Below are 122533 nucleotides of genomic sequence, written 5' to 3' on the forward strand. Positions count from 1 at the left end.
CTACAAGGCCCACAACAGGTGGAGCATAGTCGATAGTATAAGAAAAGGCACATACACAGAGTCCATTCTGTTGCTCCCGGGACCAGTTTGATTTATTGAACTCTGTTTTATTATTCAGTAAATCTACAATATACCAGACTCTGAAGATCTAATAGTGTGTTCATTACGGACAGTGTGGTGGGGGACCTGAACCCACCTGAGAGACCTGTTCAGCTCTAAAGATCACAGGAAGACTCAGCTGGGGGAACCATTAAAGTAGAGCTGAGTGGCAGAAAAGATTTCATCTGCTCAGTGTTCTTATTATTATCTTATTTAGATATGGAAGATTTAGGACTAAGATTTGTCAATAGAAATGGAATGAACGGTCAGAGTGACGCAGACCATGTGCCTACTGTTATTCACAGAGTTACTTCCTATACAAAGTGTCTGCAATGTATCAAGGACTGGGTCCCGGTGGACTACAAAAAGGAAACGATTCAACTTTTCAAACTAGCAGGACCTATTGTAAGTATTGGATTGGACACACACAAGAAGAATGTGTGCTTTTTTCTCTTGTGTATTTTGTTGTGTTATGGAGTTGTGATACTAGTCCTCTGAAAAAGAAAATAGAAATTTAGGTTTTTCCACTTTTTCTCATATTGTATTATGCATGTGCTAACAAAACTGAGACCACCTCTTGTATCTGATCTCAGTGGATTCAATACATTTTGGATGCATCCTGGACTTCCTACCAGAATACTGTGCAGCATATGTCATGTTTCAGCATGTTTCATATGTAGATGCTGCTTAAGACAGTTTTTTCCTGTCTTTATTTATTGTGCAATCAATGGAGACATGTTTGAACTGTGTGTTGTCCTAAATAGTTGTGGTGACAACTGTAAATATAATGAAGAACAGGTTCAGAATGAAAACTATTTGGAGAATTTGTCTGAACAATCATAAGCTAAGAAATAAAAGTGTTTGTGGAAAGTTTTGCTGGTGTGGCGGTTTAATCTCAATTAAGCTAATGGCTTGTAGACACACACAAACCTAATTTCTCTGTGACTTAAGGAATTTGGTCTTTTCTTGTATTTCAGCTAATTTCGCAGCTGATGGTCTTTCTCATCAATTTTGTCAGCGCAGTGTTCTGCGGTCACCTGGGGGAAACTCAGCTTGCAGGTGTGTCGTTAGCAATCGCGGTGAGAAAGCACAACTTTCCAACTGTTTGCATTGGCAGCTTGCTATCAGTCACTCTTTGCGTGAACCCAGAACTCTGTGTTTTGTGATCCACTTATCTGTATAGAATTAAGATATTTAAGTAAAAGAAGCGAAGCCACAATTTCAAAATACAGTGTTACATAAGATAAGTAAGTATGCAGCTAAAATGTTCTCTGTCGTTGTTACATTATTATGTATTATTATTATTGATGCAGTAACATGTGAGCTGCATTTTAATGTTGTGGTACTGTTATGCTGTGGTAGAACTAGTTTTACTCATTTTTTACACTGTTGGATGGTTTAATTTAATGTATAGCAATGCATTGTACTTTATATTCTTCTTATCGGTTTTTACAATCTTCATCTGCAAAAGTAACTAGTAGAATTGTACTTGTATGGATCAGAGTAATGGTGATGTTGGTTTTAAGTTTTGTGTGTGTGTTTGTGTGTGTGTGTGTGTGTGTGTGTGTGTTTTGAATGCAGGTTATCAATGTGACTGGTATTTCAGTTGGCACTGGTTTGGCATCAGCCTGTGATACACTCATATCCCAGGTACAATCTTGGTTAGGGTGCATTTTTCCATTCAAAGCCCTACCCATTACTGTTCTGTGTCTTTTCTTACAGTATTCATGTGCACGCCTGATCTGTGTCGTGTTTTGTGTAGACTTACGGCAGTGGAAACCTAAATCGTGTGGGAGTCATTCTCCAAAGAGGTGTTTTGATTCTGCTCCTGGCCTGCTTCCCCTGCTGGGCTATCCTGCTTAACACAGAGCCCATCCTACTCGCTGTCAAACAAAGCCCAGAGGTTGCACGGTCAGCATTCATTCACCAACGGCACATTCACTGCATGTCCAACACAATGTACAACATGACTACAGGGCCAGATTAATCTACTTGGGAGCCCTAGGTGTGAAAATACGATGTATTATGCCCCCTATTACTCCCGCTCTCTGTGTAGTGTATATGTATTAGCTAGTAAATAGTAGCCACCAGTAGTTTGTGCACAAAGCATTGTTCTATATTCTGAATGTTCTTCTCTGGCCACCTGGTGGATGATCTCTTTTAGCTCTGTTTTAATCTCCACTGACTTCTGAGAGAAATATCTGGCTTATTATAGGTGCTAAATTCTCCACAAGGTTCAACAGGTAGCCCCTCACTTCCTCTGTCTGCTGTTTGGTGCTGCAGTGGTGTACAGTGGGTTTATGAGAGCATTTTTGCTGAAACAACTGCCTGCTAGAAACAAGGTTGATATGAGCAGTGAGACTGGACCAGAGCAGTAAAGTTGGGGGCTGTAGAACCAAAACACGGAGAACACTGAGGGGAACTGCAGAGAAGGGGTAATTCTCTTTTGTCACTGTCATTTAAACCATTGTTCATATGAAAATATTGATTAGTGAAGCTTTAAAATAAAGGTGAATGGTTAGTATATGACATGATTAATATAGCCAGTTTAGCTAGCTAACATTTGTGGTGTTTCAATGCTGGTGAAGAGTTTAAAGTTGGGGAACTCATATACTTGTAAAATTAACACCCTCTGGCGGTGGCAACCACTTGCTGTCTGAGAGTACCTCAAAGTGAGACAAACTTTTGCTGGTAATTAAGAGTAGCACAAGTAGAGAAAAGTTAAAGTCAGAAAACGAACTCAATAATGTAAGTCATTAAGACGTGTTTGAATGTGGAGTTAACTACAATTAGCCACCATAAGCTACTGGTCATACCAGACCAAGTAAGACTGTAACTGTAAATGCAAAAACTCTGGATGTATTGAATTGATCACGGGTGTGTTTTACTGCTTATGAATTTTACTCCTAATTTGCAGGAGGAAGAAAGTGTTATTCTTTCTTTAAAAAGTTACACAGCCTCACTTTAAGGCGATTATCACTTCACTGCTACACAGTGAACCTGGTGCATTCAGGCCCTATGGGTTTGGGGTGTTGACCTTGCATGATGATGACCAGCAACAAGTTATTTCTGCTTAAATAAAAGTAACCTACACAAGTGCATATACTTTCCATTTACATGTGCATATTTTCAGAATCATTTAATTCAGTTTCACATAATACATACTTCTGTATGCTTGCTGTATACAGACTCTCCCAGCTGTATGTGAATATCTTCATGCCTGCTCTGCCAGTGAGTTCAGTAAACCCATAGACACAATATCCCTGTCCTTTTCCCGTGTTTATATTTTCAAGTTTTATTTACTCCAATTCACTGTCCTGTCTGCAGGTTGCTTTTATGTTCCAGCTGCAGGGGAGGTATCTACAGAACCAGGTAAAGTGCACAGCTACAGAAATGAAATGTTGTGACTATAACTTCTGTTCTATCTTCTATTGCTATGAAGGTCAACACGGTCCATGTTGTGCTTGAATTGGCAGGGTATTATCTGGCCTCAGGTGATAACTGGAGTCATTGGAAATGTTATTAATGCAATTATCAACTGCATCTTCCTCTATGTGCTGGATCTGGGTGTTGTGTAAGTGTACCCACCACCAGAGGTAGACAGTGTTGTATTGTATCACTGCTTGTGATTTGTAATGAGTTACTGTGCAGCAGGCCAAGTTTCAGATATCAGAGGTTATGAGCGTCAGTGAGAGGACACCTGTTCTTTTTAACTCTGTCGTAAACTCTTTTGAACTACAGTGGATCTGCAGCAGCAAACGCTATCTCACAGTCATCTTTGGCTCTGATCTTGTACATTTACATCCGAGTTAAGGGATTACACAAGGCGACGTGGTCTGGTGAGTTTTGACTGCTGACAGGATGATACATTTTTAATCCTGTGCTGTGATAGCAGAGCTGAAAACAGTCCTTCCAAAACATTTCAGCATATGATCTTTGGAAAATATTAAAATGTGTAAAGAGTTCAGAGTTAGTTACAAAACAACATTTTGTTCTACATGCTCTGAACGTGTTAAACTCTGCCGCCTAGGTTGGTCACAGGACTGTCTGCAGGAATGGGGCATGTTCATCCAGGTGGCCGTCCCCAGCATGCTTATGCTCTGTCTGGAGTGGTGGACTTTTGAAATCGGAGGATTCTTGGCTGGTGTGATCAGTGAGGTTGAGCTGGGAGCTCAGTCAGTTGTTCATCAGATGGTTGCTTTTGCTTACATGGTAATTGTGACGCAGTTTATTTTTGCAAATTGACTGGACTGCAAATTGTTTTTGTAGTTTTTGTGCACATGAAATTTCAGACATTTGCTATTTTTTCTTGTTTGGTGCTCAGATGTTAGAAGCTTCTATTGGCTGAAAGGGCAGCTGTAACTAATCCATAATGCTAAAAATCACTCTTCACTACAACTGATATTACAATGACAATGGATCTTTTGACAGTACCCCAATTGTGTATATTGTAAATTTCTCAGTATTGCCATACATTTCTAAACTTTTTAAGACTTCATAGTTCACCTTCACTACTTTTGCAGACGATCCAGATGTGTGTAGCAAGCCTCTGATAAAGTATTGCCACATTTGCAGTTTTGTTTGTTTCAAAGTTTGTTTTTTAAATGACACATAATAATTTGTGTCCATTTCTATACCACAGTTCCCGATGGGATTCGGGGTAGCTGCCAGTGCGCGGGTTGGGAATGCTCTTGGTGCTGGGAACATTGAACAGGCCAAGACATCTGGCAAGGTCTCCGTCATCTGTGCATGTAAGGACAAATGCATCCATGCAGGCTACCTTGCATTTGTGCAACATCAAGTCATGTCAATACCTTATAGAGTCATTGGGTTGGGAGAGTATGTCCGCATATTAAAGGTACACTCCACTAATTTTACACATCATGGGAAGTGTAGGATTCAGTGTTTTGGAGCTTGAATCAATCTAAATGTGAGGGTATCTCTGCCTATGACGCTTCGATTTTGACCGTTATTTTTTTAATCTGTCTCTTGTGAATACCATAATTCTGTGGATGTAAATACTAAACATCTGGAGTGTCCCTTTAAGTGTTAAATGTATAAATATGCATGCAGGACTTTTAAATACACTGCCAAGATTTGTCTATAGCTGGCATCTGTGTTCTTACAAATATTCAATCCAGTTGCAGTCTCCTGCTTTATTGGAATTATTCTTGGATCATCTCATAATGTGACTGGTTACATCTTTACAACAGAAAAGTAAGTATGGACTACTGAAGTGTATTCTTGTATCCATAAAATCCAACCTGAGTGGGGATTGAGCCTGTCTAATTCAGGGTTGATTGTTGTTTTCAGTGGAGTTCCCAAAATACCCTTTGAGAAAAGAAGAAAATACGAAGCATTTACAAAATGTCCTACACCGTGAAATTCCTGCTGTCTTTGCACAAAATATGCATTGCCAATATGCTAATGTAAATCTTTGTTTACATCTTTTAGAGAAATTGTTCAGCGGGTTGCAGATGTCATGATCATATATGGGTTCTTCCATCCTGCAGACGCCGTGGCAGTAAGGGAGTAGTTTGAGGATTATTATCATGCTAAGCACGGCAGACAGAGCCTGAGAGCTGTATTTGATGTGTGCAGGGTGTGACAGGAGGCATTATACGAGGAATAGGGAAACCGAGGATTGGGGCCATCTGTAACTTGGTGGGATATTACTGCATCGGCATTCCTATTGGACTGTCCCTGATGTTTGCTGCCAAAATGGGTATCATGGGTGAGGACAGACGAGACAAGCTATTGACACTACCATGTAACTAAAAGTCTTGGTTGAAGCAAGTTTGGGGGATGTTTCTTCTCTGTTACAGGACTGTGGCTGGGGCTTTTCATTTGTGTCACTCTACAGTCCACATTCTTTATCATTGTCTTGTGTAAACTGAACTGGAGAAAGGTCGCTGAAGAGGTGAGTGACCACACCTTGAAACTGCATCAAAAAATCACAGATTTCAGTGTTTTGCTATCATTTTACTTGGAGTGTAACATTAAGAACAAATTGAAGATTTAGAACCTAGGTTAGGTTTAGAACCTAACTTCACTTTTAAAGGTACAAATTTGCTAAGAATAACATACTGTACCCTGCACAATTCATGTTTTCTTTATCTTAGACTCAAATTTAGAAGGACAATACATCACTGATGTGGCCAGAAGTTTAAAGTAGAACTAAACAAAGTTCATCAAAGCAAATCTCCGCCAATTTTACACATTAAGTTGAGTTTTCTTTTCGTGAGGAGTACTATTCAGACTGTGAAAACTGTTTGTGTTTAACACAAAGCCTGCGTTGCCAACTGAAGGTGTGGAGTTTGAAGGACTTGGGCATTTACCAAGCAGGGAGTGTCTCAATCTCTGATGCATTTGTAAGTGGTTTGCAGTCAGTTATGTAAAGTAAGACGAATTTGTAGCAATGAGGCCAAAACCTGCAAAACTACCAGTGAGTAACATTATACACACACTCCCTGGTCTTTTCTGCCCTCTACAGTCAGAAGTAGGAAATGACACTGGACGACACTAACATCTTAAATGAATCAAAAGATCCTGTAATCGCAACTTCAAAAGTAACTGCAGTAATTTCCGTATAATAGTCCATGTCCCTGTAGATGAACAAAATGTATTTACTTTGGGTATGCAATTCAAACAGTTGTCATGATTGTGTGTGAACAGGCAATGTTGAGAGCAGGAGTCCAGGTCACAGAAAAGAAAGAAGTGCTGGCAATGGAAAAGAAGGGTAAATAAATGCTCGCTTCACTTTTCCGTCTTGCTGCATGCACTCCAGGAACATGCCTGCTGTGCAGAGTATACACAACTCCATGTCTTCCCCTCTCTGATTAGAAAACGCTCTTACAGGTCGGAGAGAGTCCCGGGCCAACATTATTTCATCTAACGTACTGAGCTATGAGGATTGGAACTCAGACCTGCAGGTGCTCGGTCCGGGTCGTGACGAGACAGCCGATGCTGCAGTGCCACGGCCTCTGTTGGTCAGGCAGCTGGTGCTGCGTCGTGGCCTGACTGTGCTGTTCATGGTGCTCATCCTTGCAGCTGGGATACTCACCAGCAAAATGCTTCTCAAACTGCTGACATGAACAATACCAAACTGACTGCTGTCTGTCTCAAAGCAGCGTGGTTGCATAAGGTGGTACATACAAAGTCCAACTCTCATTATTTTCTTTTTCCAGATTCCACAACGTAATATAATATTTCTTTCCATGTGCTATAAATCTCCAGGTCTCATTGTGCAGATACTCCTGTAGATTGATACGTTATGTTTTTTATATGTTTTGTAATTAATGGAACACCATTTTGTATGTTTTTGTTTTCACTTTCTCTGAGGGTTATGTTTTTCCTTAAAAAAAAACAATATGAAAATCTATGACATTTTGGCTGATAATAAAATATAATAGTATACATAATAATAATGATAATTTAAATTTATTGTCAATTAATTTTCTCGACTCAATTAACCGACTCATTGCTTCAGCATTAAATATGCCTAATGCACATTTTTCTCCTCATTTGGTGGCATATGTTGTGCTATATAATAAGTGGTAATATAAGCTATGAATGAAGTACACTTTGTCAACTAACATTTTAATCAATCAAGCAGTGTTCCCTTATTCTTAGAAGTTGATACTTTTTTAAGTAAAAGAAAAGCCATGAGTTGTTCCAGCAGTTGAATCTTACTAAAAGCCACTTGAATGCACCAGTGAGATTTGGGAGATTTTACAAAGAGTGTCTGAAAGCAGCATGAATGTGTTTGTTAAGAAAGCGTTAAATCATATTGGTCTGCCTTCTATTAAGACATCCACTAAGACCCAGAAAAACACCAAGGAGATATGTCCCTCTTCAAACTAATAAATCCTCAGGGCTCACTTTAGTTTCTCATAAACATTTATTCTGTTGCTGCAGTACCTGAGCGCACCCATACTGTCCGTGGCACTGCAGCTTTAACGCTGTAAAACTACAACACGTGGATTTATTCACAGTTACGAACCAGCGTGTTTTATCCACTGGCGTTAACGAGGGATTCGTAAGTAGCTAAACAAAGAATGAGTAATTCACAGTCAGTTCTGTGTATGGCTGTAGTCTGAAATCAAGTAAATGAACTGAATTGTAATTGAATTTAATTCAACAGCTGGGCAGTATACTCATCCCCGCATGCGCCGTGTCCTCACTCACACTGTGCATGTAGCTATTTACGGAAATGGAGTTTCAATCCGAAAAATTCAGTTTATTGTGTTCAGTTCACAGCTCGAATGTTTAAATGACCAACGTTTGTGCCTGTTTCCACGACACTCACATTAGCCTTAGCACCAGCCATTGTCACTTCAGTCCTTTAATGCTAACTTAGCTACCGTTAACGGCTACCTAACCAGTCCGTTAACGGTAGAATGTAAAACGATCACGGATCTATTATGAAAACGATACGAAGCCGCCGGAGAGAAGGTTAACGTCCAAGTGATGTTTCAGGAGAAATAATGGTACCAGGCGGTTGTAGATGAACAAAAATATGATTTAATGCTAACGTTACCTCAATGGAGTAAGGATTGTCGGAGGACAAGCTAGCTAGCTACAGTTGTTGCATGACAGCTTCTGCTCGTTAGTGGACGGCAGTGAACGCAGTGCAGTCAATGAGCTACGAAGGACTTCCGGGGAAGTATCACAGACTTCAGTATAACTTCAGTATAACGTTACAGGAATTGAAATCGCGTTAATGTAAACTTTTGAATTGTGTGTGAAAGACAGAATAATACCAAAATGAATTTTACGCCAAGAGATATGTACAAATGGAAATTCTAAGCTGTCTGAAATAAATTCTAAGCAGACAACTTTATTGTCCCTGAGGAGCACTTCAGAGTTCAGAGTATGCCAATAAAGGTTATTTGAATTGAAATAAAAATATTACCCATCTTGGATTTTACATGTATTGGGTAAATAAATGGAAATGGCCCACACTTTATTGGAGTGTGTTGTGTTTTTTGTACTAACTACCTGCCTGACATCAAGTTTTTTACTCCTGATAAGTCATCAGGAGTTTACCTTCCCTCTTATGATTTTGTATTATGAGCATTTTTACATTAACAAACTTATTGAGCTCTGAATGTCTGAATAGATGGATTCAGGCAGCAGAACTAGACATGTACACATAGTATGATGGTTCCAGGATCAAAGCTAGTTAAATTACAGCCACAATGAAAGCAGTTAAAGGTGTTTTATTCTGAAACAGATAATATTTCAATGTTTTTTTTCGTCACATTTACGTGTCACAGAGAATATGGACTACCTGCCAGATGACAACTGCAGATACAAAGACGTTGACTACTGGGATGAAAGATACAAGACAGAGCAGTGTTATGACTGGCTGGGCTGCTTCTCCAAATTCCAGCACCTTCTGGAAAACCACGTCAAGAAAGAAGACTCTATTCTGATACTCGGTTAGTAGTTTTTTCTTATTCGTATTTCTGGTAGCCTGTTCTCGTCATCTTCTCACTGCACAATGCTGTATAAACAGAAAAATGAGACACAAAGTTTTGGGAGCATCCTGGTAAATTAGGCGTCCCCCACTTCGAGTGCAGCCAGGGATGAGTTGCAAGTCAGTGCTCCTTTGTCCTCAAAGAAAAATCCTGTTGGCTTTGTGTTGAGTGTTATTTCTGGCACAAAGTCATACAAAACATACTGTATTCTCCTTATGAAGGACAGGTTGGGTCTTGAAGTGAAATTACCACAAATGTCCACAAGATGTCACTGTTACCTCAAAAATATAGCCTGTTCTCTTGGACTCCGCACGCCCTGCGGTACCTGTTTTTAAATGGTTGTGCAGCTCTGTAAAACATGCCACAAAAACATTTGAAGCATGAACACTGTGATTTGGCTGCTGAACATATGGTGGGCCTGTTTGTGAATTGGAGATGTGCAAAATATGAAGCAAGTGGCTTGAGAGCCATTTTTTCACTATTAGCACAACATTTTCAGTGGCACCCTCTTGGTTTAATATTTATTTTAAGCCAGAGTAAGAATGTATCTGTTCATCATTTCCATGTTAAATCGTTATTTACCTGCTAATGCTGATAGAGAGTGTGCAGCTATGGACCTGTGGCTCTTAATTTGATTGTTGGTCAAAACAAGCATGTTTTGAAGCAGGTGCAGCTGTTCACTTTGATGTAGTCGTTTTTAATAGGATGCAATAATTTGCAGATTCTGGACCATTGAAAGGTTGTAAGTTGTTTTAATAATTAGTTTTCTTGTTTATCATTAGGATGAGTTATAGGCAGATGCCAGTATGCTGAAATGCCAGCTTTAAAGTCTTTTGTTGTTAGACTGTTATACCTCCACAGAAGCATAGAGGGCTATGGTGGTCTATATTTTTCTGATGCAAGCCTTGTTTATGTATGCTCAGTGGCATTTACGTGTGTGTTTGTGTGTCAGGGGGGTTTGTTAAATTTGTGTCAGGGAGTGACAGGGGCTTCTGCTGTGTGAGTGGGTAAAGGGGGACTGACGAGGTCGTCAGAAGTTGGGTAACCTCTCCGTGTTTTGCTGCTGTCTAACTCCTGCAAGACTACAGTGCCACGATACAGACAACTTTATTATACCCAGAGGTCTTTTTTAATTTGGATGACGGTGGTCTGGTGCTGGTTAAAAATGAGTGAGAACAATGACAGACTGACAGACACAGATAGTATGCAGCCTCACTTTTTCAGTGTGCGTCATAGGCACACCTACAGCAGAGGCGTGAGTGGGCTCTGGAGTCTGATATATAAAATATCTTCTCTTGCCTCTCTCCTGCGTTACACTGCAGCAGGCAACACCAGGGCAGGCTGCTTTCTGCACGCTGATTTAAACCCAAAGGAGAGCCATTATATCGCTTGAGAGCTCTCATCTCGGAGGGCATCTCTCTCTCTCTCTCTCTCTCTCTCTCTCTCTCTCTCACTCTCACTCTCACTCTCTCTCTCTCTCTCTCTTTATACCTCTCTCCTCCTGCCATATCATAGAATCACACGTTTCTGTCACCAGCACGTGTTAATGTCCTCTTCAACAACACGCATGCACAGATAAGGAGCTATATAGAGGAGCCTACCGTAAAGATGGTTGAACCCTCACGTGTTGTATAGACATGAAGAGCTCTTAAAAGCACTTAAATATCACCACGCTTGGGCAAACGCCTGCCACGGTTGCACACATCTCCCGGCTACCCTCACTTGTCAAGTCTATAAAACCAGGGAGACTATTGGCTCGTATAAAGTGACACAATACATTACAGTCACTATAGGGGGGCCAAGGCATAACTTGGCAGAGAGAAGGGAAGACGTAAAGAAAGTCTCAAGGCACCACAGTGCTGTTTGTGTGTGATGAGTGGATAAAGGAAAGAGAGATGGAAGTGAGGTAAATAACTAATCAGGTTTGGTCCTCTCAACTGTCTCAGATGGAGGTCATTTCCATTAAGATCATCTGTACAGCACAGAGAGAAAGATGCAAGGGAGGGAGGGATGCATAGATAAGGAGAGCTAGAACACTTTGCTGCATACTGATGACAGTTTTAATGTCTTTCCTGTTTGTTCCTGTATTTTTTTTTTTTTTACTTTGTTTCAGTTTTGTTCCTCTGCTTATCTGTACAGTTTCATACATGCATTTTGCTGACTCTCCGTCACTCTCCGTTTACCTGCTTTCTCCCCACCCGTCCTCTTTCCGCCTGCTTTTCTAATATCTGGAGAGACCGGCTTCCCCATCACACTGTTTTTTCTCCTCACCCTCTTAGTAACCGACCTCTACTTTCAGTGTTATTCTTTTTTTTGTCATGAACTCCTACTCAGCAGTATCAGCCCTCACGTCTAGACTGTAACCACACATGATCCTGTCTGTGTATGTCAATGGATTTGCGATAATCTGGGATAAAACTGGATAATGTAAGCATGCATGATCAATGTTGCTACTGAATTCTTTTTGATAACTCGCCAACTTTATTGTGGCAGTAGGATCATAATAGTTCTACTTTAAAAGATAAGTTTGGTGATATTCTATATCCAGGAAATGGCCTCCTCTCTTGTTTGTTTCTGTATTGTCAACAAATCTGAAAAACAACAATGAATTGATCCAATGAACATGTGTTGTTTGTGTAGCCAAAGCCTGATGTAGGTTATTTCTCAATAGACCTCCATTGTTGTCCAAAAGCAACTTTATACCAGCACCAACACTTCATTATGATAAACTTGAGCATTGTAGTTTATTTTGAGCCAGTACACCACACTGCTGCTGTAAATACTCATTAGAGCATCAAAGCCACAGTGGAAAATAGCTCGAATAGATACACTATTTACTGCCGTTTGGGTTAAGTTACTAAAAACCACAGTACCCAGCTGAAATTATAGGTTTAGGAAAATCAGAAACTATTGAGAGATGCATGAACACAGTGGTGGTTTTGCTTTTCGTGGGATTTGTTGACAATAAAAAAAACATCTCCAGCATTTCCTTTTAATACTTAAATGAGTGAAAACAAAAAGAATGTTTTATGATTTTTATTCTCTGAAGAAATGGTAAATGTGGACAGGCAGATATATATTTAAAAGCCATTTTTCTTGTTTTATAAAAAAAAGCAGCACTGTGGCCATGTTCACTCCATCTTGGATGGATTCTCGAAAGTAGGTCCAGTATTGATCCTCTACTCCCTCGCAATGAACAAGGTGGTGAAATCATTCATAATAGCATATCGTGTTTAGAAGCTGCACTGCCCACTCAAACTCCCACTTCAGCCACAGTGACATTAGGTCAGTGTTGTTTTGCTTTAAAATGATGCAGAAAGTTGAAGTTGCTCAATTACAGCGCAGTACCATTTCTTGGAAGAATGATATGGACAACCAGATGCAAAAGGGAACATAAATATTGGAGTGTGATGACTTATGAACAGGCCTACAGTTATGAAACAGAAAGCACTGCTTGCACATTTCCAGTTTGTAAATGGAAGGTAAACTCCAGCATTGGTGACAATGGAATATTATTTTTAAAGCACTGTTTGTGTCTCATATGGCCTCATAATGTGACATAACTATGCTCATTACTGGCCGGGCCGTCTGCATGGTAAGCCGAGGGCCCGGGGTGGTGTGTGTCATAGCATTGCGTCAAGCAGTCCCTGACCCTCCACCTGACCTGTGTGTGTGTGTGTGTTACTAACATTACGGGGCATTAGCAATGATCAGCTCGCACACGGTCCGGTTCCCTCCCGCCTGCCACACAGCCACAGCTCCTTCTTTGACGGCTTGCTCCGGGCCGCTGCCAGTGATGTAATGACCCCACGTCTCCCAGTGGTCAGCGCTCATGCCTTGTTCCTCAAGGCGAGGGGTGATGATGTAATGGCTCTGTTCTCCAGCCGTGAGTGGGGCTGAGATGTGTGTGAGGTGGTATCCCTGGAGTGTCTATCTTCCTACCATGCTCTCTACATGACGCAAAATCTCCACAGTCAGACCAAGAACACCTACCTTTCACTGATCACAGGGCTACAAAACATGTGTAGGTGTTCTGTAGCATCAGTGCTGTTTATCTGAAGTGCTTGGTAACACACAGTAGGTTATTCAGGGGAATACCTAGAATTAGTTTTCTCAGAACAGGACACAGGCAGACACACATGCACAAAATACTCTGTACAGTGTGTGTATTGTCAGATTTTAACTTAATAATTATCTGTAGGTTTTGTTAAGGTTTGGTGAAGTTATGGGTTTGCATAACCCCCAACCCTTTACATAGGCTAGACTTGTACCTGTATAGCCTGTGTATCAATGGTTGTTTAAATTCTGGCCGCAGGTGTGTGTGTGTGTGTGTGTGTGTTATGCTGCACATGAAACAATTGATTAATCGATTAGTAAATTGACAGAAAATTAATCTGCAACAATTCTGGTAAATGATAATTCGTAAAAATGCCTGACGTTTGCTGGTACCTGCCTCTCAAATGTGAAGATGCTGTTTTTTCTTGTCCTTTATGTGTGAAAGTTCATTCATGACCTTTTTAAAAATAGTGGCTGCACAATGCCCACTTACCAGCTTTTCTTCCAGAGCTTTCAACTGCATCAAACGGTCTTCTTCAGCAGATGACGAATAAGCAAACTTTTGTCTGCTGATGAAGAGTGGATTGTGATTTCAGAGGTTTGTCAAATTATATTTCTTTTAGTATTTGAGTGTTTTTTTGGGCGAGAAAGTTTGGGCACCTTGTTGTGGACATTTAAAACAAACAATGAATCAAGAGTATAATCAACAGATTAATTGATAAGGAAAATAATTTTGAATGCAGCCCCATTGTGCTTGTAATAGACTTGTAGGGTATGTTTTACCCTCCCTAAATGTCCTGCATTGCTCCCTCTTTTTAGCTCACCTACTGGCGTCACTGTCCCGTCTCTTTCTGGGTTCCCTCAGCTCCTGAGGGTGATGTAAGCGGTGTTTATTGGCAAAGGAATAGTGAAAGACCATGAGCGACTGACTGTTCAGTCAGCTGTTGTGTAACTATGTATGGCTCAGTGCCTTGACAACAGTGACATTATGCCTTTTTATAAACAACATTACTACATGCTAGCAACAATGTAAAGTCTTCCCTATGTCACCCTCTCTGCTTCCTGCTCGCCCCACATTGCCCATTCATTCCTCACACGTCCCCTTCTCTCCCCCTCCATCACATCCCTCTATCACCTCCTGACGCTTCCTCCATTTCCTCCTCGCTGTCTCACCTCTCTCTTTCCTTGTCGACCATTGCCTCACGTACACCTCCCCCTGCTTTCCCCTTTTCCTACTTGTCAGTATTTGGTATCAAAGACGTCCACCTGTGCGCCCGGAGCCAGTCTGGCTATATATAGCTGGAGCAGAGGTGTTTACAACAGTGTTGTGAGGGCTGTGGGAGCTGCACTTTTCTCAGGAGAGTCCAACTAACTGTTGGTGGGCCATTATGTTGAGCTACGGCTCATTCAGAAATTGGCATCCCAGTAGAGATGTGCACAGTTCTGGGGTAGCTACCTGTCACTGCCGATATTCAATGTGTTTAATGTGTAATACACAGAATTATTTATGTAGATTTAGACAGTTGTGCTACTGAGTAACATTCTCCTACCTCATGCTAGAAGATTCTGCAGGTCAGATATACAGTTTTATGTTTCTGTGCTTGCTTACCCACGTACATGAGAGTGCACTGGTTGTTGGTAAAGCTATGCAGTACTTGGAGGAAACTGGAGGAACATATAGGCTGAGCAGGAGGATTTCATTTCAGTGTTAACAGGGAGATCTTAGGTGGCAGTGCTCTCACATCCCTCTTTTTCCGCAGTGTTAGAAGTGCACACACATGCACATACACACACGCACACACTGACACAAAATGCTGATGGGATGGAAAGTCACTGGCAACACAGAGAGCATGGGGGGTAGTGAGAGAGATGTCTTAGCAGCTGTCAGAAGATCCAGCTGATATCAGATATGCTGTTGCTCATGGGAAGTTCAGCCCTCCTTTCTAAACTTGAGTTTCTACATTTTTCCATGTAACCTTTCCCTCCCTTTTCTCCTTATTGGTGTCTCTCCCGCTATTTTCTTTCCTACACCCCTCTCCTTCCTCATACCCATACTCCTCCATCCATTTCATCTTTTTATTCTTTTCCCTCTTTCATGTCTCTCACTCGCAGGACAGACAATCACATCACACCTCCTCCCCACACTTGGAATAACAGCAGCAGCGAGGAACGGGCAGCTTTCAGAGGAATAATAGAACCAAGAGACAGGCCTCGGCCATTTCACGCTTGCCCTTCCTTTTATTGATTGCAGCCCTTCCTTCCTGTGGCGGCTGGAGGCGGAGCACGTCTGATCAGATAGGCTTGTATCAGCTCTGTCCTCCCCTGTCACTGCCCTAGTTTGTGCTGGCAGTTGCCATCCAGCTTATTCACGGTGGCGTTCAAGGAATATATTGGTTTAATGTATTTAACAGTGGCCTAATTCTGAAGTGACTGCATGGTGTCTCTGATAAGTTTATATGTTAATCAGACTGATGTCATGGTCTTGCATTGATGGTACAGAAAGGTTTGCATGTCTTGTAAGGTAATAAAGAGCAGCAATGAGGTAGTGATGTTGTTTTTGGATTAAACAGTTTGTCAGGAACACAATGATGCAGAGATAAATGGAGCTGGCTCAACAAACAAAGGCAGTAAAGGTTGTTTAGTCTGCAGTGTCCTCTGGCCTCAAGCATAGGGAAACATACACACACATATATGTGTATATATATATACATATATATATATGTACTGTCCATGCACACACAAATCTGTATATCACTGTCAGTCTTTACCCATGAGTAACTGCAGCAAATACGAACCTACAGCAGATGAGGTGTGTTGCGTGAATGTAGGGTGGGTTGAATGAATGAATGAATGGCTGTAGGGATGAATGAATGAATGAATGAATGAATGAATGAATGAATGAATGGAAGAAAGAGGAACAGAGGAGGTGGAGGAGATTGTAGTTTGAGGCGGATGGATCCTTACCCCCATCCTCTCTCCATGTTCCTCTCTCTCTCCTCCCTACCCTCCCCCTCTTCTCAGCATCCGGATTGGCTGCTTTCAGTTTTCAGGGAGCCCTCACCATGCAGCAGTCAGTAAGTCAGTAGGGGCAACCCTCCCTCCATCCCGCCCTCTCCTCCTCTCCCTCTCTCCCCTTCCTTCCTCCCTAGTTTTTACCGCTGTAAGGAGTGGTGCTGTTTATGAATGAGCCTCAGAGCCGCAGAATGTGAATGAAAAATAAGAGAGGGAGCGAGCCGATCAGGGTGCAGGCTGAATGAAATGCAGCAAAGCTGGGAAGAAAAATGGAGGAAGGATGCTGAATGAAAATCACAAGGGTGGGATGGAGCGGAGGAGGTGGTGGTGGTGGTGGGCGATAGAAATGAGGAGAGAATGTAAAGTTTTGTTGGAGAGATAGCCAGGCTCCAATTGCTGTGTCCCTTTAGAGCTGTCATCCTATGTCCACCCTCATAGGTATGCAGATCAGGGGAGGCTGGGAAGGAGGATACCTGGATCGGTGGCTGATTTGCCTATGAGCCAATGGGAATCTCCACTACTAAACTAACACACACATACACATGCACGCATACACACATATACACAGCTTTCTCTGCAAGCTGGTGCTCCGTGCTTTGAATAATAACGGGGTTACCCGGGCAACCGGGCTAGGATGATCGATGGGCTTGGCCCTGATAAACAGAGCACAGAGGGAGTGCGCTTGTGTGTGCATGCGTGTGTGTCTGTGTGTCACAGGGTTTCTGATGTCGCAGTGGGAGTTTCTTTGTTCTGGGACAATTAGAAGATATGTTATTACCAAATCTCTTCAGACCTGTGATTATATGTGTGTGTGGGTATGTAGACTGCACACAGGCTAGCAGGATGCATGCGTGTGTGTTTGTTAGCGGCAGTAGAGGTGTGTTTGCTGTTTGTGTGTGGACGTGGAGATTTTTTTTTTCAGTGAATGACTCCATTCTCAATGACACTGAACACCCTTGGTGAGAGGGCTTACGCAAGCGGACTGTGGGGGTGACCACAACCACACACACTCTCCTGGCTCATTCATTTACGGTAATAACGTGGCTATCGGAAGGGGAGAGGCTACGCGGCTGTTACTCAGCCCCACACAGAGTGCAAATTATACAGCTAGTCAATCTGAGTCTGACTGGCTACTTGATTTGATTAAATGCGTGCTGCATACAAGTACATCTTTACAAGTGCTGTTGAGGGTAAGCTAGCCTATGGGAAAACATAAAATGGGATGGATGAGGGTGGAGAACAAAAATGTAAAAGATGTGAGGATAGTGAAGGGGGTAAAGTGAGAAGCATTTAGTAAGTGACATACTGGGAGATAGTGGTGAAATAAGAGGAGACACATATTCAGACACGCATAACAAGGACAATTTAATTAAATCATAGCTGCTTCAGAAAGTGTCATAATACACTAAAACGCAACATAAAACTGGCATGAGCAGTTTTTGTCTGTATTTGTTAGCACATCATAAGCAGCACAAAAGCATATTAGAATTCCATCTATGTTAAATTAGTCATAAAATGTTATGATACATTTTGAATGTACTGTATGATAAGGGAATGGAGCAACTGTTCTGTATTTACTACGAGAACATACTGTATACAGTATGTATGAGTACCACAATGTCTGATGAGTAATTCAGCCAGCATTAAAGGGTCAAGTTACCCAAATTACAAAAACAACATATTATACAACCCCTATTGGTATCTAGTTATACAGATAGTTATTATAGAGATATCTGCCTCCACCCTAATACAATGGTGGTGAGTGGAATTTCATTTGTGGTGCTCGCAGCATTGATGCACTACATTTCAAATTTCAACAAGCAGTATCTCTTTCCAGAAACAATGTCCCCAATAAGCTGGATAATCCACCAAACACACTGTCAGGAGTTTTCATAGGGACTGTTTAGTTGGTGGAAAGTGGTTCCAATGGAAACAGTTCACCTTAAGGATTATCCAGGAGTCCAAAGTCCAGATACTGATAATGAAAAGATAGTTTGCTCTTGAGTGTTTAAAATGTCATTGTCAGCACAGAGAGAAGAAGAAGAATTGCTTCATTCCTGGGGGGAAATTATTATTTTTCTCTCCATTGCACAGTTTACACACACATCGTCGTGCACACACAGGACCCATACACATACAATTGTGGGGACAGATGTTAGAGTGATGGGGCTGCCACAAAGCGGTGCCCCCCGAGCAGTGGTTGGTGCCGAGGAGGTGAACTGGCCCCTCTCCAGCTACCAGTCCACACTCTGTACTGTGGTCTGTGCTGTCCCTACGGACAGAGCTACCGCCGCCCTGAACACAACTCAATTTACCTCCATTGTATTGGGGTGGAGGTAGAAATCTCAGAGATGGATGTCTCCATGGCTACGTACCACTAGGAGTAAGTGAGGTAAAATAAAAAACGATTGTTGTAATTCAGATGAACTGAACCTTTTTAAGTGGTTTCAATTTGACTATTTTAAAGGCCCGGTACACAGTATGCTGCACAGCATCCTTTCCGCTCGTCCAGAGTCCACATACTACAGTCGCATTTCAAATGCAGCCAAGCTTGAGTGCCTGCAGATGTGTTTGGCTTTCATGAAACTGTGAGTCTCTTGGAAATTCATTGGTTTTATGTTACAAGCACAATGTTCTAACAAAACTGTGTGAGTCTCTTGAGGCTGGGGAATATATTGGTGATTGGCATTCACACAGCCTCCTCTGTCTGCACTGCACACTTCTGCATCACATTAACCTTGCTGCCTCCCTCCCTCCCCTCTCTCTCACCTCTTGTCTTCCCTTCCTCCCTATCCCTTCTCTGCTCCCCCTCCCCTGGCAGAGAGGAGGAGGAGGAGGAGGAGGAGGAGGGAAGAGTAGCTGCTGCTGAGAGGTGCATCTGCAGCCAAAGTCGCCTCTCAAGAGCTGAAGTGTCATCCTGGAGCTCGCTGTGCATTTCTCGCAAAGACATTATGTCGACCTCAAAGACGGGTCTAGAAGTGTATTCAGAGTCGCACTGCTCTTTTGTCATGAATACCAAGAGACAAGCTTCTCTTGCTGTGGCAATCGCTGTATGTCGCAGCAGAAAAAGTCACTTCTCTGTGACCTTGTACACTTAAATCTGTGATTCCAGTGACAGGCTCTGTCCTACAACATCAACATGTAAGACATTAAAATAACAGCTGCGTACAGGCTGATGAAGCTTTGTGAGAATTACCCGATTTCTTTGTGCCCATAGAGGGCTTAACAAATGACAAAATGAAGAATGCAGGTGTGCATGACGCAGGGACATAGAAGCACATATGGCCCTGTCATTAAGCTAAGAGTGACGGAGCTTTAAATGCTTCTGTTATGTTTGAAGTGGATCAAAATGATCTTTTTGGTGACTCAAGATTAGGCACACAAAAAAAAGCTCCCAATCACAGCTGAATATTCTGTGTCCAACAACTCAGACAAAGTAGGGAAGTGTGTACTCCCGGCGAGGTAGCAAACAGCCACTTCAGAGTCAGCATCACTTACTATGTTGCAGTTAGCTAGACCGTTTGGAAGCTGGACATTATCAAGGCACAAAAGTATATTTACACATTGCATACCCATGAGCACACACACAAATGACCAAACATACCCACACCTATGTATTGAATTATACTGTGGTTGCCGATACAGTGCTATTTTCTAAAGGTTTGTGAGAGAAAAATAATTTCGGAGCGTTTGATAGAGTTGCTTGTCAGAGAGAGAGAGAGAGCTAGGCACTGTGCTCTGTGTCTCAATGGCGTCATTAACCTATCATCACATAGCTCTGAGCAGGGAAAGCCCTGTCAGATAGGTAATGGCACTGTGTGTGCGTCATTGATGTCCCGCTGCATTTAGCTCGCTGCAGTGACGCACTGTTGCTGCAAGCCTGCTGTGGTAATGTAGAGTTGTACACTTCAATCACCTGTGAATGGGTGTGGTGCTGTGTGTGTTTTGGGATCCGTGAGTGAATCTTCAGTAGAGTGAGGATCTACAGCAGCAGGCTCAGTTTGGCTTGTGTCTCTGAATAGACAAACAGTTCACTGAGATGTTACTACTATAGTGTACTGTAGGGACCAAAGCTTTCAATCCACTATTGGAGACACAGAAATGACAAAGACTTCTATATATAGTTGTGTGTTCTCTTCAGCCATCCGTGACAATGTAACACACTGTGTCCTCATTCCGTTATACACACAAATTCTCCACAATATGTACTACAAGCTAATACATTTTTGCAGTATGTACAAAATGATACTGTGAATTCATTTCTTATTTAACAGGAAATGACACAATGTGCGGCAAAAGACGTCATGTTGTGACTTGCTACTACCAAGGAGAAAGAAACTGGTTCAAGCTTTTTGTTTTTATATTAACAATGGATCACGTGCCAGTGGTCATAGTGGAGCATTCAACAGCTAAAAAGACAAATATTTCCACCAGGAGTTGTTGGAGACTGAGCTAAAAGAAGAGTGATAGAATATTGGACTTACAATTATATATTGGATGTATAGATAATCCACTGTTAGCTAACAACTGTTCGCCATATGTTCTTAAAATATGATGATATGTCAATGTTGTGTTGGCCCCCAAGTGGCCAAAATAATCACTTAATGCATGTTTAATATGCAATTTTTTCATCATGTACCTTGAGCCTTCCAACCACTGTCCATTATTTGTTTTTACATTTTTTCCAGCTGTGAGTTGCTCCTCGATATCCTATAGTGCAGTGGCATCCACAGCATTTTGACATGTCGTAGCAGGAAATCCACAGATGTTATCCATAACATTGATCACGGTTGCATTCCAACTATGTTTTAGTTCCAAGTCCCTGTTGGTAATGTGTATACTCGCTCACTGACATGGCTTACAAAGACACTAAAATGAGATGGAGCATCATTAATGTTATTGATTACGCCTGTGACACCTCTCAGAAATTAAATGATTTTACATACCGACATGCATAGAGTTAGTACCGCGTGTAGTAGGCTACAAGTCTCCACCTACCGCATTCATTGTAGCTATATGACGACACCACCTTGGCCTGTCTCTTTCCTTCTACCTCGTCAGCCTGATATCTTTCAGCAGAACCTTGACTTGTATCTTCCACATATGTCTCCAAATCCCCTCGTCATCCTCCCCTGTAAAGCCATTACTGCAGCTAAGTCGTTAAATACACTGATTTTTTTCATGTGTGTGTGTCCAATAGGATTTTTAGGAGAGCGCTGGCTTTGTACGAGGCGGTCCCCAGCACTCTTACATAATATTGCTTGCAATGCTGCAGGCACAGACTAACAGACCTGCACTTCCACCTCTGCATCTTCATGGCAGCCTACATGTCTGTCTCGTCCTGTGTCTGTGGATCTGTCTCTTTACCTCCTAGTCTGTGTTATGTGCCTAAATATCCATCAACGTCTCTACACTACACTACTGACATTTTTGTGTGTCTCTCTTTGTGCCTTCTTAACTGACAGATTTGCTCCCTGAGTCTCTGTTTGTCCGTTGCTAATTCTCTGCCTGTCTCATCGCTCTGTTTGTGGACCTAACTCAGTGCCAGTCTTCAATCTTCGCTTTATTTTCTGGCTGTCTGTACGTCTTTTCTCTCCATCTCTCACTTCTGATATAGCATGCATAACGGAGTTAGTTCGGCTCGGTCGTGATATTCTTATGTAACTCTCCCTTGTCTGAGACACACACACACACACACACACACACACACACAAGAGATGTACGATTCTGGATAAAAAGAGAATCGCAATTTCATCCAGTTAGAATTAAGATTACTGTTTCCTCTCACCATTTTTAGGGGGAAACCAGTTTTTAATAACTTTACTGCCTCTGTAATCTGTGTGTGTCTGGGAGAGCTTGTCAGATATTGTGATGCACTGTTTAGGGCTCCTATTTCTCTGATGTCTGTGTGGATTGACAGCAGAGTCATTTTTTTCTGGCCTTCACAGCTCTTCATATTGTATTTTGTGGTGACTCTTCAGGTGGTTGTTTACTGAATACTTGTGGTGTTGCTGTGCAGTGTTACAATTTCTCACCATCAGTAGCAGGTTTTTCTTGATTATTTTGTTCCTGGTTTTGTTGTTCCTCTGAGGCTTTTTTCACCGTGTTACCCTTCTGTTCCTCCCTAACGCACATTACATTTGTTTTCATTTGTGCCTCCTCTGCCTGTGCACAGTCCATCACATGGTGTAATGCAGTGTTGTCATTTGTTGATGGTACTCAGGAAAGTTAGATCACTTGGAACAGATCTCTCTGCTTATTCAGATACTGCAGGATGAGATTGCATTAAGGTAGGAATCAGATATGAGTTATCTTGTGGCCTTAATATATAACTACTGTAGAAACTAATTTGAACATTCATCCTACCATCACCATAGTGATATGGAGAGTCAGAGAGAAATGTGAGACCTGCTGAATCAAAGGTTCTGTATGTAGGTCTAGGCTGTGTTGGGATTCTGCAAACGTCTGTCAGATACGTCAGTGCTGATGAGTGCCTGTTAGAGTCTAATGAGTCGACATGATCGAATGAATATATTCAATTTCACCATGGATTCTTGTCGGACATGACAAAGGTCAAACAGACATCATAGACCAGACTTGGTTGTGATTACATAAGCCAAGTTTTTGTTAGCTATAACAACAAAAGGAGGCGATTGGAAGTAGCGTTTAGTGCAAATGATTACATTTTTTTTTACCCAATATAAACAAATGAATTTCCTTCTAAATGAGCCAGAGAACATTTTTACGAGTCATTATTCACTGACTGAGCTCTTATTATTAGCGACATAAAAGGCTCCATGTAAATGCAGCCATGCACTGACCTGTGACCAGTGCCATGCTGGACAAGAATTCATGAAGAAGTAGAAATGAAACTAAAATGGATCCCTCTGATGCTTTTATCTCGAGGACAATTGCTCTCGGTGGCTGCTCTCTGCGTTGTCTGTATGTATTACTGTGGGTATTGGTGCTTGGACGAACTGACCAGAAAGCAAATGAGGGCGTTCAGTGAGACAAGTTAAAGAGTACAGGGAGGGCCATATGAGGTATGTGTGTGTGTGAGAGAGAGATTGAATTGATTAATAGTGGAAACCACTCAGAGTGGACTCTGGCTCGCTGAAAGCCACCTGTCCCCTCAGTTCCATCACTGCACATCACTGACTTCGACTGGCCTGAACGTCCTCTGCTCGCTGTGCTGCTGCAGTGTGCCATTACTGCACCGTTTTAACAGAAAACATACAATGCCGTTTTAACAATATTTGAATTTGACAATATGACGCAGTGCTAATGTCTATTTGGTTAAGTGGATAAGTTATCCATGAACAGCTTCTCAATTGATTTTCCAGAAAATGCATTATACCACAATATATATGCTGATTGTGATATTAGAGCTGAAATGAACAGTCCGTTATTAGATTAACCAGTTGACAGAAAATGAATCTGCAACCTTTTTGATGATTAAATAACCTTTTAAGTAATTTTTGAACAACTATGGCAAAAACTCATTGAATGTGAGCTGGTTGTCTTCCGTGATTGTAAACTGAATACCTTTTGAGTTTAAGTGTGTGTAAAACAAGCTGTTTAAATCTGTCAGCTTAGACTTTGGGAAATAATGACGGGGGTTTTTCACTATTTTGTGACAATTTATAGAACGATTCATCAATTGATAAAGGAAAAATAAAACGTCCTTTTAATCGAGGGTGAGGATAATCATTAATCTCACTCCTATGTAATGTAAAATTACATGTACATACAGAAGATTTACTTATAGCTCACCTCTGTAATTCGATGTCGGAGATAGGCAGACAACACATAAACAAAAGTTAGTAACTGGAGCTGGAAGCATTGACTTTTCCCTGGAACATAATAATCGAAGGTGTCAGGGAATGATGCCCGCAGGCTCCGCTGCTTGTCATGACCAAATTGCATTGAACCTTCTCTTTTATGTGCCATTTAATAGTGTGTTCCTCTTGCCTTCCAGCTGTCTCACAATAGTATTAACTGCGAATAGAAGCAAGAAGAAGAATTTCAGCACATCATTACTGCTTGGCTGCTGTGCTCTCCACTGACGATCTCTTAAAGTCACATGGTTTGACTGTGGAGTTCAAGCAGGATAGTGCTAAAGGATAGTGACGCAGTGATGAGTGAAAGGTATTTTGAGGTGGACTCTCACGTTTGGATGGAGGATTATTTTGTCCAGTGGTGTTAGGATTAACTAGTGCCATTGGAGCATAGCAAACAACTGTGTGTATGCATGGCCTGTATTAGCCTGTACAGGGAATCAAAGAGCAGATGGTCGGACTTGGTTCGTAATGCTGAGTTCACTTAACCTGAGAAAAGGGGCCTTGCAACACCCCCTGCCATCCCTAAACACACACAAAGAAATGACGGAAAGAGAAAGAGGGTAAGACAGTTTTGGTTAGTCAACTGAGACGGATCAACAGACCCGTGAGGTTTGAGTCCAGTGTTCTGTTTAATGCAGCACACTTAATCAAGACAATCCCTCCCGCCCCTACAGTATTAAATCATGTTGGAGTCTGTGAGAGTGCCGAGAGACGAACCCAAACCACCATCGCAGAGTCAATTCCTCTGCCTGTTGCCATGGCTACCTACTCCCGAAGACAATATTTATTTAAAAACACATTGTTATGCATTAATTGTGCTGTTGGGCTGTAATGAGAAGGTGGTGTTCCTGTTTCTGTGTGTGAGCTCGATGAGTAGGAGAGACCACAGCTATGTCATATGCTGTCTGCTGTCTGAGCATTGTATTGATACCACTGGGAGAGTGAGGACTTTATAAAGCATTGACTGTTCGCTAAGCCCCAACCCACCTTAGTTACTGCTGTTCAAACTCTCCCTTCTGGCATGGCACACATGCAGTTTACAATGATAACGGTGGCAGATCTACTTCTCGAAATTCTCTGTAGTTTTTGAAATGGGTCCTTAATTTAGGATGTATATATACTGTTGCTGGCAGATTTTATTCACTATAGCGAGCCAGCTAATTAAGCAAGCGCTAGCATTATGAGTTGGTTGAGAACGCTGTTTCCATCTGACGTTTTAATGTTTCCAGTTGACTCATTTTAAAACAAGAATCTCGCATCCTTGTCTGCATCCTGCAAGCAGTTAATGACCATTGTAGACATAACGCAAAATAAAGAAAGTGCATTATTCTTGTATTGCAGTGTAGAGCTAGTTGGGCTGATGTATGATGAAGTATGATGTGTATGATGAGGAAGATCAGACCATTATTTCATTCTAACATACAGTAAACCGATTTGGCTGCTTATCTTTCATACTTCATATTTTCAAACAGTAGAAATTTTCACTTTTAAAGTCACAAGAGACAATCCAATACAGAGCAGGACAGAGATGCTAACCTCATCATGGTAAATTGTTTTCTTGGTTACTTTGGTAGCTAGTTAGCCGGACATGCTAACTTTTCCAGCTTAGCGTCAGAGCTCTAACTGCTAGCAGATAATAATAATAATAAAAATACACTTTTTTTCCTTTTCAAAAGGCTAAAAAAACCCACTATCTGTTACTCTCACAGTCCCATCACACCGCTTCGACATGTGGAGAAATCCAAAGCTTGGCAGGCCTGCCGTGCCTAGATACGGTTGCCAAGCTATGATTGGACATCCGCTGGTTGGGGGGGTGGGGTTAGTGAACGGTCAATGTACCTGTTTTTGCGTTCATGCAAAAGAGTAAAAAAGAAAGACAGGAGGGAAGGAAGAAAGATTGGGAGAAAAGAGAGAGTTGAGCTGCAGATTTTCACAAATCCCACTGTTGGGAGTCTTTCCAGACCTCGTGTTCCCATGCAGATTAAATCCCACACACACACACACACACACACACACACACACACACACACACACACACACACGCACACACACACTCACACACAGAATACATGTATTTAAACTTTGTCACCCATCACACATAAACCCAAACCGAGCTGAGCGTGTTGTGTGTTTGACGCATGCTGTCACACTCTCTTTCGGTTGGCTGTGTCCATACTTGTGTCCCAGCCGATGAGCCCAAGTCCCATTTGCCTGCTGTGCTGTACATTATGCTTGGATGGTAGATGCAGTTCCTGTCACAGTATGCCGCTTATGAAGCTGCGTGACAGCTAATGAGTGCTCGGTCCATGACTGTTTGATGACGAGAGAATTTGAAAGTCTCTGGTTTTTATACTGTGCAGCTAAACATTGACATATCCACCATGTCACCTCTTCTTTAAAATGTTTTGTTTTGCTCTTTGCCCTCCTCCCATTTCTTCTCCCATCTAGATATGTCTCTCTTCCTTTCTTCTCTAAAGTATTAGTAAAATATCTGCTGTCTCCCATTCCTGCTTGCTCTCACTTATTTTCCTTAAACTGCCTTTTGACTCTTTCCTTCAACTCTGTCTCTTTTTCACTCTCTGCTGCTTGCCTCCTTATTTTTTTCCCTGTTAAGAGGCTCGTCACGACTCATGGCAACTGCTCTCATGCCTCATATCTCTTTCTTCTTCCTGTGCATTCTCTGTGTTCTGGTCTGTTTCTATGCTTGTCTACATGTATCTTGTCTTTCTGTCTCTACCTTTGGCACACAGTCTTTTTTCGCCTTTTATCCCTGGCAACCTCCTCTCCTCTGGAGTCTGTAGCCCAGGTTACATAATATACATTAGAGAGAGGTGGAAGTAAGGAAGAGGGGATGAAGGAGGGGGAGAAGATACCCTGCTGCTCTACTGAGAAGCCTGATGTTCTCATCTGTCTGAGCAATTGATGCTTGACACGACACAGTCCGGGTCTTTATTTTTTGACCTAAGCTGATCTGTTGTTTGTTTGTAAGTGCAGGTTTTGTGGCTATGTGCGCTGCATTTACTTACCTTTGTTTCATTTTCTTACTCGTGTTCAAATTACTCGCTTTCCCCCCTCATATGGCATGTTTTTGTAAGCATGGAGCCTTTGCTGCCGGTCTAGCTCATTTTCATCTTCAGGAGCTGACATCTGGTCTGCCCGTCATCTCCTCCCTCTTTTTCCTCCTCCCTCTCTCATCCCCTCATCATCTCATCTCTGTCATGATTACACTTTGCCTCGCTGACCTGCGATGATGTAACTACTTTTTTGGCAGCAGACTTTACCCTCGCCAAGCATTATGGTCTCCCATCTTTCTGAGAACTAACCCCCTCTCGGTCTCTGCCTCCCACTCTCCCCTTTTGGGCCATTTTTTTAAGGTCTTAATCTTGTTCCTAATGCATTTCCCAGCAATAGCTCAATGGGGGCGAGGGGAGGGGGGAATGAGATTGATGGGGAGAAAGAATTTGGGAATGTTCCCAGATGATTTCGTACTCCAATTGTATGACTATAAGGACTTAAAAAAGAGAGGGGAGAAGCGCTGTAGCTCCTGTTAAGTAATGAGTAAAAGGATGGGATGGGTAATGGCACTTGGCGGCCTCCAGCATGGGACATTTTGGGCGTCAAACATCGTCTTTTCTCCAGGCTTCATCTTCTAAGTGATATATATCGGAGCATTTTCGAGTCCGCTTGCTATGTGTTCCTATCTTTGTTACAGACCTCTGAGTTGCAGCCCACATCTCAAATTTGTCCTGTGTTGTGACGACTGTTTTCACTGGTTAGAGAAACAACTGACCAATCACAGTTTAGTCTGCGGCATTAACGACGGGGACATAACAGTGACAGAAAAATGGCGACAAGTGTGCTGACTTGCAGCTGCCTTACAGTAAAGTAATAAATGTATTTAACTGTTCTAGTGTTTAAAAATCCTCTTGTGTGTAAATATCCTCCAAAGCACAAGCAGTCATCCACCAAATATCACATAATCTGTCATTTTTGTGTATTGGGTCAAAAATATTATTTGATTCTATTTTTATCATCCAGTCCCGTATAGATGTTACATTTTACTTGACTTGCCAGAATCACACAGGAAGTAATGGCAGGCAAGGCAAGGGCATTATTGAGGGTTGTGAAGATCAATGTAGTCAGTCACATCAGAGACAGTAAACACTCTCACTGATGTAGAAGTGACGTGTCACAAGTTAAAACTGAGAGTTGTATTTTGCTGCCAACCTTTGGATTTGGTCTCCAATGTCGCCCCTTAATGAAGCATGAATTATACATGATGTACAAAGTGTTGCATTAATATTTGACATTGACATAATTTAGTCCAAAAGGGAACAAAGAGGTACATACTGTACTCTGGAAAACTGCTATTCACTCAGTTGAATGTTAAACCTTCATTTTGGATCTCAAAACAAATGTGATATATGCTATATATTTTCGCAGAGTTTAGAATTTTCGCAGGTTTTCATAGACTTCTACATCACATAAAGAAGCTATCACTCCCTTGAGGACACGCTCCCTGTTGTCGTTGTAATTCCAACCCCCCCAGCAGTCTGAACCTAAACCTGAGACCGTCCCTGGGGAGGTGTGATCTTTGTCACAGATCAGCCTCCTGGGCAAGGAAGTGAGGTCCCATGTCATCAGAGGACTCGCGGCGTGTTAACGTCCTCTCTGGGACACAGCGGCATGACATCACCGTCTGATCACACATGCTGGCTCAGTTTACTATTTAGCTTTGAATCTGATTGGCATTGACTGCTAGACACCCCTTGGCCTTGGCAACTCATAGTCTTTGCACACGTATTCATGAATGACTGTCAAGGCTGCTCAGCTGTTCATCCACAAACCCTGATTTTAATCTGCGTCCAGTATTATATTATTTTGTGTGTGTGTGTTGCGTATGTTGTGTTTGTATTACTGTTTGTTGAGGGCAGCGTGGGACAGGAGGGGAGGGGCTGCAGCTACACTCTGTTCTGAAGAGGACTTCATATTATAAAGTAAAGCTGTTTAATCTACAGACTCACTCTCCTCTGTGTGTGTGATAACAGTCAGAGACTTACTTTATTTTTGCCTCTAATATTAGAAATCCTGCTGGAGTTTTTTGTGTACTTTTCAGGGCCAGTCTGAAAACTCATATTTGTAATTAAGTAAAAAGTATTTTATACATTCTGATGTACAAAATGTTAAACAATAGCAGACAATAGATGAAGAAAGTAAAACTATTATTATATTCTTTTCTTTGAGTTTAGCCACACTTACGCTGTGGCTCTAGGAATGACAATGTCAGTCAGTGGGTTGGTCCACCATATCTCAGCTATTTGATTGATTACCATGAACTTTTGTACAGAGGTCACAAGAGGATGAAGCCCACTGACTGGGTTCCTTAACTTTTCATCTAGAACCACCGGCAGGTTGACAGTTTTAATTTGTCCAAATCGTTGGTTTAGGACCAAATACGTGCAAAATCTATTTTATCAGCCTCAGCTTGTAATATTTTAGTAAAATAAAGAATAATTATTTTCATCTGTGTAGCCAGCTAACTAGTACCTTAGCTACTACATTTAGCTACCAATCACTCGGTGTCAAAGTACCAGTTACACTTAGCTTATGTGTTTGCTAACTGTGGGAGAGAAAAGTGTGTATTTGTTCAAGGGCAGACTTGAGCATTTGAGCATTTCGTTCATGCAGCTAGGCCAACAATGGAAGAAGTTAGAAGTAGAAGTGGCAGAAATATTCACCAAATTAAGAAATAGCTTTCACTGGCATAAAAGATTGAAACAATTTCAACGTTGTTTATGAAAATGTGCTTATAATTCATAGCAGTCATAGCATTTTAATAGTTTTTAATGACATGACATAATTCATAAGCAGCTAAAAAAAAAGCAGCTGTATATATCTACATCTGGAGGACTAAAACTTCTGCTGCTGCAGTACCTTCCTTGCCTATAGGGGGTGCACGATATTATCTGCATCAGGCCAGCTACATACTATATATTTGTGTTCTTCAGTATATGTATGTATGTGTGTTTATACGTCTGTTGCTGCATCACTTCTGTTTAGTTGGCCGTATTTCTTTTACTTGTGTGCTCAAACATGCAAGATATAGAATATTGTACTTTAGTGAGTATGGTGTGTTTGTTTTCTTCAGTACAGCTTCAGTAAACAAATATGTCATAGATAGAAAACAGTGGAACCCCTCTTAGTAACCTGCTGTCTCTGGTGTGTGTATGTGTGTGTGTGTGTGTGTGTGTGTGTGTGAGAGAGAGAGAGAGAGAGAGAGAGGAGGCAGCTTAGCCTGGCACTGCCTTATCAAACTGTGTGTGTGTGTGTGTGTGTGTGTGTGTGTGTGTGTGTGTGTGTGTGTGTGTGTGGAGACTTGGGACCTGTGCTGGCTCTCTCATCAAGTATGCAGTTGGAGTTGACGCTGCAGCAGAGATGCCTAATAGAGAAAGCAGGAGAGAAAAGAGAGAGTTAGAGAAAGACTCTGAATACGTCATACCACCCGCTCACTTCCAGCTTCCACTTCTCCCCTCTTTAACGTTGCACTTGCCAATTACTGCTTTTCACACTCGTCTATCTCAGCCTGCTCTTCTTCCGCATCTCTTCCCTTTCACTCTCTACCCCACCCACTAAATTCCACCATTCGTATCCCCATTCACAGCCCCAGTCATTCACATCCCTCGCTCTCCCCGTTTCCACCAAATTGAATGTCATTCATACCTCTCTCCCGATCTCCTGCAGCCTGGAAAGAAGAGCTGTTCAGAGTCTCAGCATCCCTCGTCACGCTGCAGGTAGCCTCAGAGCAACACAGATATCACCACAGTGACTTTCACAGCTCCTCTTGCAGTTCCTGTTCCCATGACCATATAACTACTTCCTCTTGGCTGAGTGAGTGACATCACAGTGTCAGTGCAGTTGCAGGAGGCACCAGTGAAAGGTCACAGACATTTTTTTTTCTCCAAAAGGTGGAGATTAGATGGTGTTTAAAGGGAGCCTGGAGATACTAGCCATATAACTTCTGTTTCTCACACACACACACACACACACACACACACACACACACACACACACACACACACACACACACAGACTGATTTCTCCTCATGTCCTCCTTCTCACCTCCTCCACTTCTTGTTTCTTGCTTTTCTCATGGACAAAGAACACCCAGTTCCCGCAAAACAGAAAGTGGTCATGATTCAGTGAGAACAGACTATCGTGTGTGTCTCGGTGTGTGTATCTCATGTTGCATGTCCCAGTGCGGTCCAGTTCTCAGTCACTGGGGCAGCAGATGCTTGAAGCAGGGCCTCCCTTTACCCATCCCGTAGTTTGCAATAGCTTATGCAGATGACTGAAAGACAGAGCTGAGTAAAACATAAATAACAGTTTCCTTACGATGGATCAGACAAGCAGCTGGAAGACTGGATGAATCAAAGTGTGTATGTGTCTGTCAGAGACCGATGGAGAGTAACGATGAGGCATCGTCATACTGAATGTAGCAGCAGACCAGAGGAGGGGATGAAGCATGCAGCATTAATCACCATCTTCATCGACCAGCCTGTCTCAGAGGCTGACTCACTCTTCATCAGCAACTTCACTGCTGTCAGCTGCTCACTGGTGGCCCTGAAAACAGACTGCAAACCATACTATCATGTCAGTACAAAGTACAGTAACTCCTTTGGCGCACCTGTTGAAAGCACATCCAGAAAATCTACAATTTTGAAAGGACTGAAGCGACTTTACATCTATTTTTTTAGATTAAATGTAGGTCAATGTGGAATCTGCACAAAGCTACTATTGTGTTTTGTGTTCCACCTGGTGTGTATATATACAATCATTATGATAAACAGTGTTTTTATGTTGTTTCATAAACACCTGCACCTGTTTTAATACAGAAACAGACAGCAGGTATTTCCGTAGCTGGAACAGATGTTAATAGTCTATCAATGAAAGGTCATTTAATAACTTAGTTTATGCACTGCCACGCTACATAAACATGAAAGGTGGCGTTTAATGGAGTTGGCAGTTTAAATATTAGAATAAAATGTTTTTCCACAGCGAAATGTTAATGTGGTCATTGAAGGAAACTGACCGGTCTCCTTCTTAAAGTTTGGTATTCACCTGTAGATTGACCCAGAGCCCAGCACCTTTGTACCTTCAGACTGTGGCAATGCATGGACGCAGTGTGTGACCCATGTCTGAAAGGACATTTTGAAGTTTGGATTTGGGTTTGGCTCACCTCCTCTTTGGCAATTATTTGAACCACAAAATCCCAATTTAGGCAAAGAGGGGTGAACAAGGAACTTCCTTTTCCTTGCTACAATATTTGCTCAGTGTACAATGTTAATTACTTTTCCCATTCTTTAACTACACAACAACATGGCTGAAAAACCAACCGTTTACAGTATGTTAGCAAGGAATTATTAGACATCAGGTTTGGCGCCTTTGATGACAACTGTTACCTGGCAAATCGTGTCAGCTGTGGCTCCTTAAAGTAAATTGCAGGACTGGCCAAGCTGCAAAATGAAACTCTTGGCTTTTGTCTCATTATTGCGCTCTCTGCATGCTGGTACTTTTTACACTAGACCAAAGACAGTTAGTTGAGAAAGACACGTTACTGGATATCATTTTGACATTTAAACGATAGAGGGTAGGGTGCAGTGGTGCTAGAACGAGTTCCAATCCAAACTATATACTGAATCATTTCGGGGGCTCAGAGTGTTTCAGGCTCCCTGAGTGAGCTGTTGTCATGGTGCCTCGAACTTCAAGCAGCACGCCTGATTCAGACCTCTGATTCAGATTAGACTGTGACACAATGACTCTGCAGAGAGACATGCCATTTCCTCCTGCAGCGATCAATATGCTTGGTCAGCCATAAAGCTCCCACACTGGGCCAGCCTTCGCCTGTAAAACCTGATCCATACTGCATAATCACACCAAGGTCAGGCAATAGAGCCATTTACATATAGACGCAGGCACCTTGAACTGACAAACTCGCCTGCCAGCCAGGCAGAAAATTAACCAGTCAAGTTTGAGCCTCTGTGTGCATGTGTGTGTAAAGTGATTTTGTGTGTGTGTGTGTGTTTGTGGTATAAGGGTAGGGAGAGGAGTGCTTATAGTGTGTGTGTGTGTGTGTGTGTGTGTGTGTGTGTGTGTGTGTGTGTGTGTGTGTGTGTGTGTGTGTGTGTGTGTGTGTGTGTGTGTGTGTGTGTGTGCGTGCGTGCGTGCGTGTGTGTGTGCGTGTGTGTTTTAAAACTTGAGAATACCTGTGCTGTTTCGGCCATTTCATTTTGTCACAGACGTGGTCTTGGTAGGTGGCTAATTGAAAATGCCTTTACTGCTGTTACCTCCTTTTCCCCCTCTACACAATGATGTGTGTGTGTGTGTGTGTGTGTTTGTGTTCTTGTTCACAGCATGTGTCAGACTGTCCACCAACATTACACTCACTGGGACACTGAGATTTGTCTAAGTTCTGGCCTCATTTAAATCTTACCTCACACACAAACTGGCTGAAACCTACAGTTTGTTTGGGCAGTATAATGACATTGCGACGTCTATCTTGTGTTAATTGTCATGAAATCTCTGAATAATCTTTGTCAGCTTGTCTCTTTATGACTTTGTCCAATCTGTACTGTTATACTGTGCTGTGTTTTCCTGCTGAGGTAGTCTGCACTGAATCCTCCTCAGTGTTAGTCGGGGATGTTTGGGGAGTGGAACAAACTAGAGCTGCTTTTTTCTAACTGCATGTCCATACAGTAGATAATGTCGTTGTTTCTGTCTACTGTATGTGTGTGTGTTCGGGTCACCTGTGAGGTGGATTCATTGCAGATTAAAGGGAGCAGAGAAGTGATTCCTGTGAACTTGATTGCGCACACACACATTTACACGCTCACAGTTTCTTGCTGAATCATGACCTTCCTCTCTGCTGCTACACCACTGACTGACTGGCAGATTAAAACACTGCCAGTCAAAGAGAACAAACAGTTCAGTTTGTGGTTATACAAAGACACACACACACACACACACACACACACACACACACACACACACACACACACAAAATCACATACTTTCTTGCTAAATTGCCTGATGGAAAAATAAATATTGGTTCCTCTGCAACTGGCTTGGCATGGCTTTAATGAATATCACGGGGAGTTTGGGGGGGGGGGGGGTTTGATAGACACAGCTGTTAACACAACTGTGCAAGCAAACAGTCGTTTCCCAGTTCACTGTAACTCCTGTAGGTAGTATGACCTGACAAAGGCTGTGACGACATGGAGATTTCCACTGCGGTGGTAAGACGGCACACTATCATACAGTTGGGATACTGGCCTATTGTGAGCAGCCGTGATCAGAGCCTGTGATGTGAGCTCGGTGCTGGTGCTTTTCAATATGACTATGTAAGGTGTCACTTGAAAGGAAAACCCTGAATGACTAAATGGAGGAGGATACTCAATTCAGATGCGTCCATACAGGGCATAGAGTTGCATTCATTTTCCACATAGATGATGTTAAGTGGTTGGTAGCTGGAGAACTTTCACTTGGAGAGGCATGAAACTCTCCTGGTTGAATCATTAGTACAAACGATGAAGAACTGTATTAGAAAATCTGGTATTTTATTAAAGAGACAAATTTACAAGTGTGTACATAAAAACATTAAGTATATAACTTGACTACAACTCCCAAGGTGTGTTTTGGTGAGAAACATCAAGTCAGTTAGCTAAATATTCTGTTATATCAGCTGCTAATGCAGGCGGAAACTAAAGATTACACTTAAAAAAACTCATAATGTAATCTACAGTTTAAATGAATTCACTTTCAGATTATGGGTCCATTTTGGATGAATTTGGCAACCATTCTCCATTTGCTAATCAGCACTAAACACAAAGTACAGCTGAGGCTTGAGTTATTCATCCTGACAGCACCATGAATGTCTGTACAACTTTTCATGGCAGTGGATCCAATAGTTGTTGAGATGTTTCACTTCATTGGGACAGAAACTGTGAGGGAGAGAGAGATGGACATAATAGCTATTAGACGCAGTTAGTTGTCACCGTAGTTACCGATCTACTGTTATTTATCATTTTAAGGGAGGATCAGTTGTTGTTGTTGTTGTTGTTGTTTCTGGAAGTATAACAGGCCACGACATCATCCTTTACAAGGACCTGACCTGCAATGACACACCTGACTCATGCTGTGTGTGTGTGTGTGTGTGTGTGTGTGTGTGTGTGTGTGTGTGTGTGTGTGTGTGTGTGTGTGCGCGCCCCCCCCTACCAGCTCTTCAGTTACACAGCAAGTGCAGATCAAATTGCATCATTTTGGCTCTCTACCACATGCTCTCTCCGTCCGTCTGTCTCTCCCTCTCTCTCTCTCTCTCTCTTTGATTCCCACTCTTACTCACCCCTGTTGCTCTCATCTCGCCCATTTTGTCTGACAGCTGCCCACCCTTCATGTTAGTGCTCTATCTATCGTTCTTGATCTCAGACTTTCACCACAGCACAGTCTGGTTTTCACGGCTGTTGTTTGACCCCACTAAGGACAGAGAGAGGCTTTAAATGCAGCAGTGCTGCAGCTTCCACAGTTGAGGGTTTTTCTTTGAGCAGAGACTGAAGTGTAAAAGCACTCAGGCTTCCAGTTTTCAAAAAATGTTATGTGCAGCAAATGCTTGACTCGTGGTATTGTATGAATTCTGGCAGGGAAGGTAACACGGCATAAATAGTAAGAGGGTGGTGGGTGACTTTCAATAACTGTTAGTTCTGGCTAAAAAGAGAGAAAATATGGCTCTCTCCTCTCTCTGCCATTTACTAAGCCTCCGTTCCTGGTGCCTGTTGGTGTTTTGGATCTGAGAGGAGCTTTAGGCTCCATGCCACAGCAGAGAGGCAGATTCATACAATGGAGTCCTTCCAAAAGTCCTCCATCACTCATACACACACACAGGCTTACACTCTATCAAACAGTCACGCTGTCACAGGCAAACGCTTAATTATTCAGTCACTAATTATCTCCTATACCCGCTTACGTAACTGAGGTTGCTTTTGTGAGTGCGGGGAAGAAGAGACTTGCGAGGAGAACTCGCCGGAAGAGCCGAGCTTTTGAGAGAATTTCATCTGGCCTCGCTGCTGATGCAACTTCTCTGGAGCATCTGAAACTGCTTGAAAACCGTGGAAATAAAGAATATCTATATCTGGTGTAGATGCAAAGATGAGTTCAGATCACCTTGTGCATACAAACACACACACACACTGGAACACACACAGCCATTTTGTGTATTATTCAAATATCCCTTCATCTGATGATGTATGTGCAAGTGCACAATGTGATATAAAGACGCTGGGATGAGGCGAAAGGGTTTGGTGTATATCGAGTGAGAGATTCTCAGCTCCATGGAGACGAGGCTGGGTAGTTCATCCAGTCGTATCTTTTTTTCCTTTGCTTATCCTCTTCCTCCTTTTCTCCTTCATCTCCCCAGTAGTTTGTCCATCCTTCATTTGTTTTTTGTCATACTGTTTATTGACAGAAAAGATCCTTCTTTCTTCTTCTCTCCATTTTATTTTGACCTATTTTACTTTGCTCATTGCTCCTTGTGTCCCCTCTCTCCTCTGGTGTCTTATCTTCCTCCAACCACCTCCCCTTCTTCCTGCCTGAATCCTCTCCACTCTCACTCCTCTGTCTCAGTGTGAGGCCAAACAAGCTGCGAGGCTGTTCCAGTCAGCATAACTCTTAATCTGAAAGTCAGCTGAAATTTTTAAGACAAATCAATAAAGGGGTCAGTACGCTTCAAACAAACAAGGACGCTCACTTCTCAAGCTCTTTTTTGTTTAAAAGGAGTACAACACCATAAATGCCTTCCCGGTGAGACTGTCAGAAAGTTGTCTCCACTTCTACAGTTCATCGCATGTCACCTTTTTCTATAAAACCCTGCCTTCCAATTCAAAATGGCTATATACTTGTATACTTTTGCCTGGTGGTCCTCTGACATGTTGACAAGCATAACCCAAAAAGAGTCCATATAGGTCAAATAAATTAAAGACACATTTGTGTGCATCTATGTGTGTCTGTGATTGTGTGTAAATGTCAACAAATGCTTGTCATTTAAAGGGTAATGCTTAATTAATCAGAGGGACTTAGAGGGAAGATAACAAGAGATAATTGGTTGAAACTAGGCCCAGTGTGACACTGTCTGCTGTCATCATTGTCATGGCGCACACACACAAACAGACACGTGTGCAGGCTTCTTGTGACCTGACATGATCACTCACTGTCAAACTTTATCACACATTGTGCACAAAACTGCACCAACATTAGCTTCACACCTGCGTATATAAAAAATGTTTTTATTTAAAGCGGTTAGGGTTAATGTCTGATTTTCTTTTTGACAGATAACACACCACGTCCACACATTCACCAATACAAGCCCAAGCACTGAGCATACACTTACTTGCAGCCACGTGATTAATGTGCATGCACACACACAATCACACACAAACACTCCACTTTGGCACTTTTCATATGTTGACATTTACAGTAGTTGCAGCTGAACTTTGCAAAGCGTCACCGTGGCATCAGTTTACCTCGGGCTAGCCCGGAGCCTACGGGGGTGGCGGGGCTCAGTGTTTTTGCTAGAGCACATGTGAACATCACCTTTCATCAGCACTGGCCACAGTCCCCATCCTTAATGTGTCTAAACCAATCTGGGATGTGAATGAATAGCCTGCATGCCTCTGACATCATGGAGTTTCCACTGCTGTGCTCGTCTCACCTCAGAGATAGCAGCTTTGATATTTCACACCGTTGGCTCACTTGCAGGGGTTCCCCACCCACCACCCCTCCTGACCATACATGGACTCTGGACAGTCGCTGTTTATGTGGAGGGAGGTCATCTGATAGCCCAAAGGTCAAATCTCTAACAGTTCCTGTTGAGTAAGAGTCAAGGAGCTTGGCTGTAAACTAATGAAATTACTATAAAGGCCCCTAAATCTTAGCCGACATTGTTAGTGTGAGGATGGATCGGCGTTGAGTTCCCAATTAGGATGTGATTGCATCATTTTGGACACATTTTTGGACAAAGTATTGATATAAATGCAGATATTCTGATAAAGCAGCACTTTCTGGATGAAAAACAAGCTTTTGCATTTTATGTAATCCTGAAAGTAAAGCTCTGAGTTTACTTTTACCAATGCACACTCTCCTGTAACACTATCCTATACGCTTGTGCTATAAATGAGGTGAGCACCCATGTAGACAGCCAGCTTGATGATTTAGTGTAGCAAAGTGTTGAATGGAGTTTTTCCTTGTGGAAAATAACAGAAATGTCAGCAGGTGTCAATTACACTTTTAAAAGTCAGATTTTTTTTCTGATAGGAGTTCTGCTAGGCTCTTTGCAATCATCATTTCATCATCATGGACTCTGGATTGAATAATGAAGTAGCTTAATTCTTTAGTTTGGTTGATAAATTGTATTTTTACAACAGTGATCATTTTGTGGCCCTTTTCCTGGTGTTTGCTAAACCAACCATGTACGAGCAGCACAGGAATGCTGCATTATTTCAGTGGATTACCCCTCTGGTGTATCTCCACAGCTGTGAGAGTCACATGTCAAGCTTTTTCTTGAAAATCAAAGGGTTCGTCAGGTCATTCATGCGACCTGATACCATTGTTGGACGGAGCATCTCTGAGCTTGCAGGAAGGAACCACCTCCATGTTTGGCCAACATTCCTTTCTGCGCTAGCAGCTGGTTTACTTCTCCTCCTATCTTAAAAGATCTTGTTTGTGCAGATTGTCCTGTATAAATGGACACATAGACGCAAACATGACTAACATTCAGTTTGCACATGTCACAAGCGGATGACAGATGTTCACCACAGTTTGTTTTTGCCGATTTGTTATGAGTGGTATGATACCTTTTTAAGACCAGGACTCAAATTTTCCATCACACACACACATGCACACTCACACAGCCAGCAGAACAAGGTGATATGACACCTCTAACTTTAGTCTCCCTCGCTGCCGCTCTGGATAATCCAGTTAGGATGCGCTCTCTGGCTATCAGGAGGTTTTAAGCCTCCTCGCTTCCAGCTGGAGGAAAAACAGACTCCAGGCTCCAGACTGGTCTGGACTGGCCTGTTATCCTGAATAAACCTTTGTCACATAAACACATAAGATGCATACACTCTAGGATCTCCCCACACACGCACACAGACCAACATGAATGTAGTGCACCCTGTCAGATCTCTTTTTTAGCAGGGTGTGTGTGTGCAGATAAGTTGGTGAGCGTGTGTGTGTGTATAAAGGTTATAGGTTGCGGGGGGCACCAGCTGATGTCACAGACCCAAAATGAGAGTAGTGTCCTTGATGACAGCCTGGCAACTATAATTGTCGTGACAACCCCTAGGAATCAGCTGTCATGTGACACCCCTTCCTCAGAGCCGAGTGCATGGAAAAAGAAAACACACACGCACACACACATAGCTGTGTCAGCGGGGGGAACCCTTTGGAAACAATGTCTGGTATGCTTTGAGAGGGGGAGTGCAGGAGTGATTTAACCCACTCTGAGAGAACCAAATCTGGGCATGAAACGAGGCCGCAGACCCTCATTTTCACCATGAACTGAAAAGTGGATGTGAAAGGCTCATCCTTGCTTCCATAAAGGATGATGGCAACATTTTTCATGGTGGTTTTTTTACACTTTTATGAGATGGAAGGACTCTTCGGTGTTCCTATAAGCCATATCGTGTTTTTCAGGTTGCCTCTCCTCCATGCAAAATGTCTTTTCCAAAGCCATTGCTCGCTTTTGGCACTTGCAAAGTAAGATTAAAGTTATCTAAAATAACCTGTTGAGCCTGTGTAATTTAACCCCCGACATATTCTCTCATATTCCAGCCATCCATAAAGAACGCGTTCAACTATTTGAGTGTGACAAGCAGCACTGACATATTTCCTCCCTTGTTTTGAAGCCAACGTCACGGGGAGAGCCATCAGGGGACGGCACGGCTCCAGCCCTCTGATGTCTGGAACAAACACACACACACATTTGCGTGCATAAGCAGCTAACACACTATCACTGGTGGAGTGTTTGGAGTGTTTGGCCCAGGGTTCTCTTGCTGTACCATGTTTTAATGTATCTGTGACTGGTGTTGCTTCTCTCCTTGTCACTTTTTATAGTTCCTATCTTGCATCTGTTGCCTTTCAGTTGTCCATGTATGTCTATACGTGTAAATGAATGCCTACTATGAGTGTACAACATAAGGTTTCTACATGTACTGCACACACACACATATACACCTAAATAGGTTCCAAATGTGTTGTTTTGTGTGTGAGGCTGCTAACTGAATCGGCCTTACATGCTCGCACACACACTCATGGCGCTTTTGGAGGCTGGTAATTAGTAGAAGCAGTAAGGTGATAACAAGCGCCAGCCACACGTTTGCAACGGAGGTGTCAATGCCAACGTGCTGCCGGAAGTCACAGCCCCACCTATCACACTCTCTCTCCCCCTACCCAGGCGGATACCCTTAAACACGGATGCACACACACACAGACTTTAATAAGACCATTTCCAAGGCTAACACACATGAACTTCACCTTTACTGAAACAGAATATGTGCATCAAGATAGTGTATATATCACCCCCGTGTCCTCCTCCTACTGCTTCCTTCCCCTTTTGTCTTTTGCCTGTTTCCTCCACCCACTCCTCCTCCTCCATCTACACGATCTGTGAGTCATCTGACCAATAGGTGACATTCAGCAGATTATTTTCATCTTGTCTCGCTACATGAGAGGCTATCTTAACTTTTCTTTTCCTTTTTTTTATTTTATTTCCCTCCTCGGCTTTCATCCGTCTGTCACCTTGCTGACGAGCTACAAGTTGAGACCTTGTTGCTTGTGGCGGAGTTTGTGCAGTCTGAGGTCATGTCAGAATAGGCTGCTCTCCCTGAACACACTTTATATGAGCCCCATATGGTCCTCTGTGCTCGCTGCTCATGATTGAACAGCAGCATGATCAAATAGAGACTGAGTGTGTGTGTGTGTGTGTGCTCGTCTCTGTCTCATCTATCACTTAGGAGAGGTGGTCCCAGTCATAGCACTCTTTGTTGTCATGATAGGAACTTGCCGTTGCTATATTGATCACACCATCTTTTACTCATGCTGAAAAACATATTGGGGAGTCAACAGAGACATATTGGTTTCAGTCTCAGATTTTTTCTCTCTCCTATTTTCCTTCAGGTTGTGGAAACAGCAGTATGAGCGGCGACATGTACAGTGCAGGCTACCACTCCATCACCAACATAGACTACTCCTCAGTGTGCATCAGCACAATGAGTGCCAGGTTCAGTGACAGCCCGGGTATGACCTGGCATCAGATGGACGTGAGCCAGCTCTCCTTCCCCGACGCGTCCTTCGATGTCATTCTAGAGAAGGCCACGCTGGACTCCATCATGGTGGAGGAGAAGACCCCTTGGGAGGTGTCCCCTCAGACCGCCTGTTTCATTCACAAGGCACTCGCAGAGGTATTGTTAAAAATCTGTGAATCCTCACAAGTTTTGAGTATTTCTTGAATTTACAGTTTTATTGGAAATTGTTGCCAAATTTGATTCAATTTTCTGTAAAACATGCGGGATGCCAGGACTTTTAGTGTAACCACACTTGCGTCTCTGTCCTGTTCTGTGTATTTGCCTAATGAAACAAAGATTGCCCAACCTCAACTGTCCAACCTCCAAATACCATTATTATGGTAATGTAAGTCGATCAACTTTTCAGCAGCAGCGCCTAAATGACACCTTACAGCTCAGCTGTGTCGCAGAATTTTAGAATAAGTGTGAACAAAGCAGAGTACAATATCTGTAAATGAAAACTATGCAGACTGTTCAACAAATCAACCAAATACAGAGAGTACAGAGAGGCATTCAGGTGTGCATAAGAAAGCTTCCCACGTTATAACTAAGCATCCAAGAGCAATGATACCGAGCCTCAAACCACCAAAATGACGCGGCGAAATGGCTGCATGTGACACATTTTTCTTTGCTGCCTCTGCATGTGGTACTGATCTCAGGTAAGCAGCATAAAGATGGTCATGTACTCCAATATAACCAGTCGGACATATTAAAAGCACTGTAGTAAAAGATGGCTGCCATTATGTCCACCACAAAGACTTTCAGAGAAATTGTGATTTTACTAAAAATATGACAACACAATCTAACAAGTATAAAATAATAACATAAAACATAAGAAATATCCATTTATGATACATTCATTATGTGCTGTTCTGTTCACTTCATTTACAGTATGGTTAGAAATCCTGGTTTCAGGGCAAACAAATGATGTATTCCTGGAGAGGGGAAAACATCCATCCTTTATCCGCACTTGCTCAACCAACCTATGGTTCATCTGCTAATCCTACTATTGTAGCCCTTACATATTACTGTAGTTCTTCTAAACGGTATTTGGAACAATATCTGGTTAAAAGTAAGATTCAGCAGTGTCCATAACCTGATTCACTTCTATACTACAGGAGTTGGAAGATATTTTTCTTTTGGAAGACTGGCATTATTTTCTTGCATGGTAGTGATACACATAACAAAAAGCCTGCTTGAAATATATACTTTAGATTGGTCCAATTATACCGATCTGTCCTCTGCCTGTCAGTATTGTACAAGCCACGAGAGTCACTACACGCCTACTGTATGATGATTTGAATGCTCTGCCACAATAAGAGTCTATCTGTAAATGACTTCCCTCTGACAGGGAAATCGGTAATAGTGGCACTTTACATTTCCACTCCATCTCCACAGCCCATCAGTTGACTTACATGACGTGGAGTGCCCTTCAGCAGCTGGCTGCAGCGCTAACCACCACTGTGTCAATGACAGTGGTTTGGCCATTAGCCATGCTTGACCTTGAAACACTAAGACGAGAGAACACCGCTATCAGCTGAAGTGGGTGACTCCTGAGCTCTGAATGAGGAAGAATTACTCATGATGTACTCACTGCCTCATTTGGAGCACTGCTAAATGAGTTGTAATTCAAGTTTGTTAGTACAGGTATAGTTTACGGTCAATACACAGACTGAATATATAATTACAATGAATGCGTGGAAAAGGTCAGATTGTGTGAATCATTTTAATGGAAGCAGGTAGCGAGGACTAAGTGTAGCTAATGTTAATACAAATTCAAAATAAAACACTTTCTACCAGATATTTTAAAATTATACATAAATTAAATATTGTATTATATATTGTAGTTGAATATTCCTCTGAAAATGTTGGAGTCAGTAGGCTTCCAGCATATTGTAGTGTTTATGCTGATGATTTGGCATTAAGTGATGTAGTAAATTAGTGACTCAAACTAGTCAATTAATTCATTACAAAATTGAAAGAAAATTGTTAAAATTTTGATAAACACATGCACGTGCGTAAGCTGGTTTCACTCTGATGGACAGTTGGTGGAAACGTGGAAATAAAGGTAGTAATGCACAAACAAAGGCAAGGAAGAAGACTGCAAGCAAGCAAACAGGGATGTAAACAATGCACAGTTTGAGGGGGGGGGTCCTAAATTCCAATTTGTGTCTGTGCTGATCTTGTAAAACGCAATTTGCTGTAACCTCAGCTTTTCACTCAAGTGAGGCAGCGGAGGCACCACGAATAAACGTAAAAACGGTCAGACAGGATTCGCCCAACCCAGCGGCTTAACTTTCCAGAGCCTTGGGATTTTGTGCTTTGTAGTCAGTCGCAGCGCGAATTACATGCTAGTTCGAATTCGTCAACTAGCATTTTTGAGAAAGTGACCGCTTTCATTGATACTGCTTTGTGCACTCACAATACATGTCCCTTTGAAATGAAGGGATTTGTATGATACATTGCATGCATTTATTATTTGGTTCATTCCAACAAACTGTCAATTTGCCCAGAGAGAAGATGATGCCAAAATGTCATCAGACTGAAGTATTCAAAGGATCTTTTGATCACCACAAGTGAACCTGGATTGTAATGCTACGAGCTTAACCAGGGACAAGCTTGACTCAAGAAGTAAATAAATGCATATAATGTGCTGTACATGGGCCAAGTTTTTAAGGACAGCGTCTGACTATAGCAAAACACACACATGCACAAAAAAGTAGACTGTGTCCTGGGTGTTTTCCTCTAGCAGAAGGAAGTATTAAAGAAGGATCATTGAGTGTGTTTGGAGGACAGATGGGAGGATTTGACTTCCCCTCAAAAGAAGTGAAGCTGAACTCACGAAGCAGCCCTGTTTGAAAGCCATTACAGTAAGAGAGTCGAGTTCTTCTCACTCGTCATCACCTGCTTCTCTTCGCACCATCTCTTCTTCTCACTTCTGCCTCTCACTCAGTTTTTCCTCTCATTTCCACTTTCGTTCCTCTCACCTGCTCTGTGCTCGGGGCTGTGTGGAGACGGTAATGTGTGATTGTGTTCATGTTGTCTTTCTGCTGCACTCTCGTCTTTATGTGTGCAAATACTGATGTGTGCATGCGTAATCATAGAGAAGTCGATAGTCCTCTGTGCTGGTATATTTTTGCTCTCTCACTGTGGCTTGTATGGGTACAGCAGTCACGATTCCAGTTTATGTGCGTGTATGTATGTGTGTGATTTGCAGGAATGTGGGAGGTGGGTTCAAAGCCTCCTTTAATTTCTTACAAAAAACAGACAGAGAGAGGAAAGAAAGAGAAGGAAAGAAACAAACAGCTCCGAAGAAGCAGGAAAATGGCCTGAGTGATGAAAAGGGAGGAGATCCCTGAAGAGTCTTTTGCTGAATTCACACACAAGGAAGGAGGGATGGAGGAGGAAGAGAGAAAGAGGAGAGTGTGGAAAGATGACAGCACAGGAGAAAGAGAAATAGAGAAAGAGGGGAAAAAAGAGAGGGAGTGGGAGACGGAAACCGAGACTGACAGAAAGCTAATGAGCAGTGTGCCAGTGTGAGACCGATGGGAAGAAGGTAGCAAAGAAAGAGGGAGAAAGAGGGAGGGGAGGGAAGAGAATGGAGCACACTTTAATCTAAAATCTGCTTTGAGAGTGTTTCCTAACAAAAGCAATCGTGTTGAGGTAAAAACAAAACAAAGAAACATACTGGTGACAATGAACAACCGATGCCACTCCGCATCAAAACATCTCATTTCACGTCTGCGCGATACCAGATACATGTTTCAGTGTGTTAAGACAACAAGGTGCAAATACACAAACCTGCACAGAGCAAACAGATCAAATGCAGCAGAAATCAGAACTCCAAAAACGTCCTCATGCCGTCATGGCTGGCCTCTATCAAGGACACACAAACTGTACATGGAATCATGGTACAATAGCTGTAACAACAAATACAGTTTTATTTTGGTCGCTAACATGCACACATACACACGCACACAAGCAACATCTCACAGTAGAGGCCGTGGTGCACTGAGGTGTGAAATTTATTTCACAGCCTGACATGCTCTGTGAATCACTCTTACTGTTGCTATGGAGACTTTCGTTGGATATCATCTCAGACTAACACTTTTAATTACTAACCTTTTAGTCCTGTTTAAAGAGGTAAACACTAGTCCTTGGGCTTGTTCAAAGAGGTAAGGGCTAGTTTTTCTTAAAATGTTGAAGCCTATCTTTCAGTCCTGTTTAAAGACGTAAATATAAATCTGTGGTTTAACATGATACTTTATTGATGCACGTGGAGATTTTCTGTTTCCTCCTTCACTGGGTGGTCAAAGTGCAGAGTCAGCTGAAGAACTTTGGAGCAGGGCGTTTCTTTTTTTTGCTCAAGGGCACTGAAGGGGAGATTGTTGATAATGCAAGGTCAAGAATTTTAGCCAAGTTTACAAGTTTGGTAATTGTGCATAGTGTCAGTATCCATCCAACAGATGGGGATTTAAAGCAGCTTTTGTGTGTTTTGGAGACTGTACGTGGCTGTTTGAAACGTTTCATAAGCCCAAGGGGTCATGAAAAGTTTCATCGTAAAGTGTTTGGTGGCTAAAGATTAGAATCCTCCACACTACAAGGCAACAGCTGCTGATTGTCTATGGTGGCAGTCAGACTCTTCATGGTCTAGTCACACATGTGTTTGACATGTCAAACTTATAGTGAGAGAAGTCTATTCAGACCACAGCATTATTTTTGTGTAACCCTAACTGGGACTACATGCTTACATCTGGCGCTTTTCAGAAGTGTGAGTTTTGGGGACAGTTTTTGCATCATGCAAAAATCCCCTAGAATACCATTTTATTAGGCATAAAAGTACAAAGAGAGCAACCAGTTACCATTTTAGGACTTCTTTAAATTAAAGTTGAAAATAAAATAGTATTTGAATGCAATTAATTTTACAATTATATTGACATACAGCAATAGATTTGTCTATTTTTTCCCTTTTAACTTTTGTATCCAACTTGCACTACTCTGTCAGTTTTAATTTTTTGTAGTTTGAATGATGTATAAATGTTTCTTGATATAAATGTAAACTATTCACTCTTCGGTTTTTGATGAATTCCTTTTCTCAGAAGCAAAATCAGAAACTGTTTATTACCAAGTAACATACATTACAAGGAATTTGTCATGGTCTGATGGTGCTGACAACAAACATGTAAAAATATAAAGGTAAAAAAATAAGATAAGATAAGAACAAACAGTGCAGTGACCAAAATAAAGTGTCCAGATAAAGTGTCCAGTAGGGGGTGCGTGCGTTAATGTAACGCAGGGGGGACTGGGGTGGTGTACCTTAATATAACGTATAACTTGTGTTTGTGTTGGGGGGTGGGATCAGTGCAAGACTTTGGCCGTGTTCGTCAGAAAACTTTTTGAAAATTTGGCAGTAACAATGTAAGATACATGACAATAGATAGACTGTGTTAGAGACAGAAAGATGAGGGAACAAGGGGAAAGACTCTGATCCAGTGCAGCTCACCATGAACAGTGTACCTGCCTGGATGCATACTGCACGTATGTGTGTCTTTGCTCCGTCTCAGTGGTCTGTTGCTACAACACGCGTTTACAATCAACCGATCAGATTGTGACATAAAATGACAAAGAATACACTGCCAAGTGTGTATGCATGCTAGGTATGCTACTGCTAAAAAATATATACCTGAAACCCATTTTAGAAAATTGGCATTTCACGTTGCCCTCCGTTCACTGGCTTCACAATCTTTTTATTTTCCTCTTTTTAGCTTCTTTCTATTCAAAGAAGTGCAAGCTTGTTTATTGTTGTGCTACATTTTCAAAACATCAGAGCGCAATATATGGATGTGTTTATTATGTCCGTCTTTCACAGTGTGACGTGCAACAAACTTGTAAGATTGTTGTTATCACAAAGTCTATAAGCGCCTAATGATGGTCTCACGACAAGGTCACTGGAGCATCACTTAAGCTTTTTACATCATGCCATAGAAAACCTGTCTTCTAGTCCCCTTCTCTTTTCCTTCTTGGTAGTGTTGCATAATTCAGGGGATACATGCAGCCAAACGGCAGCAGTGGCTGCTCCACTGTTATTATGCCCAGATGATACGAGGAAAAGAGAGAGCTTAGAAAGATGAGCATGCACAGGGAACATGTGAGATTTTATCACAACAAAAAGACCTGTTAAAAACTGGAAAGACATGAGAGAATTTACAAAGTGAAATATTTAGTGATTAGATTCACAAGTCCGATCCTTTACTTTGTAAATTACATACATCTTCTTTTCTGAATGAAATGTTTGAAGTTGGAGATCGAGTCATGCATCCCAAGGAATCCCCACCGCCACTGGGCTAATGTATCTGGAAAACATAAGACTGTCTACCCACCCACCCGTCATGGTGGAGAGGCTCACGTCATGATATCATCCTGAGCTGGTGTAATGCAGAGAGTGAGAGACATTCATTGACATTGATTGGTTGTCCCTGGCTCCTGCTGTGGAGAGTTCTCCCCTGTTCCATTACTGGGAAGCTTGGACGCCTGCCGGGAAGACGGCCCCCGGGGGAACATTCATCACACACACACACACACACACACACACACACACACACACACACACACACACACATACACATATAGATGGAATAACAAGTCATGCACAAACACACAAGCTCTAGTCTTATTTCTCAGAGTTTGTGAAATATTCTTGTAGTGCTCAAATAACACTCACAGTGTGTGTGTGTGTGTGTGTGTGTGTGTGTGTGTGTCTGTCTGTCTGTCTGTCTGTCTGTCTGTCTGTCTGTCTGTCTTTCAGTCTGTGTCTTGATGTCGGCATGTTTTCATTGCTGTTTGAACCTTTTGTGCCAGGATAAAGTGGATTACACCAATCCACTTATTGTCTCTCTCTGTCTCTCGCTTTTCACACTCTCCCTTTTCTATCTCACCTCGTTCCATGTTCTGGTAAAAGGTGGAGCTTAAAAAGAGACTGGAAAATGAAGTGCAATTTGTAGGCTTCCACTTCACTTCTGACATTATTAACATAAGATTCTGTCCAATCTGGACTTCAAGTCCTATTCATGTGTGACTTTTATGCTGTATGTATTTATTTTGCTACATAAAGCATGGACAGAAAGGTCTGAGCTTTCATGGCAACATTGATTCTAATTGAAATGTAAGCATTGTCACTGAAATTGTATCTTTGTCTCGTGTAACGTCTCTCCCTCTGAGCCTCTCTTCAACTCTCCCGCGCTTCTCTCAGTTTGAACATTTCTGTCTTAGTAGATACAAGTTCATTTGGATTCTGCAGGTCTACAGACGTTCAGGGAGGAGGAAGTCGTTAGTCCCAGCAGCCAAAGTGACGGAGTCAGTAAACTTTAAGACCTGATTAATGTTGATAACAGCTGAAGCATATTTTCTTACATCACTGCTTGTGTGTTTGTGTTTATCTACAAGCCTTGTGAGCCCTTTCCTCCCACATCTTTTTAACCATATATGCACACACATGCCGTTGTATTTGTGTATGCATTTATATGTGTGTCCCTAACTGCAGATTTGTATATGCAAGTGTTAATAAGTGTTTATTGCTGTGCATGCATGCTTTTGTATATATTTCTGCATTCTGTGTGCTTACCTCTGTGGTTTGTGTGTGTGAGTGTGTGAGTGTGTGAGGGTGGGTGCTGGCCCGATGAACCCTCTCCTTTCCAGCTCTAGCACAGGGAAAGTAGAGCAGTGGAGCACACGTGAGGGAGAGGGAGCGTGGGTGATTGCAATGCTGGTTGCGCATGTGTAGAGATTCGGGGATGGGATCAAAGATTGGGTGTGCGAGTGCATTTGTGTGTGAGTGCAGAGCACCTTTTTATTTATTTATCTTTTATTTTTTCATACGCGTTTGCTTCTTGTTGTGCTTGTCTGTCCATGCGCCTCTGTGTGGGTTTTTGTTTTGGTGTGTATATATTTATTTTGTGTTTGTGTGTTGTGTGTGTGTGTGTGTGTGTGTGTGTGTGTGTGTGTGTGTGTGTGTGTGTGTGTGTGTGTGTGTGTGTGTGTGTGTGTGTGTGTGTGTGTGTGTGTGTGTGTGTGTGTGTGTGTGTGTGTGTCAGGGGATGGACTTGGAGATGAAAATTTTCACACGGCTCAGGCATGATTCTCTACACGTGCTCAGTCATATATACATTCGCCACTTAAACTAGCAGATGGGGCCTTTGAATTGAATCTGAGAGACAAACACAGATGCACTTCTGGTCTTAGGATGTTTTGTCCCAGTTTCATCCCGAGTCCTGTCTGCACTGTTCACCTCGTGATCGCTCTTTCTATCTGTGGATACTTTTGTTAATCCAGCATTAAGGTTTGTCCCAGCTGTGAATAGGGAAGCCCCCGGAGCCAGACACAATCCCCCTGTTCCCTTTTACACACATTCTCTCCCTCCGCCTCACTCACTCAATCTCGCACACACAAAGACCGTTTCAAGTTTACAGGACTGTCCACACGGACATAACGTGTCCTGTGATGTCCTGACATGGGTTGGCAGATGCAACTGTGTTAAACATGAGTCAGTGCTAAATCTCATAAATCTGACTGCATGCTTTAATGCACACATCTCATGCATTAGTACACACTTGATGCCTTCACATACATGGATTGTCAATCCCGAAGCTCTTTGTCATGTCATCTGTGTACCTGACTGCAGCGTTACACTGTGGAATAAATCGCGGCCAGATTCTTTCCCTCTTTTCACAACACGTACTGTAAAATCTGTACACAGGACAGAGATTATAATGTACAGGGACAGCCCTTTAGTGGTGTGTGTGTGTGTGTGTGTGTGTGTGTGTGTGTGTGAGAGAGAGCAAGCAATAAGCAGATGGAGAGAGACATTTAGAATATGATGGTACATACAGTATGTGCAAAATAATGAGGGATAATGTTTAAGGAGACGAGAGAGGGATGGGATACCGACAACACGATACACTCTGTAGCAGAACAGAAGATGAAAGTGAAGAAAATGACTGTGAAGGCCACTCAGCTATCTTGAAACTAAAGGTATTATTTCCCCACAATATGAAATTAAACATATTTTAAACGCACACACACAAAGTAAAGAAAATTTGTGTGAATTTGTATGACAGAAAGTCATAAAAACACTGAACATACCTGCGCCACAGCAAGGGGCAAGCCCAAATCAAGTAAACATGTGACATGTGCACGCGCATTCACACACACACACTCGCACAGAATGTCCTGCCCAGCTTGCCGTTGCCTAGGCGACCGGTATCGACTACAGAGCACTGTTCCTATGGAAACAACAGATGCCTAAAGGAGGAAGATCATTAATTGGAATAAGAGAATATAGCAGAGAGGGATGAGGAAGACTAGAGACAAGAGACAGTTAGGAGGATAATGAGGGAGAGAAAGTGTAGCTAGAAAAACCTGAAAAGAAAAATCTATATACTTGGAGATAAATCATTACAAAGGTATATTGTAATGTTTTTACTGTCCATTTCTATTTTCAGTTCATCTTTCTGCTAATTGTCACTGTTTATACAGGTGAAATAATTTAAAGCTCAACCTGGTAGGGAGTAAAAAAAATCCATATTTAGGATGTGTGGAAAAGTAGGCCACAGTGAAGTGAAGTGGAGTGGAGAGCACCCCGTGAAGAAGGTTAGCAGCCTACACAAATCTCTCGTGTGTGTGTGTGTGTGTGTGTGTGCGTGTGTGCGTGCGTGCGTGTGTGTGTGTGAGAGAGGGAGAGAGAGAGAGAGAGAGGATGTTTTTATGTTCCTCATCACTGTTATCTGTACACTGCAGTGGTTGTCAACCTCTTCTGTCCGACGTACCCCCACAGATAAATACCCCTTCATCAACACCACATGTGTCGAATGTCAAACTTTTGCTTTAACAGAAAATGTGAACATTATTTGCTTCCTGAAGACACTAATTATTGTAGCGCTATCATAGAAGATTGTGAGGAGTTTCTGTTATTTCATAGATTATTGATGCTTGGTTCTGCCTTTACTTTCATAGTGTTTCTAGTTTTTCAGTTTTAAGTGTAACTGCATCTCTGTTGCTTGTTTGGCCCTGCTACAGTATTCCTCCATCATTTTTCCTGAGTTTAAGAAGTGTTAACAACACTCTAAACGTGCACAAAATAGTGTATATGCATTCACTGAAAGCTATATACACATTTCTATTTACATTTCTGTTTCTATTTTACAGCGTGGCTGTTGCTGCCCACACTGTAAACCTTTCAATGTGTTATTTTGTATTATTTATACAGCGTGCACTGTTTCTCAGTTGGCTGCGGCGTCTGGAACCTTCTTCGATGGGATGCACTCTCCCTCTCTGCCTTCGTCCCTATCTTTCCTCTCTTGTTCTTCGATCACAGAGCGTTAGAATGCAGGAGAATTGATACAGACACTTTTCTCTCATTAAGGCCTTTCAAAGTAAGAGAGGAGGGAGGGAGGGAGGAGAAGGAGGCCCCACTGAAATGCTTTGTTGATCTGTTACTGTTTCGTTCTTATCTAAGTTATCATTCCAGTTGAGGAGAGTTTAGGAGGCCGGGTCCATTGCATCCATGCATTCATTGACACCCCTGTCATCATCATGTTTGTCTCTAATTACACATTATGGAGAATGTCTTCTGTCATGCAGTGCACATTAAAAGATCAAGAACTCAAGCAATCACTCCAGAGAGGGTGGTATAGGCAGCATGGAGGGGAGGTCTGACATAACCGGGTCAATCACAGAACTCAGGGTTTTTTTTCTGTACATCATATGTTTGTTTGGATATCTGGGGAATCCGATACGTGTGAAGCATCATTGTGCATGTAGGAGAAAGCCTCTGTTTGTTTGTGTGTCAGTGCATCGGCATGTGTTCATGCATGTGTTTGGAGGAGCAAGGTGAGCAATGTGTGTGTGTGAGGTGTTCTTGGATAGATAGGACCCAGCCAACTGTGAAAACGGCCTTCCTCCGCACAGCAAATCAATCAAGCCTGCAGTTGGGTCACTTTCTCTCCTCTTCTGCGCTCTATTTTTCTCTCTCTCTCTCTCTCTCCTCTGCCCGAACCTTTCACTGTCCGCCGAAAGCTGGCCCGGGATCGATTGCCGAGCCTTGTGGTCTTCCCGCACTCCGGTCCCACAGCGGACGCGCAGAAGTCTCACAAGAAACAGATATTTCTCTGCTGACAGAGGACCACGCAAAACATAATGCTGGTTCCATCTCAAGTGACCAAAATGACCTCCTCTCTTTTGAGCTAATAGAGCAGAGCAGACAGCTAAGGTAACAGCCATTTGCTGCTTAGAGGAGGGGATGAAGCAGGGAGAGGGCGCTGATTTGGACTCTCGAGGCTTGACCCTCTCGCCAGAAATAGATCTGTTTCCTGCAGGTACAAACAGATCATGTATCTCGTCAATTGTCAGCTGTGGAGTCCTCTTGGCTCTGCTTTTGCTGCTGAAGTAGAATAAACAGACGTTGCAGAAAGATCCTGCAGACCCTGAGCTCAAAGTTGTTGGATGTCTCACTAGTTTTATATGACTTTGTAAAGATTATAATTTCTTACTGTCACATATTGTTAGTTATACAAGTGTGTTGTTTTTCTCAACATAGTTAGATAACATTTCCTGTAGGTGTTTTGTGTGGTTGTTGAGTTCATTTTGATTCAGAGGTTCACTTTCATGTTCCAGGTGTTCCAGAATATATTTTTGGGGGATATTTAAAGGGTGCTCGAACAATTTAGTATAGCATGTTCATGAAGTTAAAGAGAAAAAAGATAAATGGATAGATGGATAGAGAAAGATAAATAATGGTCAAAATAGAAACAACAGAGGCCAAAATATCCTGACTTTTAATCCCATAATGCAACTTGATTGGGTCTTTTTGTCCCTGCCTAGTAAATGCCCTCATCTTTCAAACTCCATGCCCCCAGTTTGTAACGCAGGCTTTTCTTTTGTGTTAGACTGCCCCTGTAAAGATGTTTGAAGACATATAAGAATACTCTGCTTGCGATAATAATTTGTGTCAGAAAGTTCAATTACCTTGTTAAGATTGTTTAAAGTTATTTTTACTCTTTCTCCCACATTGCAAATCCAGAATCTATAAATATGCAAACATTGTTGATTTCAAACGTTGAAATGCTGGACTCAAGATGTCTCCTGCTTCACTGAAAAGCCCAGTTTATGTGCACTGGAGGTTTCATGTTTCTACATCACACTTGTGTAACTATTGAACCATGATTGGCTTCCAAACTAGTTGTGATGTCGTACATACGCCTGTTACACTCAGAGCTGCACATAATACAGCCTCTATGCTTGACAACTGTTAACTCATAATTCTTCAGAATTAATGTTTTCTATTTCTCAGCACTCTGATAAACAAGGCTGGTCTGTCCTGCTGGCTCTCTGTATATACACTTATCTCGTGTGCACAAATTATAATTTTTTTTACCTCTCTATGGACACTCCGGCGCTCTGCAATTTAGGTTGTAATTGAATTTCTTTTTTTTTTATTGACCTTTTTCTATTTTGATGGACTACAATTGGCTCCAAAACGCATCTGTGTGTGAATGTCTTCTTTGATGCCTTTAAGAGTTAGTATTAGACTACCTTTTCCCCCTCCAACAAATGCAACAGAAGTGGTAATGGGAAGACGCGGCCAAATGTTACACATGAGCACGTTATTTTCGCCTTTGCTGTATCTAGGCCAGACGGGAAGCTGTTGATGTGTGTGAAGTGTGTAGACAGAGCTCACGGAGAGAGTGTGACTTCTAATCATCTGGCCCTAATAATTTGACCTTAACCCTGACCTCTAGTGTTAAGAGCTAAGATGACGGTGTGTGACACCACGTGGTTTACCGCACCACATCCTTAGTGACTGTATTTCCAAGTTTGTTTCTCTTTATTGCAGTAAAAGGAAAATAGCCAGACTACAGGAAGCCATCGGCCTGATTTTAAAGGAGCAGAGGAGCACAAGTGTATTGAACTTCTTTCCTCGTCTCTCTCAAACACAGCTCGTCCCCAGGTGTCTCATTGAATATCAACTTATTTTCATCTCATTTTATGAAGCTAAATCCATCATCTTTTCATCTTCTCAAGCCTTCTGCCACCTCCCCTTTTGTCTTTAATCTTATCTCCTCCTTCCTTCTCTTTGTCCCATCCCCCTCGTCATTGTTGTGCGGTAGATAACCCTCTCAACTCCAGGTCAAAGCACACCGCCAGATGTGCAGGGATCCCACTGCTGAACAGCTGGACACTACTGCTAAAGACACACACACACACACACACACACACACACACACACACACACACACATACACATATACATATACACATATACATACATACATACACATACTTGCAAGGACACTCATAAAAACATCATGCACAACACACACACACACACACAGACACACACACACACACAGACAGACACGACACAGATGTAACTCAGCGTCCTTGCATTTCTTTGGCTCTGAAAAGACTGTGGGATCTGGGAAGCTCGTCTTTCTGTTCTCTTTGATTCAGGCAGCGCAGTGTCGCACTAAACTGCTTCTTGACAACCTCCAGATAATTATACATTTATTTAACTGACACCTCCCATGCTGGAAGAAGCGTGACGCTGTGACATTGACTTACACATCCACAACACATGCCAGTGGCTGTCAGCAGGCTTTTGGCAGACACTGCGCACACACACACACACACACACACACACACACACACACACACACACACACACATTATTGTATATGTGAAAAAATGTCATTATGGTTGCTGTGTGCCAACAGAGTGAAGCGATGAAGAAATGCTTTAAGTCCAAGAAATGTCCTAATGTCTGCCATTACTCAAAATAGCTTTAATTTGAACAAATATTAGCAAGCAAAATGTAATGTAACTGTATTTGCCATTAATGTACCTGATATTAAGTGTTAAACTGCACGTTTTAAATTACTTTATTGTATTTCAAGGCCTCATTAACTCTAGAAATTCCTCCATATTCTGATTGTCTCCTCTTCCCTCCAAATAATTTGCCACTATGACATAATGTAGATGTAGATAAAAAAACATTAGAAACATGCAGTAGATCATCAACATACGCTTACATGTGAATTCACAGAGATGTTCAGTCTTACTAGCTTTTGGATGCTGTTTCAAGGGGTAGTTGTGGGTTGTATGTTTCATTGGACAGTGGAGTTGTGTAATACTCCCAATCAGTTAATTAAATCGCCTCCTTCAGTATCGTCAGACTGAAGTCATAGCAAACCTTTTATCCAGTCCTCCACAGAAAACAGTAATGCCTGAGGCAACTCTGGCAATTCATAGAGGACAGTTTGCCTCATTTTCTCTTCCTCTCTTGGTTTGTCCATCTGATGTGGCCTCATCTCTCTTTTTTTACTTCTTCTTTAAACTCTGTTCATTCCTCCTGTCAGTGGTTATCATGGGATGTTGTGATATAGAACATGTATTTCCAGTGTGGTGAAATGTGCATCTTGATTCTGACTGAAACATGAGCAGAACTTGACCGATCTGTAAATTGTTCATCTGTGGGACATTTCCTGTTGTACTTGTAGATATGGTTGGGTTTGCATCTGTTCCATTTTGGATCTGGTTCCCAGTTTTAGAGTTATTAGAGTTTATCTTTTATTTTAGAGTTAGTAGTTGTTGGTGTTTCTGTCTATACAACCGTGAGTGTTGAGTCTTCAAGTGAAACAATCTCACTAATCGCATAACCTCAAGTTCAGGAGAATCTCTTAGTTTAACTTATACGCATGTTATATCAATATTTTAAGCTTATCGACTTTTGTGTTAGTATTTGTGCCAAGTAACTTGTGACAAATATGGTTTGCAAAGTAAACAGGCTGAGGAAACGTTTGACATTTTGGGAAATTTGCTTATTCACTTTCATGCGTAGCGTTGAGAAGATTGATACCGCTCTCATGTCTGTACGGTCAATATGAAGCTACAGCCAGGTAGCTTAGCTTAGCATAAAGACTGGAAATGGGGGGGGCAGTTAGCCTGGCTCTGTACAAAGGTAACAAAATCTTCCTACCAGCATCTCTAAAGCTCACTGATGAACATGTTGTATCTCGTTTGTCTGTGTGAAAACAACTAATCATCATTTCACGGGGGGTTATGTACCTGACTTGGTCAGGACTTGTTTCCCAAAATGTCAAACTTTTCCTTAAATGTCTGATGTTCAGGTGTATCTACAGGTTGTAAACATGAATTAGGCTACCACTTTAGTTACTTACAAATATCAAATAAAATGATTAGACAGGGGATTTGAAGGAATTCAGATTTGTTAAAATGCCGTCAAACTAACCCTGCATGTGGAATTGTGCTCATTGGGCAAACACATACATGTACGTACTGTATATATAAATGTCTTGAATGTCTCTTGAATAGTAATAGTGTCATGATGAAAAAGGCGACATGAAGTATAAACATATTTGGGAGTGTTGCAAGCTTTTTCTTCATGTATGTATAAAGTTAAGAACTCACTTCCTGTTTGCACATCTTTGCTATCAGCTTTGTTTATATTCCACACACTTGTGTTTGTGTAACAGCCATAATGTAGAACGTCCGACTGAACTATCTGGTGCAGTTTGTCAGAGCGATTGAGTGAATAGGCCTCAGACTGCGTGAATAAGTAAGCATCTGAATGTGTGTGTGTGTGTGTGTGTGTGTGTGTGTGTGTGTGTGTGTGTGTGTGTGTGTGTGTGTGTGTGTGTATGCATCCATCTGTGCTATGGTGCTCCCTGCCAGTTGCTGCCCATATTGTCTGTCACTGACTGTAGTACACAACATGCTCCAAGGCTCTCTATGTGACAGCAGTTGAATAGACTAACCCAGCAGGCTGCAGTCCAACTTCAGCCAGGGAGAGATTAGAGAGCTAGATGGAGATGAGGAGGGGGTGGTGTGTGCGCGAGAAGATGTTACGGGAAATCAAATGTTGTCCAAAGGCTGGTCGCTCTGTTATTTCTGGGAAACTGCCTTTTATGTGGACATCTGCAAATGAGTGTGTTCGGCTCGGATTTACCTGCTGGCAGCCAGTGCTGCCTCCTTGTTATTTTCTCAGTAACAAACAAATTAAGCTGTTTGCCACTTTCCTCTCTTACTCATATTATTTGTGATTGAGTGTGTGTTGTGTGTTTGTTAAATGACCGTTGGCTGTTATCTTGAAAAGGTGATTTATATAACCTCCCACAGTGAACTGACACTTGATTCACACTTCAAAACATGCATGCAAGCTGCACACAACTTCTTGTCCTTGTCTTATGAGGCCTCTCATTTTGATTCCTTCTGTTGATCATCAGCACTACATGCATAGCACGAACGCTTTGCTTAAACACATGTTAAGTCTCACCTAGACCCTCAACACTCGTATATCTTCATAAACAAACGAGGAAAGGTCAAAATGTCCTCGTTCTGAATGTCTAAAACTCAAATTGGTCCTCACAAAGATAGAAATAGTAGAACACGCAGTGAGAGCATGTAACTCTGTGTTTGGCTGTAGTGCCAGCCATCAGCCATCAGCCATCAGCCATCACAGTGGTTATGTAATGTTTGCTGTACACGGCCAACAGACGTGTGAGAAGAATGTCAATGAGGCAGCTTCTTTTCTCCGTCACGTTCATTATCAAACACTTGAATCCCAAAAAGATCCCTCACTTGATACAGCAATAAATCATCCGGACCTGGTCAGAAGATGTAGCTTAGAGTGAATTGTGCACTAAAGTTGTGGTGACAAGCGAGTTGATAGCTTGTAGCAAATTTGAGTCCCTCCACTTTACTTTCTACCCTTTTCTTGATGTTTTCTCTTTCCTCTCCCCCTGTTTTTTTTTCTTTTTCTATCCTCACCTCCCTCTGCCTCTCCGGCTACAAAATCTCCCCCGCCCGACTCCCGAGTCTGTTCCAGGGCCTGTTTCCATAGCAACAGGTTACCATGGAAACTAGGTGACAGTGCAGTGCATCCCATCCTGCTATCGCCAGGCGAGAGGTGTTTCTGAAAAAAAGGGAAAGTTTGTTTTGACCTTCTTCTGTTTACCGAAATCGAGATGAAACTGTGGGTTTGATTTTAACTTTTAAATATGGATTTCAAACCCACAGAGAAAATCCTTAACTGTAAATGAAAGTCTGTGTAATATGTTGATTATTGTATGCTTGCAATGTATGGATTCATGTAATTTGAATGAACTTTGACAAAGTATTTTAGGCATTTTAAACATCCAAATCTTATCAGCCTCCATATGTTAAAAGGGTTTGGATGAATAAAACATGTTGAGGTTTTATCATCAAATCAGGGAATCAGAGATTCCTAAATCTCTGTTTTTTAAAGGATAAAAAACATGTCTGTTTTGTTCGCCTCACCTTTGTCCAATAGCTACATCAAATCTCTTATTTTATATGCTGACCCACTTGCAGAACATAGATGTGTCCATGTATAATCTGTGATACCCCCCCCCCCTCCCCTTCTCTCTTTCCCCCATCCTATGAAATCTTCAATTTGATGTCCCTCTGAGCCTCTGCATTATGTACAGAGAGATATCCAAGGGCTTGAAATAACTGTACCACTTGCCAAATGATGCAATTATACAGAAACGGAAAAAAAAAATGGACTTGGCTTTTATGTCGCTTCAAATTTAGAAATAGACGAGAAGAAAGAGATAACAGCAGAGCGTTCAGAAGACAAAGCTACTCACGTGTAAAGGGAGGGAGGGTGAGGGGAAGGGGGGTATGTTTTGCTGTGTTACATGTTCAGAACAGTTTTAATGCTCTGGAGTGCCTCCACTTGCTTAAAACCCTTTGGGACTAATGTATGCGGTCAGTTTGCTCTGACCTGTACAATATGGATATGAAAATGAGGGATATTTAGGAACAGCCCGGCAGTGTGAGCGTCCTGTCTGTCATGGCTTTTGTTTGTAGCCAGATTGTTGCTCCACTACTTAATTATGAAAAACAACAGCCTGGGGGCGTGTTGGATTTTCACAAAACAATCACAGCTTTTTGAATCCAAGCGGCTCACCCAGTCCTCGATCAGGATCAGATGGGAGAGAGACAGACAGACAGCCAGCCAGACAGACAGACAGACAGAGTGAATGACAGATAAGCAGAGCACAAACAAACAGAAGGTGCGACAGAGTGATGGAGCGACCGTCTTACGCCTGCTGCTGAGGTGGTATCATCCTGTTACTACCACATTTTTTTATGTAACTGTATTTAAATGTACTATCATGCAAAATTACACACACCATTGAGTCAGCTGCACATTCCTTCATCCAGACCAAATCAGAACTGCACAAAGATACTGCAGTAAAGCTTGTACAGCAAGAAAAGTTTCCTCTTCTTTTCCCCAGTTAAAGCAGTACTTTATATTAGAGGATGGAGGGGACCTAAGTGGACGAGCTTCAGCCCACTCTCTTAACGCCCTAGCCGACCTGGTTTGGGGCACGTGATGAGACGCTGCTGTAGCAGTCTAAAGGCTGCATATTCTGCCCGCAGGTTCGACTGCTGCCTCAAAAATAGCTCCCAAATAATAGCAACAGTTCACTAGTACTTAGTGCGAGTCAGGATACTATTGAGTGTCTGCTGAATTGGATGTGACATTTTAAGGTTGGACAAAGCAGCTCACAGCAGTGAGCATTTGATTGTTTGTTGTGGTTATTCACTGGTAAAAAAGGAATGAGGTGGGTTTTATTTTTCGAGGCATTTTTAGGCACTCGGCTTGTCAGCTGTTGATGAGTTGGTTCAGGCTTTGATGTGCAGTGTTACTCTCTCCAGCTTTGATGCCGGTGGCAAGATGCAAAGGGATTTGTTCAGTCCCCTTTGGGATTAGCTCTGGGAAAAGCACTCTTGATGTTGTTTGTCATTACTGTCCATAGAAATCAGGCTAACATGCAACTGTGAAAATATGTAGTCGACTGTACTAAAGGCATATTTGACAACGTGCTACTTACATCAGCTGATTTAAAATTTAATTTGATGACATCCTGAAGAAACTGATGTTTGTTTTTGCATATTTTAGCCTATTAACTATAATGTATGTGCTTAACATCACTGCTAACCATTACCTGAACTGAAACTTTATTGTTTTTCCTCATTTCCAGGCAGTTTTTTCTAAAACATTCACTCTACGATAACATAATCCTGAGCAGCATAGATTTACGTACCCTGACCCATGTCAACATTAGCATCATCATGATCATACTGGTCTCCCTGTTCAGCTGTTCAGAAGTAAAGAGAAGTGACTGAAGGAGAAGTCTCCAGTTGCTGGAGGTATACACAGTTTGTTCTTATTTTGCTCAAGAGAGGACTGAGAGTTTGCAAAGTTACATAAGTAATCAAAGTGTGGCTGGAATACTGATCTGTCTGGTACAATAGCACAGCTGTGGAGAGAAATCACTTACAGTAACACGACAAGCAGTCAGCAGCAGCAGTCTTCCTTGTTTTCTCTATGAAAAAAAATAGTTTGAAAATCCAACAATAATAATGGGAGTTTTAAATTCAAGCATCTGTATTTAGGCCTCAGATGTATCTTCAGTCTCAAGTGCCTCTCGGGCAAAAGCTCATGGGGGACTCTGGGTTTCCCCACAACACTGTTGTATCCCAAAATGAACCTGATTCAGACTTGTGACCTGAAAGTGAAATAACTGCAGTGAACACGCTGCTGGTAATAAGAAGTCAGCAGCACTTTTTTAGTGTTAAAATCTAAAATGAGAGCTGAAAATAAATTTAGGTCACATCTCAGCAGTTTCTTGTTTTTGATTTCCAAACAACACACGCACGCGCGCACGCACGCGCCCTTTCCTGTTGAAGGGTTTGAATTACGTGTTATTATATGAATAGATGATAATTATTGCCTCAGGTTTTAGTTTTTTATGTAGTTTTACTGAAGGATTTGCAAGATTGAAGACCAGCAGTTTTTCATGATTGATAAATGCTTTTGACACACGTCATACACACATCCATCCATACATACTGTGTGTGTTGACCCTGAAGGAAAGTTTCAGTATTTTTCCGCCTGGGTGTTGCTAAATTTGCATTCGCCACTTCTGTTGTAGAGATTCAAGAAAGCGACCCATGGCAAAGCAACATGCACCTCCTTAACTTTTCAAAGTTGATTTAAATTGTATGTAAATCACTTTAAACTTTTGTCTCTAAAAATTAGCCCCATGGATTAGCTATTAAAGCCAACTGCATGAGGATCTACTGCCAGGGGAACTTGCTAGCTGCGTATTTATCTGCACACCCTGGTGTGATTTAGCATGTGGGGATGCTCGAGTGCATTTCCCAGCAATGCAGAATCTGGGCCTTTACCAAATCTGAATCAAAAACTTGAGCACTCAACTTAAATCAACTAATAATTTAAATCTATTAACCCTGCAGAGAGCTGTAGAAGCCATTAAAGCATTGTACTAGGTGTGTGTGTGTGTGTGTGTGTGTGTGTGTGTGTGTGTTCACACTGTAAGCTCTGAGTTTTAGTCATTATTTGTTCTTTCTCTTCATGCATGTCAGTCCTGATGCTGCACTACAACAGTCAGGGAATTCTTCTGGCTGTTAAATTTGGATTAAAGCCTCATCGCCGGTGACTCAGTCCCACTCCAGTCACTTCAACATCAACTCCTACAGTGACTGCCACTCTACTCACTGTGGGAGTCCAGTCCAACCAGGTGGAAGTAGGAAAACACCTCAGAGCTGCTGCAACAGCCAGTAGTGAGTCAATCAGTGTCTGCTCAGTGCCTCCCCAGCTTCATCCATCCGTCTACTCTTCTCGGCATGTCTTTAATGACACCAACAAGGTGTGGTTGAACAGCAGCTAATGCACTGTTGGTTTGGCATTGCCAGGACAGCCATCAGTATGAGGAGTCAGAATGGAGCCAACTATCTTTTGGAGACCTCCAGTAAATGCTGTTAGCCTCGGGGCAGACTCTGTTCACAGACTCCCTCATTGGCCAGATGCCAGGTTCAGTACATCTTGCTAGGACAGCTTTGTTGACAGAGAGTACCTTTTAATTGTTTTATATGGTTTTGTTGGCTATTGTGTTGTGAGTGCTCTTTTGCTGCTACTTTCTACGGCTTGTAAGTCAGTGTGAAGTCAATTGTGTGTGTGTGTGTGTGTGTGTACGTGCAATAGGAGTGCTCTGCATCAGTGTTTTGGCCTGATATGGGGCAGATATCCACATATATCTTAGGAAACAGCCTAAAAAAATGTTTTGGACAAACAGGTAAATAATTACTGTGAGGAAAATAAATGTCATATTTAAAGGCCCCTGCACACCCACACAGGTGTTTTTAATTACTCTGGTTTGGTGGAGCTCTGCTGAGAATTAGGGGATGTCACAAAACTCTGTGTAAGGTACAACAGGAGATGTCAATCAAGCCCAGTATGTGCACGCCCACACAGTCCTGAGAGGAGGTCTAATTAGACAACAAGCGTGAGTGGTATCAATCTTCTTAACTCTCTGCGAGAAAGTAAAGAAGTACATTTCCCAAAATGTCAAACTCTTACATTTTAAAAATCAGGTTAAAGGAATGACATGCTTTGGCTCCTACACCTGCTCTGTTAATTCTTCCTCTTCTTCTTTTTTGTTACCCCTCCCCTTGCCATCACTGCTTTAATGTGGATCCAGTTCCTCCTCTCTCTCCTTCCCATACTGTACAGTCACACTACACTGGGCTCAAACCCATCACTTGTTCCCCTGAGTCTGCAGCTCTGACTGCCTGGCTGTGAAGGCTCCAACACTTACTGTATAATGAGACAGTAGAAGCACAGCTAAAGAGCAGTTTTATGGTCTAGTGTTTAATGAGTCTCGGCCTGGTTTTGTGTGAAGAGCAAGAGCTGCTTCATAATTTTGGCAGTATAACTGGAAAGAGGAAGAAGTGCTGTCTTATTGCACATCTGGACAAAGTTGAAAGATAATTGCAGTGTTGCCCAGATGAGGGGGCGATTCTAGGATTTGAACACACCTTATCCTCGACTCTCATGGAGATCGAGGGCATATTCTCTCAAGTCTCTACATTTCAACAGTTAAATGCACACCTTTCCTTTACTGAGAGACCAAACCCGTGACTGTGCTTGTCGTAGCTCATTTAATACAAACCGTGTATACTTTACATTACAGCTACTGTAGAGTCTTAAGGTTTTCAGTTTCCTCCCCCTTCCAGCCAGTCTCTACTTTCTATTCATTTGCATGCAGCATTAAAACCAATTCACACTCTTGAAACTTGTTTGAGTTGTGAAATCCATCACATCAAGCCTGCATTATTTTTCACAAAATGACATCATCGTTTTGAGGTAACTCTGCAGAAAATCAGCGTGCACATAATGAAAAAAAGGATTTGTCCTGCCCCAACAACACTGCTCCCATTAGATTTTTAATTCCTGCAAACTTAAACATCTGTCTACCTGTGAAAAATAGTCGTAGCAGGCAAGTAGTCCTTGCAAGCGTGATTGACACCTGTCATGTAGTTTAAGATGTACAGTATGTCACGAAGCCCTGCTGTACAATAAGTCCAGAAGGGACTCCTCGCTGACCGATGCAAAGCTTGCAGTCTTCAGCCTTTGACACTAATTGCTCCTTCTGTCTTGTTACACCAACATACACAGCTGCTGGCCTTGATAAATACTGTAATATTTTTGGCTAGGCGCCAAGAAATGGCGCTGGTGGCATTACTGGCCTCGGTAACAAATGTGATGTGGACAAATGTTTGTGTGTTAATCTCCATGGTCCTATTTTTTTTATATATATACAGTGTATATGTAGCAGAACTTGTTTGGTTTTGGTGTTTTTTTTATATATCTTTTTTTTTCAGGTTGTTATGGAAACTGGCCTGTCTACATCTGCAGCAGTCCTGTGCTGCACATAAGTGTTTTCTAATCTCTTTAAATCTCTCTACAGTCACTCAGTAAATTAGTGTTACTGTTATTCAGCACAACTTGCATACAGCAAAGAAACTGACACTAGAAAACTTCTTCTCTGTATTTTACATTTCATGTTGTGCTCTCTGGGGCTAAAAAGCAAACCAGTACTGTTTGTGAACCAGCGAAGGACAGAGTAAATATACCAGTGTACTCTAGCCAAACATGATAAATTGACCAGTTACTGATATTTCTCCGACAAGCAGCACCTTAAATAAATTGCCCTCAGTGGGCTTGTTGGGTTGGAGTGAGCCTTTGCTCCTCCTCCTCCTCCTCTCTACCCTCCTCAGAGGGAAACTGAGAAAGGTAAAGACAATTAACTTGCTGCACTCATGGGTAAATATGCCTCTCCATAATGCCAGGCTGGATCAAAAGATTTTTTTTTGATTAGCAAGGCCAGCCAAGGAGACCCACTTCTGTTTAGTTGTAGGATGACTCACTGGGAGGTCTCCAGTGGGCTGAGACCTGTGGGGAAGAGTGTTTCAGGGCTTCTGGGCCTGAGTGCTTGGCCAGCAACAATGGCTGATACATTGTTTTTCTTATGAAGTAACACATAAGTGGCCAATAGAGATGGAAAACTTCAACACATCATTTAAATGCAACTCTCAAGGATTCTTAGTCACCATATAGCCTATTTCACCGCAGGACCTTTTCCAGAACCAGTTCCTCTGCCAAGTTCCTGATGCCAAAAAGTCCCTGCTCCGTGGGTAGTACTTTCTGATGGCCCTGGAACTACTGCAGAGTTTGCGGCGAAGAATTGTCTCTGATTGGTCAAACACAAAGCTTGTGGCTGCTGAACAACTGCAGCTTCATTCACGCAATAAAGGAACAAGGGCTGTCACTCTTTCAAACAATGCATAATTTGTTCAAATTTAATTTGAATGCAACCCACACAGTCTATTCTAAAATATGTGGTGGCGAGTTATTCACTGCCGGTCGCAAATTTGCCTTGAAGAATTCAAGACTAAACTAGGACACACGAAATTGCAAGGCTCGCCAGTGTCTAGCCAGTTTAAAATTAACCTCTCATTTAGGAGATATATATTATATTCTTCTTTATATAATACCAGCAGCAGGGATAGAGGGACACTTGGCTATAGGGGGTGCTAGGACAATAATGGAGGTTAATGGCCGTAAAGGGTTTGATAAGAAGCTGAAGTAAAACAGTTTTCAGTGTGTCGAATGCAGTTGTTAGCTCGCTATCCATGCTAGCTCCTGCAGGTTTATGCTTACAACCCTGGCTACACTATTTTCCTGCCCTGCCTGCTTTTTGCCTCAGCACAGCAGTACATTTTGGCAGGCAAAATCCAGTCTGATCATGTTCTGTTCAAGCTAAAGTTACAAGGTAGTTGTGTTTTACAAAGCCACCAAACAGGAACGCCCCCCGCTGGAGTACAAGGCCTGTTGGGATTTATACGCTGAGAATTTGAAATTCAAAGAGAATTTCTCAAAGAGACTTCAGATCAAATATTTTATTTTTCCTACATTCACTTTGAATTTTCTAATAAAAAGTGACAGCCCTAAAGGAAACGCTAAGTGCCATTGTAATCACAATGAGGGTCAGACATAATAATCAGATATAATGTTCATTGACAAGTTATGTAGTTTAAAAAGAGAGAGTGTATAAGAAAGTGAATAACTTCCTCAGAGCTGCCTTTGAAGTATTGATGATGTTCAGGTACCAATTTCCCGTCACTTGTTAGTTTCAGTTTTAGTGGCTTCCCCGTGCCACTGGCCTAGTGAATGGGCTGGACTGTGTGTTAGTGTGCTGCTGGAACCTCCACCGGGCTGTCCTGTCCCCCTTCCCCGTCCCGTGGGAGACCCCTTCAGCAGCCAGACACACTGGCCCATTTTACTTTCCTTTCTGCCTCCCTCCTTCCTCTGGCTTCTTTCATTGTGTCTCCCTCCCTCTCCAGCTGCCGCCGAACTCTTTATCTCTGGCTCGCCATTAGAAAGGAGAGAAAGACTCTTTGAATGTTAAGACTGCATTGAAGTTGTTGTTTCTGTTTTGGCTCTTGATCTATCCACAATGTCTCTGCTGATTGACTTTTTCATTTCTGTCCAAGCAGTTAAATATGCAGCTGCAGTTTATGGCTAAAAACTAATCATATAAAATAGTGAAGCACTAGCTGGAGTGAAAGTTGTAAGCTGCAAGTGTTTCTAAATAGAGATTGGCTACAATAAACTAATTACCCACCCGCTGCTGATGCAAGTCTACCCACAAGAACTTAATGGATAATTACATATAAGTGCAAGCGAGGGCTTGATAAGTGTAATAAGTGTCCTGGGCTTTAAAAGGTAGCATCAGATTTAGAGACTGAGAAAACAGCGGCGCAAAGGAAGCGAGCCAAAATGAGGGGAACACCCTCCCTCCTTTTACTCTTCCTGCTTCGAAGCCAAACATGTCACTGTACCAGCCGCTCACGTTTTGCTCCAGTTTCTCGGCAGCTCGTATTCCTCTGAGTTTTACGATGTTTTGAACTGTTCTGAAAGGCAGATGAGTGTATTAATTACACATTCGCTGACTCTGTGCATTCCCCCATCCAGTACAAAGTTTTTCACAAAGTCTGTATCATTTTTTTCATCATACTGCACCAAGAATAGCAAACATTGCTTAACTAATTTAGCATATTTAACCGCAGAGAAATGCTGCTTTGTGTCTGTGACTGCTATAAAGTAGTGGCCATGGATGAGGCAAGTTTTTACCAATTTACACACAAGCAAATGCTCACACACTCACGTTTGGCTTGGGAGTATATAGGCATGAAAGGCAGTGCAAGGATGCTGGGAGCATGACAGTGGGCGGGTGTGGGTGTCTGAAGTGTGTCTCTGTCTTTCTCCGCCGGTGTGAAAAGTAGTTCAGTAATTAAAGGAAACCTCTCTCTGGTCCCCAATGGAAGGGGAAGGCAGAAAGGGTGAGGAGGCGGTGGCAGAGATAAAGAAGAAAGAAGAGATAAAAGCCAGAGACGGTAATTTTTGATGAAAAGGGAAGAAAGGGAGGTTTTAATTTTAGCCTGGCGTGCTGGATTGCCGGGAGGGGAGAATGTGGAAGCTGAATGCAAAGAGGCTGACCGGTTGGACAGGGGTCCACGCACCCGCACGGACACACAACACACACACTAACATCTCACAGCATGGGCACGTGGTTGAAAATTAGCCTGAAGACAAGAGTTTCCCTGCGCTTTGTAAAGGCATCAGCAGTGACCCAGTTCAGAGCTACACTTATTGTCAAAAAAATAGTACTTCCTTGTCTTTATTGAACTCCTGCATTCACCTAAAGTCAACCCACTAATTAGGCTGCTGAGGAAGACTTTTCTGACACAAAATCACGCTTGTCGGCAGACTGAAAAAGCCTCAAATCCCAGTGAAATGTTGATGTTTATTGCCACTGTAAACATTCAGTGTAGTTTTGTGTTGTTTGAGCTGTTTTTCGCTGCTCGTTATCCGAACTTTCTGGCATTCTCCTCGTCTAACGAAGGCGTGAGTTCCACTGTTCTGCTGCCTGCTGTTTTTGTTTTGAGAGGTGTCCCGCTCTGACCTACATACGTTACCGTGACCAGTGCTAAACTTTTGTCTCCATGACAACGCGAGGTGTGAGGGAGGGATGCGCCTTCTTGAAAGGCAGGATGTTGTTGTCTTCCTACGGTAGCCCAAGCCTCCACAAGCCCACACAACCTGCACTCAGATTTATATCAGAGCAAAGGAGAGAAGGTCTCTGATGTATAATTTATCCGTGCAGTGGGTGGGCGGGGGACATGGGGTGTGATCTGGGTGAGGAGAGGGGAGGACAGGAGGGTAGCGGAGAGGAAATTCGGGGGAGGAAAGGTGGGTGGGCAGAATGGAGGAGGCAGGGAGTTGGAGGGTGGGGAGAGGGAATCCAACACTCTCACGTTTTCCCTGTCATCCATCACTGTGCCAAGTACTGTAAATCTTCCAGTGGGAATACAGGTCTGTATAAATTAATATGGGTTATTAGAATTATGCATGTCTATTGTGTTGTTTTGTTCTTGAGCATATGGAGCACCTAGACCAAGAAAAAAAATTTCCTTTTAAAAAATGTTCCCAAGGAAGACACTTTACTTGTGCAGCAACAGCCCACTCGCTCCGGCAAATCGTACAAAATCGAGCCTCTTCAGGGCAGATGGTGCCTTATAGTGTTCGCACATTTGGCTCTTGAAGGCAGGAGCTTGGAGAAAGAAGAAGAGAAAGGGAGGGATAAAACAGGGATGGAGGAAACCATGCAGGCTGTTGCACCCCTGGAGGGAAGAGCAGAAGAGCAGATCTGCTTTGTTAGGAGACCGGCGTTGAGACCTCATTTTCTCACCCCCACCCCCTCCCTCCCATCTTTATTCTCTCACCCACCCCTACTTTTCTCCGTGTTCCTCTCACCCACACCCTCTTCGTTTCTTTAATTTTTTTCTTCCCTCAAGTCGTTTACACGTTTTTGCCATCCACATGCCTGGCTGCAGGCTATGGGTGAGGTGAAATGGAAAGGAAGAGAGGCAGTTGATTTCAAATGCACATTCCTTTAGGGAGGGGGGAGCTGCAGGGAGGGAGTCTATGGAGCTACATGAGACCAGTAAACAACCACAGAGAAGATGGGAGGGAATTTATAAAATATGATTTGAAATATGACCTAAATAAAAAGCACACCTCCTCCTTTTGGCTCTGCCCCAGTTCAAGTATGTGTTTGTCGTGCACATTTAATGTGTGAGTGTGCATGCGGGTGTGTGCTTTGTTTTGTGTGTGTGTGTGTGTGTGTGGGTGGGTGGGTGTACAGTATCTCTAAAGGAGACAGTAGGCTGTGGTCCGTACCAGTCTGCCGACCAGAGATAGCACTCTCACTGTTGTTGTCTCTACCCACTGATCAGCTCTGCCTTGCCCACAGTGAGGTGTGTGCACACACAAATGGACATGGAGGGTCCACCTCTGCTCGCCTCTCACTAATCATCCCCCATACTGCAGCCATCATCGGTTCAGGCAAACAACTTTTAATAGGCAAGCCACAGTGTTTTGTTTTGGATGAAGGACATGCAATGCCATGACTAGGTCCAGTCTTTTGAAAGGGTCACTGTGTCACATTAGGTGATCATAAGGTCATAAACTTATATTGTGACTTGATCGAATCAGAAACGAGTTTATTGCCAAGTAGGTTTACACATAACAGGAACTTGCTTTGGTAAAACAGACTAAACGTCAGACCCTGACCCGTCATAGCGTGGTTACAGTTGTGCACATAAGACTGTTCTCTTCTCCTGAGGGTCAACGTCACAGAACAAGTTGTCACACTCAGCAAAAGATAGCAAAAAAAAATGTCAAATTTTCTGTCAGGGCATCGAGATCGGCGTGGGTTGTCTTTCACAGTGACGTGTTACAGGGGATAAAACAGTTGAAAAAGAAAAGGGATTGACATTAGATTTTTGAGATAGTGGTGTCAAAGTCATTTTAGAGCCCAAAAATAAAAAAAAAGTGAATAAATAAGTGACCAACCTAATATTTTCACTCATTTTTCCTAAACATGCTCATCTTCTCCCATACTTAATACCCTCTCTCAGATTTAAGGACGACCTAAGTATGTAAACTCTTTATTCATTTGACCAGAGAGATCTTAACTCAGGGTCCACCTTCTCGCTTTTTTGTAGCTTTTAACCTTATCTCATGGTCTTCCAAATAGAGCTGAAAGAAAGTTAAAGTTGACATGAAGGCTCTGGGATTAAAGCACAAGACAAAAAGCTGCTAAGTGGACCTTGAACTTACTACCATTTCCCAGGTCATGTATGAACTTTCACTCTTTCACATGGTGAATGTATGTTTTTAGGTAATCTGTTTGATCTGAACTCATTGATTAATGTTAACCTTGTTAATATGAATGTTAGAAAAAAGTTCCAATAATGCCAGTTAAACTGCTTTCTCATATATGGTTTTTGTTTTTTATCTTTCCAACATTTCAACTGATGTAGAGAAGATGTGGACAGCTATCACAAATCATCTAACGGATCAGTGTTGATGCAGGAGAATTGGAAAAGGATGACAGTGTGTGCACTTGCTGCCTCAGGGGCCACAAATGTACCTTTTCACACTCAGATTAACTGAGATTACGTAACCTGAAGGTCCTGCAGAGTGAAACCACAGAGTAAGATGTGACCACCTGCCACCACGCCCTTATCTGACCACTGCAGACAATCAGTTATCTCATGTACAGTATCTTTAGGCAAACTTGAGATCAGAGAGGAGAGGATGGAGATAACAGAGGATGAGAATTATTGCAGTCCAGTGAGGACAGGAAGACAAAGCAGTGGATAGGAGAAATAGAGGATGCACACCTGGAGAGGCTACAGAGTAGATGAAATGTCATTCTCCTTGGATCGACAGTTTATCTTCTCTCTGACTAATGTGGAAAGGCCAGGCAGGGACTTGGACAGACATGTACAAAGTTAATATTTCAAACTTTAGACAAGTTCATATGTGTCTCCCACTACAAAGACTGTTTGTGTCACGTCTACCAAACTAATTCTTAAAGGGGTGATCACAAAAAGGCTGGATAATGTTCTGATAATATTGCCACATGAAGAAATATGTAGGAAATAAGATTTAAGATGTTTGTTTGGCTGCATTTAAAAACTAAAAAATGCAGCTGAGGCTTGTTATAATGTTGCATCATCAATTTGGTTTGTCAATAAGTTAATAAGCCATGCCAGCAGTGAGCTTTATTACATACACCGGTGCTTTAAGCTAAATGCTAACGCCAGCATGCTAACACACTCACAATGACAATGCTAACATGCTGAAGTTAAGCAGGTATGATTCTTACCTTATGCACCATTGTGTTTAGTGCTAATTAGCAAATGGCAGCATGCTAACACACTAAACTACGAAGTACGGCAGAGGCTGATGGGGATGTCATTCGTTTTGCAGGTATTTGGTCACAAACCAAAGTAATAGACAAACTGCAATTTTGACCTGATGATGGTGCTAGAGGAAATGAAAAGTTAATAGGATTCATCGGCTGGGAACTATGAATTGTTGTCCAAAATTTGGGGACAATCCACGTGGTGGATCTTGAGATATTTCTCAGGATAAATGAAAACGTTAAACCTGCTGATGGTGCTACAAGAAAAGTCACCAGAATCATTAAAATACATCCTCTGGGAATCACTGATATCTGTAACAATTCCTATACACTAAAATCTTTAGTGTATTTTGTATAATCTACAATAGAATGATTAATATTACAGTATCATAAAACATCTTAAAATGGCAGTGGGATTACCTGGAATTCCTCATGCGGATCTCATATTACGTCTTTGTTGCAGTACACTCAAGACAGGTCAGGTCACTTAGACACAAGCTTCCGCCACCACGCTAAATAATTCAGAGAGGCCTGATGCTATGTGTGTGTGTGTGTGTCCATGTGTAGTGTGTATATTGAGCGTTTCAGAAGAGCGTAAGTGTGCGAAGCTGGGCGCTAACAGAGTGGTTTCCTCTGTCCTCTTGGAGAAGCCCTGTGGCCCACTTAGGATCAGCTTACAGATGTCTGACTGAGAGTGTATGCGTTGAAAACTGACTCAGTGTTTTGTGGATGCTGTTTCCTCACTCCAGTGTTTGGGTGTAACATCCACATCCACCTGTTGATCCAGTTGAGAGACTCTACATTGGACACTTGTAAATACATTACAGCTTATCTGCACGTCCTGTAAAAAAAAAAAAAAAACTCCTGTCTTCTCTAACTCCCTCGTTTATCTGCAGCAGAGCGCAACATCACATCCAAACAGACCCGCCACTTTTGATCCTTTATCATAATACCACCACTCCAATGTGTGGGCGGATGATTTACACAGCGCCAGAGCTGTTGTCGTATTGCACGTGCTGATATATATACAGAATGTGTATAAATATGACTCACTACACTCAATGCATCATCCTCCTCCTCATGAGGATTTCCTGTGAATGCATACGTACATACAGTGTGAGAATCTCGGTCAGTCATATATCCTGCAAACACAAAGTGGGAGGGGGTAATGTGATGTGTGACTCTAAAACATAACAGAACTGTTCAAACCAGCCTCCAGCTGCCAACCTAGCTGTCAAGCAGTCATGGTTATAGCTGGTTAGAGCATGGTTAGAGTTGTTTGCAATAGTTCAGTGTCGTCTTGGGTTGCAGTTACGTCAGTCCTCCAATCACCAGTGACATAAGGTTCTGGAGTTACACTGCACAGGTACAGAGAGTGCACCCACACATCTCGGTGTTATGAATAACAGCTGAAGGGGTGAACTCAGGATGATGCTCTTTGTTAACGCTCACTCTGGTTTACTCTCTCACCAAAGCCTCTACGGGGCTCCATCTGTAGTGTACTTTTTGACCCGGCCTTCTGAGGAAACTGTGATAATGTATTTTTAAGAGAAAAAAGAAAGATATGCTCACTTTTTTCATTCTTAGTTTTAAAGCTGATATCTTTTTAATACTAACATAAAAGAATAACTGTGTTTGTAATGTACAAGGGTCACTCATAGCACCACAACTGCAAAGAACATAACCTATGCAGTTCTACTGAGCTTTTTTGCCTCTTTTAGCTTAATATTTTGTTTTTATAGCCGGTATATGTACTGTGTGGCTTTAGTCTCATTAACCCCTGCTGTATTTAACCAAAAAAGCTCCAATAAGCACACTGTACTCTACGTGCTCTGCACCAAATGGTAAGAGTTAGGGATTGGTTGCTGAACGTAGTAAAATATCCAGCACCCTAAATTTTTCTATATAGACCAAACCAGAACTAAAAGGTGAGTAAATCCGTGTAAGCCGTTGATATAGTGGTGTCTGTGAATTTGTCAGCTTGTTTTTGTGTTTTAAGGCTTCCTAGTGGCCAAAACATGATTATTGTAGCTTTAAGAAACAATATGATATTTTGAGAAAGATAAGGTTTGTTTGCTGCCTTACCCTGAGTCAGATACTGGGTAACAGTCAAGATGTCTGGACCACCTTGAAATGTAAAAGCACGGTTTTGAAAATCCACTTTTTATGACTGCCATGTTTTTGTCAGGTACTGTACTCCCTGATCTAGATCACCCCACCCTTTTCTCTCCCATCTCTGTGCACTATATTACTCATTTTATCCCATATCCAACAACCCCTCCACCCTTTTTCTCGCTTTTCCTCCGTGTCACATTGGAGAGTGAATAATTCATGTTCGGGCTGCTTGCTGGTGGAGATGAATCATGTGTGAAGAGCAGGATACACGTGCTCATCTCAGAGCAACTCTTCTCTCCAAAGACCCCAGGACAGCGTAGGGGGGGAGCCACAGTGCTCCTCCACAGCTTACTGTACAGACCACTATTACTACTCTGTCCTGGCTGCATGACATTACCAGCTTTCATGACTGTCACACGTGAGCTCTGCCTTCAAAGCCCAGGCGTGTAGCCATCCTCAGAGACCATGCACTAGCTTCTCGCTATACATCCACATACTGTATGTACAGTGTGTGGTGTTAGGGCTTCATGAATTATATCTCTAGAATAGTTTTTACATGTTTACATTTAATTAACTGATCCCTTGGAACAGTAGTTGTCCATGTGGTGTTGATTGCTCATATAACATTTCAAATTAAACAAAGAAAGTCCGAACTCAAGGTTCACCTACGAGCTATTTTCAGAGCTTTCAACTGTATCTCATGGATCTTCATCAGTGGATGGCATTTGCTCACTTGTCATGGAGATAGCTCAGTTGTCATAAGTTATTGTAACTTGTAAGTAATTGTAAGTTTTTTAACAAGTTGTCGTAACTCAGTTTCACGTTTAACAAGTCATTGTTTTGTAAGTCTCAAGTAAGTCGAGACCAAGTAGTCCGATGTCAAGTTCAAGGCCAAAGCTTTGATTTTCTGTTCCTAAATGAGTTGTTATGGAACAGCAGACAACATGTAGGCTACCAGGTCTTGAATGTAAAGGATTTGTTGACATGCTAGCAGTGTTTAGGGCTCATTTATTTCATATATACAATGCTACAAAATTCCAGCCAATATTAGCTTAAGCCAGAGCTGTGAACATTGTCAGCCTCAATTTACATTTCCTTGTGAAGCTTTAAATGTTGAGAGTCGTATCTCCAGTCGTATTTGGGGGGATGTAAAGTCCCCGGGCATTGGTGTTAAATTCAAAAGTCTCTAGATTCGTGACTTGAGTCTGACAAGAGTCCACAACTCTGAGAATTAGATGTTACTTGTTAGCAGGTTTATGCTAACTTGTTGCAATTAAAATCTGCTGTATGCCTGCAATCATTCTCTAGCAATGTATTAGGACAATATGTTGACCCAGTTTACAGTTTGATATATGAAACACAAAAAGTTTGTTGCTCACTGCTCAGTGTTCTGCAGATTCTGTCCCTTCACTCCCACACACACTTCTGTCTCTGGAGAAACTCCCTGCCTGAGTCTAAATGTGTCTCAGCATGCTTGTGTTTGTGTCAATGTTCATATTCTGTGTGTGTGTGTGTGTGTGTACTCTTGTTTGCCTGAGCTCTGCGGTCCTCTGAAGCTTACTGTGTCCTGATGCACACGTGTATCTCACACGAAGGATCATGTTGATGGACCCAGAGCAACAATTATTCATATGGAGGGACCTTTACAGTTTCGGTGCTGTCACACCATGTTATCAGACTGCATGGCTGAGCATCTGACACTGTGCACTGAAAAGCTCGGTGCTTAATGTCAGCGATGTAATGCATGTGCCAGATTGGAGAGATGCCGATTTGAGGGAATTTGGTATTGTTGACAGATGCACAGTGTCCGTCTATGACACAGGTGGAATTTAATCATAAGATATCTAACAAACAACAAGTAGTCACAGAGATTTTTGTGACTCAGATTTGGATATCATTTAGAAGATTGCGTCTCCTACAACACCGCCATTCCTTAAGGAAAACTACAATTTATTACAACTTGGGTTTTGTTTTCATAGCTCTCTTATGATAACAAAGTAATTGCTGAGATCTCGTAACATAGCAACAGATGAGGCAAAAAAAGAGTGGTCAGTTTGTTTTAAACAAACCCCTAGCAGACTGCTTAATTTATAACCTGTACGACTCCTCGTGCTTGTCGCCCCGTGGGACCTGATTTTAGTAATAAAAAACCCACAAGCATTTATCTGAGAACAAATGCATTTTATAAATTTAGCTGTGTTCCCAGACATGTCTCAATGATATTGGCATTAAAAATGGCTAAAGGTAATTGATCAATTGATCGTTATTTAATGCCTAAAATCTTTGCTGCTGATGTATTGTCAGCTTTTCATATTCAGTTATTCAAGCGTATGAAGGGTCTTGGTGAAGATAGAGGGTACTGCCTGCTCAGGTAGTGGTAGAGGTTACTAGTATTGATGGGGGAATCATAATGGTGTGGCTCTTGGTGGTAATGTCTTCTAATACTCTTCCTCTCCTCTTTCTTTGTACTTCTCCCAGATTAGTCGCTGCCTGAAGCCTGGAGGACGGTTCGTCTCAGTTACCTTCGCCAACCCCTTCTTCAGGAAACGCCTCTATGCTCGCACCGAGTACAACTGGTCGATCAAGAAGTACACTTATGGAGAAGGCTTTCAGTATTTTGTGTATGTGATGACTAAAGGAGAGGAGCTTAGCCCAGAAGATGCAGCTCTGGAGAAAAAGCAACTAGAAGACACCAAATCCGCAGCTACCACAATCACTCCAACACCAAATGAGGATAAGGAAGACTTCCTGTCTAATATTGACTTGTAAAATAACTGGATTATGAAAAGGAATTAGGAATACATTATCTCTAAGATCTATAAGTAAGCTCTAAACTGTGATAATGACTTCAGAAACTTCTCCACCCTCACCCAAATTTCCAGAAGTTTTTAACTTGCTGTTATTATGTGATTTTATAAGAATGAGCTGTATTTTTAATTGTGGTCTGGGAATAGATATAGACATCTGTGAGGAATGATTATAGATTATAGTGGACTTGTTTTATACTTTAATACAAACACAATTTTACTTTTCCGTCATGATAGCGATATATGTCAGGCTAAATATTCTGTAAATTCAACTGAGACATTGTTAAGATAAGACAACTAGATGGGAATGCCTGTTTTTAATGAAATGATTTGAATATATTAAAAAAAGAAATCAAGGTAATGCACGATAATTTGCAGTTGTTACATCCCCCAAGGTAGACCAGGGCAACTGGAGACATAACAACCAAGAAAAAATCATGTTTGAGACTAATCAAAAGAAAACATGTGGTATTTATTTATATGTACAGACTATTTGCAACATTTACATAAAAAAAAAGATTCTTTAAACATGTAAGGGGGGGGGGGGGGGGGGGGCAGGACAAAATGGTTGCGCTAAATAAAAGACATTTAAATAACTAAACGTACCCTAAATATTTTGTTTTAACAAAAAGTCAACTATGTCTATGAAAATGTTTAGTCTAACCCAACTTACCTCTGCCCTTTGGCCAGTACTTACCTCTTATGACTCATAAGAGTCATAATTTTCTGAAGCCGCTACTATCAGCTTCTGTTCTAGTGCAGTCCATAATAGAAACGTTTATCTTTTTATAAAGCAATTTTACATCCTCTATATCAGAAAGATTCAGCAGCCTCTGATTCTCTGGTGCAGTACAAGCCTGCCAGTGTTGCGCAATTTGCAAGACAAACTTCCATGTCTAGACACAGTACATAACAGCAGCATCGGCCTGCATGTAAAGTCAGTGTTGAAGTCTATTAATATGTCAGTCAGAGTCTCCCCTTCTGTTGGGGTCGTCTGCATCTGTCCCATGTCTGCTTTAGATTCCAGACAAAAGCTGCTAATGGTGAAACAAAGTGTTTGACACACCTGTCGAGCACACTGGCGCTGCATGTACATACAAGCAATAGCTCACCCTGCGTGTTATTTGTTGAGGAAACATGAGATGAGTCTCAGGCCCTGTGCTCACTGCTGCTTAAATATAGACCAGAAAGGGGAGAGAGAGCCAGGCGCGCAGACAGGCAGGAAGGCTGGTGACTGGAGGGGGGACCACATTGATAAAGTAGAAATCATTTATTTTTAATTCTCCACTGAGATCTAATTACCGCCTATTTTTAAGACTTGGGGGAAAAAAAAAGGTGTGTGATTTTTCAGATGGCTCTTCTTTCGTTCCATGATTGTCTGCTGGTGTAACATGGTAGTTTGTTTAACTTTAATGTTGACAAAACACAAGGTCTATTTAGTAGCTGTTCTGGAGCTTTTGATCATATCACAATCTTCCTGAGTTTGCCCAGTTGCCATGGAATTCTTTGCCAAATTGTTGAAATTGTGTGTTTTCCAGTTGTGTACAGATGTTGCACATATTCAAATGTATCACTATCATGCAGTGATGGTCTCAATCTCACCCACTCTGTATCCCCCCACCCCAGACCCTTGCATTGTCTCTGGGTAAACCCCATTGGCTATTATCTGGTTTCCATGGTGACGATTGGGTGCAATGCCCTGACTACCTTAACAGGAGGGTTAAAACAGCCTAGCACCTATTTGGTATGGCAGGGTGAATGACAGGAGGGTTCTTATATAAGTGGCAGTGGGTTTGATATGGACAACAGAGGTTTAGGGGTGCAGACACATCCACACTGCAGCACCGGGACATAAAAACATGGATGGATTGATGGATTCACCACTCAGTGTGGATGGATGGAGGTTTGGTTTGTCCCTGCTCATGGGGAGTGAACATGATGCCATTTTCCCTACTTTTCCCTCAGTTAGTCAATATATGACTATATGGAAATTCAGCAGCCCTTACATTCGGTTCTCAGCTCCCTTGGTCGGACAGACTGATGTGCAATGGCAGAGACCCCGACAGTGAGATTTAACTTGACTGGACTGAAGTTACATAACCACAGAGCAGGGTACAGGGCTCGTGCAGGAGAGGTTTAGTCATCATTTTCTCTTAAACACAAACCTTTTTCGTCTTGTGTGCAGTTTTTTTGTTTCTTCAGCGGATCACCTGAGTCATCCAGGTGTCTGAGGCCATGATTTCATATAGAGTGCTGTGTATTTATATGTGTGTGTGTGTGTGAGATAGTACAGCCAGAATTTTCTCTCCTGCTGCTAATTGTCCTCCATGCTCTGTTGCCCAAGGACAGCAACAACACTAATCTACTGCACGCTCAATGCCTTTCTCTCTCTCTCTCTCTGTCTGTATTTCTGTCTCTCTTTTACTCTCCCAGTCACTCTTCTCACCACCACCACCACCACCACCCTGCCCTCTCTGTCTGCATCGATTGGCCCTGAGTGCTTTGGTGTGTGGGTGTTATGTGAGGCCTCATGCAAGTCAAAAGGTCGACTGCATGCTTTATCCAAACATCTCTGGGTTTTATCTGCCACATTGTTTGTGTTTAAACTGAATCACGACACAGCGCTACTGCCTGTTTGTACCCCATTAAACTGCCTACTTACTGCAGCTCCACTCAAAGCATCCTCAGCGATTCTTAATGGGAAACTCTGGTTTCTTTCAATCAAGGTCCTGTTTTTGTAGTTTTGGTCTATCGGTAATAAAAACATTGTGCAAATAACATTACTAACATTACTAAAATTGTAAGTCCAATGGGGCAAGAAATACAAGCAGTCAGACAATCGTACAGGTTTTAAACAAACCTCCAGTCAAAGTCAAATTCATTTGGAAGATGAAAGAAAGGCAAATAGCAGATTATTACCCAAACTGCCTCGTGGTTAACATCGAAGACAGTGGGAGACTCACGACGGCCAACTATTGCAAGGCGAGGGTCTCGAGATCAGTAGGTTAATTTTCGGTAGCCTTGGTAGCTTGTCTACTTGTACTATAGAAGAGAATCAGTGAAGAAGAACAGAACACAATTGTCCTTGATTGTCCTTGAAAAATGAGAAAAACACAAAACCTTGTTAATCAACCTGTTGTGTTTCTTTATTTATTTTATATATTTCACCTTTATTGAGAGATTTTGGTAAATTGTGATTTGAACGAACATTCAAATGTAAAATATGACATCCAGTATCCAGATTTTGAAAACCACATTGAAGGATCCATTCAATACAAAATAACTTTACAATTCCTGTATTGCAGTTGTATTATATTCTATTAATATTGTAATACTTCACACAGCAAATGCCTGGAGTGGTCAGCGGGCAGTCCACTTGCTAGCAGATTAGCTAGATAGCGGTAACGCTAGCTCGGCTACCCCTGTTGGCCTCCAGTCCACTTTACAGACCAACTTCCTGGATCAACTTTAAACTAACTTCTTTAGTTATGCACACACACAGTTTTCATGTGTAATGAGGTCTTCATTTTAGGGTTTTAACTTAAAATTAAGTGGCTTTGATCAATGGTTCCCAACCTCATATATCTGAGGTGATTAATGGGATAGGAGAGAATGAAAAACATATTTCCTCAACATAAAATTATGTTTACTATTATGAGTACAGCTTTATCGTAACAGATTTAACCATTAACCTATACCCTGTGTCGCCAGTTGCTATAGACCAGCGTAGATATAGGATGGAGGGAATCACCAGTTATCCTTTTCACTGGAAATCAATCTGCATTAGATGTAGTGAGGACTAAGAGAAAGCACTGCCGCTGCTTTCAGCAGCACGTTTGTCTGCCCATCTCCCTTGGGGCAGCATAATGGCATAATATACTGTATGGAAGGCTTATGTAACTGGAGGAGGAATATTAATGGACGTCCACTCAGGATGGGGAGAAAGTGGAATCAGATCAAAGCTCTCTGTCCTCACTGCACACGCTCAGTTTAAACCTAGAACTGAGACTTGCTCTTAGCTGTGTGTGTTTGTGTATTTGAAGGATAACGTCAGAGGGAACAGAGCAATGGCACTTAACATTTACAGTGGTGTCTGCTGCTTTAGCATTTTGTTTGTTTTGCACATAAACGTCTGCATGTCTGTCATGCTTATTTTTCCATTCAGTGTCTCTGTGTGGTTACACAGTGACGTCCATGAGGGAGGCATCTACAGCATGTCTCTGTGTTGACCCCAGTATGGCCTGCACTCCCAGCCCATCTGCCAGGTCAGGACACTGGAGCCTCAAAGACCCTGGGGTTACATCTACAGCTCCAGCTAACAGTCAGCTGACCTCTGACCCTGAAAGATGCAAAATCATGACTGAATTTACGTCTCGTCAGAGGGCAGTAGCTCATTAGTTGTTGCCTGAAATGTTCCAGACATCCTACATCGGTACTGTAGCCGGTGTAGTTTATTCTTCTTAGCTCTAACTAAACTAGCAAAGCAGTGTAACACAAAACTGCCTTCTTGGGAGAACTCACTGTTTCTCTCCAGAGATTGAAAATGCAGTGGTGGAGTTTCAGATGGAACTTGACCAAGACAGATGTTTGATGTGGATAATTTAGAGTTTTAAAAATCTGATCACAGTATGGCTGATTTTCACTTTTTTAAATAAACTCATAACATACATTTGAAAAACGTGTAGGTGCTCTCGGGTGGACAAAGTATTTACAGAGACTCTTTCTAAATTACCTCAAACATTATTGCTGAGCTGCAATACACAGATATACAATATATCCGTGATAAACTAAGATTCTAGCTTAGATCGGTCTGGCTCTATTTGAGAATATGCTACGCTGGCTTTGTTCATTGTAATGAAGCAATATGTCACCCATTGCAATGGTGTTTTTTGTGTTTATTTAATGGTTTGTGGACAACAGTGGAGTTGAATGGCACAGGCGTCCTACTTGTTTGTAGGATGAATTCATTGCTGGTTTTGATCTCTTGTTGATTATAATTTAAAGTCTCGACATACTGTGTCTGCTGCCCTAAGGTATCTCTTGCAAAAGAGATCTTGATCTCAATGAGATTACCTGATTGAAGAAAGGTTTTATACAGTATATAAATGAGGGAATATCTTGTGGACGAATGGTGTTCATCCCTCCAGTAGAGCTCCACGCACTTGGCAAAGAGCACTGAAGCTGTTCTGGAAGCTCGTCGTGGCCTGACTTCCTACTAAGACACTTCATGTTGGTTTTTCCTTTAATCTGTCACCCTTCGGTATTTTGATTTAAGAATATTCTGTAGAATTCTTGAGCCTGAAAACAAACAATAACAAATTAGCAATACTGCAGCACTATTGGTAGTAGGACTTGGATGAATTACTGTGAAAAATCACATGTCCAAAGTCACACTCATGACAGCGAGAGAGGCGTGGAGCAGAGCTGACACAACTCAATATCTGCCCAAATATGTCACTTCGGTTCCGGCCTTCCAGGGCTGCCCATTACTGTGAAAAGTGTAATTGTCCATGACCTCAGACAGACACAGACACACACACACGACATCCACAACAACAAGATGATCGATAGCACTATGTGTTCATTCAGTGCTGTGCTGATGTTATCAGGACAGTCAATAATCTCACTGATGGGAATGTGGTCGGTTACACTGATGACACTTTGTTGATGTTCTGTTATTAGAGTGAAGTGTAATTCAGAGTGATATAAGGATCAGTCTTCATGTATTGTTGACATGTAGCTTTTTATAGATGTGTCCCGATACTGTGGATGTTTTTTCCAAACGATAAACAAACGAGACTGGAATATCTGTCGTATTTGTGGCGTGATTTCCAGGAAAATTCAATAGTCTGATTACGAGGAAATTAATTTTTATTGAGCTGTTGGGTTTGTGTACCTCACGTGGAAGACAGGTGATATGAACTGACACAATTTCCGGACTGACACTGTTGGCAAACATTGTAGTAGAGTATTCTGCACCTTTTCTTCCACATGACACTTTCCCCTAATTTCACAGATGTGTTGATGTAATAAACTAGTGATTCCCAACCAGGGTACTGAAAGATTGTGGAGTGGCTCAGTAATATGACAAAAACAGATAATTTGATTAAAAGAAAAAAATATATACACAGATATTCATATTTAGGAGAAAAATAAGCACACAAATAGGATTAGAAATGGCCACCATGCTGATCTTTAGTATGTTTATCGTCACAGAGACCTTTAGGTATCTTAGTTTGACTATGCAGTCATGTTGGTTTGACAGCATAGTCAGTAGGTTTTCCATCAGCCTGAATCAGTTGTAACACCTTTATACCAACTGTTGCAAGTATGTTGAGTATGTTGAACAAGCTAGCAAAAAGCCAATAAAAAGCTAAAATTAACGGATCAATAATATCTAGTTTCTACCACCGACCAACTTGTGAAGAAAAGAAAAAATGACACCAAGCTTTAACAAAGATTCCAGGACAATAATGTTTTTATGAATTTACATATGAATCAGATCCAGATCCACCAAAGCCTTCTCTCGTCTGTCAAATGCTATTGAACAAGTCTATGAAGACCATCCCACCTACCAAAAGGGTACAATGAAGGGGGAACTTGAGCCCATCTGATAGGTTGAACAAAAAAAGGAATGGAAACACTGTAATACACCACAGAACATGCTGATTTTAGAGGTCTTTGTGCATGATATAGGTTTTTCTCCAGCCAGAGCACGTGTTTACAGGCCTGCTCTACACTTTGTGTGAAAGAGCTTCAGTATGGAGACACTGTACATGTAGACTTTGATAGATGTTCATGTGGCCAGCCGTGGCTCCCCCGGGGGTCTGTGGTTTAATGGATTCACGAGCATAGGCCAGCGCAGAGCTGTTTAACAGCTTCACAGATGGATCACTGTTCCTTCCCCGCTCTTTAATTAAGGATCAGTATTTACTGTCACTGAGGTAATGGCTACTGATTCCAGAGGCTACAAAGGAGTGAGGAGACTTCTGCTTTCCAATGCTGCAGCTACGTGTTATGATCTGTTTCTGAAAAAGGTCTTGAGTTTATTTTTTAATTGTCACTGTGCTGTTTTTTTCCTTCTTGACTTTCGTTCACAGAACAAGCCCAAGCTACTCGGATGTTACTCATCTTCCATTGAACTCTTAGTATAAATGTCTTGGGACAAAAGCCATGCCAGAGAATCACGTTTACATTTTCTTTCACCATTTATTAATTCACCAAATACAGTGAAAATGGCATCATAATATACAATGACTCATTCTTAGAATGTCATGACATTTTTGTTGCTTTTTTGCTTCATAAAACGATGTTTCATTATTGAAAATATTAAGGTTTCATGCACAACAAACCATATCCAGTTTCTTTAAAATAATGGTACAAAATAAACAAAATTAAAAAACAAAAACTGTAATGTCCAAAATCGGTCAAATAACAACGTGTTATTTGAGGATACTCGTAAACAGTGCAATATACTCTAAAACTGCCATTTTCTAACAAATTCATCAACGAAGCTCAAGTCACAGTATACGATTTCTTAATAATAGTTTAACATTGATGTGTGCAAAAACCCCAGACACATTCAGTTAGTCTTTAAAAAACGTCCAACGTCTGATATAGAACGAGACCAGTCCACTAAAATCTTAGATTCGCCTCTCGTGAAGCCTAGTCTCATTCTGTATATCCTCTCTGAAGTAGAAATATTTTTGTTGATGAATTGTAAGACGATAGACTAGCATATCATTTAAATAACAAATATTTAGATATAAAAATACAAATATGACTTTTGTTAAAAAGAAGCGTGCCAGGGTAAGAGTAGTGGCACCTGTGTTGGCACCGGAGTGACAGTTCATGCAAATAGATGGAGAAAAACGTTCAAATTTATAGAGGACAAAAACACGAATAATTGCTAAATTAAAAATAACCAAATTATTTTTTCCCATCAATTTCATGACTATTATTTTAAACATTTACTATAATCTCCATGTCTCTGCTGGCCTCTGTAGATATCTGAGCATTTGAAAATGCAAAACAAAACAAAAAAAGAGGAAAAGAAAAAAAGATATGTGCTGGTGTAAATCAGCTACATGAAGGTGCCAAGCTGCACCTTTAACCACTGATGGGTGATGCAAAGAAGAAGAATGTAGCCTGTGGTTCAGTTTTAAACTGTGGCCTAATGCTCTTTAAGGGCCAAAAGACAAATGGGCTTCTACTACAGAAAATATTAACATTGCACCATCCTCGGATATATGTTTTTACATACAATGGGTCTCCTCTATTTAGTAGACTCAAGAGTTTGGTTGGTCTGTTTTTAAAAAGCGTTAGCAGCAACAGGAATGCATCTGACCAGTGCTGAAAGGACAGCTCCCTTGAATGCACCGTCGCTGACTGAATCAACAAAGCAAAGCCTAAAGGACAGGGGAGGAGGAGGAAGGGGGGGGGGGGGGGGGTCTGAGAGCTTAGCCTACCTACTGTACAACTTATTGAAATAAGGCTGGGATTTATCTTCAGCCTCCAGTTGCAGTATTTTGTTGCTTACAGCGCTTTTGGAAAGGAAAAAATAGATGGTCGTGAAGTAATGACAAGTTCATCCATCATTAAAGTCAGCAGAGGTTGAGATACAGAGCAGAGTCCGCCATCTCAACATCTTGCTGCGCAGCAGTAGTTAAAATCGGGATTAGTTTGGAGAATTGCCAGCAAATCCCATGATAAATCTTGGTCTTTTCCAGAGTCTCTCTCTCTCTCTCATTCTCTTTCTTTCTTCATCATTTCTCTTCCTTTCAGCCTTCTCCAAATTTTTCCCCCTCCTTTGCCCTTTTTTCAGTTTTTTCCTCTCATCATCCCATCCTCGCTTCGTGCCGCCGTTTTTCTCCTGCAGTCCTCGAACATGCACAGCCGACAAGTGCTTCAAATCGGTGATCAAAATTAAAAAGTCTGCAAGGCATCGCTCATGTTTAAACGCCAGGTGAAGACTTGTCTGTCATCCCCTTCAGGACCTCGTCTATTCGGTCGTCCTCGATGACCACTGTGGAGACAAAAAAAAGGGGGGGGGGGGGGTTTACTGAGACCATGACAGCTGAGATACATGATGACATTTCTATAATACCCCAGTCAATAGAGAGGTCATTGTGTTTTATTATAGGTCACGATTTCTCTCCACATTGGCTCCTTATTCGTGGCCTGTAGCAGAGGGGGGTATGGCGCACTAACTAACCAAAGCAAGCGAGAGAAGATGTGACTGTGGTGCGGTGGCAGGTGAATAAATAAATAAATTAATGCACTATTGCAAATCCCCGACCTCGAGTGCGCGCACTTGGTGAAAACAGCTCATCCCCGGTAATGGCGACGAGCCAGGCTTTTATCCTCACAGTTTAACCCTATTGTTTGATGGCTACAGCGCGGGGTGTGTCCTTGCAACCCTGAAGGTAATTTGTTGTGCATGCATGTAAACACTCTGAATGTCGTCGACACTCTCGTAGTGACTGTAAGTATTGATCATGTGGTGCGTTATTAAATAATAATAATGAGATGAAACAACATGAATTAAAAAAGATTATATGAATAATAATAAACTGCTGAGCATCACAACAAACTCACTCTCATAAGTCTGCAATATTCATATATTTTTGCTCATTTCCTACCACATAAATAATCCTGACCATCAGTTATAGTGTGGATCCTTTATTAAACCATCCTTTACCTCGCTTGGCTCTGCCGATCTGTCCAAGCTTTGGGGGTCTTTTCGCCTGCGACGCGGCGAAAAAGGCGCTTGTGTCCTGCAGTCCGCAGCTAAAGGACATCTGACTGACCTCGCTGTCCGCCCCATAGCCGCTCATTTTCCCCTCGTTGTATGGCAGCACCTCGGACATTGTGGCACGACGGAGAAGGATCACTAGCGCAGATAAAAAGTAGATAAAAGTCTTCCTCGGCGGCTGTATGCTCAATGCAGCCGTAGATCCTTTTTTTGAGTGTGCGTGTGTGCAAGCTGCAGCGGTTGGTGTCTCTCCTCTGTTGGGATCCGTTCTGTAGTGTAAACTCGATGTGGATCAGAGGGGCCCCGCGTCTGAGGTCCGGCTGTTGTTGTGGTCTCTCTGTGGTCTCTGGATGTGCTGTGCAGCTGCAGGGAGAGACGGACGGAGAGTTGTGCTCGCCTGTGTTGCTGGCTGATGTCTGGTGAGGGAAGTGGGAGATCCCGGGATCATAAAGGAAACCCAGGCAGAACGGTGAAGTCATCCATCCGGGTTTGAAGCGCGAGCGCGCGCGTGTGTGTGTGTGTGCGCGTGTGTTAGTGTGTGTGTGTGTGTGTGTGTGTGTGTGTGTGTGTGTGTGTGCGCGCGTGTGTTTGTGTGTGAATGTGTGTGGTAGGGGACTCCGAGTGGTAGAGGAGCAAGAGTGACATCAACAGGCGAGAGGTGAAATTGCACGAGAGAAGGAGCCACACTGAAGCAGTTTAGAGATGAAGGCTTTTCTTCAGGAAATCTGAGGAAAATTCACTGTTATATAGAAACTTATGGTGTGTCTTGAAGAATGAATGGATACCTTAGCCTTATATTTCCTATTGTAGCACATAATAATCCCAATATAGGGTATAATTGTCTTCCATAATATACTGTAGGATTAGGTAGAGGCAGGTATTTCTTTGCATAGTCAGTGATGGAAGTATGGAAGTACTGTACACAAGTACAGTTTTCAGGTGCTTGTACTTCACTTCACCATTTCTGTTTTATACCACTTTATACTTCTACTTCATCTACCTAGCAGGAAGAGTCCAATAAAAATGCAGCTGGTTGCATTGTACAATTTCCCCCCGGGGATCAATAAAGTATTTCTGATTCTGATTGTGGGAAATGTAGGATCCAGGGTTTTTTGGAGCTTGAGCCATACAGACTAAAATTCTCATATATCTTAGCCTCTGCTTTTTTAATTTTGACCACTGTGAGACCCCTAACTTCATGCAAGTGCAAAACTAATTCACTGGAGTTCCCCTTTAAAGTGTCACAGCAGCAAAAGAAAGTATAAAAACAGGTGCATAATTGTATGGATAAGAGAAGTAACCCCAAAAAAACTGGCCTATACATTATGAGCATTTACTATACACAATAAGAAGCATGAAAATAAACATAGATTTGACATGATGACATTATATACATTATAGACTATGTACTTTCTACAGAAAGATCCAGTATGGTCCTGGTTGTGTGTCAGCAGACAATACATGACAGGCTGATTTCAGCACCACGGACAGAGCCAGTATCATTTATACATTAGCTGCATTTGAAATTACGTCATTCTTCCCTGCCTTCTTTCTGCAGCCTGCGTTACAGCATCCCGTCCTCACAGCATATGGTGTCTCATAAAAAGCTAAAATACTGACAGAAAGCCTATTATTGGACCAAACCTGTTTTTAACAACCCAGGCCAGCTGACCTGTCTATAAACAACCTTTCCCATTGAAGCAGCGTTCCTCTGTTTTAGCAGCCAGTCTGCATAGCTGACCGGTGAAAGTGACCAGCTGACAGTCTTGAGATCAGTGCTGTTGGAAAGGCTCTTGGATTTCCTGCGGGGATAAGACGCGGGGCGGCTGCGGAGTCAAAGCAAAGCGCGCTCCTGCCTGGTGGCTGGCTTCCCACAGAAACATGGCCCATATAACCCCCTGTACACATTACTGAGTCTCCAGAGCATTTCTGTTTACCACCAATTTACTCAGAAAACATGCAGCCATCTTTGGAGGTGGATTCAACCCAAAAAGTCTATTCCAAGAGGCTTAAATGAGGATGCTGCAAGGTGATGGGTTACAGTGAAACACAGACAACTGCAACTAACTATCTTTATCCAAATATGATGGACATAACATGGATCCACAGTCAGTGTGTGAGGCTATATAATGCATCAGAGACCATAAACATGCCACTCTATGAATGTAATTCCCCAGTGATGACTCACAAAGCTCCTCAGGCCCAATAAGCAGTGACAGCTGTCAAGAAGCAGAGCCGTTGATTCATGCAGGGATTTTGCATGATGTCATCAGTCAGCGACACAGTTATAGGCTGTATGGGGGAAAATCTGACCCGCTGCCCCACATGGTACCAGGTACTGCTTCATGTTCACTATTTAGGGAAGAAACATGCATGTGTTATACAGACTGGACACTTCTCTTTCTTAGCTCGTGCCTTAATAATATGCACCTCCTCGTACACAATGTTGAACCAAGCATGCTGAAGCGCAATGACTCCATCTGGTCCGTCTCTGTTTAGTTCAATTGATCTTTTTCAGTCTGCACGCTGTGATTTCTCCTCCTCTGTGCCCTTCTTTCTCTTTCTCCATCTCTGCCTCTTTAGCAGGCAGCAGTTCTTAATGATCAGGCTCACTCGATCAGTCATTCATCTCTGACAAGGGCACCCACCCTTAAGAAATGTGTGTGTGTGTGTGTGTGTGTGTGTGTGTGTGTGTGTGTGTGTGTGTGTGTGCGCATGTGTGTGCTCTTGAAGCACTGCCTCCAATTACAAATGAATCACCATGCTGAGTCACTCGCCCCCTCCCCATCTTTCCCCTTGAGTAGACCAAGCACTGCTGAACCTACACACACAAACACATACACACTATGTTCCTCCTTGAGGAACACTAGCTGAGAAAAAAAAAACAATAACAAGCCTAGAGCAAAGAGCCAGGATCAATTCCCTGAGTATCAGGTCTTAGGATTTGTCTGCGTGTGTGTGTGCAGGTATATATTTCAGGAAAACTACAAATGTAAGCAAGAAGAGAGCAGAAACACACACCATCTGCAGTCATGGATCAAATAAAATCATTGTGTATATCTGTTCTCCTTGTCATGAAGATTAATGTTGTTTGTTTTCCTGCATAAACATCCTCCAAGAGATTGTGGGAACATTGGCAGAGCTCCTGCCCTTGGATCAGTGAGCGCACAGCTGAGATAGAGATGCTCACAGCTGTAGCTACATGCTGAAGCTACATCGAGGCAGCTGTACGCTCCGCCTCCCGCACCTCATTCAGTGGGGAGGCCAAAGCTGTGATCAAAGGTGAATGTTTCATGTTGTTTAGTAGCATGTTGGTGAAGTCTGTGGGTGATTTTAAAGCAAAACTTGTTCTGTTATAAGAGTCAAGCTTCTACGTTTCTTTATTTGTTGTATTTGGAAGACATGGCAGATAAGATGAGCATAAAAGGGGGGCTTTTACTGTAGTACTGTACTGTACATGTAAGAAGATTTTTAATTGTGGCAGATTTTGAGTACATATGCGTAGTTTAAACTTACAATGCATCATATTTTATAAAATCTTCATATGTTTAGTATGAACTTTTAAAATTTAATTCTTCAATGCTGTGGGCACCACTCATTCACGTCCATTATACTGGGGAGGCGGAGGAAATCTCAGAGATGGATATCTCAAAACCTGCGCAGATGAAACCAAAACTACCTGCATGGCAATGGTACATGGGGAAATATGTTTTTTGTTTTGTATCTGCATCCATTTGTCTTTTGGTTTTTAATGAGTGTAAGTGTGGGCTAGTAAAGATGCAGAAGCCTGCTGGGTGAATGAGCGCAGTGTACTCTGCTCAAACTGAAGGGCCAAACAGAAAAATCTTTATATCTGACCAGTGTGTATTTTCCTCTGACACCATCCCTGTCTCCCTTTCCTCAAGCAGGGAGTGCTTGGTTCGCTGATGAGAGGAGAAGCACTGCAGTCATACTACTGTCACAAAGTAGGTCACTTATCCCACATGCCCAAAGCAGATGGGTGACAGCGGTAATTGGCATCAGGGACTGTAGCACGCTGTGATGGCTCTCTCTCCTGAGATACCGCATCTCTACCTTTCCTCCTGCTGTCTGTTGAGTGTCTGCCAATGCCAAAGTTAAAAAAGACCCCTCCGCCCCACCGCTCTCTGTCAGGAACACAAGCACATAAGGTCATGGTGTGCCGGGATTTCAAAGATTTATCCAAACTTTTTCTGCAGATCTGGAGCTATGCCATTTCCATTGTACTCTCTGTCATTTGTTAAATACAGCATTTGGCTCCGTCTGCTGTGGTTTAGCCCGACACTTTTTGGATTCAAGACTTCGATACATCAAAGAAATTCATGGCAATTTACTAAATAAATGTACAGGATTATTCCACATTTCTCCATTTTGTACCACAAAAATCCACTTTCAGTGAAATTATGATACTACTGCTCCATCTGACTACATCATTTAAAAAAGACTAAGACTCTACAGCCATGCTAGTGATTCTGAGGCTCTACTTAAGCTAAATGCTAACATTAGTATGCTAACATGCTCACAATGACAATGCTGTTTCTTATCTTAGTGTGTTAGCTAACATTTCCTGATTAGCACTACAAACAAAGTGAAGCTGATGGGATGTCATTAGTTATGCAGGTACAATTTCCCCCCGGGGATCAATGAAGTATTTCTGATTCTGATTCTGATTCTGAAATTAAAATTTTAATCTGATGATGACGCCAGTTGAATAGCCAGGGGAATCCATCCAATAGTTTTTGAAACATTTCACTAAAAACGAAAATGTCAAGCTCATTATGGCACCAGAGGAAAAGTCAAGAGATCACCAATGCCAGTGAGATACATCCTCTGGGGACCATGAATGTCTGTACCACATTTCATAATCCATCGAATAGTTGAAATATTTCAGTCTGGACCAAAGTGGTGGGGTGGACCAACAGATTGACATTGCCATTCATACGGTTAGTTTGTCAATATTAAAAGTCATGTTAATTACTAGCCAAGCTAATAATGCCATTAAATCTGTATTTTAAACTGGTACCCCTAATAAATAAGGTTTTATCTAACCATCACTGTCTGCACCCTCATCATCGCAGATCAGGGTCTACACCCATGAAGCACAGCCAATTAGAGAATAATCATATCATCTAAATTGTTTGTCAGCTATCACAAGGGATTTAACAGGCTATCACAGCGTACATTAATTGCATGTGACTAGAAAACCATCCACTGGAGTCAGTGTCTTCCCTCACTGTCAGCCAGTACAGTTGTGTGCCTCACGACCTCAAGTGAAGAAAGGTGGACACCTAGTGGTTAGAATCATTTATCATAATTCAGATTTACTGAAATAAGCCAAAATTAAGTCCTAAGTAATTGAGATAATGAACAAAGACAGTGACGACAGAGAGAAAATCAGCTTTTATCTCTATATGAACCGTGCATACATCACAGCAGATTTTAGCCTAATTTTTAAAGCATTAACTCTCTCCAAAGGCCCATATGAGATTGTTCCTATCACTCTTTTGCCATCTTTTTATTCTCTCAATTATGCAATTAAACTGGAAATGAACGCATCAAATGCCACTGTTTTTTTTCCCATGCCCTCAGAGGTCTGTGAGTGCTACAGTAATAGTCTGTTCCCCGAGAGCCACAGCTGTTGTTCTGCTGAGAGAGCTCATGAAGAATTTGTCAAAGTGAACCCTTATGACCGCTGAGGAAGATTTATGGGATCCTGTGTCTCCCACCTGTTCCTTTTTCACCCCCTACTCAAGCCCGATGCCCCCACTCTTGTACCCCCCCTCCCCACACCTATTACTTTTTCCCCTTCTGTGCTACTGCTGAAAAAAAAATCTGTAGGTGGCTTTTCATCCATCCGCCCTTCTCCACATCTTCTCACTGCTTGTTAGAGATGACAGAAATAGTAAGCTTGATGACTCACTATACCCAAGTCTTTTCAGACACCAGGTGCTGTCAACAAGCATTTGTGCCTATGGAAAAATGAAAAAAAACAAAAAACAAAACATCATAAATTGATATAATCTTGAGAGTCCTGTGAAACACGTGTATCTATTCAGGCATGAACTACTTTCCTAATGTTTAAGAGGAGCAGCAGCCATTTGAGGGAACAGCTGTTGTTCAGATGTCTGTGGATCATTCAGAAATGTAGGCAGGCAGAACACCACATCTTGAATCATATACGATCTGTACATACAGACATAATGAGCATAATGTACTATTACATGTTAGACTCACACAGATCTGTATACTCCATTCCTAAAACAAATTGAATAAGCGGGTGAGTGATTTAGCACCATCTATCCACGATGATAGTGAGAGTACATATATACTACACAAATGGTTCAAAGAGTGATGCTTTATTGAATTTCTAAACATTATTTTTTCTCAACACTTTTTACTGTCTGTAGTGCATTAATTACACCATAAGACTGCTGGTTCATCGTAACTTTAATTCACTTCCAGTGACTCAAATATGTAAGTGAAAGTGGCTGAAACAAAAGCTGAGCTCCTTATGACCAGACTCAAGTTATTCAGACACATACATTGCAATCACTCTTAGACAGCAGCAGACATATAAATTACCAAAATAAGGCACAGAACAAACTTATAGGAAAATAAACATCTCTGTACACCTTTTTTTCCTCAATTACTTCATTTTCCTGTATTCCCCATATACAATTACTGATAAAAATACCTCATTTTAATTCAAGGTTTATTAGTACAGTATGTTCTTTAAAGAAAATCTTTATTCTTTCCAGTAATAAGATTTTCAAGTTGCTTTTGCCCTTTATTTTTAAGTGTAAGTGCAACAGATTAGACCTTTGAGGTGTACAGCCGGTACAGTTTGTATGATGGGGTACTTCCACTGAGGTCATATGGTCACACAGGTGCCTCAGACGTGGTAGAGAGGCACCACTCTGCTGATGCACTGTCTACATATGGGGCATCGACGGTATGGAAGGGCCTGGTAGCAGCTGTGGCAGCAGCACACATGTCCACAGTCCAACAGAATACAGTTACGTGGCTGACAGAGGCAAATCACACAGGCATTCTCTATGTGCTCCTCGACCCCGTCTTGAGAGGCCTCGGGGCCCCTCCCTAGAGCACGCGCTCTTGGAGCTTCAGCCTGCAGTCTCTCAAATTCCCTCCTCTCCTGCTCCTGCTCCCAGCGAACTTTTAGTTGGTAGTAGTAGCGCCGACCGACCCAGAGGAGGACCGCTGCCCCTGCCACAGCTGAGGCGATGGCCAGCGCCTTCCACCAAACAGCCGTGCTCTCTTGCTCTCCTCGCAGGGTGTCAAAGTCTGCAATGCTCAAAAAGTACTGTGAACCATTAGAAGGGGGTCGAAGATTCAGGGTGCCGTCTGTGTCCAATATTAATTCGCCTACACCTGTAAGAGTTGTGCCCACCTGGAAAAAGAGGGGAACATTTGTGAAATGTATCATTAACATCAGTTCTTTTTAAATAAACAAAAAATATCTATGCTTTGTCAAATGAATATAAATTAGTTAGTTATAGAAGTTAACAATGTTAGTATCTGATCTAACAACTGACTTTGAGCATTTCCTCGGTCTCCAGTTGCCCTTTAAGCTTCTCCCCGCTGAGGTATTGTCCTACGATGTCACCCAAGCCGTAATTGACCTGGTGGAACTTCTCGTGGGTGATCTCCATGTGCTCGCCGGAGGCCTGCAGAGGGCACAGGACTTTAACTGTGTTCTCATCGGATCCCACCAACACAAAGGGAACTGCATTCACTCTTTGGTGCAAGACTCGTTCACTGTCCGTCCTGCAAGAGGTAGAGGGAGGAATGACAAAGTATAATTAACACTGGGACTTTGGGGTTGCAACGTATACATAAGTATACAAAAAAGGGACATCACCTGAACAATCTCTGATTGAGCTGACAGACAGCCTGCATTACAAATTGGGTTGTGGAATTTGAAAGCTGAGTGTTTACAAGTCAGGAAGTGTCTATAGCTGAGTCATGTTATGTGGGAGTTTATGTGTTTATGTCAACATCCAAGTTGTAATTACAAATGGGAAACAGATATTTTTCACTATGAAATAGCTGGAGTACTAGTCACAGTCACTTTTTGAGCTCTATAGTGCATAAAGTTGTCTGCATATGGTAATTATATGGGCACTCAAGAGACTTACACCTTCCAAAACATAGAGGCCAGTGCAGTGTGTTTTTCCTCCTTCCTAAATCTAGTGTGGACTTACTCTTTCAGGTGCATTCCCACTGGGAACCTTTGTTGCATGTCATAACCTTCACTATCTCTCCTTGTTTCCTGTCTGCCTCTAAACTGTACACTGTCTACCAAAGGTGAAGTAGAAAAAAGATCATGTATGGTATCATAATGCTGCACTGTATTATTGCCGTGATAGAGTTCTCACCAAGTGCGTGAAAGGCCGTTCCACACCAGCCTGTGTTCTCTCAACATGAATTTCTGCACCACGCCAACAATTTCTTTTTGGAAGTGACTCGTCAGAGGCTCGCCCACTGGTTGCACAGCACCTACAATATGTATAAACACATAATAAACAATGAGAGGCAAGGAAGGTATACCCATTTTTCTGTGGAAAAAATATGCTATCAGCTCTTGTCTGTATTAGAAACAGGACCTGATTACCTTCGATGACAGCATACTGTAGACATGCTCCTTGAGTAACTTTCAAAATGTCTTTCAGTTTTCCATCTATGGTGAAGTGTGGAGCATCCTGAAATCACGAGACACTGACTGTTTGTAAAGGCAGTATACATACTGTAGTCGACAGGCTTCAGGTTTTCCAAAATTGTACAGTGCACAGCAAAACTGTCAGCTATTGCACTGGTTCCAAACCTGGAGGTTTAGGCCTCTAAAGCGTTTGCAAGATGAGGAAGAAAAAGAAAAAATATCTTTCTGCCACACAAAATTCAACTTATCATCTTTTACCTTTCTCCACATTTTCGCATAGTTCATCATCATCATCAGTCCTCTAAAAATAAAATAAATAAATAAAAATACTCTATGCAACTTGTGACGAGGGCTTGCAAGTAGACACTGCTTCAGTAATATGGCAAATCAGTTGGAAACAACTGGCCTTGAAGATTTCTTTCCACTGTAAACACAGTTCAGACACATTGATAGTGAGTGTTGATCTGCCTGAAGAGGATTTCATACTGCTTTTGTGTGAAAGATGAACATTGTTTTCATGGTGTCACAACTAATTCCATTCCTTTCTATGGCTTAGAAAGCATGAAAACAGACAATGACAATTTTCAAAATATGACAATATAAAGTTATGTAAAATTATGTTCATTACACAACTAACATCAAGTTTGTCTAGTGTCGTCCTGCTCTTCTTATAGAGATAATAGAAGATGCCTGAGAGGGCAAGGCTGGTCCCGAGACATACTGCCTCTGTAACCCTCACAGGAAATCCATCCATTCCCCCGGGTCTCCTGTCACCTGCACAAACATATGATATGTAAGAAGGTAAATAAATCAAACTCTCGTGTTTCACTATCACCCACAAGTACAAGACTCATGTTGATTTTACTGTGACATGCTTTGATATGTTTACAGTGTGTGTGGCATTAAGTATTGATTGATCTGAGTAACAGTACAACAGTAACATATATCTATGATATTTATTGTTTTTCAATGATGCCTAACGTTAGTTCTGTGACCCGAATGTAGCCATATAGAAGTTGAGAGTTCACACACTTGTATAACGATAAAACTGCAAAAACAAACAAAATTGTGTTATAGTTTATAGTGACATTAAAAATGGATGACAATAAACTCTAAGTCCATTTTCTATGCTGTGAGCGTGCCACTTGTCACATAACGTATTTCAGTACGTTTATTTTCTTTAAAATATTGGTTAGCTAAATTTAGCTAGCCAGCTAACGTTGCTAGGGCAGCAGGAGAACCAGGAGTGACCTCTAAACGTTTTGACAACCTAACGTTAGCTAACTATATGAGCAACAATAATTAATGTATAGAGTATATATGTCTTAACTGTCCGTTACGATTGATAATAAATCTGTTTTTTTACCTGCCAGAAAAGAGAAATCTCAAGCTATCATATTCGCTTGAACAGTGTTGTCCATGTCACGTGACGTAGCTGATGACAATGTGGCGTCACCTGACAACTTATAACAGCGCATGTCAGTTGCGGCCTCTCTCCACGTCTCTACGCCGCCGACATGGCAGGAGGTGTGCGGAGAAAGTCTCCCAGTTCCCCGTCCCCACTGTGGGGGAAACTTCTCACACTGTGGCAGGACAAACATTTGGTCCTGTTCAAAACGGAATACACGTTACTGGTCGTTTCAATTTTGTGGCTTCTGGAGATCGGCATCAATGTGTGGGTCATACAAAAAGTAGCATGTAAGTAGCTGCGGGGCTAGTTAGCATGCTATGGTGTTTTGTCATTTCTTTGAATGTATTTGAACGCTAAGTAGTTAGCGTTAGCAAACCTACTAAGTTACACTGCCACCTGTCAAAGGGAATTTACTGTCCTTGCATGACCACATACAATCGCCTGTTCTGTCCAAGTGTTAAATGACATTCAGTGTTTTCAGCAACTGCTAGCCTCAAAACTTATGCAGCTAAAGACTTGATTTTTATTAGCAATACTGTAAACCTGTAGTGGCAAGATAATAACTGCTCACTGATAACGTTACCCACATATTTTCAAGCATAACGTTAGTATGTCATCTGTGTCATTGTTTATTTTGAGAAGCCTACTTATTTGTCTAAAATAGGGATGTAACAATTATCATCAATTGATCTTTCTATTAATTAGTTTTTTCGATTAATGAATTAATTGTTTATTCTTTAAATGACCGAAAAACAGGATTAACATTAGATTGACAGAAAAAAGCAAATAGTTTTTCCAGATTTCATATCAGAAGTTGAGGACTTTGGGTTTTGGTTATCAAATAATTGATTGTCAAATAAGTTGTGATGGTCCTAATTTTAAGAATCTACTGACAAAGGGATAAAAAATTTATAATGCTAATAGAAATAACAGCACTGACAGTGACATTATTTGGGTAACCTTCGCCATCATTCATGATCACTGATTTATGTTCTTTACTGCAGACACAGAGATAGACTGGAAAGCCTACATGGATGAAGTAGAGGGAGTCATCAATGGTACCTACGACTACACCCAGCTCAAAGGAGACACCGGCCCCTTGGTGTGAGTTTCAAAGGCTTTTTAGTGGTGTAAGTCTGTAGTTAGATGTAGTTTTCAGTGCAGGAATGCAGGATAAATGAGCACCTTGTTGTTGCAGATACCCGGCTGGCTTTGTCTACTTCTTTACTGCTCTGTACTACATCACCAGCCATGGCGTGAACATCCGTCTGGGCCAGTATCTTTTTGCTGCGTTCTACCTCATCACACTGCTGCTCGTCTTCAGGATATACTACCGCACTAAGAAGGTCAGTCTGTGGGACGAAACCCTTGTTTACCATGTGGTATTATAAAACTGCAGTGTTCTATTTCTATGCTTATGAAGCCATTGAGTTTGTGTGAAACTCCTCTATACTTTTTAGTTTATGTTTCAACCTGAACGTACTGTACATATATATATGATGTCTGTCATTTCCTAATAGTTTACTTGTTAATTTGCCTTTTTTGCCATAATTGTATTTGTGTATTTCTTTGACTTTTTCCAGGTTCCTCCCTATGTCTTCTTCTTTGTGTGCTGTGCTTCTTATCGGATCCACTCCATCTTTGTGCTGCGTCTCTTTAATGATCCAGTGGCCATGATGCTGCTGTTTGCAGCTGTCAACCTCTTCATAGATGAATACTGGATCCTAGGCTGCGGCCTTTACAGGCAAGTGTGGACTAACGGCACAATGCAGCTTTTCATGTAATATCTTTCTCTGTTGACCGAGAGGAATATGTATCGGATGTTTCTTTGTGAATCTTTATAGCATATCAGAGTCATTTCTTTTGCCATGCGAGACATGATGAAATTACAACTCAATCTTCCTATCTTTCTGACAGTTTAGCAGTGTCTGTGAAGATGAATGTGCTTCTTTTTGCTCCTGGACTACTTTTCCTCCTTGTGTCTGAGTTTGGTCTAATCAGGACAATCCCAAAACTTTCTCTGTGTGCAGTCATACAGGTAAAATATTCCCTATAACATAAAACCAGGCACAGTTTTACTGTCACACGAAAGTATTTTCAGTTTGGTTCAGTGTTGCCAAGCAGTATCTCTAAATTAATCTGTCTTGATGTTGCAGCTTTTTCTGGGTCTGCCTTTCCTCCTGGAGAATCCCATTGGTTATTTGAGTCGGGCGTTTGATCTTGGCCGTCAGTTTATGTTCAAGTGGACGGTCAACTGGCGCTTCCTGCCAGAATGGCTCTTCTTGAATCGGTACTTCCACTTACTCCTGCTGGCTGCCCACCTGCTCACCCTGCTGCTCTTTGCTCTCCGCCGTTGGAAGAGGTGAGACTGACTTTGGCTGTGCCAAGGTTACTGTTGGCATTATATTTAAAGATGAGCTGGAATAAATCGGGGCTTAAAATCATGCCAGTTTTTGTTCCATGACACCACAGGCGTTGGTTCAGTCTGCAGCTGATCTCATGCACCCTGTCTGTGTTTTCTACTGAAAGGCATATATTTTGGCATTTCTTGTCATTATAATTTGACTATCGACTTCATGTTAAAGTCAGATTTAGTGATTGGTTATTGAGCTATAATGCCAATTTTATAAATTGCTGTTTCTATTTCAGGGCACTATTTATCAGTAAAGTGCATAATCAAAAAAAGTGATGCTACCCACAGTTATGTGTCATCAGTCAGTTTTTTATAAATATGACTTTTTACAGGGAGGTGTTAACAGCATCTGCTATGTTGCTTACATTTTAGTCAGAGAGGTGGAATGACATTTATTTATTAATTAAATGAAAAGTAACTGTTTACTCTCTTGCAGGCCAGGAGAAAGCATCTATGAACTACTCAAGGAGCCAGCCAAAAGGAAGATCCCTGCTCAGAAAAACACTGTTGATCATATCCTTCTATGTGAATCTAAAATTATCTGTAGAATATTGTTCCTTAATGGACTACTTAGGATTGCCAGCAACACTATTACTTCTACTGCTAGGTGTCAAATATAAATTGGCTGAACATGTCTGCGTGACATTGATCAGAGTGTAAACAAAGGATGTTCCTAGTATTCACTGGCTTTTGTGTCCAACCTTAACAGATGATCACAGATAGTGCTAATTCTGTTTACCTCTAACTTCATTGGCATGTGCTTTAGCCGTTCGCTGCACTACCAGTTCTACGTGTGGTACTTCCACACGCTGCCTTACCTGCTCTGGAGTGGAGGAGTCAAGAAGCTGGCCCACCTGCTCAGGTAAGACGGAGTCTAAATACTAAACCACAACTTCCATTTCTGATTAGTTATAGACCTACAGCATCGTTTTCTCCTTGTGTTCAGGGTCCTGATCCTGGGTCTGATCGAGCTTTCATGGAACACCTACCCATCTACTAACAGCAGCTCAGCCGCCCTCCACGTCTGTCACCTCATCATCCTCCTCTGTCTGTGGCTGGCTCCGCCGCTGCCTTCAGCTCCAGCAGAAACACAAGAAGATACACCCGTCAAGGACAAACGCCAGTGAGCCACAGCTTGATCGGACCGGACGTTGTATTTGGTCTAATCAGCTGCAGAACAGTGTCCATCATCCTCCTCTCTTTGAGAGGCCACCGGGGTAGACTGTTTATAAGTGAATACAAGGAGCCATTTGATGCTTCTCATCTCAGCTCACTGCTAAAAGTGAAGGAAGCTAATGTGTGGGTGCAGTCTGCAGCCGGATACCTACATGATGAAATGGCATGTAGTAGTTCCTTTGCAGTTGAAGAGATGAAAAGAGAAAGAAAGTATGGATTCTCAGGTTTCATTTTCAGATACATAATAGGAAGAGTGGAGTAGAGTGGTAGGAGGAAATTGTGAATGTTATGCTGTTTTGAAAGAGTTTGTTACATAGGCTATATTTCAACTTATAATGTTAAAACTACAACATATTTCAACTGGCCTATCACTGGCCATCATTTTTCCTTGTTTGATATTCTGATATTATCGAAAACTACCATTGACTGGTGCACAAATGATCTTGTACATTGTATTAAGAAGGCAGTATATTGAAGAATCATTAATATGATACGGAACACAACTTGGCACCAAAAGCTTTAAATTAATTGCATATCGGGCATTAGCCTGAGGCATTTCCACATTATACAGTAGTTGCAGTATTCTCCAGTAATAATAGGCCAAAAAGTAATTTCCAATAGTTTTATAATTTTACACAATTGTGTAAAACTAAGCTGTAGACAATCAGTCTGATTTGTATGTAATTGATTCATCCTCTGTTGTGAGTGGCTCACTACACTCATAAGCACATAAGTAGATTTAATGTGAAAGATTTGCAGTAGAGTGAGACGGCAAAAGTGTGACATTTTATATTAAACAGCGATGCCACTTAACCATGATGCTTTTTCCTGTGTGTATATTTTTGTTACACATGACAACAAAAGGCTGAATTCCACTATGCTTTTTATTTTCCCAACAATAATTTCATTATTTAAAGTAATATTTAATTTGTTTTATCAAATAATCATCCTGATATTCAAAATCAATCCCATTCAACACTGACCGACTGTGATTATACATTTGGCAAAGTAATACATTATACTGACTACATAGACTACAAAAAGCCCATTCAGATGGTCAAGGCATTCTTGTGATTGCATAAAGCATATTTCTAATAAAAGGCCACTTGGTCCATGTCATGTAAAGGGTATTATTGTTAAATAAATCTGTCAGTCAAATCTCTCATGTGCAACTTAATATTAGAATGAACTTGGCACTGGGTTACAGGATTAGTTGATCCTGCAGATAAAAGTACAGGATTCACATTTCCATGTAAAGGCATTGCTTCTTAGGAGTCACTATCATTGGTAACAAGTGAGTATGCTAATCAGTAGATCTGGCTCAGTTTCCTCAGAGATTGTCTCACATATTATTGGGGTTATAACACAGCATGTTCAGCTTGATGTTCTCGTCCCAGTGGCGTAGCAGCAGGAACAGCTGTCTGGCGGCTCCCTTCAGCCCTGCTAGGTCCACTCCCTCGGGCAGCTCCTGACAGCGCAACCAGAAGTCTGCTTTCGCTGCCACCAGCTCCCACTCCATGAAGTAGCCGGCACAGCGGTGCTCGAACCAGGCTAGAGCCACGGCCGTGGCCCAGCTCGAGCCCTCCAGGTCCTCTTGAGCCAACTGGCTACTCCCCTGGAGGTCAGCTGGCTCCACTGAAGAGCTTTCACATACATCCGTCTCTGATCCGCGACCGCTATCTGCCTGACCGTGGCTCTGGCTCTGAGAGGGGCCAACAGACAGCTCCAGGGAGCCCTCCTCAGAGCTGGGGAGGTCGGGGGGTGAGGTGACAGGGTCTCGGTCAGACAGGTGTCTTCGGCGAAGCCTTGGTTCCAGCATCAGGGGAGTGTCGTCGGGAGTGTGGTGGAAAGGAGGAGCAGTTGGTTTGGCGAGGGAGCAGGAAGAAGGAGAAAAGGTAACATGGTGAGCTGTGGGAGCACCGGGAGGCTTGATGGAGGTGGATAAAGATGGAGCACTGGGAGACGTGCAGCGGAAGGGCGGGCTGAGACTGCGGCGGTGGAGGCTGTAGGGTGAAGCCCTCTTCAGGCGGTCCAGGGGGATCTGGACACAGTCAGAGTAGATCTCTGTCAGCAGAAAAGCTCCTGATGCCAGCTGCAGTCGCACCTGATTGGACACCATATAGACACACATTAATAAATGTGTTTGCACGCTTGTGTGTAGTTTAGTTTATATGTTGTCAATGTCTAGACAGCTCACCAGGGGCAGGTAGTCTGGAGCTTCACTTTGAGGTTGTTTCTCAGTCTCTGCAGACAGACAGTGGGACTTGAGAGGAACCTGCTTTCCTGATGAAATAGAGGACCTGAGTCTGCCCAGAGGAAATCTGGAAAATACAACAAGAGGTGGGTTGTATGGCATTTATATATAGACATGATATACACCACTCACAGAAAGGAGTTTACTCTCTGAAAAACACTGCTACTATAGTGTGGCACTATAGTATGTTTTAAAGTACCTTGAAACAAATAACAGACCTTCAAAGAGACCAAAACATCTGTGCCCAAATTGCAGGTGCATCACTCAAAAATGCAAACATAGTATGCCAAACAGACAGAGTACTTTAGCAAAGAGAAACAGCATCACATATTAAACAAATTCTGCTAATTGGCATTGCAATCTAATGCTGTCTCTCTTTTCTAGAAAGATCACCAAAGGTCATTTAGTTACTTTAAAGTTCCTGTCTTTTTCTGTTTGGCATTAACTGTTTTTGTTGATCACCTTTACAGGAGATTCACAAGAATTATAAGTTAATGTGAAAGTCTTACCTGGCGCCAAAGAAGCTCTCCATTGACTTGCTCTCGATAGATCGCTGTGAACGAGTGCATGAGGCGCCTGTTATTGCTGGGGCTGTGGCAGAGTATGCACTGCCCCCTACACCTGAGACAGCAGCGTGGAACAAAACATTAAACAGTATTGTTTCATCGGCACAGTGATGAAGTGATGTTCCCTGACAGTATTTAAAGGCTCAGTTCACCCTTTACATGAGATAAACAAAAATGGCCTTTTTGACACACATTTTTGTCTTGCTGTAAACAGTTTTCGGTAGAATGACTTTCCACATTTCTTTTTGTGAACACAAAAAAAATCCATACACATATTGGGCAGAGGGAGACATCTCAAAATCTGGCCAAATAAAACCAAAACTAAGATTCTTTTTGTAATTTGGGTTAACTGATTCTTTAAGAACTGCATCAGTGGTTGCTGGTGTGTATAATCATGTCAGGGGAGAGCAGCTCTGCTTTTTCTCCTTCCATATAGACTCACCTCGAGTTTTGAACTGGCTGCCTGGTCAGACGCGTCTAACCTTGAGACTACACTGAATGACACCCGAATGTTTTCACTGATCGAGTTGACAGCAATACTTACTAGAGTCCCAGGATGTAAGGCTACAGGGTGAGGCAGGGGTGTCATCTCTGTCTGAGAGATACAAAGATTGTTGATGACCTAAAGTCTTGGCAACAGAAATGGGTGGTGGACTCATTCAGTCTGTCTACCTGTAGAGTTCCAGGTGTCCTCGGCCTCTTCGCTGTCTCTGCTGGTGCGCCGTCTGCCCAAACCGACAGAATAGGTCCTCTGCCTGCGACTACCTGACTGGGAACTCCGCCTGTTCCCCAGATGCATCCCTTCTCACACACACACACAGAACACACGCACACGCACACACACACACAGAGCACAAAAAAACGCCTAAAATGTGGTATTCAAATGGTAACCTGGTCCACATAACTTTACACATGGCTTATATGATCAAATGTACGGGCATTGAAAACTATCTTAGACTATAAATGCTATGGTATAAACCATGTACTTGTCTCCATAAAAATAAATTTAAACGTGCTCTCCAGTGATTTAGCATTGCACTTCCATTAAACTGAGGAAGAATGGTCAAAGACTAAGACGCATTGGCTGAGATATCCTGATTTTTAATCCAGACTATGGGTCAGATACCAAAAACACTGAATACTACAATTCCCATAATGCAACTCAATAGCATCTATCAATAGACCCATCCTGCCCAGTGAATGCAACACCTTTGAAACTCCACGTCCCAAGTTCCCAAACCCAATCTAAAATAACCCAACTGACATCCTCTGGATAGTATTCCTCATGAAAATCTAAACTTGTGTAAAATTGGTGTGTGTGTGTGTGTGTGAGTTGGTAGTAAGCCACACCTGTGTTTTGGACCTCCATGCTGTCTGGCAAGCCCTTGTTGGGGTTGTTATCAGTGGTAGTGAAGGCTGTGTACATGCAGATGATGTTACAATGCTTACTGGTCTGGATAGCCTTCATACGGTATCGCTTAGCTGAACCTAAGAAACAATAAGGGGTAGACAGTAAGTACACTGTATTACTTAAGATAACTGTCAGTCGATCAGTGAGATAAACGTTTGAAGTAGTTAAGCCTCACCATGTCCAACGTCGCTCTCCTTCTCTGCCATTTTCTCAAAGTCTCTTATAACTGAGCGAGCAGTCAGTTGGTGAATGATCTCCTCCCATGGTTCCCTTCCTCTCCCTTCCTCCCCTCCTCCTCTGCATCCCTCAACCCCTGGTGTCTCCTGGCCCTCAGGGGTCCAGAGGTGCGCCAGGTCCACAGTGACCTCCCAGGACACAGGTCGCCCGCTCAGCAGGCCGTGAATGAGCGAGCGGCACTGACCTGGTGGGGGATCCTCTAGTGGAACAGCAGTAAAGAGGTACTCTGGGTCTGTGAAGCTGTCCCAGTCCAGAGGGGAGGCGGGGAACAGGAGTCCATCTGAGGGTCAGAGTATGAGAGAGAGAAATTTCTTGGAGGCAAAATAGGAAGGATAATCCTGCTATTTATGGTACTGTATACTTACTGGAGTCAGTGAGGCTTCTGCGGGACAGTGTCCCTCTTGATGGGGGCTTTGTCTCCCCATCACTTTCATCCAGCCTCCCTCCCAGCGTCTGGTCGAAGGAGACCCTCTCCAGAGCTCTCCTCAGGCGATGCATCTCCAGCTCACCCTGGGGGGATGAGAAGCTCCGTGCTGCCATGGTTGAACGGGCCAGCGCTTTATGTCTCCTATGAGACTCCTCACCACCATCCAGACGCCCATTCTGGTTGTATAAGAAGGAAACAGGTTCAAAACGTAGGTAAGACTGCTATTATATTTTTCTCTGCAACACCATTAAAATATGTTGGGATTATCTGTTTGTTCTGTATCTATCTTGTGATATTTTCCAGGAGTAACTCCTGTAATGTACTTCTGTGGTGTGCCTCAACCTGGCTCAAGCACTCTGTTAGGGATGTACAATCTTTTCCAGAACACTTTTCAACAACCCTCAATAATGACTGTCAAGTAAGAGCAAGAAAGCAAGAGGTCGCCCCCCTCTGTCTAAACACAACATGTCTTGTGGCTTCATTGTGTTCTGGTTTACTGTGTTGGTGGATTAAATTGGTGTCTTTCATTTTCTACAATAGATTTCTCTCACTATTGTTGTTCAAATTGTCACACAGTAGTGGGTAGAGAAAGAAAGAAAAATAGATGAAAACATTTTGTGCTGTCAAACTATTTTGTAGCGGCGGTGGAGGAGGTGTCTTTTCAGTCACAATCAATTTCACCTTTTCTGCCCCGTTATCAGGAGTTTCCACGGAGAGGTTTTGTTGCCACGCAGAGTCTGCCCAGCGAGACAGGGATGATCTCTGTTCTGGAGGGGGCATCTTTTCAAGGCCTTGAGGTAGAGACCCTGTATCCAGCATTAAACCAGAGGAGTGAGGGTCAGGCAGGAAGACCCCGCCTGCAGAGTCGGAGTTGGACGAGGCGTGTATGTGTGACTGGGACTGTGTTTGTAGACTCCGCTCACTACTGAGGGAGCAGCGAGTAAGGACGTACTGCTCCTGGATATAAGAGCTCTCCTGGATCCTCCTCCTCACGTCACTGGACCAGTCTAGCTCCACACCTAGAGCAGATAAAAGCTAAACATTAGCCACTATGGCATGAGGGGGTCCAGTCTACTAGGTATTCACTACAAGATCGACTGATGAGTGACAGACCTGGGCTGGTGCCAGGGTCTGTGTTCCTGGCACAGGAGAACTCAGAGGAGATCTCTCTGGAAATCTCCCTCAGTGCCTCCTCCAAGTCGGTGCCATCTGCACACGTCACCACAGGCATTAACTCGGAGGCAGGAGGAGGTGAAAGCTCGTCATTTGATTGGCCAAAAACTGAACCCGTGGAGCCAAGATGTACACCTTTATAGTCCCGTCCTTGAGACTATTAAACAAAACAGTTAGATTAGAGATCAGTTCTCCAATGCGGACACACACAGACATACTTTTAAAGAATGTAGGGATGTATACCTCTGTCTTTTTTGCTTTGAAATTCGTCATATCGTATAGAGTGCAATATCCAATTAGACGATTCCCAGGGTAGAGCGGCGGGATTTCACTGGGTGAAAGAAAGGCCTCCATGTTTTTTGGCAGGTACCAGTCAATCCGCACGTCAGTCAGCACAGGTTCAAAGGCCTTTTTCAGGCACTTTATTAACTGAGGAGATAGATAGGTCAAACTATTTCTAAATTGAAGGCTTTACAATGTATTTTGACAACTGACTAGTGGAAGAAGTATTCAGATTCTTTACTTAAGTAAAAGTACCAATACATTAATGTAAAAATACTCCATTACAAGTAAAACTCGTGAATCCAAAGTCTTTGAAAACAGTACAGAAGTATTATCAGCAAAATGTACTTAAAGTAAAAAAAGTACATGTTCTTATGGCTCCTGTGACTCATATATTATTCTGTTACATTATTAGCTAATACAGATCCATCAATGTGTACTAAACGTAGTATTTTACTGCTGTAGCTGGTAGACGTGGAGCTAGTTTTAACTACTTCGTATACAGTTACTGTAGGTAGTTTAGTCTTTTAGTACAGTGGTTCCCAACACGGGCCCCTCCAAAGGGCCACTAGATAAATCTGGGGGTCATAAGATGATTAATTTTTTAAAAACTTTTTTCTTTGATTTATTCTTTTTTTATATTGGATAAAACCTCACAGTTATTTAAATGATCTGAGAAGTTTTGACAGGTAATCTCAACTCAACTCAACTCTCAACAACTCCCAGTGGTGTGGTTCCCAAGCCTAAAAGCTAAAAACAATGGATTGCAAAGTATAATCTTTTTTTTTTTAATGTAAAATCCTAATTTGTAAAGTAACAAGTAAATATAGCAGTCAAATAAATGTAGCGCAGTAGAAAAAAGAAAATACTTAAGTAACTAAAGTAGATTTGACTAATGTACTTTGTTACTTTTTCATGCCTGCTAATGACTTGTGATATGCTGAAAGGCAAATGAGTGAAATACTAAAGCTGTATGTATTTATCTCTCTAAGTAAGAATATGCTTATAATTGTTGCAATGTATATTTTCTCCAATAGGTGGCAGTGCTGCAGTGCTGCTGACCTTGGGCTGGAGTCTCTCCTCATCATCCAGGAGCTCTGTAGTCCCTCCTGTCAGTTTGGCAACGCCCTGCAGGAGTCTCCTGCAGGCTCGGGGACCAAGGCCCAGGCCAAAGCATCTGCAGAGGTGAGACAGTATATACATACATTATTTATCAAATTCCCAGAGGAAAATTAAATTATAATACCACAGTTATTATGTGAGAATTATCTTCACTTTCTACTATTACAGAGTGGTCTTGTGACGCACATACATACACTGTGTTGGTTCACTTGGTTTCACCGTTTTAACAAATCAAGTACCAGGCTCTTGCAACAACTCTGACTTACGTAAGTATCTATTTGTCAAACCATAATGGCATACAAAGCCTTCCATGTGTCTTGTGAAAGAGAAAATTTGGACTCATCAAACAGACAGAACTGTTATTTGTGCACTCAGAGGGATCACAAGCCATTTGGCTAATTGAGAGTTTGAAAAGAGCAGAGATCTTGAGAGCTGTCTCTAAAAACAGCAGGTCTGTCTGATTGGCTAGATACTGTTATCACTGCCTGAATAAGAGGACAGAAAACCAAACTGATACAAAAACAACATCATATTTTTGTGGGCTATGAATACAGATTGAAGTCTGACTGAAATGTAATTAACATCTATAGAAATGAGATGTATTGAGAATAAAGAAACAACAAACATGCACGCAGTGTGTGGAGAGACAGCCAAAATACAGTGGAGAAAGTCACTTCAACAGGAGAATACTAATGAGAGATAAATGGAGTTATTGTGCTTTGCTGAAGGGCCTGGGGAAAACCAGAGGGGCGTGACTCGTACTGCAGAGGAGAGCACTTAACGGGATTATTGGGCGGGGCTGAAAAATACCTCAGCCCTGTCTTTTCTTTCTTTCACAGAGCTTTGGTCTCAGTTCTTCGACATCACCGTTTGCTTATGTCCCCTCTCTTTCTCTGTGTTTCTCTCGTCCTCTCTTTCCTCCCCCCCATAGTGTCTCTGTCATATTTATCACCTCCTTCTGCTTGCACTCACTGCTCTCCATTCCCCTCTGCTTCCTTCCGTCACCCACAGTGATTTAACATCCCATCACATGCCAGCCATAGAATAAATCATAGTTAACTAGTTGTTTGAATTAATGGCCATTTTGTATGTGTTTTTGCCTCATATTGGACATCCACCTGATAGTTCTGTTTCTTCACACGTGATTTTTATGGGTTAAATATCTAATGCGCTGTTTAGTTTGAGCTCAATACCTGCCAGCGCATATGTTTCTGCGGACCAGCTCCAGCACTTTAGCCACGTTGCTGATGCATCCATCTGTGACGATGAAGACTTGGCGAGGATATGAGCGCTGCATGGGCTGCTGGTACACCCAGGACAGTGCCCCCAGCAGGTTGGTGCCTCGCATGTCGGCTCTCATCCTCTGGACATACTCATATGCCTGCATGAGAGTGACCTGTATGCATGCATGGAGAAAAAGAGCAGGAAAGACACTATCAGATCTACAGTAAAGGTGGGAGAGGCGAGCATCAAACAACAACACCTGTCCGGCTGCATGACGCAGCCTGTGTAAACACCACCTATGTTGTTAAGATAAATTTACTGTTTGATATCAGATGCCCCAATTACCCTGTGGAGGTAGCAAGAATTGAAGCACTGCGCCTCTAATAAAGAGAGAGCAAACATACACACATTAGCACCTGCTTTAAAACTACCTCAAATCACACCGTGGACAAACATGCCTGACAGGTGAGGAGATGCCTTAGTGAAAATGCATGAAAGGTCACCATATGGTCAGGAGTATGTGCAAAGACTGTTTGTCCCTGCAGCCCCTGGTCTGGGTAACACCTGATACTCTGCTACTAAGGCAACCCAAGGAACTGACCTATTGCCTGATTAGAGTTTAGACAAAATAGAACAGATCAGTCCTACATGGTTGAAAAACATCTGCTTTCAGGAAACATGATTCTCCATGTTTTTTCTTTCACTGAAAATAATTCATATGGAATTAAGACGAACATATGATTTAACAAAAACAAATGATTTGTTTCACTGAAAATCAGATTCAGGTTATTATCTATTTATCTATAAAGCTTACATCAGTGCAGAGCTTGCTGGAGGTGAACAGAGGCTTGATGGCGGTGCCGAAGCCAACAATGTTGAGCATGGTGCCAGAAGGGAGACTCTTCAGTGCCACCACCATGGCTTCCTGTGGAAACAAGAGGGGATAGACAGATTAATGCACATGCCTAAATCTAAAAACTAAACTCTGTTCATTGGTATGTTTGTATCCTGCCTGCAGCTCACCTTTACACGGTGGATGTTGGTGCCACTCATGCTGCCACTGCGATCAACAAGGAACAGCAGTTCTCTGGTGGCTTTGTGCAGCTCCAGAGGTTCACACAGCAAGTCGGGGCAGAAATTGAGCATCAAGACAGGGCTGCTCAGAATGTCCTTGTGGTATCGCTTCCTCACAAACTCCAGCTGAAGGCCAAGTGGAACATCAGCACATCAGCTTGGGACACGTGTTGAGATATCAAAGGTAAATAAAAGAGAGGCAGTAAAGGAGTGTGACTGACTACCAACCTTCCTCTCAGGTTCTGAGTCTTTGCGAGTGCAGCGAATGAAATCCCGGCGGGAACGGATCTGCTGTTCATACTCGCTGAACGAGAGCCTGCCTCTCTCTAATATGACCAACGGGCTGTGAGGTTCTGTGGAAGAGGTTTGTTAATTGATGTGACATTCGAATACCTGAAAAAAAAACCTGACACAACAACGAAGGGAAATAAATTAGGGACAGTTTTCAATTGCTCACCACTGAGGTGCAGAATGATCTCTATGTGTCTGTCATATGGATGCTCCTGTGCTAAGGTGATGTAGGTAGCAGAAGCACTTTGGGCACTGGGGTCTGCATCTGCCCTCAGAGCGTGAGTGGGGCTCTCCAGTCCTGCAAATCAGTTTAGGAAGAAATAAAGAGAAGCAAATAATAGTTTACATAGGTTTTAATTTGTGTTTTTTTACCTAAAATGTATCAACACCAGTCACGCATATTATATAGTCTTTTGAGTGTGCTTTTCCCATTTCTACAGCACACACCAGTGGAGGAGATGAAGTCCTCCTTCTATCCTCTTTGGATATTGTGTTTGCTGTGTTTGGATTCAGGCCGTCTCTGTAAACCCATTAACTTTATTTTTTAATGAGATTGCACACTATTCCAATATTTCACAATGGCTTGAGTCAAGAAAGGCAGTACCGGCCAGTAGGCAGGCCCCTCTGACCAGCAGCTGGAAGTTGAGTTCATAAGGTGCCAGGTTGGCAGCTGGACTGGTGAAGATGGCGTGGGCACACTGCTGCTCAGAATCTAGGGCCCGGTCTTGTTTCCCACAGGTGGCACCGAAACAGCTGGTTGGTCTGTAGAGGAGAGTGAGGGAGAATATTTAGGAGAACAAATGTACATTGTTAGGTAAAATAGTCTTGCTACAGTTAGTTGAGACATAAATACCCAGTTTCCTCAGACTTCCCCCCATTTTCACTCTTGCTTGGAGTCATCTGGCCAGTGACGATCGGGGTGAGCAATGTGGGGTAGACGATGCGGATTGCTCCATTTTCTAATGTGGGGAGTTCCAGTGTGGTGCTTATGACAACCGACACTATATCCATGGGACCGATGAGGCCTGTGCCCACGATGAAGGTGGTTCTTTCAAGGTCTTCGTCCAGGATGAGATGTCCTAAAGCAGAAATACAACAGTTGGAGACTTTCTACTGGCAGCTCTTTCAAAGAGCATACCATTAAATACTTAAACACACATTATTTATTCTTAATTATTAGTAAATTAAAGTCCAGTACTCACTGACATGTAGATGAGATCTTTTCTTAAATTAATTGCACAATGAAATACAATTCAAATCTGGGATGAGAAAAGTTAAAAGACCCACCCCTTCTTTGTTTTTGACTACCCCCACCCAACAGAAAAAAAAACCCAAAACCCTCCTCCTTTTCTGACCCTCGAATAATTTTCATACAATTCCCAATATAAAATCATTCATGCCTTGAAATCAAAATAAGGGTTACTTGAATCTATGTGGTGAAAAATACTCCACGTATGTGATGCCACCCTTTCCAATAGAATACTATGCACTTCAACTTGATATATGTTTGTACTAAGTGAATGCCATTTCATCATTAGGCAGGCAGCCAAATCTATTTGCCTCCCTCATCTGTCCTTTCTCTCCTCAGTGAGGCTAAAACAGGACAGAGAAGGGACTGACTGTGGCTATATTTGTATTCATGCAGAGACCAGATCATTGCAGCAGTAGACAACAGTCTGCAACAGTTAAACCAGTGGTTGAAATGATTTGCGGTTCTACTACATTATGGTGCACATGACAGTTTTTATCTACAAGCTTTAATTTTCTGAGGTGAAAGTGTATCCTTTATTATGGGTATTTCATAAGCATATAGAGAGCAGTGCATTCATTTTTGTTCAGACATTCTTCATCAGGTCTGGGATTTGTGAAGTTAGAGTGTCTGCAGAACAGACAAACAATGACTAATATCCTCTAGAGGGATCCATAAATTAATTAGACTGATTTCTGCTCAATAACTTATTTATTAAAATGTTGGTTGAGGGAAATTGGTAACCCTGAAAGATGGGTAATGTGAGTGCTCAACATGAATGTATATCTAATTTCTTACTTGTTGAAGCTTATGAAATCATAACAGAGACAAGATTTGTTTCCCTCACAGCACTCCACCAACCTCCCTTCTCACCGTTGGTGCATTGCATGTCGAGGCTGGAGCTCCCACAGCAGCCCCACTCCCGGCCATTCCCACAGTGGCCTTCAAGACCAGATCCGGGGCAGCAATCCAAACAGCACTCCTTCAGCTTCCCTCTGCTCTGGATCTGGACCCCCACCAACCGGCCCGCAATCACAGCCTCAAAGCCCACCACAACCTCCTTTTCCCCAAGAGGGTACACAAACACACCTAGATGACAGAAAGTGTTTGACACACAAAACAACGATTTCATACTTTTGCTACTATTTAGAAAGCTATCCAACGACATAACTGTCTCTCGTCTTGTTATACCTACTCATCATCTTTCTCATTTCTTCATAGCAAAGCAAAAACCAAAAGTCATTCAAGTTGTCCTCAACACACTTAAAGTTTATCGCAAATCAAAAGTTCTATTCAAGATAAACATGCAACACAGAGGCTCACAATAAAAGACACACAAAGCAACGAAACAAGGGGTTTTAAAGTTAATAGAAACATGGACTAAATAAGACAACATGGTGCTGCATTACCAGACACTAACTGAAACATACAAAGCAGAAGCACAGACATAAAAGGCACATACTGTATATAAAACATATACATCGCTCTGACACAATAAAAGCAAAGCCACAATACAAGTCCAGTATGCAGTTACACGATAACAGACTGCCGATAGCAAGATAGCAATAGGTGACAGCAGACATCAAGGGAAATTCACAGCACAGATGGACTGCAGACAGTAAGGTGCAATTGAGTTTTAGTGCTGACGGAGCTGAGTGCTAATTAACCATTTCTTTAAATGAGCTCTAAATAAATGTATGTGTTCAATTCTCTAATAGTTGCTGAGCTCCATTCTAGCGCAGCTTTAACAAAGAAGGCAGACTGACTAAAAACACTTTTTCTCAGAGGGTTAATGCTGTCCCCTCTTGTGAACTGAGTGCAGTTCTTCTTATGTTGACAAACTGTCCGAGCGGAGGAGAAGTCAAGCCGAGACAAACATCTACATAGCTAATCAAGTTTTCCCAACTCAGCAAATTGGAATATTTTTTTAAACTTGGGCAATGATGAAAATATATCGATTTCTTCTCAAGTTTGCACAAGAACTGTAATGGTTTTAGAGTAGTGGTGCTAGCCTGTGACCAGGTTGTTAAACAGCAAGTGATACGTGGAAATGACCATAGACTGCATGTACTTTTGCACTTGTACATGTGCTTAAATGCAACTTTTAAGCACATGTACAGCATTTTTCCTCAGAGTTACATTGTTTGTTTTAGTTACTGCTTCGCCGATGACACCCAGTTGTACGTCCCAATAAAGTTTGTTATGATAAGTTCAATCTATTTCCACCAAAATTTCACAAGCCCTTTTGCTGACAAACATGGCGGCATATCAGATAATGCTGAGCTGGCTGCTAAAAATATTGAGGTGTTATTTGACACAACTGCTGTTTTGAGGTTCGAGTAAAGTAGGCTGTCTAGTTATTTTTCTTCCAACTCCGAACAATCTCATGATTGTCTTACTTTTTCTTATTTGATGACGTATGGAGTCAAAATACAGTTCAGTTCAAATTACAGTTACGATTATTACTTGTTCCCACTACTCACCTTCTATAGACTCTATGTCAGCATTAGCATAAGTAAGGTGTGCGGTGATGCCCAGGGAGCAGCCGTTGGCACAGGACTTTATGCAGGAGGCCTTGAGTAGCAATGGTTCCCATGTAGAGCAGTTTCTCAGTCCCACCATCTTTTCAGGGCAGCAGCAGCAGCAGCAGCAAACCTCTACTCTGCTGGTTGCATGAGAACACAGGTGCACAGAGCAGTGAAATGGTCTGAGCAGACAGGAAGAGGAATATGTGAGCGTGCACTTAAATTCTCTCATTTTCCATTTTCCACAGTGCAATCACAGTAATCTTTGTAAATCAGTCCTAATTTTGCTGCATTGATGAAAAGCATCAAAAAAGTCCACTGGTTTCACATTTCTTATTTTTTATATGCCTTCCAGATATCTATTTATACTTTATGTGCACATCAGCTGTGGCACATGCAACCAAGCTATCCCCTCTCCTCAGGCTCTTAGCAACCAGTTTGAGTGTAAGAGGCTTGGTCAATCATTAACATTGCAGGTCAGCACAATGCAACATGCCTAACATATGCAATCAGTGGCCAACCTGTATGCAAATACACATGGACTTACAACTACTGTCTTACTTACTTAACTGCACTCTTAGCTAACTGCAATGAGTTGGATGGCAAGAAATGGCAGATTATACAGAAACTTGGTAACAAACCACCAACTAATCCCAATTTCCTTCAGAGTTTCCATTAAGTCAAGCTGTATACAATAATTCTTCATGACTGACTACTTAATAACTTAAGTTGCAGCAGGTGCAAAGATCAGTGTGCAGATCACAGCTTAGTGAACGGTAGACTGCACAAAACTGTGTGTGTGTGTGTGTGTGTGTGTGTGTGTGTGTGTGTGTGTGTGTGCGTGCGTGTGTGTGTGTTGTGGTCCAGGTAATGGTCTTTTCACATCTACCTTTCTAACAAGATCAACAGCCTCCATCTGGCTACCGTGCTCCCAGCTCATAAGAGGCAGATAAATGCCTGGTTTGTTAAAGTAAGGCAAACTGATGCTGTCAGAATACAAACAAAAGGAAAAGTACAAGTACTCAGTAGACTGCTGACACTCAGAGCTGTTCAGCTTTATCAGTGAGAAAGATGATAGATAATTACTCCTTTACATAGTATGACTTGGTCGTGTGTGCATGTGAGTGCATGACTGGTTTAATTACAGTATCAACACACGGTACAGAATGAATGATGTTAGCACACACTGTCTGTCTGAAACTCAAATGCAGAAAAATACAAAACATATCATAGTTCAGTAACACATTTTGGCAAATGGCAAAGTTGCTATACTAGCTGTTATCTAACAAATAAAGCATTAAAGGCACATCCAAATCTTACATTTACAGAGTGAAAATTCTGCATTTCCTCTGTGAGGTTTAATTATTCTGTCTGGGTGTTTGCAGCAGCATAGCTGGCAAAGAGTTAGCTCTGGGCAACACTGCAGTCCCCTTATGTCAGTTACAAGCTCCAGATAACAAGCAAAAATAATCATCCAGGAACACTTACTGTACTGTTCAGAGCAGTGTCTGATAATTTGCCTCTGTGTCCAGTCTCTGCATCACTCCACCATCACATCTGCTCGCGGGTTTCCCAGTGATACTACGGTAGGAGTTTTCCTGGTAACAGATACTGCTCTCTTTTCTCTCTCTCTCTTTCTTCCTCAGTCTCCACAAATCCACCAGTTGCCCTGTAAGGAAAACAATTTCACAGACTAGAGTCATATATTCAGGCATATGTTATTACAAATATAGTTCAAAACAGTATCTGGGTTGAATATTGTCTGGATGCACTCAAAGATTACTGCTTGTATAAACTACTATGAGACTCCCGACCAAAATCTGGAGTAACTACATAAAATGTATATTCAGAAGACCTGGAAATGTCACTGCTGTGATCAACCACCAACACGCAGCACTGCACAACCTAACCTACATTTCCTGTTAAGTGAAATGTCATCTGCTTACCTGCTCTGACCTGAACCACAGAGCTGATCAGAATCTATGATCTTGAACCTGCTGCTCAGGCACAAGCTAACACACAACGGTAAGTGAGGCAGAGCCTGCTTTTCATCCAGACAATTGGCTGTGATGGTAGCAGCACCATAATTCATGGCTAATGGCTTGGCCAGAGAGAGGAGGGGAGGGGGGTGGTGATGTGTTCTGCCTCTCCCAACAGGTCAGTCAGACAGCAGCAGCAGGCGTGGGTAGGTGAGACCAAAGACACAGCAGCTTTTTGTCTTCTATTCTCCATTTTAATGGGTCCAATAATACAAACATGGGGAAAACAAACAGTAAAGATGATCATGACTAACTATTTCTCAACTTAAAGCTGCATCACATACATTAATGAGCAGTTTATCTTGTAGATGAAAAAGCAGCATTTTGTGTTTCTCAACTGATCATAACTGAAACTGTCTGTTTACAATTTTACTGAAAGCAGAAACTACTTGTCTTATGTTATTATTTCCTTTTAAATATGAAATTGAGTGCTTGCAGGTGTGTATGTGTGTGTGTGTGTGAGACAGAGACAGAGAAAGGAAGGGGCAGTGAAGGTCAGAGATGTGATATTTCAACTGGGAAGCACTCTACTGTTTGTTTTGATGTTCATGTAAGTGCTTTAAGCTTTCATTGTATCATGTATTGAACCATGTTCTTCACATAAAACATTGTGCACTTTGAACTAATTAAGTGTCACAAGTCAGAATCAGGTAGCCTACACATGCACATATCAAATCATCATGTTTTGATTTGGGTATGATAACTATGAGTATATCACTAAAAACTCTCTTTCTGGGAGTGTGTGTGTGTGTGTGTGTGTGTGAGAGAGAGAGAGAGAGAGAGAGAGAGGTTAGTCAGTATTTCCAATCTGTGTCCCACACTGCCTCCATGTGGCCTTTTTCATATTCTTTTATCTAGTTATGTCATTGTAAAGTACGATCTTTAATAACTGTGAACAAATATTACAGCCTTTATATTATAATATTTTCCTGTTAACCTGCTCTACATTTTCCATCTTAAAAATGTAATCACATTCACGTCAACCATACTTCACAATTTTAAACAATGTCTGATGAAATGTTACATTTCATAAATATGCTCTAGTGGATGAATAGTCCAGTTAACGTTACAAGGACACCTGACAAACCCTCATCAGACTTAGGTTGCACATTTTGGCAGTTTGATGTTGTCTGTGGTTCTGCCTGCTGAAAAAGCATAACCAGTATTAAAGATGAGTAATTAACAGTATAATTATAAAGTACATTAATTACTCATTTTTTTGATGTTGCTGCAGTTTTTTTAAACAATGTGTATTCAGCCAATATAGATGCACAAATGGGGTGAGCAAATTAGCTAACTTTAGCTAACTACCTAAGTACATTATTTTAGCTAGTTAACGTTATTCTAGGTACCACGCTTCAGTAATGGTTTTCACCTAACTACGAGTTCAATTTGCACTGTTGCTCTGAATAGATACGTCACACAATAGGATACAGTAAGCTACATACTTTTGTTGTTGTTGTTTTTTTAACATTTATGCTGTTACCACATTTAGCCCAAACCCTGAACTAGTTTAGCTAGTTCAACCGTAATGTTAGCTAGCTAAATGTTGGTGCTTCCAAAGAGGGTAACAGTTGGAGGGACAGTTATTATTAACAGGACAGTTATTATAACAACCCAAAATAAGGCTAAAGCTAGCTAAGTAAGGTTTAAACTTAAGTTCGTCACTTTGTTTGTGGCACCTGGGTGCTCTCATACACCACATCCTTTTACAATGAGCAACCACAGGAATTCATTGTAACTAAATAATGCAAACTTAACGTTATATTCTGGTTAGTTGGCTAGTCTCGTCAAAAAAAAAAGTTAAAGATAACTAACCTATGCTAGCCATCTAGCGTTAGCAACAGTAGCTACAGTTAACTTAGCTAATAAAGTAACCCACAGTTTAACAGTATTCAATTGACTCAAAGCAGTATAATGAGCTAATAAAGGCTTTACTGATCTTGCACAGTCAAAGCAGCCAGGATGATGATGATGATGATGATGAGCTTGATCATACCATGTTATTTGCCAAAGGAACCAAAGGTATGACCCTTTAAAAACCCTGTTTTTGACCTGATAAACGTCCATGCATTCATCCAGCAGAGGAGGGTAACTTTAACAGGCCAGACTGCATTTCTATTAAAAGAAGTTTCAATATTATGACACTAGATGTCAGTCTTTTCAAGTCAGCTGTAGCATGTCGGTAGTAGTTTCTTTTTATTCTCCCTGTCTGGTGGTCCAAACAGGGTCTATATTCAACACCAAGAACAGTAGAGTGATTTGCATGTGCTCTCTGCCTACAATCAGCAGTTACCTCTGTTTGAGATGAATTACAACTGTTTACTGTTATTTGCAGTTTTCAAAGACATTACACTGCCAACTTGGCTGTGAGGGTAGAACCTAATTACATCATGTCATGTTTTTTTTCAGTGCCGACTAATTAACATAGAAATGATATTTTTAGTACATAAGTTTAGACTTTATACCACCTGACTTACAAATTCTCCATTCTCAGGCTGTCCCATACTCAATGCATCTAATGTACGACGCTGTTGTAGGGGCATTTCATCAGGATCATACAATGGTGAGTTTTCTTACCTAAGCTACTATTTAAGTAACACAGGGTTTATTTTTTTACTGTATTTGTAACATTTTGTTGACTGGTTTCTAACAGTAGACACGTTAAGTTGGCAATGCACCAGTGTTCAACTGTTAATTTGTTGCAGTATAAAGTATAATTGTGCAATAAAGCATTTATTACATTTGTATCAAAAAAAAACTAACAGTTGGCTCATTGTGTTTCTGTTCATTGTGGCATTAGGTGCAAAGAGTGTGAGGCTGTGTCTTAACCACCAGCAGGTGGACAGAGTGAACACGTGCAAAGAGGCCAGGACATTTTAGCCTGGCCTCCCTCCCTGCAGGTAAGGTAAAGTGCATCCACCTGTAGATGTAGAGTAGTTCCAATACATCTACCAACCAAAGCCTGAAAGAACAAAAGGGGCGTAACGCGATGTGGCCAATCAGGGGATAAAGTGCAGGTTTTCACCCCTCAAACTTACTCAAAGGTCAAAGATACATCCTCCCAGTATGACTGACCATCAAAGCATCATTCTGGAAAGGGGACACAACCCATGTTATGGCTGGGCTGAGGAAACTCAACTCTGCAAATTTGAGTTTAAGTTAATCATAAAATCTTTTAAAATGTCTTCATGCTACTCTTGATTGAATATTACCAAGTGCTTTTACTTTCTAAAAATATATCATTGATATGACAAGACAAAGGGCCTGTGTATTTTAATTATTATCAGGGGAAAAAAAGTTTTTCATAAACTTAATCAACAGCATCATCATTATCACTTCATTTAGGTAAAGTGGATATTTCATTATTGAACAGTTGGTGGTTAATATGCATTTAATGGCAGTTAATGTGATTGTTGAGGTCATAATAGATCTAATTAACAACATGTCTAACAATGACCCAATACAGGCCTGTGCAGACGAGCTGCTTCTGCTTGACTATTGTCGGGGGGTTCAAGTGTCTGTCTGTGCTGAAATGTTGGGAACCTCTTCTCTCTTGCGTACCCCACTGACCTAGATTTCAATTGTTTTCTGCCTGAGACAATGGGAGAAATGGTTTCATAACTGAACACAATACCTGGGTGTTATTCAACTCGATTGTGTTTAAGGTTCTCATTGTGGTGCGATTTTGTGCTGAGCATTGTGTGTTTTCTTTATGTAACCTGCTCAAGCAGCCAGCCAGTGACAAGCCTGTGCACCCCACAATAAATCTCTTCTAGACGATTCAAAAGATGATTGTGCATTCACATGAATTTCTGCAGCCCAGCCAGTCCAATCACTATTGTTTCAAACCCGCCAAACACTTGATTTTACCAATCTTTCTTGCATAAAATCTTTTCTTTTTCTCCTCAGCAATTTGATACATAACAGTCATAACCTGAGAGACAAATATGTATTTTAGAGACTTACTTACTAAAGCTGGAGAACAGCTGTCTCCTGGGCTCAAAAAACAAAATCACATTGGGTATCAGCTACTCATTTGTCACTGACTGTTCAAAGTCCTCCACATACTGGGAAGGATGCTAATATGCACTATGTTTAGACAACAACCTGTGTTTTAACATTTTTTCAAGCAATGTACCTGTTACACCTGTGTGTGTTACCGGTAGAATTCAAATGAGAGTAAAAACTCTTGCTTACTGCTGGATCATGAGACTTTTCAGTTTAGGCACGGCGACTTTAACTGTATAGCACCTTTTCAATGAGGGGCAATTCAAAGTGCTTTACATAAGACAAAGAAATACAACAGAACAACATTTAAAAAACACAATAAAAAGGAAAATCAAATAAATTACAATAGAATATGATTAAATAGATCAGAAATACAGTTATGGTGCAGTTACAGTGCAGTGATAAGATGCAATTCAATAAAGGAAATAAGCATATAAGCACAGTAGAGGAATTAATCAACAACAGAGGTTTTAATTTAGATTGAATAAGATTATCAGGCAGTTGATTCCCGTAGCTAAAAGCAGCTTCACCCTAATTGGTTCTGACTTGAGGCAATACCAATCGACAGCTTCCTGAGGATCTAAGAGACCTGCTGGGGTTATATTTATCCAGCAGCTCATAAATGTATTTTGACATGACGTTAAGTCATTTAAACATCCATCACAGGTTCATAATATCTAAATTAGTGCTTTATTAAAGGAGGGTGCAATAGAAAACTCAAGAAAACAGTTCCATTGATTAAAGAACACATTTATGTTGATTAGGATTATTTACAAGAGATTTACAATTATATTGCTTAAGATGTAACCAAAAACTGCTAAGATATAAGTTGTGCACAGTCTTTTGACTAGCAGGGTGAATGATTAAATGTTGTCACCGTTGGAAAAGAGTAGACAAGGTAGAACATCACCGTTTGTAGAGATAGAAACAGGCAGGCGGAGGAGAAAAGAGAGGCAGAGAGCTCCATGCTTGGTGGATACATGAAGGAAGAGTGAGCAGAAGGCAAATTAATCAAAGGACATCAAAGGCGAATGGATTGAGGGAGGGAAGGAATGAAAGAGTGCCGCCCGTTTGTCCCATGCCGTTCCCGCTTCGCTTCGCCTGAGCCTGTCTCTCAGATCTCAGGGCCATTGTGCCGCACGGGTGCATGGAGGGGGCTGGGGCACAATGCACACAACAAAACATACACACACACACACACACACACTAACAAATGTCTGAAAGCAAGGCTGAAATGGAAGAAATGTCATTTTCTATCTTGTCTAACTCAAACTCTGACTCCTCATCCATTTGTTTCTTATCCTTGCATATGTATATGTACGTAGCTTGCAGTTTTTTCACTTCAATTGAATTCACCGGAGTTGGCTTCACAATCTTTGACGGAAACATAAACCCACAGTCACACACACTCTAACACGTACCGTATGTTGTTGTCAGTGTGGACTCTGCCGTCAGTGCTGGCTTGTGGCAGCAGTGGACGGCTCTCTTTGATAATGCCCTGCTAGATTTGGCCGCCACTCTTTTTATCGTTCAGCCAGTTAGTTGGCTCAAAGTTGACTCCAATTTGTGCTTCTCGTTTGGGTTACTGGTCGGCACAGACTTCTTTCTATGTCCATGTAGACTGTGACCATGTACAGAACATTTTGTTTATATCAGTTCTTCAGTTCTATACTCGGATCGCTATCTGCATACATATTTACTATCCAATGTGGTGCATCCTCTAACAGTAATATGCACTGAACTGCATTCGATCTTTTAGAATAATATGACTGACTGACTGATGTGTTGTGGAAGAGAAAAATGTGTCGCTAGATATGCAACTAGCATGCTTTGACAGAGACATACAGAGTTATAGTGACAGGGTCTCTCACATAATGTTATTGTTTGAGCTGTAAATCTTAAAGATGGCAATGCAGTAACTACACACCTTAATCTTTTTCTGTTGTAAGGATTTAGACACATATCAGCTCATGTGCTCATGAAACACTATCAATATGTATTATTTAATCAGGAACATGTACTATATCTCTGTAATAAGGGACATTTTGTCTGACAGTCAGTAGGTCCGTTTTATTTTAGTTTAGGGTGCAGTGAAAAGATACAAGTACATAAGTTGAGAATAAATTAACAAAATTCATTTGTTCAGTGAATCATTTCTTCTGGACTTTAAAAATACATCATGTTCATAAGCAGCATTTTTTTTTACTGTATCTTTATGTAACAAAAAGCAGAGTTCAGCAGAGAAAGACAAAAGTGATGTGAACTGACAATATTTTAATGGGGGGGATAAAAGACTGTAAGTGATCAATGGAGGCGGCGGCCAAGTGATGCCCGGGGGACGGCTTTGATGTGGGCATCCTCAGAGGGACGCCGGGGACAATGCCCTCTTTGAGAATGGCAGACACTTCCCTCTCGCTCTCTCTCGCTCTCTCACACTCTGTCACTCAACCTCCCTCCATCTCCGGCTCGCTCCGCTCATGCTGTGACTCCTCGGTTCGGACGCTCGTCGACGTTTCTCTCGCTCTACATTCCTCTACTCCAGTGTCACATCAGCCCATATCCTTATCTGCATAACTTTCTCCCTCTTCCTCTCACATTAATTAATTCAAACAACACCCCCTTCCCTGCCGCCCAGCCAATCACTCCGTCCCCC

At 41.9% G+C, this 122533-nt stretch overlaps 6 protein-coding genes across 7 annotated transcripts; 3 read left to right on the forward strand and 3 right to left on the reverse strand.

Moving 5' to 3' along the window:
* Window positions 1-357: 357 nt before the first annotated feature.
* Window positions 358-7193, forward strand: LOC139296398 (multidrug and toxin extrusion protein 1-like). Its single transcript, XM_070918799.1, has 16 exons — window positions 358-504; window positions 1077-1178; window positions 1681-1749; window positions 1862-2010; window positions 3288-3330; window positions 3427-3471; window positions 3576-3673; window positions 3841-3938; window positions 4130-4311; window positions 4742-4850; window positions 5241-5316; window positions 5554-5623; window positions 5701-5833; window positions 5925-6019; window positions 6775-6838; window positions 6958-7193. Exons 1-16 carry the CDS (start codon window positions 358-360, stop codon window positions 7191-7193), a joined length of 1716 nt encoding a protein of 571 aa, XP_070774900.1.
* Window positions 7194-9382: 2189 nt separating this feature from the next.
* ece2a (endothelin converting enzyme 2a) lies at window positions 9383-77027 on the forward strand. The gene is made up of 3 exons (XM_070919615.1): window positions 9383-9542; window positions 41711-41994; window positions 76218-77027. The coding sequence occupies exons 1-3, from the start codon at window positions 9383-9385 to the stop codon at window positions 76506-76508; spliced, it is 735 nt and encodes a 244-aa protein (XP_070775716.1). The 3' UTR covers window positions 76509-77027.
* Window positions 77028-85500: 8473 nt separating this feature from the next.
* On the reverse strand, window positions 85501-86415 carry camk2n1a (calcium/calmodulin-dependent protein kinase II inhibitor 1a). The gene is made up of 2 exons (XM_070919598.1): window positions 86247-86415; window positions 85501-85571 (listed from the first exon to the last, which is right to left on the reverse strand). The coding sequence occupies exons 1-2, from the start codon at window positions 86413-86415 to the stop codon at window positions 85501-85503; spliced, it is 240 nt and encodes a 79-aa protein (XP_070775699.1).
* A 6263-nt stretch (window positions 86416-92678) lies between these two features.
* On the reverse strand, window positions 92679-96414 carry mul2 (mitochondrial E3 ubiquitin protein ligase 2). Its single transcript, XM_070919474.1, has 6 exons — window positions 96362-96414; window positions 95633-95769; window positions 94951-95038; window positions 94715-94835; window positions 93872-94103; window positions 92679-93726 (listed from the first exon to the last, which is right to left on the reverse strand). Exons 2-6 carry the CDS (start codon window positions 95747-95749, stop codon window positions 93211-93213), a joined length of 1074 nt encoding a protein of 357 aa, XP_070775575.1. The 5' UTR covers window positions 95750-95769; window positions 96362-96414; the 3' UTR covers window positions 92679-93210.
* Window positions 96415-96439: 25 nt separating this feature from the next.
* Window positions 96440-100808, forward strand: alg3 (ALG3 alpha-1,3- mannosyltransferase). Of its 2 annotated transcripts, none has more exons than XM_070919438.1 (9): window positions 96440-96629; window positions 97411-97510; window positions 97605-97752; window positions 97990-98150; window positions 98324-98444; window positions 98563-98768; window positions 99256-99332; window positions 99537-99681; window positions 99766-100808. In XM_070919438.1, the coding sequence occupies exons 1-9, from the start codon at window positions 96440-96442 to the stop codon at window positions 99944-99946; spliced, it is 1329 nt and encodes a 442-aa protein (XP_070775539.1). In that variant the 3' UTR covers window positions 99947-100808. The 2 variants fall into 2 exon arrangements, with proteins under 2 accessions (XP_070775539.1, XP_070775540.1); XM_070919439.1 differs by having other exon boundaries at window positions 96480-96693.
* A 529-nt stretch (window positions 100809-101337) lies between these two features.
* Window positions 101338-115922, reverse strand: vwa5b2 (von Willebrand factor A domain containing 5B2). The gene is made up of 22 exons (XM_070919105.1): window positions 115777-115922; window positions 113789-113970; window positions 112179-112394; window positions 110910-111135; window positions 110661-110818; window positions 110223-110354; window positions 109994-110118; window positions 109715-109891; window positions 109506-109616; window positions 108661-108863; window positions 107408-107522; window positions 106307-106492; window positions 106004-106220; window positions 105572-105909; window positions 104829-105066; window positions 104402-104743; window positions 104166-104303; window positions 103488-103616; window positions 103360-103410; window positions 102759-102870; window positions 102193-102316; window positions 101338-102099 (listed from the first exon to the last, which is right to left on the reverse strand). Exons 1-22 carry the CDS (start codon window positions 115920-115922, stop codon window positions 101338-101340), a joined length of 4428 nt encoding a protein of 1475 aa, XP_070775206.1.
* Between the last annotated feature and the right edge of the window lie 6611 nt (window positions 115923-122533).

Source organism: Enoplosus armatus, chromosome 14, assembly GCF_043641665.1.
Source record: "Enoplosus armatus isolate fEnoArm2 chromosome 14, fEnoArm2.hap1, whole genome shotgun sequence".
NCBI lineage: Eukaryota > Metazoa > Chordata > Actinopteri > Centrarchiformes > Enoplosidae > Enoplosus > Enoplosus armatus.

Coding starts and splice junctions, on each gene's coding strand:
- alg3 (XM_070919438.1), top strand. CDS start 96,440: ATGTGGCGTCACCTGACAACTTATAACAGCGCATGTCAGTTGCGGCCT. Junction 97,753..97,989: donor TATACTACCGCACTAAGAAG/GTCAGTCTGTGG, acceptor GACTTTTTCCAG/GTTCCTCCCTATGTCTTCTT. Junction 98,769..99,255: donor GCTCTCCGCCGTTGGAAGAG/GTGAGACTGACT, acceptor ACTCTCTTGCAG/GCCAGGAGAAAGCATCTATG.
- mul2 (XM_070919474.1), bottom strand. CDS start 95,749: ATGGATGGATTTCCTGTGAGGGTTACAGAGGCAGTATGTCTCGGGACC. Junction 94,836..94,950: donor ACAGTATGCTGTCATCGAAG/GTAATCAGGTCC, acceptor TACATATTGTAG/GTGCTGTGCAACCAGTGGGC. Junction 93,727..93,871: donor AGACCGAGGAAATGCTCAAA/GTCAGTTGTTAG, acceptor CTCTTTTTCCAG/GTGGGCACAACTCTTACAGG.
- camk2n1a (XM_070919598.1), bottom strand. CDS start 86,415: ATGTCCGAGGTGCTGCCATACAACGAGGGGAAAATGAGCGGCTATGGG. Junction 85,572..86,246: donor GATCGGCAGAGCCAAGCGAG/GTAAAGGATGGT, acceptor TTGTCTCCACAG/TGGTCATCGAGGACGACCGA.
- LOC139296398 (XM_070918799.1), top strand. CDS start 358: ATGAACGGTCAGAGTGACGCAGACCATGTGCCTACTGTTATTCACAGA. Junction 5,624..5,700: donor ATCCTGCAGACGCCGTGGCA/GTAAGGGAGTAG, acceptor TGATGTGTGCAG/GGTGTGACAGGAGGCATTAT. Junction 6,839..6,957: donor GCTGGCAATGGAAAAGAAGG/GTAAATAAATGC, acceptor ACGCTCTTACAG/GTCGGAGAGAGTCCCGGGCC.
- vwa5b2 (XM_070919105.1), bottom strand. CDS start 115,922: ATGAATTATGGTGCTGCTACCATCACAGCCAATTGTCTGGATGAAAAG. Junction 111,136..112,178: donor CGACATGCAATGCACCAACG/GTGAGAAGGGAG, acceptor TTTCTGCTTTAG/GACATCTCATCCTGGACGAA. Junction 108,864..109,505: donor CCAGCAAGCTCTGCACTGAT/GTAAGCTTTATA, acceptor GCATGCATACAG/GTCACTCTCATGCAGGCATA.
- ece2a (XM_070919615.1), top strand. CDS start 9,383: ATGGACTACCTGCCAGATGACAACTGCAGATACAAAGACGTTGACTAC. Junction 9,543..41,710: donor AGACTCTATTCTGATACTCG/GTTAGTAGTTTT, acceptor ATTTTCCTTCAG/GTTGTGGAAACAGCAGTATG. Junction 41,995..76,217: donor TTCACAAGGCACTCGCAGAG/GTATTGTTAAAA, acceptor TACTTCTCCCAG/ATTAGTCGCTGCCTGAAGCC.